This window comes from Bombyx mandarina, chromosome 05, assembly GCF_030267445.1.
Source record: "Bombyx mandarina strain Sakado chromosome 05, ASM3026744v2".
NCBI classification, from domain to species: Eukaryota; Metazoa; Arthropoda; class Insecta; order Lepidoptera; family Bombycidae; genus Bombyx; species Bombyx mandarina.
This window is the reverse complement of record NC_143212.1, coordinates 9,871,001-9,992,509: the sequence shown is the minus strand read 5'-3', so window position 1 is coordinate 9,992,509 and position 121,509 is coordinate 9,871,001. Positions and strand designations below refer to the sequence as shown.

The window sequence follows — 121,509 nt, the reverse complement described above, 5'->3', positions numbered from 1 at the left end:
ACTCGTAACCCCGTAGGTTACCGTTTTCAGCTCATACTCAGTTACAGGATCAGAAGGAGAATCGCGCCAAAGTATATGCTGCCATCTTCGGTCTTCTGGCCTGAGTTCGATGTTTCGATACATCTTACTGATGTCGACAGTAAAAACAACAGCATGCAAGCGAAATTTTGTAAGTATATCTCCTATATCGTTTTGAAGTTTGGGACCAGTATATACAAGATCGTTAAGAGATTTGCCATTGGTAGTTTTGGCGCTAGCATCGAATACAACCCTAAGTTTAGTCGTTGTACTTTCCGGGCGAATGACACAATGATGAGGAATTATATACTGCCCGATTTTATTCGAGTCAGCGCTAGGCTCCATATGCCCTAACAACTTGTATTCGCGCATAAACGCGGTGTACTCTTTTTTCAACTCTAAGTTTCGATCAAGGCGTCGTTCTAGGTTAACGAGCCGAGAGAAAGATTGGTTGAAAGAATCGCCTAGTTGACTAATAGGTTCTTTGAGAAGCATAGGTACAACATATCTGCCGTCGGGATTACGATACGTTAGATTTGAGTACATTTGTTCACATTTAATATCTTCAGGGTTTAAGATAACCTGATTTGGAGGTTCTTCGATCTCCCAGAATCGCTTAATTCCCTCGTCCAGAGAACGTGTGGATGCTAAGAGAGAAGATATTGTTGGCGGAGGTAAATGGTTTGTATCAAGTTTGCCGGTGATGACCCAACCAAATACGCTGTGTAAAGCTACCGGTAGATCATGACTGGGCTGAACGCGTTGACCGTCATAAATACTATGGAACAGTTCTGCGCCAAGTAGTAAATCTACATTTGATGGTTTATCAAAATTCTCGTCAGCGAGGACCAGATGTTTAAAAGAATCACGAAGATTACTAGGTAAGTTTGTAGCAGGCATTTTACTCGTTATAGTATTTACTACGATAGGATTAATGTTGAAATGAGGATTTTCTGAAGTACGAGAAAGTACAGTGCAAGAAGTAACTCCAGTCACGTGATGTACAGCATTTTGACCTAGACCAACTACGGTTAATGGACAGCGACGTAATGGTAAGCCCAAACGTTGACAACATGACTTGGTAATGAAACAATCTTGAGCACCACTATCAATCAACGCACGTACAAGAAATGATTGATTAGTACTGCGAAGATGACGAACGCGAACTACACAAGTACCCAAAAGAACCACCGAGCGACTGTAGCCCACATACGCATTAGTGGAGGCTGCAGTGCTAGACTCGAAGGTGGGATTACGTGTGATCTCGTCCGGGCGTACGTCAACTGTGACCATGCCACTCACAGCTGTATTGACCTCATGGAGAAGCGTATGATGTCGTTGTCCGCAAGTAGAACAATTTAATTTTGAATAACATTTGTTAATGTTATGATTTTGGCGTAAACAGTTTTTACATAAAGATTTTGATGTCACTAAATTAAGCCGGTCTTGTATGCCTAAAGCTTGAAATTTAGGACACTTATATAGATTATGTTGTTGTTCACAACAGCTACACGGTGCGCCGGTGTTGACACTTGAAGATATATTTGAATTAACGGGCAATGATGTTGATTTCAAATAAAGTTTTTTAGAAAAACATTCATTGCGAGGTGCACTCTTATAATTTGTGAGTTGTTTATTAGTTTGTTGTATACGTACAACAGATGACGAGCTTGGTTCACTAACCTCTAGTATTTTAACATAGTTTTGTAAAAAAGTTAGTAAGTCGTTTATAGTAGGTAGGTTATTTGAATTTTCCTGTAACTGTGATTCAAATCTTTTACGAGTGTCACTGTCTAAAGTACGGGACGCCAAATAGAATAATATAAATTCACCAAGATTGGGAATGTTTATTGCCTTGAGGGCATTGACACTTTCATATAATAAATTATTTAATGTCAATAAATCATTAATGTTAGAACTTTTCAATTGCTGAAATTGTATAATTTTGTCTAAATAAGATGTAGCTAATAACCTTTTATTTTCAAATCGACCCACTAGTGCGTCGAAAACTATTTGATAATTATCAGATGTAACAGGTACCCCTTTGGCAATCGATAAAGCAGCACCCGATAGACACGATATTAAATAATGAAATTTCTCAATTGCTGTAATATTTTCATTCTCGTGTACAAGCGACGTAAATGTATCATAAAAAGTCCGCCATTGCTCAATTCTACCATCAAACTTGATTAAATTAATTTTTGGTAAACGTACTTGCTGACCAAACGGCTTGGGTGAGACGTAATGCGACGCGGGTGCGCCGGCGTTGCCGGGGTCGGCGTTAGACGCTTCCGATATCGCGTAATACATGTCGTCAAATGCCTTAACAACTTGCATATCGATTTTGTCTTTAGGATTAATTTCAAGTTTTAACGCATTTATTTGATTAGTTAGATCTAAATATTCTTGCCGTAAAACATCTAGACGTTTGTATCGAACATTGAATTGAGATAATTTTGACGAATCTGATGCAATTTGTTGTGATAAGTTATAAAGTATTTGTATGTCCTTAAAAACATATTCACGCTGACTTGTTAGGAGTTTTAATTTGAGTTCTGACATTATAGAATACGTAAATTATAGTAACAATACAAATTTTAATATAATTTGAATCTGAATACAAAAAATATGTTTCAAATGAATGCTATTTTTACAACCGATAAATTTTTTGAACTACCTACGTCACTCGAGATTTATAAAAAATATATTGTTATTTTATGCTTTAAATAGTAAAATAATATTATAAATTATAGTTATATTGTTATTAGGATAAGATTAAAGCGAAATGAAATGTAGAACTAGAGTTTTCTAACGAATATGCCCCTAGTTACCATAGGTTATTCGCGCTCGAAACGGACCACTAAATATGTTTTGAATTTAGATGTTTGGGACTGGAAAAAGGATAAGTTTTAGGACTCACTCTGTATTTCGTTGATGCACTATTATATTTTCTCACTGGCGAGAGTTATATGTGCTGATTGATCAACAAATCACAATTTTATTGTTTTTGCACCGGCACCGTGTTTTAGTTTTTTTACACACTTCGCGCCATTTTCATACGCGCATAGTTTTTCTTGTAGTGTCAACAGATGGCGTGGATAGGGGATTGAGGAAGGAATAAGGAAAAGGAAGTCCCAACAAAAGGGCAAGTTATTTTAAGGCGCTGCAAATAAATGGGTTAGTACAAACTATACAATTAGAAGCAACACTTCACATGGAATAGACACAATAAATTCAACATGCTTGTACTTTTAATGTATGTTATATAAATGTTGAAAGAATGCATTTTAATCTCTATGATTTTTTGTAACTTATGCTTGTTGTGTTTTAACTATACGCTGTTACTCAGCTCAACGATATCTCCTTCATCAAAATATTCAAACTGAGGCCTCAGCGGTGGGTCTTGTCTCTGATATTTCTCTTGTCCGTTGAAAATAGTAACCACTCACCACTCAATAGACTACGTCAGGCTTAGATGGCGACTAAGAAGATCCTACAATAGAGTTGGTTTGAAATACAGCAAATAACTGTGCAACCACAAATGATGTAATTATCCAATCGGGCTTTTCACGCCTAGAATAGCTACAGACAAACTAAGAAGAGAGAGTTTATTTGTTTTTTTTTTGTAAGTGTTACTACATCTCTATTCTACTATAATATCTTATGTTTCACATAAAATGCCTCAAGTTAAAGTACTCCTAATATAGCTTTAATACGAATGATTAGAATATTCTCATTATATGTTTAATATATTTGGCCGAGGAAATTTCTAGTATTCCGCCTAGTGCCAGGTATGATGATATTAGGGGCAAACTAATCTTGCTAAATGATACGGAGTGCAGGGTTTGACTCCGTGTGTATTGAGTACTAGACCACGCGCGGGCGGTATCAAGTCAAGCCCGCTGATGTGTAGGCGATGAATGCATCCAACAAATCCTACCGTCGATAATCCCGTAAGCCTGTCGATTTAATTATTTACTTTAGTTTTTTGTATGATTTATTTCAAAAAGCTGATGTACATTTTTAAGACAATCAATGCTTTAAGGTTTTAGATACCAATTCACCCGATATACAAGATCAAAATACTCACTTAGTCACATTTTCTGGTGAGTAGCCAATATAGACGAACGGGTCAGTGTTTAGCGAGCTCATGCGGCCCTTAGCCGTGCCTCTAGCTGACACTAAGCCCACCTTCAGTACAGCGTCTCTTTTATATCTTCTCGCCGATATAGTAGATCTTCCGTCTAATTTTAATCGTCCAGCATGTAAATCCAAATGTCCGCTGCCAACGTCAAAACGCAAAACTCCTTTCTTTCGGATATAACCCAGCCACAAATGGTCCCTTGTTCCGGAAGCACTCAATAAGGCTCCCGTGTCGCAAACAGCGGTCACCTCTGCCCATATATCGAAGTGATTTGCGGGCAATCGTATTCGAGCCGTCATTCTGGCGTTACCATCAAAAAGAGGCAATTCAAAAGACTCTTCAACCCTCCTATCAACGTATTCCTCATCATAAGTGTCATCTTCGATCTCGTTCGTTTCCGATTCTAAATCCACAAACGGAGCCCTCGATGATTTAATGCAGCGACTATGTGAAGTGTTTTTCGAGTTAAATGAAACAGTGTAGATATTGTCTGCGAATGAAATTCCTTAAAGTTAAGAGTAAATTTTCAAAAACGATCTACTTCACACATACGTATAGCACTACTAGCGGTATCCGACTGGGGGAAGTATGTCGACACACGTCAATTCTGGTTCGGGGCTGTCAGGTTTGCCGCTATCACTCGTGTCTACGGAAGCGTCTGTGAGCTGCTGGGAAGTGCGCTTTACGTGCTCATACTCTAGCCTATCCTCAGGCTGTGAGGGAAATACTTTTATGAGCGTCGATCTACCGGAGCGGCTACCTCGCCTCACGTGAGGTGATTCGTCGCTGCAAGGTCCGAACGCTTGCACAACCACATCGGATTGTGTTCTACAGGCATGCGTCCGGAGATGGCAAGCGGAGAGGTACGTGCGACCGTCGCTGCCGCACACTGGGGGCTCTTCGGTAGCAGGACACTCTGCTGCACTACAATCGCAAATCGCAAGCCCACTTCGCATCAAACAATGTGCACCAAAATAGCATGTCATGTGCTCGCAATTCGTAGCAGGTAATTGGGTTGATTCCGCTGTGAAAGATAAAACGTTGTTAATCTATTAGTGAAGATCTTTCTCCCAAATATAAAGGCTACAAAGATTAAACTCACGATCGAAGCAACCGTTCGGTTCTAGAGTGTGTTCGTGGTTGGAGCACACGGTACACTTCTGACCCTGTATGCCAGGTTTACAGACACATCGTCCCGTCATCTGCTCACAATCTTCACGAACCGATCCGAATGCAGAGCACCCACAGGCTGTAGCCAAATATTTATATATTAATACGTGAAGAAAAAACATTGTACCCCTTTTTACGAAAATTGCGTGGACGGAGCAGTGTGAAATTTCCCACACTTATAGAAAATATAGAGAAGGAGTGCAGAATGCTATTTGTTTAAAATTATACATAAAAAATACATTAAATCAATAAAAAAAACATTATATACACTCCTTATATATATAATGTATTTGACACACATACGCATATTCTGTTGTTTATTGTTTTAAGGTCTGTGGTCAAATTCAGAATAGATTGATATTGTTTGTTTGTCTTCAATATTATTTAGAATATTTATATTGTAGCCTTGCCGAAATTTGTTATTATAGTAGGCTATAATAATCTTTGACAATAGACCCATAATAATGTTCAAAGTTATAATTTAAATTAATTATAGTCGAATTTCTACCGGCCGACCAGTAGTACGTATTAAGCTAAATTTTTTTTATTGCTTAGATGGGTGGACGAGCTCACAGCCCACCTGGTGTTAAGTGGTTACTGGAGTTCATAGACATTTACAAGGTAAATGCGCCACCCACCTTGAGATATAAGTTCTAAGCTCTCAGTATAGCTAGTTACAACGGCTGCCCCACCCTTCAAACCGAAACGCATTACTGCTTCACGGCAGAAATAGGCGGGGTGGTGGTACTCACAAGTGGTCCTACCACCAGTAATTGAGTCGAAAGTGTATTAGATATTGGTTTTTTTTAATTAATTTTATTTTATTGTTTATTTTTATATAACATTTTTTTTTAAATAATCAATAAACTTACGTATACAACCGGCATGTCCCGTTCCGATTCTGGGCAGACCCCAGTACCCGGGTTCGCAGCGGTCGCACTTGAGTCCGCCCACGCCCGCCCGGCACGAGCACTGACCGCTCTCGTCACACTGTTCCCTAACTGACCCAAGCCTGTGACACCCGCATTGCGAAGGACAGCCAGCCCCGCCGGGACCCCTTGCGGCAGTGACACCATCAGCGCAGCACCCGTGCCACGTGTCCTGGCAACCTTTCTTCTCGGTCACCCCTTTGTCTATCAAATGAATTTAAAATAAATTCACTTTAATTTGTAATACTCTGTCCCCTTTTTGTGACTTTAAATTAGAACACAAGCGGGCTCACACTGCTTGTGTTGGTCATAATCCACAATCACGCGGTCCGGTTATTGCAGCCATTATTTAATCAATCAAATCGGGTGCTAGACCAACGCAGATGTTTATTTCCAGATAGTGAGATATATCAACTGTGTGTGCATGTGAAAAGTTATTAAAAATTAGAACAAATGTAAACTGTCCTAATTTTTAAAGAAGCATGACATGGCTAATTTATACTAAATACTGTGTAGATATATATTCGTTTCTACAATTTTCAACCACCATCTGAATGGTGGTTGAAAATTATTGAATATAATTATTTTCTGAAAAATCATACATAACCTATAAAGTGAACTAATATTGAGAATATTTATTAAAGTTTTTCCATGCCCGATACTGTGGACCGAATGATAAACAGCCGACGTCCCTCTAAACAAGTCATTTCGGATCCTCCCGATCCATTAACGATGCTTTTAGGTACCTCAAGCACCGGTCCTGGTCCTCGTCGAACCCGTCGCTTGCGACGAAGGGCTCGCCGAGTTAATTAACCCATAGACACAGCCCACTGAGCTTCTCGCTGGATCTTCTCAGTGGGTCACGATTCCGGTCCGGTAGTAGATTCTGCGAAGCACTCTTGCTAGGGCCAGTGTTAGCAATACTCCCGGTTTGAGCCCCGTGAGCTCGCCTACACGCTAAGACGAAGCTGAAATAGCCTCTCAAGGCTATCAGCATAGGTAGGAAAAAAGGGAAAACCTAATAATCGTTTTTTTTTGTTTTTAAATAATACTTACCTTTCCTACAACATCTAGCGGCTTTGGCAGTGTGGTGACAATAGCTGCCCATCGGACAATCTTTACGGTGTGGACCGCCACCGCAGTCGTAAGGACGACCTTCTTTGTCAGTGAGTGGTTCGTCATCCCCGCACGGTCTAAACTGAAAAGAACAAATAAACAACGTGAATTCATCGTTGCCTAAAGGATAAGACGTCCGGTGCATTCATATTTCGCGATGCACCGGTGTTCGAATCTCAGGCGGGTACCAATTTTTCTAGTGAAATACGTACCTACTCAACAAAATTTTCACGATTGACTTCCACGGTGAAGGAATAACATCGTGTAATAAAAATCAAACCCGCAAAATTATAATTTGCGTAATTACTGGTGGTAGGAGCCCTTGTGAGTCCGCGCGGGTAGGTACCCCCGCCCTGCCTATTTCTGCCGTGAAGCAGTAATGCGTTTCGGTTGGAAGGGGGAGCAGCCGTTGTAACTATACTTGAGACCTTAGAACTTATATTTCAAAGTGGGTGGCGCATTTACGTCGTAGATGTGTATGGGCTCTAGTAACCACTTCACACCAGGTGGGCTGTTAGCCCGTCCACCCATCTAAGCAATAAAAAAACAACACATTTTTAAGATACAAACTGCAATACAGCCAAAGAAACTCTTAACGAAACAATTGTTATTCAATATGTTCTATTTATGATGAAAACAACACAGCCTTATGATTGGCCGTATGATTGGCAACCTCAGCAAGATATATTTAGTTTTATTTACATCAGCCTTTCCCAAAGTAGGCGATAACGCCTCTTTGTGGGCGCTGCAGGCCTAAAGGAGGGCGGTAAGACACCCAGAAAAAAAAATAGGGGCGTCGTGTAGAGGCTTGGGAGGCGATTTGTGATTTCATCTAGGACTCTTAGACGCCGAATGAGCTATAGTGGTTTTTAAGTAGGTTAAAAAAAGGGGGTGCTAAAAAATAATTTATTCTCAAAGTGGGCAGTAGACAAAATAAGTTTGGGAACCCCTGATTTACATGAATATCATTGACAAATGATGCATTTTTAAACATACTTCGAGCCCTCGACAAAGTGCCAGAGGGCGCAATCTCAAGTCTTCTTGTCGCCGACAGGCCTCAAGCTTCATGTGACACAGAGTGGGATACAATCTGAGATCGGAAGCGCACACCGGACTCGACGTGGAAGCCGCCGCAGCCGCCGCGCAATCGAAGAGACAGGCACATCTAAATCACGAAATATAAAAATTAAACACGTTTACCTTTTTTATTTTTTATTGCCGTATAGGCAGACGAGCAAACGGCCCACCTGATGGTGAGTGGTTACCGTCGCTCATGGACGTCAGCAATGCCAGGGGCAGAACCAAGCCGCTACCTACCGTTTAGACGTACGTCTACGTAAAAATGTCATACTCGTATAATCAACAGAGCTCGACCGTTTTTCAATTGTATATAAAGTTAATGTAGTCACATATAAAACTTAATTTCATTATAGATTTTATAATCGCTTCAACTAAGTTTTAATATCTGATTCAATTAATTTTTCGATCATATTATTATACAATCCCCAGACAATCTATTTCTTTTTCTTTTTTCATAAGAAGCTTTCATTTGCGTCTTAATGCATAAAGGAAAATTACAGCATTGATATTATAATTTCGTAATTAAACAACTGGTTCTTTGTTGACTATTGGTTAGAGGTTCCCTACTCTGACCGGGTTTTGACCCCGGACGGAGATCGGACGTCGGGTGTAAGAGTGCAGGGGAGTCGTTTAGTGCGTGGGCCCTAAATTCCTTGGGCCCGCGGTCTGCTCTCAACAGCTGCAGATCGTTGAGTCCCACATACCCCGCGCGCCCCCTAGGCGCGGGGACCTCGTACGAGGTTCGGCCCCCGGCCCTTAAAAAAGGTACCTAATATAATAAGGTATATATAATATAATTAGACCATAATGTCTAAGGAATACCTAGGTTGGCCGTTGGAATCGACGGCACAAGTGGCTTCGTAGGCACACTGTACTCGAGCGCATACAGCGTTACTCCCTCCTTCGTTGGCATTTTCCGTCGTATCTTCTGATCTGATCTCATTCGTTAACTCTGATAATGCCCCTGTTTTATTTGAACCTAAAATATATTTTAGTACAGCATTCTTCAACACAACATTTTAATCAAAAAACAAAAAAAAACTTTTTTTTTTTTTAAATAAAATCTCTCAATTAATTAATGATTATTGCGAAATAGTACAATATTATTTACGAATTTAATATAAGACGGTAATATTTGTTGTGACGTTGTCAGAAATTCTATTATGAAGGGAGAGGCAATTAAGTTTTCGATCTCACGTCTCAAGGTGGATAGAGGCATTTGTGTTGTGATGCTAGATCATACCCGATCCTGTGGAGCGAATGGTAAACAGTACGTCGCCCAAAATACGTCATTACGGATCCTCCCGATCCATTAACGGTGCTTTTAGGTACCACAAGCACCGGTCACCGTCCTCGTCGAACCCGTCGCTTGCGACGAAGGGCTCGACGAGCGAATTAACCCATAGACACAGCCCACTGAGTTTCTCGCCGAATCTTCTCAGTGCGTCGCGTTTCTGATCCGGTGGTATATTCTGCGAAGCACTGCTCTTGCTAGGGTCAGTGTTAACATTGCTCCGGTTTGAGCCCCGTGAGCTGACCTACTAGTTAAGGTTACGCTGAAATAGCCTCTCAAGGCTATATCAGCTTAGGTAGGAAAAAAAAGATGCTAGAGCAAAAACTTACCAGCCGTAGTATTGTCGAGTGAATCCGTGCACTCGCCGTAGTAAGCGACCCGGAGCTGGGGCTCGGCTCTCATTCTCGCTTCGCAGGCGGCCTTGAGCAGCGCGCACTCGTGCGGGTAGGTGCGTCCCGCGCTCGAGCACACCGGCTCGCGCGCCGCCCCCGCGCACGGCGCCGCGCACGAGCACGCCCCGCGCCCGCACCACGTGCCAGACGGACACTGCACGCCCGCACACGACTCTATCGCAACACCACGATTTTGAAGTGAAACTTCTAATACGACTTCCAACAAGATTGCTTTTTTTCCTGCCTAAGCTAATGGTCATCATGTCTCAATTTTTGATTACTCTCATAAACTCACATTACATCACGATATGTAAGTTTTACTCTTCATTTCAAGTAGGTACATCACATTGTTTTATAAAATTTCAATAGGTGTGTTACGATAGCATGATAACGTAGAATTTCCTTAAGAAAATTTTAGGGAAACTGTCATAATTTCGGTATTACAAAAAACCCTCAAACTCACCACACGAGCCCATGTGTTTAATGTGCAGTCTCCTCTTCTCTTTGCAAGCTATGTCCCGCAGAGCGCATACACTGCTATAAGTTTTGTTATCGTTACCACAAATCTCTTCGGTCTCCTAAAATAACAAAAATAAAGGTACGTTAAGCAATAAGCAGTACCTTGAAAATCATGTTCAGGCGTTTTGGACCCAATAACTTGCCTGCTTGCTTCAGTCCACTTTTTCAGCTTTGAAATCAGTACAATTAGCATCATAATACGTTACATAATACGTTCTTACTGTTGGTAGGACCTCTTGTGAATCCGCACGGGTAAGTATCACCACCCCGCCTATTTCTGCCGTGAAGCAGCAAGGCGTTTAGTTTTAAAGGGTGGGGCAGCCGTTGTAACTATAATGACACCTTAGAACTTATATCTCAAGGTGGGTGGCGTATTTACGTTGCAGATGTCTATGGGCACCGGTGACCACTTAACACCAGGTGGACTGTGAGCTCGTCCATCCATCTAAGCAATAAAAAATAATAATAAAAAAACCAAATTTATTGCTTTCCAATTCTTTTGAAAGTCATCGAAAAAAAACAGCCTATGGTAAACTTCATCATAAACGTAAACTAATGGTAATTGTATTAATACTGTCTGTTAGGATACGCTGGAGAATACCTAAATTTATAACTCTACTAGCTGTACCCGTCCGCTTAGCTGGGCATTTAAAATTAACATTATTATTTCTCACCCCCACAAAGATTCTCATCTTTAACGCCCCCGCAACTGGTGTAGGGAGTCCCACACTCGTATAAATATTAGCCTATCCATTAAATACATGTATTTTCTACATGAATACCCAGTTTTAAGTCAATCGGATGCATGGTTCAGTAGTTATAACGGAACATCCGTAAAAACCATTGTAGATTTATACCTAGTCAGGTCATAAGTATTGTCACTCAGTAAAAACTTTTCTTTTAGAATGCTGGCCACAAAAAAGTTTATTGAATTCGAATTTCGAATTGTTCATGAAAATTAAAATGTATACTTTTAGAATTTTACTCATTTTTAAATATGGAGTGGACGCTTAAAGAAGACCGTGTTGGAGTTATTGCGTTGCATCGTTGCGGTTACGCGCCAATTCAAATTTTTAACATACTGAAAATTTTGAATATAACCAAAAGATTCGTTTATCGTACCATCAAACGATATAATGAAGACTCTAGTATAGATGACAGGTCAAGAAGTGGTCGCCCTCGGTCTGTTAGGACTCCAGCAATAATAAAAGCTGTGAAGGCGCGAATTCAAAGAAATCCCAAACGTAAGCAGAAACTGTTGGCCCTTCAGATGGGGTTAAGCAGAACCACGGTGAAAAGGGTGTTAAATGAAGACTTAGGGCTTCGGGCATATCGAAGAAAAACAGGACATCGTTTGAATGCTCGTCTAATGGACCTGAGACTGAAGAGATGCCGCGCTTTGTTGAAGCGGTACGCGGGAAAAAAATATCGGGAAATTCTTTTTTCGGATGAAAAAATTTTTACCGTAGAAGAGAGCTATAACAAACAAAATGATAAGGTGTACGCACACAGTAGTGAAGAAGCGAGCAACCGTATTCCGCGTGTCCAACGAGGTCATTTTCCATCCTCGCTCATGGTATGGTTGGGACATTCTTATTGGGGCTTAACAGAGGTACATTTTTGTGAGAAAGGTGTAAAAACGAATGCAGTTGTGTATCAAAATACAGTCCTGATGAACCTTGTGGTACCTGTTTCTCATACCATGTTCAATAACAGGCACTGGGTATTCCAACAAGATTCGGCGCCAGTTCATAGAGCGAAGAGCACACAAGACTGGCTGGCGGCGCGTGAAATCGACTTCATCCGGCACGAAGACTGGCCCTCCTCCAGTCCAGATTTGAATCCGTTAGATTACAAGATATGGCATCACTTGGAGGAAAAGGCGTGCTCAAAGCCTCATCCCAATTTGGAGTCACTCAAGACATCCTTGATTAAGGCAGCCGCCGATATTGACATGGACCTCGTTCGTGCTACGATAGACGACTGGCCGCGCAAATTGAAGGCCTGTATTCAAAATCACGGAGGTCATTTTGAATAAACTTTAGTGTCATAAGAATCTATGTTTTGTTAAGTTCATTTTGGTATATGAATGGTTACATAATGAATAAACTTGTTTAAATTTTTTTACATTAAACATGTGACAGAATTTATGACCTGACTAGGTATATTAGTATAGATTAAGCCATTTTTAGAGTTCACTATACGTTTATAAAAACAGAAATATTGTACTCACTGTTCCCTCTTCACAGTGTTTTGGACAAACGCAGCTCGCTTCAGAGATGCCGTCGCTTTCACAGACCGCGTAATATTCACACTTCTTATTCTCGCAGCCGTCTGTAAAACAAAAATCATTTATTAATACACTATTTGTATTTATAAAGAGAGTGGGCATGATGGTATCCCCTTAAATCGTACAACAACAAAAAATGCGTAAATAAAACTTCAATTTCAATCTTATTTTTGTTTTCCAATTTCTTTATTTGTAGATCTTGTCTTATTTCCTCCTAACATCAATTGCCCAGTCAATACAAAGACCATAACAAGCCAGGGTAATCTTATATCATCAGGTTGACGTCTCCAGTTGTTAAAGGCCTACCATCAATGTACCCTGAAGAGGTATTTCAGGTGCCAATTCTCATCCAAAAATAAACCATCACAAATTCCTTTTGAGGGTTAGTGCTCGAGGTACGGGATGAATAATTTAAGTAAATACCACAAAATTTGGCACACTGTATCGACACCGCTAGTTCTAGGTAGGTAAAAGTAGGTATTCAACTATCATAGCATATCGCCGTCCACATTTCGAACCTGCATCCAAGTGATAAAAATATACATCTTAGGTATACAAGCTCATAGACAATACAAGGCTTCCTCAATAAAATTAAGTGTAGAACCTTCTAATCCGAATACGTAGGTACATTGTTATTATATTATTTGACAAATGTTGTAATACTCATAAGTGATTACATCAAAGAGGCAAAGTTAATATTTACATACATATATTACATAATATATTTAATATACTGGTGGTAGGACCTTTGTGAGTCCGCACGGTAGGTAGGTACCACCAACCTACCTATTTCTGCCGTGAAGCAGTAATGCGTTTCGGTTTGAAGGGTGGGGCAGCCGTGGTAACTATACTTAGAACTTATATCTCAAGGTAGGTGGCGCATGTACGTTGTAGATGTCTATGGGCTCCAGTAACCACTTAACACCAGGTGGGCTGTTAGCTCGTCCACCCATCTAAGCAATAAAAAAATACGTACTGATAGGTATAATCCAAAGAATTCATTTTAAACTCACTGCAAGGTCCGTCGTACAAGACGTGCACGTCGCGTCTATGGCGACAAGCCTCTAGCTGCAGCTTGCACCGATTCCCGTAGGAGATGCCGTCAGAGCCGCAAACCGGTGCGAACTCGTTAGAGCAGCGTGGACACTGACACACGCCGCGCCCGCCCGACGCCACGCACTCGCCGCCGTGGGGACACACGCGATCGGCACACACACCGTTAGAACCTAACACGAAATATAATTAACAAAAAAAAGATATGTGGTGTCGTGGGACACCGGATAGGAACGAAGTTCCTTATTATAAAAATATTAATTTTAAGTTCTATTCGAGGTATAGAAAATAAAACTGGAGGTTTCGCAACAACCCACGGTCATTCGGTATCGTGCGAACTTATTGTGGTACACTTCATTCACGGTTGTTTGCATAAAAGTTAGTGTATTGCGCAGAGCGCTCTGAGATCGTGGTCAATGAATGATAAAAAAATTCGTTATTTTTTGTACGTTATTACAAAGTTAAGTCGTACACTGTGTGCATTACTAATAAAAATCTTACGTTACGGACATTTTTTCCTGGTTAGGGTACCCCTACGCATCGTCCCGTAAGGAACTTCGTTCCAAAAAACACTATAGATGTAGCATGATATTTAAAAAAAACATAAATAAAACATAAACAATAAAGCTAATTCATGTTCCACAGAAAGTGTTTAAACAACCATTTCCTTTCTAGAACTGTTCACTGATAAAGCTTTCTAGATGTACCTCAGCTCAAATTTGATACTTTACGAAGTCGTCGTGGCCTAAAAGATAAGACGTGCGCTGCATTAGTGTGAAGCGATGCACCGGTGTTCGAATCCCAGGCGGGTACCAATTTTTCTAATGAAATACGTACTTAACACATGTTCACGATTGACTTCCACGTTGAAGGAATAACATCGTGTAATAAAAATCAAACCCGAAAAATTTTTAATTTGCGTAATTACTGGTGGTAGGACCTTTTGTGAGTCCGCACGTGTAGGTACCACCATCCTGTCTATTTCTGCCGTGAAGCAGTAATGCGTTTAGATTTGAGCGGTGGAGCAGCCGTTGTAACTATACTGAGACCTTAGAACTCATATTTCAAGGTGAGTGTCAGCGTTTACGTTGTAAATGTCTATGGGTTCCGGTAGTCCAGCCCACCTAGGGCTGTGAGCTCGTCCACTCATCTATGCAATAAAAATTTATAATAAAAACTTTACCACAAGCTCCGGCGTGCAGGACCCTCAGTTCTCTGCCAAGAAGACATGCAGCCCGTCGGAGTTCGCACTCACTGTCGTGGGTTCTAGAGTCAGAGCCGCATACAGGGCGCAGAACTGGTTCACAGGACGGCGGACACGCACACACCGCTCCTCCGCCTTCTACGCGGCACTCTGCACCGTGACGACACTCCACTTCGGCACACGGATTCACTCCTAAAATAAAAGAAGACTGAAAGCGTAAGGTAGAGATCTTATCGAGAATTTAAGTAATTCCCACCTAAATAAATCGACGTGTTATTAGCTCAAACTTATACCTCCATCACGTTCTTTTATTTTTTTCTTACTAAGCTTATGGCCTTAAGAGGCCATTTCAGCGTAACCCTAACAAGTAGGTGAGCTCACGGGGCTCAAACCTGACGACGTTGCTAACACTAAACCTAGCAAGAGTAGTGCTTCGCAGAATCTACTACCGGGTCGGAAACGCGACCCACCGAGAAGATCCGGCGAGAAACTCAGTGGGCTGTTTCTGTGGGTTAATTTGCTCGCCGAGCCCTTCGTCGCAAGCGCAGGGTTCGACGAGAACGATGACCGGGTCATATCCAGTAGCCAACCGTGATGACAATGCAATTGTTTGTAGAGCTTTACTGATTTTTCTTTCTTTTTTTAATGCTTAAATGTGTGGACGAGCGCACGGCCTACCTGGTATGAAGCGGTTAGCGGAGCCCATAGTCATCGACAACGTAAATGTCGCCACTCACCTTGAGACATGAGCTCCAAGTCTCTGCTTTACAGTACAACGGCTTCCCTACCCTTCAAACAGAAACGCATTACTACTTCGCACATACACTAATAGGCAGGATAACAGCACATCTGAGATAATCTCAGTACACATCGCAATAAACTGAGAATTTCGGTAATTTTAAATTCGAATATTGTTGTTAACTGTACTAAGTTAAAGCTTTGACAATTTGTGGTTCCTAAAGTCGTTCCAACATGCATACTTAGGCACATCTCATACATTTAACGCTACTATCGTTCTCCTTACCGGAACTGCACTGTCCCTTGAATATAATTTTTAGCTGTTTCCTAGCACGACAACTTTCACGGTGCATTTGGCATTCGTTGGAGTAGGTTTTCCCGTCCGATGCACAGACCGGTGAAAATTCTAGGGGGCAGGGCTCTGCGCACCGGCACGAAGGAGCCCTACGCTCATCTAGCTGGCACACTTCTGGGTCAGGGCAGGTTACACCAGCACAAGGATCTAAAACATGTTAAAATTTATCGCGGAACCTAATAATATCCGGTTGATATTCGAAACATTCCCACGTGTGGGCACTACAACATTATTAGCAATGCCAGAGGCACACACAAACTGCTGCCTAATCTATACTAAAGCTGAAGAGTTTGTTTGTTTGAACACGTTAATCTCAGGAACTACTGGTCCGATTTGAAAAATTCTTTCAGTATTATGTAGCCCATTTGTCGAGGAAGGCCATAGGCTATATAACATCACGCTAAGACCAATACAAGCGGAGCACCAATAAATAATGTTTCAAAATCGGGGCTATTTTTACCTTTTGAGAACTTCCGCTGCGTGCACTGCAGAAACGATTAAAGTTTCGCTAAAATAATGTATGACAGAATTGTTCCCCTTTAAAAGATCTAAATAAAGTCCGTGACCGCATATGTCTAGATGTTAATGTTGGCTCACTATAACGTTTTTTATGCTAACCAAATTTGTTCTAAAATAAAGCATTATTTGTAAAGTATTCCACGTGGACGAAGTCGCGGGCTAGTAAATACTATATAGTAATTACATTACTCACCACACTTTCCGTAATATTTGAAAGTGATGTTTATATTGGACTCGCAAGCAGCTCTGCGCATCTCACATTCACCGGAGTAGTCTCGAGCGTCACTTGCGCAGAGCGAACGTGATCCTTCGTGATCGCCGTAGCTTGGACATGTTGTCGGACACTCGCAATCGTAAGAACGACCATCCGCTGTGGGTCGGCATAACGCTCCCGGCCCGCAAGCTACTCCAAGACACGGATTAGGCACGTCTAAAAGAATGACATCCAATTCAATCTTATCACTGCCAAATATATTTTTTTATTGCTTAGATTGGTGGACGAGCTCAGACGGCCCCATCCTTCAAGCCGAAACGCATTACTGCTTCACGGCAGAAATAGGCAGGGCGATGGTACCTACCCGTGCGGACCCACTAAACGTCCTACCACTAGTATTTACACAAAATCTAATTTTGCGGGCTTGATTTTTATTACACAATGTTATTCCTTCACGGTCGAAGTCGGTCGTAAACATTTATTAAGTACGTATTTCATTAGAAAAGTTGGTACCCGCCTGGGATTCGAACACCGGTGCATCGCTCAACACGAATGTATCGGACGTCTTATCCTTTAGGCAACGACGACTTCAAACATACTAACACAATTAAAAAGAATTAAAACAAAAACTTTTACTGGTCGCATCGCAAGTATGACGTACTGGTTGTATAATTTGATTCAAAAAAAAAAAGGATATGAGTTATATCTAGTTTTGCCATATTTTTTTTTTTTTATTGCCTTTGTAGGCAGACGAGCGTACGGCCCACCTGATGGTAAGTGGTTACCGTCGCCCATGGACTTCAGCAATGCCAGGAGCAGAGCCAAGCCGCTGCCTACTGCAATACTGAGACATGGGAAAAAAAATATTCTATTGCAAATAACATTTATTACTTTTACAATGTGTTAGTTTAATACATAAATATAAAACAATTTAAAGTATAAAAAGCTTATTCGAAGTGGTCTCCATTGGCTGCAATACAGTCCTTTAAACGTTGAAGCCAATAGAATAGTCAATAGAAGCACGCACTCTTTCCATGGGAAAATTTTTCATTGCCAATCATACGGATTGTTTTAGGGACTCCAAATTATCATGGCGTTTAGAGCATGCCGTACTCTCTAAAACTGACCATAAATCATAATCCAGCGAATTAAGATCGGGACTAGACGACGGCCAGTCTTCAGCTCTGATGAAGTCCGAAACGTTCGTTTCCAACCAAGACTGCGTGGACCGAGCTTTATGACCTGGCGCCGAGTCTTGCTGGAAGGACCATTCTTGATTATTGAACATGGTGTTGTTAAGGGGCTTCACTACCTTCTCAAGAATGGTATCTGGATACACTTGTGCCGATGTTTTGATACCTTTTTCAGAAAAGTATGGCTCAGTCACTCCTTCATTGCTAATACCCCACCAAACCATCACTGAAGTCGGATAGTGCCCACGTTGCACTCTGTCGACTAATTGGGAAGCTTCCTTAGAGCTTTGAGTATAAATACGGTCATTTTGTTTGTTAAAAGGTTGCTCAATTGTAAAAATGTTCTCATCCGTAAACAATTTTTTTCTATGACCTCCCTTTGCGTACCGCTTCAGTAGTTGTTTCAATTTTACCACCCTATTTTTAAATTATCAGTTAAGAAATGACCAGTACGTCTTATAGGCTGCAAGTTCTACGTCATCTTTTAAAATACGCGACATGGTTCTAGGTGCTATCTTCATCTCCCGAGATAAAATCTTTTGCTTTCGGACAGGATTTCTTCGAATTCTTTCCCTTACTGCTTTGACCACCTTTTTCGTACGAACACTACGTGGACGGCCAGATCTTTTTCTGTCACAAACAAAGGAGGTCTCATTGCACCTATTAATAGCCCGGTACACAAACATTTTACTAATACCAAGCGTATGGAGAGTTTTAAAAATTGCATTTGGCTCCATACCTACTTTTTGTAATGCAATCACAGCGATTCGGTTTTCTTTATCACCCCACTCCATTTTAATATCGCAAAATATAGTACAATGTATTGGCGCCAAAATGAGAAAACTCAATGAGCAATCATATAAAAATGACAGATTCCAAATTCAAATGTAATATTTTGTTTATTTTTAATTATAACAATATTTATGGCCAGACTAAGTATATAGACAGCTACCCCATTCATAGATTATACACTTAATATATACCCCATTCTTCAAACCAACGAAGGTACAGCTGTCATGCCATTCATTTGAAACTTTTACCTAATGTCTCGAAGTGGATGGCCGCATTCACAGCGTTATGTCTTTATACATTTAGTTAATTAGTGATATCTATGCAAAATAAACAACTTTTGATGTATACCAAAACAAAGTTTTACTATTGTTATCAACCTCCTTTCCTGTTCTGAGTGAGGCCAGCTTACGTACAAATTAAGAGCTGTAAAGAGACAACTGTCCTTAATGTCCCTACAACAGGCAATTCGACACTAGCTACAGAATTCAGGAACGGAGCAGAGCGGACGTGACAATGTAGTCTGCCGCCCATCCTGAGACAATATTGAAATAACGGTATCGTACCGAAATGCGTAACCGCATCACATGCGCAAATTGGCAATGGCATATCGTCGCTGTCAAACCAAAATCTGCTATTTGCAAAAACTCTATTTAACGAGTAAAAACATTTTCGTATAAAATTTTATATGAAGGTGAATTTTTAAGAACTATCTCAAATGAAAGCTATAGATAAACATTAAAGCTATAGATACATTGCAGTTTTTTTTATACGATAGATAGGGCTGTGAGCTATACGAAAAGGTCAAAAAGTAAAAATCTCAAAAAGTGCACATAGCAGATTTTGGTTTGACAACGACGATAATGCCATTCATTCTATTGGACTGAAAATATGTATCACGATGAACTCACCACTTGGAAAAAGATAGCAGGTACGACCAGCTCCAATCAACGTGAGAAACAAAAGGATGTGGCAAGTAAACATCATCCAGCCAGCGAGCTGCATTCGCGCTCCTCTTCTTCCACCATCACACATCCTATTTACTTGTTACACCATTGCGTCCGAGAATGTGTATAAAAATTAATATTGGAAAGTTAACTGTTGCGACCTATGTTAAATCTCTGGGGAAAATATTAAATAACGACCCAAACCCTTAAAAAGGATTATGGGCAAAAACGGATAAAAAATGGATTTTACCAACTGTATTATAATCAATCAAATTTGTCTAAAAATATGTATGTGTGTTTATGTTATGTTTTAATATATTATATTTATTAACAAAAAAAAAGTGTATTCCGTATATTTGCAATACCTAACATAGCTTATAAATATACTAGAATTTGAAATTTCACATTACTCAAAACTAACGTTAACATGACTTGATTACAATAGAAGAATACAATGTCCCAGAATAAAATACAGATCAATACTTAACAACTTTGAAACGTTCGAAGTATTTACTTTTAATCATAAACGTGACACGTTAGGCGCTTTAAAACTCACCATCTTCCCTTATTATTTTAGTAATTAAAGAACCAACCGAAGACTACGCTTGAAAATTAATTGGTACTCAACGATTCAATAAAAACATTATTTAGCTCTAATAAACTTTAATAAAACCCAATGTAGCACCCCCGAGAACCGAGGAGGCTGGGGAGCAACTGAGTAATGGAAAATTGAATGAACTCCTTTGGACATGCGCGAGGCGATCCAAGTATGTAATAAAAAGCAGGTAGGTACGTTCCGGATTAGGAACATAATTACGTCAGCTGCGCAGGTTCTTAAATTTTATTTGGAAGATAAATAAAGCGATTTCGTTCAATGAAAATATTTTTTTTTTTCAAAAATTAAGATTTCCTAAATGGTAATTTTCACTTGGCATTTTTCATTTAGGTTACGACCTACCTGGTGTTAAGTGGTTACTGGAGCCCATTTACATCACCTTCAGACAATAGATCGAAGTTTTAATTGTATTGTATAATGGCTGCCCCGCTTTTCTAGTCGGAATGTATGACTGTAGACATGAAATAGGCAGGATGGTAGTATCCTACCCATGCTGGCTCTCTTAGACAGCCTACCAATAGTTAATATTCTAATTATTCTCAATCTCTAAATATTCTCGAACCAATCCTTAAATTATATTAAGTAACTTTTTATGTTTTAAAATTACTTAATAGATGTTCAGGCCTCTAAAACGCAGACATAATATACGAACAGGGCCGGTTGTTTTAAAAGACCAACTGGGCACATCCAAATAAATGTTTCTATATTTCTCTTTTTATTCAAAGACTTCAGTTATTTACAAAAAGAAACTAGGGTTACGACTCTTGTTTCACGTTTTTAATCGGTAGTTATCTAGGTTCATTTTATTTGTTCGCATTCCAAATTACAATGCATTTAATGAAGGTTGAAAGAAGATAGCCCACTGAGTTTCTCGCCGGATCTTCTCAGTGGGTCGCGTTTCCGATCCGGTGGTAGATTCTGCGAAGCACTGCTCTTGCTAGGGTCAGTGTTAGCAACACTCCGGTTTGAGCCTCGTGAGCTCACCTACGCGTTAGGGTGAAGCTGAAATAGCCTCTCAAGGCTATCAGCATAGGTAGGAAAAAAGAAAGAAAGAAGGTAATTAACGCATAGGTTACAACCACTTTTTGATTTCTATAAAAGTCTACTTTGAAACTGAGACCACAACCAAAGCAGGGGTAGTTACAGCCAGTTGTTGCAACCTTAACAACATTAATTACAAGGATTCCGATAATGTCCCCACGATTAACTTTATACAATTGTTCCTCTTTGGATCGAGAGTATTAAATTTCATAGTGAATAAACTTCCCGCCCGCAGCTTCGCCCTTATTTACTAGTCTGTACCACGTTCGAAGTCGTCGTGGCCTAAAGGATAAGACGTCCGGTGCATTCGTCTTGAAGCGATGCAACGGTGTTCGAATCCCGCAGGCGGGTACCAATTTTACTAATGAAATACGTACTCGACAAATGTTCACGATTCACTTCCACGGTGAAGGAACAACATCGTGTAATAAAAATCAAACCCGCATAATTATAATTTGCGTAATTACTGGTGGTAGGACCACTTGTGAGTCCGCGCGGATAGCTACCACCGCCCTGCCTATTTCTGCCGTGAAGCAGTAATGCGTTTCGATTTGAAGGGTGGGGCAGCCGTTGTAACTACTGAGACTTTAGAACTTGTATCTCAAGGTGGGTGGCGCGTCTACGTTGTAGATGTCTATGGGCTCCAGTAACCACTTAACACCAGGTGGGCTGTGAGCTCGTCCACCCATCTAAGCAATAAAAAAATAAATAAAAAAACGTGAGTAGGTTCTAAGCAGTGGGACGTAAGGCAATCCACATTCTTTCCTGAGGCTTATTATACTAATACCATACGAAATTTCTTCAAAATCGGTCAATACGAAATTTGTGTTCTCAACAGGTTTCAAAAATGGTCAATTATTTATGATGACGGAGAGTATTCTGCGATTCCTCTTTACGAGCTTGAAACTGATCTCCAATGATGGAAAAATACTTTTTTAATCGCCAATCTCAATCTGAGTATTAGCACCCAAAATTTGGTTTCTTGTCGATGAAAACAACTTCAGCTTGATTTTAAATGACCTTTACTATGCAATCTAAACTATACACACAAGTAACATAACCCATAAAAACCGAGTCACGTGTAACGTGCAATCGATATGAAAGCTAAAATTAAAAATGACGCGACACCTGCCTTCTATAGATTCCTTGTATTTCAACGGGAAACCCTTTAAACGGGTAACCAAGATTTAAGAACTAGGTACGTAGGTTACGCAGAAAATCAAGTCATAAGACTGCAATGATTCGGCCCTATGAAAAAAACTTGTACCTAGGATTGTCATGTCTCCACAAACGATTCCCTCCCTGGACGAAATATTAACATAATGAATTATTGTTGTGCTTGGTGTTGCGCTAACGATCGATAACATTTTAATTTCCAAAGAATTGTGCGCCGTGAATTGACGCGTTTGCGTTAACAAGTAGTATAGCCAGTATATCAACGCAATTGAATCTCCATTGTCCCAATTGAGTCTGAAATTCTCGCAACGGCATGCATGGTGGGCGGTGGCCACTAAGCTCATCTCATCTGCTTTATCACCTCAGTTACCAAAATAAAAAAGAACATTTCACAAACCATTGGCCAAAGTTCCACTATTTTTAATGTTTCGGTTTATCATTTCATAAAACAAAATAACTATGTATATGCCAAAAACTATAATCGTTAAATACACAAATAAGACATCCTGACACACTCACATTGTGGGACAAGATAGAATCGATATATTTGCATACATACCTAGGCATTTTAAATTGATTTTCTTAAGGACTAGGAAGAGGTTAGGATAGGTTTTACGAAATATAGTTTCAACTTTAATAATTTCTTTATTTGCTTATCAATTATGGTTTTATACCATTCAATACACTCACTCCATTCCATTTATTTATCCGAGAATAACTTTACATAATATAAAAATAGGACTGTTCGAATCCATAGCAGGACTCAGAAATGCAAATATAATGAATGAGAAATTAATTTACAAATACGTTCTGTACATTGCCAGAAATGCAATGAAAAAAGATTATGTGCCTCTTTGTTTAAGCTATACACATTATTGATTGCACATGATTGTATTACATGCATTCCTAGAAACAATTACTAACTTTGTACATTTTATTATCAACTATGCATATCACCTGTCTGTCAAATCAATTACTCAATTATAATGATAACACAGTATTGAATAAATAAAAAACAGACTACACAAAATACTTAAACCGTAAAATTGGCGACACATTAGAAATTAATTTAAAATTATTGGTAATTGTCTAAAATATGTACAAAAACAATCGACTGATACGACAATAAATAAATTTACTGTACAGTCTCACATAAACACTATTTATTTATTTATTAATCAGTTCTGAACCAGCGCTTCGCTTATCACATAGATAAAAAACACAGCACATGTCACTTACACTTTAAGCAACGGCTAAACCGATGTCCAAAGAAATAACTACGGACTATTTACATATATTATTTACAAATTATCGGCAAATAACGCACAATCCTCATGTTGGTGGTGCGCGTCTATCGTAATCTCTTCTATAAACTTCACGCTCGTACTCCCGATCATCGTAGCCATATTCAGGCTGTGAATATCCTCTCCAGTCGTCTGCGTAAGGCCTCACAGGCGGAAAACCCATACCACTAGCCATGGTTGTTGTGCTATCATAATAGCCACCGTATGGACCTGCCATGCCACTGAATCCATACCTACTGAAAATTTACGTTTTTTAATATGGGGAAGTTATATTAGAACTACATATTATATGAAAACAACTACTACTTTATAAATACTATTTATTTATATAATAAGTTCTTGTAATATTTTTTCAGATTTAATGAATTCCCAATATTTCAGGACAATCATAGGCGCTTGCGTGTTAAAATATATGAGAATTAACTAAAATTAAAAATTGTGGTAATTTTCTGTTTAATAGCACTATAATATAGAAAACTATGTAAGTTTGAAACAGTTTTTCCTTTACACAACATCCATCGGTGTTTAGTTTTAGTAACATCAATGGGCTCATCAACACAGAATAGAAATTATAGGCCTGGTATTATAGGTTGGGATAAGGTTTGGTGGGAGAGTTAAGTGTTAAATAAAGTACAAATATTACTACTACAAAGAGGAAGTAATGCATAGTTGTAGCAGATTTCACAGCAAAAAGAGTATTATTTACCTTCTTTTATCGTGTTGTCTCTGATTGCGGTCTCCGCGGTACTGTCGGGGCCCGGGATAGGGCGGCGGGGTCCAGGCGGGGTGTGCAGGGTGCGAGGGGTGCTCGACGTGTGCGTGCTGCGCCACATAAGGCCGAGCCCGCGGCCCCCCGGCGCCGCCGCTGTCCCGCCGTGTCCGCGAACGGTCTCGGTCCCTTTCGCGATCTCGATCGCGTTCTCGGTCACGATCCCTGTCCCTTTCTCGATCACGATCCCTCTCTCGTTCCGACCGACTCCGTTCTCTGTACATCAAATCGTCTTGCTTCAAGTCCCCATCTTTATACTTGCGATCCTTGTCTCTGCGTTTAGTTCTGCAGGGTTGCAAGCGATATGGTGTGAGCATAGTGAGATGGAAATGTAACTGAACCAACACACCAATACTTATGCATGAGAAGCTTGCACCGAAATAATAGCGTGAAATTGCCAATTGAAATACATAAGTAAAATGTTCCCTCAATTTTTACATAATTTAAGCTCCAGGCAACAAATTAATAATTAAATTAAACAATAATCAGCTAAGGAAAATTTTGTCTATGTTCAGATAAACAGTGTAAAAACAAAACACACACAAAGCAGTATTTTACTGATTATATAAAAATACAAATGTACAAACATTAAGTTTCTTCTTTTCTTTAAACGACAAAGAATACTCTCATAGTAATTTTTGAAATTTCAGTTGAATTATTTAATTGTATCTAAATTTCTTATCAGGTATATTTTATTATTAATCTATTTCTGGATTTCCCGTTACAATGAAAAAGCAGGTGAAATTGATCACAGAAAATCATTTCATGAATAGGTTAATGCAGAGTAGTCAATCAACAACATACCTTTCGTGGCGTTTATTATCATTGGGTTCTGGGTCACATTCTCCATCTTCTAGTTTTCTCTTGACCCCTGATGTATGCTGGTTTTTATCGTGCTTATCAGTTTTCTCCTTTTCTAGCTTCATTTTCTTTTCTTTTTTATCATTTGTATCAGTTTTTTGCTTTGAATTTGAATTTTTCTTGAATGATTTTAAATGGTTTATGGAATTATGATTATTACGATTATTTGTCTGAAATAAAACAATTATATTTGAAATTTACTTTTTATCATTAGGTTATGCATTTTTTTTTTAATTCCATTACTTACCTTGACATTTTCTTTATGCTTCCCATCTTTTTGCTTTGAAGCTTCATTTTTCTTTAGGCCATACTTGTACAACTTGTACAACTGCTTTGCATCAAAGTTAGTGAATTTTGAAACGAAGTACCAGAGATTACTTCTCCATTCTACTTTTTGAGAATCTGGATATGCCTCAACACACAAATCTATTTGAGTACCTATCTGGGTGAGGCAGGCCCTGGTTCTTGACACTTGTTCAGTTTCCGATAAAGATTGGTCCGGATTGTCGAGAGCCTTTAGAGCCTTTTTAACTGGTCTCATTTTTTCTTTGCACTAGAAATTAGAAATGAATATAATACACATACTTACTCATTGATTTACATTAAAAGTTTTATATCCTGATTTTATTACCTCTTCAAAAACTGATGGATCTAAATCTCCTAAGACTTCCAAGGCCCTTGGTTCATTGTTGGCAGTAAAATGCATGGGACCTGGTATTCCTTCATTTCCTCTTTGTCGTGGTTTCTTCCGTCCTTTAGATTTGTCACCCTTGCGGTCTTCGTCTTTTTTACGTTTTTTGTCTTTTTCTTTCTTATCGTTAGAAGTTTCATCATGTGTAGAAACTTCTTCAATTTTTAATTTACCCTACAATAGAATATGAAAAATCAGTTATAACGGTAATTAGTTTTTGCATCAATTAATTTATCGACATTTACCTTTTCAGTTTTATCATTTTTAACACCTTTAGTTTTTTTATCCTCAGCTGAGCTACCGTCATCTTCGACAATATCTTTGGTGACCGGTTCTTTATTTGCCCTCTTCGGTCGAGGTTTTTTCATTTTTTGTTTTCCATTCTTTTGATCCAGTAACTTTTTAATAAGCTTTAATAAGTACTCTGCTCGCGACTGTAGGTGTTTTGCTTGAGGTTTTTTATCCTCATTCGTTAATATTTTATCTCCTATTTCGAAAGAAGAATCCATTTTTATTGCTTCCCATGATCCCAGACCATATTGGTATATTCCTGCTAGTAATTTTGAATCGTCCGAGACATTCCACTCAACATCAAAATTCGCTGGTCTCGTCCTAAAATAAAAGGCACTTTATATCTGAATTCCGTTTTCATACATTAATGTAATTTGTCATACATGTAATTTGTTAAATACAATGGCTATTTAATAAAATATGCATACCTAAAATCTAGATGCCACTTTAGACGTTCTTCTTTAGTTTGTGGCAGAAAGTCGTCCAAAGCTGCCAACTCATCTTGACATGCAGCTAGGGTTTTCGCATTTACAGGTACTCCTCCGAGTTTAAATGTCTTTCTGTTGTTTTTACGGCCTTCATTTTGTTCACCTATAAAACAAAAATGCAAACCATTATTGTAGAAAGTAGAACATTTCTTAACGTATTTAATAGTAATTATGTGAATAAATTAGTTCTGAAGAGGATCAAGTCTTAAAAAATCACAATAATTACGAGAATTTTTTTCGTTAGTTACCTATAATAATAATGGGCAGAGTTGGAAGTTTTTTTTTATTGCTCGTAGACGAGTGGACGAGCTTACGGGCAACCCGTTGTAAAGCTGGTGCCAGAACCCATACACATCAACAACATACATATCGCCACCCACACTGAGTTCTAAGTCTCCGATCAAACCGAAACGAATCACTGCATCAGAGCAGAAATGGGCAGGACGATGGTACACACCCGCATGGGCCCACAAAAAGCCCCACCACCAAAAGTGTGAAAAATAAATGTATTTTAATTACTCCTTTTTTTCGTATTTAACACTATTTATATCTAAAGGTAACACTTAGGTCTACACTTAAGGTAAACTTAGGAGAAAAAAGAAAAGGTGAATATGCTAAATCAAAATCAACTTTTTAATGTATACATTTTTTTAACATTTACTAATTAATTAATCGGTAAAAAGAACATGGGGAAAGATACCATGAAGTGTTTAACAATTATCTCCAAAGAACATAATATCTATTATAAAGGTATATCCCTTTATAAATGAAGACAAATAAATATGTTCTAAGTCTCAATTTGTGACTTACTTGGTTCTGCTGTCTCACTAAGTACAGCTTTACATCTTTCCTGCAGTATTTCACCCAGTCTTTTTAGCTCAGCTAATGGTTTTTCTTGTAATTCGGCATCACACGCTATACTGTCGAGATGCTTCAGTGGCGCGGAAAACTTCTTATAGCTTTTGACAAAACGTCTTATCTGAAAATATTTTTAATTATTATTAAATTTTCATGTAAAATGACAGATAAGAATTATTCTATTCTTGTTATTGTACAATTTAACTATATTTGGCCAAATACAGGGCTCTTGGCCTATCTGTTAAGAGGCTGTCCAAAGCCCAACTGCAATACAAAACGAATGCCACCAGACATTTGAAATTTGAAGCGAAATTATCAGTCAGAAGTGTTCTAATACTACCAATCCTAAGCACCGCACTGGAACACACGAGTGATTTATGTAACCTGTGCAATACTCTCTAATTAAGAGTAAACATATTAAGTTTTTTTTGTGTTTTAAAAAAAACAATAGCATACTCTAATTAGCCAAAGCCAAAACCAACTCAAAACTCGTATGGTATTTGAAATCACTTCTACTACATTTGAGTCGACTATTATCAAAGCCGGCAATGTCACTTTTGGACAATTATTGGTAAATCAGAAAAACGAATTATTGACTTTGTATTCCATTGGCAGTCACAAAACTCTACTGAACGACATCTTAGATAAAGGTTAAGTATTAACCTTTATTTAAAGCAGGTTTTGAACCGTATTCTTTGAAGGAGACGATTATATTCAAATCAATCTGTGTTGACATATCAATAACATTTTTTTGTCCAAATGCACAGATTGCCACCTTTGATAATAGACGACTCATTTATTGCTGTTTTTTGTCAACCAAATAACTAAATATACTACAAAAAAATAGTACAGATAGACATTGGCTCTCACCTCTTGATCTGTGAAGCCTTTGATTTTCTCCCGATGTGAAGCAGGAGGACGACCTCTTTTTCTCGGTCGATCATCATCAGCACTGGCTTCACCATCAGATGCGTCGCTTTCAGCCTCACCGTCACCATCAACACCATCGCCATCGCCTCCATCACCAGAACGACCGCGACGTCTTCTACCACCTTAGCAAATATTTTTAAATTAGATTCTCCGGAAATATAGCTCTGGAAATATAGCAATCACTATCACAAATTTAAATATAACCTCTAATATTACAAAATGCAGCTAAAGACACGAGTCAAGCAGATTCGTTTGTTGCAAAAATAAATGAATTGATCACCATCAGCATTATTTTGTAGTTGATTTTTTCTTCGAGGTGGCAAATAAATATCTTCCATTTCTTTTAATTTTTCTGCTTCTGCTATGGTTTTCCGAACATTTTCAGGGATGATGTCATCCTAAATTTAAAAAATCAAAATAAATAAAAAATATTTTGCTTCACTTGTTAGAATTTAACTACCAAAACTACTTACCCAGTCTTTAGGTTCTTCATCAGCATTATCTTTCTTCAGTTCATTGACAGCTTTCTCTTCATCAAAAGCAAAACTAGCCACCTTAAAAGCTGACAGTAACTCATCACCCACCATTGCAGGACCTTCATCCCGGGTTTCAGCCCTTTGCAAAATTTCATCAATGTCACACTGTAAAAAATTACATGCTTGATATACTATGTTTGATTCATGTGGGAAAATATACCATATCCATTAGCTCATTTTAGTACTTACAACTGGGTCTTCATCATTTTCTTCATCATCTTTAAAAAGCTCTTCAGCACCAAATTTTAAAATAGCATTTAAATCTTCTTTATTGAATGGATTATTGGCTGTGGTCCCTGAAGCATCCCGTTTGTTCAGCACAGTTTTTCCAGTAGTATCCATTCTTTGAATTACCAGATGGTCTAAAACCATTTTTCTTTTTGCTCTCTCTACAATATCTTCTTCAACAGACCTTGCAGTCACTAACCTATAAATATTAACCTGCAATTTTTATGAGTGTCAAATTACTTAAAAAAAGTGATGCTTGTGGATAGCTAACTCATTCATTTATTATTTCTAAAGAAGGCGGCAGTAGTAATATTTGTTGCTTTTCTGTTCAAGTTACAATATATTCATTCACACATCTTATAAGTAACAGAACATACCTGATTTTTTTGACCAATACGATGTGCTCGTGCTTGTGCTTGCAAATCATTTTGAGGATTCCAGTCTGAGTCAAATATTATCACAGTATCTGCAGTGGCAAGGTTAATACCTAACCCACCAGCACGAGTAGACAACAAAAAACAGAAGTCTTGCGAACCTTCAGCATTAAAATGATCAAGTGCTTGTTTTCTCAATTCACCTTTAATACTTCCATCGAGACGTTGAAAAGGAAAATGTCTCCTTTGTAAATATTCTGCTAAAATGTCTAACATTCGAACCATTTGAGAAAAAATTAAAACCCTATGACCAGTCTCCTTTAACCTGCACAGCAGTTTATCTAGCAAAAGTAATTTTCCTGAGCCCCTAAGAAGTTTCTGCAAAAAAATACTTTTGTTTTAAAGTTAAATCAATAAAAACAACAAACAGGGCAGAGGAATCATTTACCAAATTCACTGACCTCAACAGCATCCGAAGTAGCAAGAGAAGCTCTAGACTCGAAATCTTCTGGCTTTGTCAATAATGCATGGTTGCAACATTTTTTTAATTCAATAACAATATTGATAAATGTGTTAATTGAACCTTTTACGCCTTTTCTAAGTGCACTATAGTTTTTTGTTAATATCCATTTGTAGTATTGTTTTTGTATAGATGTCATTTCCACCCTTAATATTTGTTCCACTTTGGCAGGTAATGATTTTTCTACATCTTTTTTCTGCCTCCTTAATATAAACGGTTCTAACTGTTTGTGTAATTTTTCGTATCCTTTGGTAGCAGCATCTTCATGATCCTTTTCAAAGTCTTCCCAAGACTCAAACCTGCAAATTTAAGATATAATATTTAGTTTGATGTGACTGTTTGTTACTTAAAAAGGTATGTCTTTCGTCATTTTTATTTTATTTCACACACTGCCTATTATGTATCTACATAATTATATCTCATTAATACTCACTTGTAAGGCATTATAAAATGTAAAAGGGCCCACAGTTCTTTCAGTGAGTTTTGTAAAGGTGTACCAGTAACTAATAATCTATGATTGGTATCAAATTCTTTTAAGGCCTTATATAGTAGAGAGTCATCGTTTTTTAACCTATGAGCCTCATCTACAAGCAAGCAAGCCCAACTAAAAGACCTTAAAAACTGTCTGTCTTTTAACAAAATCTCATACGTGGTTAATATTGCGTTAAATTTCAGTCTTTTTGAGCTAGAAAAGCTCCACTCAAACTGCCTAATCTGAAAATGAAAAGAGTAAATTATAATTACTTATCTATTAAAAAAATGAAGCGAAACTATAAATGACTATGACATGTACTTACTATATCTCTGCTACTAACATCACCAATATAAGTAACAACATTAATGTCGGGTGCCCACTGCTGAAATTCCCTTTGCCAGGCAGTCATTGTACTCAGAGGCACTACACAAAGAAATGGTCCATACAGATGTTGCGACTTGAAGAGATAGTATAAAAAACAAATTGTCTGAAATCAAATTGAATAATATTAATTACTTTTATAATTATTATTAAAAAAAAAAAAACAAAAACTAAGTTACAATAACAAAATACCTGTATCGTTTTGCCTAGGCCCATTTCATCTGCTAAAATTACTGAATTGTCTTTACACCATGAGTGAATTAACCAATTCAATCCATCCATTTGATAATCTCTCAAGTGGTAACTCTGCAATAATCAAATTGTTCCGATACATAAAGCATACATTTTAATCAGGTTTAATCAAGTAATAATTCAAGTGCATTAAGTAAAATATAACATTCCGCGATACGATACTTTTTTTTACAGTGAACAAATATCAAAACTGAATCCAAATTGAAAATTTCAATATGATTTCTCTGTAGACTTAAAAAGTACTATTTTTAATTTAACGCCACCTTGTGGTAACTAACCCGATAACAAGTCTTCCAGTTTTTAGCATTGATCAATAGATGGCGTAGCAATGAGATGACAGTAATTTCAAAATGGCGTCCTACGAATTCGTTTGTGTTAACAAGATGGCGGATGTCTGATGAGATTAGACATTGAGGAATGAATGGAATGATGTTCGAAATTCTAAATTTCACGTACTAAAAATTCTGTTGTAATAATAGAATGTATTCCAAATACGTATGTATTTTAAGCGTTTTACCAATTTGAAAACAACTAATCGAGTATTAATGTAGGATTTTAACAATCTTCATCAAATTAGGATTAAAATATTTTATTCTACTTACTGAATCTTTTCCCACGTATTCAGGTTGTTCTTTTATCTGATGAAACTTGGGTCGCCTTTTCAATACAGGGCAATGCCTAGATGGAGTACTTTTAGCAGCTTCTCGACTTTTAAAGTGCTCCACCTCAACAGGCCATCTTTTCTCTATTAAAACTGCATCTTCCCATGTTGCATCAGCATATGGAAGAGATTCCCATTTGCAAAAATATTCATGAGCAGTTCCACCACCTTCTAGCTCACGATTTTGTTCAGCTGTACAGTGAAAAAGAACTTTTGTTTAGTTCAAATAAATTCAAAATAAAGTTTAAAGAAAAACTGTAAATTTCTTACCTATTATCCTTTCAACGTTATTGTAGGTTTTAACTAATTCTTGCTGTAGTTCAGACTGACACTCATAGTAATCTATATCCTCAGGTCCAGCTTGCTGTCTCCACCATGAGAGTTCTACTTCTTTCTTAATAAAGTTTTCCAGTTTCTTTAAGCCTTTAACTTTTTGATCATTAATTGTCTTTTCAGATTCCCATGTGTTGTGAATATGTGACCATCCTTTCCACTTTATCAGGTATTGAGGTTCAGTAGAGTCTTCATCATTAGGGTCACAACCTTCATTAGGGTCTCCATGTTCTTCTATATAATAAATGGTGGTCACATTGCCAGTGACTGCACAATGAGAAGAAGATATTAGCTAAAATTTAACATTATATTTGCACCAAAATGCAAATTAAAATAAAAAGCATAAATACTAAAACTTAGGTGAAATTATAAATTGTGCTATTCATTTACATATTATATCATACACATTTATATTATTGAAGTACCTCCTTTTTTCCCTCGTCGCATTCCCAGAACTCGTTCTATTGTCTCACTATGATCCTCAGGTTCTGGCTCAGCTTCACCATCTCCTTCCACACCTTCCACCTCCAAAAGATCAGAAGAATCAGTTTGTTCATCACTTGCTTCTTTATAACTAACTGCTGCGCCTGTACGTCTTGTTGTTGTTCGACTAGACAAATATCTCACATGTATTCTGAATGCAATACTAACATAAACTTAAGGTCTGGAGTTAATTCACAATAAGAACACGTTTTTGTTGGCTAGACACTTTTTTGAAATTCTTTTCATTGCATTTTTATATAATAAAATTGATCAACATAATTTCAAAATTATATATTTACCTCTTGCTTTCATCATCTGTACCCTCTGAACTCTCTTCTTCGTCACTAGAATACCTTCTTCTCCTACTCGGTTTCTTTTTCCTCAGAGGTAGACTTCTTTGGCCAGGTCTCTTTGATGGTGGTGGTGGAGAGCCCCCTATTTCACTGTCACTTTCTGATGTATCAGAATTCCATGAGTTGCTACAATGGAAAACAATGTTATTTTAGGTATTAATCAATAAATCAATGGCATTTTAACTCATCTAGGACTTTTTGAATAATTTACTATTCACAGTTATATTATGTATTATATTATTATTATACCTATATTCTGAAAGCATTTACCTTTTTTTTCTACTTTTCCGACTGTGAGTTCTATCTCTTTCACTAGAATCACTATCTGCTAATTTTAATCTATCTGGCTCTTTTCTTGGCCGTGCTGATCTTCTGATTCCATATATATCTGGATTTTCTTCCCAAAGATCAGATTTTACTTTGCTATGGCTATTTCTAGATCTAGACTTTGGTGCTGAGTCTTCATCAGAACTATTTTTATCAGTATGATGGTCAGATTTTGATGAATTCGCATTATCATAGTTATGTGATGTTTTGCTATCATCACTATGATGTGAACCCCCTACACCAGATTTTTCTGATGCAGATCTGTGTGATCCTGAACCTGAGGAACTAGAGCCACTTTCACTGTAAATAAAAAAATAAACAATTACATAAGTTGACAATTTTTTTACAAATACTGGAGTTATGATATTTTAATAAGCAAGCATAATAAGATTTTATTTTATTTTGTTTATTTCCTTTTGAAAACAAAACAAATTCAACTTTAATAATTGAAGAAATACTTATAATATCTCCTAGCATGGCTTGGGTAATTACAATTTTAAAATAAAAAAATCAAATTTAAAAAAATTTTTTTATCAACTACTTATACGCTTGCTTCAAGAGTATTGAATATGTAGATGATTCCAATCAAGAAAAGGCATATTGGTTCATTGCTTAATTTTTTTTTATTGCCTTATTAATAGCTATCAAATGATTATGGAAATAATATGACAATAAATACAAAGTAATTGGCTAACCCAAATTCCTTTTTAGGGTATTTTGCATCAAGATCATGGATTATTTTTATTCATAAGACATTACTGCCACAATCAATATAAGTTTGTAGAAGAAACCAAGACTTATTTACCAAAGATGGATTACAATATGTTTAAATGAAGTTGAAATCTTCATCACCAAGATATTATTGGTAATGATTTTGATTTTTACAATTCGAATTTGAATCATAGAATTTTAAATGAATAGTTTTATTTATAGTTGTTAATAGTTGTATTTAATTTAATAATTATAAGAAAAACCATATTTCATTACACAACTTGAACAGTTTTAGAACTGGTTCAATATATCAAGGCACCAAACAGTAAGAGACTGAGATTAGTTACTGGAACATATCACATGACTCGAGATAAATATTTTACACTCATATACTTCATATATATCTATCATATTATTGACTTTTATATTAAACTACTCTGAATATATGTTAAAATATTGAGATATTATGTATATAAATGACCATTATAGTAATTTCTAAATACCACTGAATTTCTCTATATACCACCATAAGAACAGAAACAAAATACATCCACTATATTGATCAATTGTAAGTTTATTAGGAATAATATAATAACCACAACATAATCATTAAACTATATCATTAAGCATGATCAATAAGCTCATATGTTGTAAGCCTCTAAATTATTCATTGGAAAACATTATTCATTGCAGTGCCAAAGCTTTGACCATGTCTTTAAATTATTAATTTTCATGCCATTATTATTTTTATTTCAGCACTGTTAACTGTCTTCGTCTTCAGTATATTTACCTGACACCTGGTATTTGATTATTTAATAGTAGAGAACCTACCTTTCGCTTCCAGAGCCTGATTCGCTGGAGTCACTTTTATCTCCTTTTTCACTTGTGGAATCACTTTCAGATTCATTTATGGAACCCTTCTGTAACAAAAACACATTTTTATTTAATTGTCAGCATCTATAAAGAAATAAAATATATGTATAACACCAATTCCAGTTTTCTAACAATTTTTTTATAAAATGTAAGGCACTTTTGTGCATAGCCATAGTAGGAACTAATGGAAAAATCAGTATTGTATCTTTTAAAACTATACATTAATTCATTGAATATGTTCTAAAGTTTAAAAGAAATAATTATAAATCAATGAAAAGAGCAGATCATCAAGATTAAGATTGGAAAGCTTGAATTTCAATGAAAGTTTTTGATTTGATGTACAAGCCGAAGCAATATTTCAGTAAGTGAGGTTATGTTCAGGAATGTTTTTATACATCTTTATAGTTTCCCTTAAGAAAAAATATACAGTATTTTTTAGAAGAACTTCCAAATCAAATTATCCAGACCACTGAAGAGAAGCACAAACAAAGTTCAACTGTTTATTATTATTATTTATATATTTCACTATTTTTTTCAAAAATACAACACAAAAATTGTTTTATTCACTGATAAATGCCTTGCATAAACAAACAGTTGTAAAATAGACATTATTGAAATTATGCTAATGTTTGGTATCATAGTCATATGATGAATGAAGTATGACTACTCCTGTAAAACAAACTAGACCGATTTTCAAAGCAAAATTGCTAAAATGGGTCCTTAACCAAATTAAATTTCACTGGTCTCTAATGAAAGATTACGTAACAAAGAATCAGTCAAAACCTTTTCTTGCGTGGGACAATAACATTTTAATACATAAAACCTCGTAAATATATTGTAAACAATCTTAAAAACCCAAAAATACAGTACTACGTCTTAAATTTTTCCTTTATTTCAGGGCCACACCCTAGCCTTCCAGAACTTTCTACACGATTTTAAACCCAAAAATAATAACTTAATAAACATAAACACTAAAGCTGTAAACAATAAAGCTTAAAAATCACTTACCAGGTGCATTTTGGCGATTATTTAAGAAATTCACTATTACTCGTATAATATTGGCTCAAAACCGATTTTCTTAAAACATTTCATTGAAAAAAATCTTATTAATATACTGAACAAATAAATTTTAATCATATTTTCATGAAAGAGTGAAAAATTGAACAAAATCATTTGGCTGCAAAATCTTGTGAAGCGACGCCATTTTGTCGACGAGTAAGTTCTGATGACTACAAGAATGAAATAACTTTAATTTTGGTAATATTCGTTAACAAATTGAAGTAAAGAAAGAGAATAACCACAAAAAATAAAAAATGAAACTTTGAGCCGTCAAGAACACCAATCCTATACGAGAAACGAAACGAGCACCGCGCACTGCCAGTGAAACTCGAACGCTGCAGCCATATTGCCATCTTCGAGCAACTTGGCAAAATTTTATTAGTGTTGTGCACATAATGCGATCCTTATTTAGTATTTCTGGTATTCTCATCAAATACCTATTGCTGTGTAACGTCAAAAGTAGGTGGTAGTGTTTTAATAAATAAGATTTTTTAAGTTAAGTTCTTAAAACATTTAGTTTTAGATTAGAACTTTTATAGATCAAGGAAGCAACAGAAATGGAATAAAAGCGATTAACCAAAATTTCGTTTGATAATGATTGCAATTACTGTGCTTTTGTGGAAAATTTAATAGAATAATCTTTCTTTAGAATACAAATAGAAAAATCTTAAATAATATTGTGGATCTTTGAAAATCGTTTTCTTTGGCAAAACAATCTGGTTTACTGCCGTTTGATTTTTACTTAACACTTATTTTTGTTTATCATAGTACAATACAAAAAATCACATGCTTGACAATGGTGACAAAGATTTTTTTTACATTTTAAGATATTCACCACTAGAAACTGATTAACAGTTCAAATTAACAATACATTGTAACTTAAAGTTAAAAGCTTTTACGTCATAATTTTTATGCTTTGTGTAAAATATGATGTTAGACTAATAGGTTGGAAAGATTCTAGGAAGGACTTCAGAATAGCTTAGAAAAAACTAGTATTTAGTGTTTATGATAGTATAGTAACCGGCAAACTTCTTGAGCAAATGACCTTGACTGCGCAGAACCGAATTTTAGATCACTTTGGTGGTGAGGGTGAGGCGCGACGGCAGGGAAAATCGTATCGAGTGCGTTATTGGTAGATCAGTCGCACCTTGCGTCCCGCACCGCGCCCTCTTTCCGCTTGCTCCCAAAAGTACGCTTGCGTACAGTAAAAAGTCTATCGTTATTAATTGTTACGTTATTTGTTATAATTGCTTGTTGACTTTGTTGCCATTGCTATATGTTGAGTGTTTGTTGATTTTGTATAAAAAATACACTATGCCGCGACAAACTGGTGTAGTATTCAAAAGAAAGGGTAGAAAAATTGTGTACGACGTATATTGCTTCATTATAAAACAGGGGAAGAATGTTATGGAAAAAGTAAAACAGACTACGGAAGCAAGAAAAACATCAGTGAGTACTGTTAGGTGCATTATTAACGAAGCTAAAGGCTCTGGCTTCCTCGCCGTGTTTCGGACTCCGGGTAAGAAAAGATCAGGGAAGAAGAAAGTTACCGGAGTGGATAGTTTCGTTCAATCTGCAATAAAAAGATGTAATCATAATAACTACATAACAAGCAGCGAAACTCCGTATCGTAGAAAGGCTTCGAAAAATTTAAAGAAGATATAAATTTTAATGGCTCGGAATGAAGCTTACGACGAATTATGAAAGAGCTAGGCTTCAGATGGAAAAAAAAAACAGAAAGTAATCGGAAGCTGGTAATTGAAAAAAGTAACATTCAATTACTACGAATCGAATATCTTCAAAAAATAATAAATTATAGACAAAAAAGAAGACCGAACCGACCGAGTTGTAAACTACACCGATGAGCCCTATGTCGACTCATCACGATGATAGCGATGATGATGGTCAAGATTATGATAACGAAAAAAAAATTACAAATACCAGCTTCGCTTCAACTGAACGAAGACCTGGCAACAGCTCTAGTTTTGACTTAATAGAAGGAATGTCTATTGTACCCCAAGATTAAATTATTACAATTATTAACCTATATTTTTTGTTGATGTTCTAATAAATATATAAATAAATACAAAATATGTTGATTTTAATAATTTAATAGCATTATGACGCAGAGTAAATAATGTTTTTGCACGTGAGTGTACCATGCGCGAACTTACCCCCACTACGTCGACAAATGCTCAAGAAGTTTGCCGGCTATTATACTAGGTTGCTGCTTTAGTCGCATGAAAATTATTTCGAACAACACTATTACAATGTTGCCAATGTCAAACGTCAAAGCGAATGGTGAAAATCGTAATTTCCGGTGTACTTTTTTTTAAGGGACTTTATGACCTGGTAACTAAGACTTTTAGGTCGTCTTATTTTTATTTTAATGATACGTAACTTTTTTAAATGAAAATGATATTATGAAATGAAATGAAGTTGATTATGATAAAACATGGCATGAAGTGAAATGAAAACGAAATGAAATGACATGAGATGAGATGATATAGGATGAAGTATAATCTCAGTAAAATGGTGGTCATTTACTGAGACTTTTTCAGTGGACTTTTTGGAAGATCCCGAGAAGTTACGTTCAGTGGCTTTGTTTTATTTTCTCAAATTTGTGCACTTTCACAGATATTAAACAGTTAATAAACCACCGCTATTACACATTTAAATCTGAAGAAACACTAACTAGACAAAATAAAACAAATCACACAACTTCACTCCTGGCGTTCCCGCCAAAAGTCCCGGTGTACTTTTATTTGATACTAACATAGAGATAGTATTTTGTAGGTACTTATTAACTCCATGAATACTAATCTTTAGCACAGGTAACCAAAAGTTTTTTTTTTTTTCTGTTGATTTACTATAATATTACTTCATTGAAAAACTATACATAAAATCTATGTTGTTGATCAGTTAAGAGGCTGACTGTTCGTTCGCGTTTGTTTTTTTGAATGTCATTGTGTTTAAAATATTCAAAGACATAATAATATAAAGATAGGTTTATTTTGTCCATTATGACTTAGAACTTATGACTTAGACTTCTATCAACAAAACTACTACTATCGTTTTGAAGAGCTTTTTTATGAGATTTTATGACCTGGTAACTAAGACCTTTAGGTCGGCTTATATTAATTTTAGTGAAAACTTTGTTTTTTTTTTGAAAAACTTTTTAAAAAAAGGGATTTTATGACCAGGTAACTAAGGCCTGTAGGTCATGTCTTATTTTAATTTATATTCTTATTTTTATGAAAAATTATAATATGGGGTGAAATGAAATGAAATGAAGATGATTAATTTGAAACCTTAATCAACTGGGATGTAATTAAATGAAATGAGATGAGATGATATGAGATGAAATGTAATCTCAGTAAAATGGTGATCATTTACTGAGATCTTTTCAGTGGACTTTTTGGAGGATCCCGAGAAGTTGCGTCCAACGGCTTTGTTTCGTTTTCCCACATTTGTGCACTTTCACAGATATTAAACAGTTAACAAACCACCGTTATTACACATTTAAACCTGAAGAAACACTAAATAGACAAAATAAAACAAATCACACAACTTCACTCCTCGCGTTCCCGCCAAAAAGTCCTGAAGAACGTCTTAACCACACTATTGCTATTACACTTACATTATTGTACTGTTTTATAGATAATAAACAGTAGTATCTATGAAGGTTCACAAGTGTGGGGAAATGAAAAATAAACAATATTACATAGGTACCAAACCTGGCTTCTCGGGTTCTTCCGGAAGGCCCATTAAAGAATATTTGATTTTGTAAAACTTTATCTCAATTGATTGCAATTTCAAATAAATTAACTTAAATTATTTTGCTCCATTTAATTTTTAAGTTATCATAATATTCTAAAAAATGTACAATAAGTTAATTGAAGAACAAATTCGACGTTGACAACAAAACAATTGCATGACGCCGATTGCCATACTGGAAAAAGAGTTAATGGGGTTGGCAACTGTCAAAGTGGCGCTGGTGTGCATTGTTCCCATAACATTCAATATTTGTATTGGAATTTTTGATTAAAAATTATTTTAAACACAATGACGCGTTGTTTTGTGCCAATATGCTTAGAAATTGGAGTACATCAATTCCCGAAGGACAAGAAAATTGGAAGACTGTGATTAAAGGCCATTTGACGCGAAAAAAGTACTCACACAAAAAGTTCGAGGTTATGTCGTAAACACTTTGTGGAATCTTACTATGAAAACATTAGTAAATACACAGGTATGCTTCTTTCTGTCAAATATTTATAATGCATGACTAGTTGTAGCACACATCTTTGTTCTCTTACTAAAATAAAACCAATAATAATTAGTTAGGCACACTAAGTATTAGTTGCTAACATATTTTGCAAGTAGCTTTATGTTATAAGGAACCTTTTAACAAATACAAAATCAGACTGGAGGAAACACATTCCTCATGAGCTGTTGTTCATTATCAGCTGTTACTATTGAAAGTTCTATCTAAATCGCTGCATCCATTGTAATAACAAATATTTTGAAACTATGGTCAGGTTTCCTTGTGATAGTATATTTAAATGTTTTTTTTTGTGTTGTAGGTGTCAAACATTAACATAAATATCTGAAGAAAGGTGCTGTACCATCTATATTTTCATGGAATATGAAACCAGTTTCTGAAGAAACAAAAAGTAGAGAATAAAGGTTACAAACTCGTAACCTTAAAAAACAACTTTTTAGCCTGCCCAACACTTCCCAATACTGTCAAGATATAGTACCCCTTGAAGAACACAGCAATTTGCATTTTGATTCAAATGTCTCTCAAGAAATTCTAATAGAAAATAATAACTCTAGTATAGATGAAACAATTACAAGGCATCATATTACTATTGGAACTCAAACATCTAATATATTAAGATTGTTCTCTACAGAGCTATTACTTGCACACGACGAGACAGTGCAATACTACACCGGGTTGGAAACAGCATCTAAGTTTTCATTAGTTTTAATCACACTTTTGCCAATGGCAAATGATATAAGGTATTGCTGGAGTAGAGTGGTCGGCATATCAATAGAAGATCAATTTTTAATGTTACTAATTAAGCTTAGAAGAAACACAACAGATTTTGAATTAAGTAAAATTTTCGGTGTAAGTAAAACTGAAGTGTCTAATATTGTTGTAACATGGATAAATTTTGTCAGTGATATCTAGAGCCTAATTGACATTCGGCCTAGCCAGCTTAGTAAATTATTATATGCCTAATTGTTTTAGAACACATTATCCCTCCACAAGGGTGATTATAGATGGGACTGAAATAGGCATACAGAAGCCTAGTCAACCTGATGCTCAAAAAGCGTCATTTAGTTCTTATAAACATAAAAATATATGGAGATAGTATTATGGCAGACAGAGGTTTTAATGTACAGGATCTGTTTGCCTCTAAAAGAATTAGTATAAATATCCCATCTTTTTTAAAAGGTAAATCACAAATCCCAGGTGTTCAGTTAAAGATAGATCAAAAATTAGTTAGTCAGAGGGTTCACATAGAACGATTAATTTCATATGTGTAATGTTATGTAATTTTAGAGAAGGAATTGTCAATAAAAATAATTAAAAATATTCCTGATTTTTTATTTCGACAAGTGTGTATAGTTATAATACAGATATTTTTCATACAATGCTTCTTTGAAAATATTTTCATAAAAGATATCTAATTTATTTAACATATTATTTATAAAATTATTGTCTTGTTCAACATAAATCACTTTGATGTCCTTGTAGGTGTACATGACCAAAAAAAAAAAAAGTGTAAATGACCAAGTTGCAGTATGTTTTGCCTGAGCAGTATAACTGCCCTTGGATTTGATAATAATATGGGCAGGTTTTTTTTAGAGACAATATCCCGTTACATTGTTCTAAGTAAGGCACCGTTGTTATATTTTCTGCCGTGAAGCAGTAATGCGTTTCGGTTTGAAGGGTGGGGCAGCCGTTGTGACTATACTGAGACCTTAGAACTATATCTCAAGGTGTGTGGCGCATTTACGTTGTAGATGTCTATGGGCTCCAGTAACCACTTAACATCAGGTGGGCTGTGAGCTCGTCCACACAGCTAAGCAATAAAAAAAAAAAAAAAAATTATTTCATGTTTTCTGCTAGCGTATGGACATTTCACTTCAATTATAGTTTCTTCGCCCAACACACCATCAGGAGATGCAGCAAGATATGGGCGCTCTTGGCTAATGAAAATGCCACATGGCTCCACTAGCAAATCGTATATATTAGCATATTTTGCTAGAGCAATTTTTTCATTTTGTTTCAAAATTAAAATTTTGGTCATATAGCTCTAATCTGAAAAAAGTAAAATAACACATTAGTTGGTAGGTAATGTGTGTAATATGAGCAATTCTTTTTGCACATGCTACAAGGAATAAAGTTCCTAAGGTACACAATTTAATATTATTATTATAATAGCTACCGGAAACAGTTTGAGAGAAGTTTTCTAAGTTAAAATAAAACATCAACATTGTACCTTTCGACAAAATCCACTTTTTTTCCTCGTAAAGATGCACCACGTTTTCTCAACTCCTCCGTTAATTCTTTAACTATCCAGTTGGAATACATGTTGTAAAATTGTTTAGCACTACTTAGAAAGTAATATGAACCGTATCAAAGTCACAAAATGCCGAAATATCACGAACGCAAAACACACAAAATGGCGGCTCTCTGTGACAAGGGAACAAGCTACGCTGGCGACATCTGAGAAAAGCTTTAACCGGCCAACCCCATTTAAAATGACTTACTGGAAATAGATTAACTTTATCAACAAAAACTACTATGTATACCGTCCCTTTTAATTATTATTTTCTTCTTAATGTTTAAATTATTAATCATTATCAAAAAAATATTTTTATTTTATTGATTCGGGGGGCGACGTTGCTCGCGTCCGTAGGATTTACCACCTTCTCCTAAGGTCCACCCTACACGTGCCCCCCGGGTGGTGCTAAAGAGCAACAACGCCGAACCACAGGCGGCGGTTAAGTAACCTGTCAACGGCTACCACAAGCCGAGAAGTGTGCAGTAAGTGACTTTCTGAAAAAGTGGTTATGGTGCCTTGGGAAAGTACTATAAAAAAAATTATCCCAACCCCCTTTTTAAATGAAATGTCGAAAAATATGGAATGTGTTATGTCGTGCCATCCGGCTGACCCCCGGCGCTCCCCGGTACCCGGGCCGGAGAGTGAGAAATTTGCTACCGAAGACCTCACTGAAGTAGGTGACCAGGCTTCAGTGTTCGTTAATGCTACTGGAAACAAGAAGAAACTAGTGCAGCAGGCCCTTCACCCAGGTTTATTTACCAGGGCCAAGAGTATGTCTATGAGCAACATACCAAACACCCAAACCAAAGAAAGCTCCTCTCAGCTGGATGCTGAAATGCAGCAATCAGATTTAGAAACAGTCACCCAGTGCTCCCAAATATCAAAACCACCAGACTGGCAAAGAGTTCCCATGCTACGCCATCCAAAAAAAAGAAAATTATCCTCCACACCTTCTCCCGAATTAATAAAAACAACAAACAGCTTTAGCGGACTTCCGATAGATCAGCCGGAATATAGGGCGAGAGATGCAAAAGACAAGAAAACTAATAAACCTCCACCTATAATCTTGTACGGAATTGAGGATGTTCATAAGCTCACTGAACTCCTAGAAACCGCAACAGATAGATCTAATTTCTCTTTTAAGATTATTAGCAGAAACCAACTTAAAGTTTTATCAGTGGACCTGGAGATATACAAGAAGGTAATAACTGTTATACGAGAACATGGACTAATAGGACACACCTTTAACAGAAAAGACCAAAAATCCTACAGGATCGTTATAAGAAATCTCCACCACACTACTCCTACTACTGCTATCAAAGAGGCTATTGAAGAGAGTGGCAACACAGTAGTAGGTGAGATTATTAATGCCAAATTTGGTCCCGACAAAAAACCCACTTCTACCTTTTTTGTAAATTTGCTTCAGGGTCCTAATAATAGAGCTTCTAGGGATATTAGATTTATATATCATCAAGCTGTTACTATTGAAGAACCCAGAAAAAGATCCAGTGTAGTGCAATGTCAAAGATGTCAGCAATATGGTCATACCAAAAACTATTGTATGAAACCATATCGCTGTGTCAAGTGTGCTGGACCGCACAAAACTTCGGAATGCACAAAAGTGGATCGCAATACACCTGCTTTATGTGCATTGTGTTTAGGACCCCACCCAGCAAATTATAAAGGCTGTGAGGTATACAAGGAAATCCTATCAAGGAAAACCTCGCAACACTTACCACGTAAACATAAGCAATTTGAGTATAAACCTCAAAAAAATAAGGAAGAAACTGATTATAAAACATCTGCAAATCAGAATAAAGAGGAAATTGAACCGCTGCAGGAGCAGAGGAAAGCACATGAGCACAAATCGTAAGGTACATCAAAACAATACAATCCATCAACCAGACTCTTATAAAGTCATAGAACAAATGTTTATAAAACAATCCCAAAAGATTGATACTGTATTACAGCAAATGAGTACATTACTTGAACTCATTACAGTACTAGTCTCTAAGTTAACAAAATGACTGCACTAAAAATAGCTACATGGAACATCAATGGCTTGGCACCCAACATCGATGAAGTGGAAATTCTGATCTGTCTACATAGTCTAGACATTCTCCTAATTTCAGAGACACATATGACGACCAGCAGCTCGATAAGAATTAAAGGATATAAGATCTATTCCACAAATCACCCAGACGGTACAGCCCACGGCGGGACAGCAGTGATAATCAAAGCCACTGTTAGACACCATGTGCTACCAAACTACTGTACCGAACATATCCAGGCTACCACAGTAGCAGTCAGTGACAGAAATGGAGACTTTAATATATCATCAATTTATTGTCCCCCGAAACATAAAATAAGTGAAGCACAGTTTTCTGACTACTTTTTAAGCTTAGGATACAGATTTATTGCTGGGGGTGACTGGAATGCGAAGCATTCGCACTGGGGCTCTAGATTAATAACTACACGTGGAAGGGAGCTGAAGAAAAGTGTAGATAAACAGTTCTTGACTACTGTGTCAACTCCAGAACCAACACACTGGCCCACAGACCAGAACAGACTGCCAGACGTTCTAGACTTTTTCATCACAACAGGACTGTCTCGACTGTTCTTCAATGTTGAGTCATGCCTCGATAGCTCATCTAACCATATTCCTGTAATATTGACAGTGAGCACCACTATTCTTAAGAAAGAAGTTCGGCAAACATTGTACAACAAATACACAGACTGGGATAGCTTCCGGGAAATAGTTGATACGGAGCTAAGCCTCAAAATAGCACTTAAAACAGAAGAGGATATCGAAGAAGCCACAAAGCATTTCACCACAACAGTTCAAGCTGCCTGCTGGAAAACCTCTCCGGAGCACTTGAATCCCAGGCCACGGCAAAATAAGATATCGTTTGAAATAAAAGAACTGATTCTGAATAAAAGAAAACTGCGAAGAGTATGGCATACTAGCAGGCTCTCAGTAGATAAAAGAGCTCTTAACAAAGCAGTCAAGGATCTTAAACTTGCCATAAAAAATGCAAGGGACAAAACTATGGAATGTTATCTAGATTCCTTAACTGCAACAAGTGCTACTAACTACTCTCTATGGCGAGCTTGTAGGAACTATAATAGGCCTATGGATCCCAAACCGCCGTTACGGTTGCAGAATAACACTTGGGCAAGAACAAGACAAGAAAAAGCTGACGCCTTTGCTGTTCACTTAGCAAAAGTATTCACGCCTAATGATGCTGACCCAAACACTGATGATTCCTTCATAGATTCGGCCCTAAGTCAAGACTTCCAGCTCGATTTGCCGATTAGGCCTACAACTCCGAAAGAAGTCGTGGCAACAATCTCAAAATTGGAGGACAAAAAAGCCCCCGGGTTTGATTTAATAGACAAAAAAGTCTTGAAGGAACTTCCCAAAAAAGCCATAGTTTTTCTAACCATCTTATTTAATGGCATACTAAGAACTGGACACTTTCCATCACTGTGGAGAGTTTCACAAGTAATTATGATACCTAAAGTAGGGAAGCCAGTGAACGAACTTAGCTCATACAGGCCGATTAGTCTACTAACCGTAACGTCAAAACTTTTTGAGTCAGTCCTGCTGCACAGATTATTGGAGGAGATTCATCAAAGAGCCATAATCCCGGACCACCAGTTTGGCTTTCGCCAGCAGCATGGCACTGTGGAACAAGTCCATAGAATCTGCTCTGTGATAAGGAAGGCACTAGAGAGAAAGGAGTACTGCTCCTCTGCCTTCCTAGACGTGCAGCAAGCGTTTGATAGAGTATGGCACAAAGGTCTCTTGTATAAAGTAAAAACTCTTCTACCCTGTACATTCTTCCCCATCATAAAATCTTATCTAACAGAAAGAATATTTCAAATAAGAGAAGAAGAGTGTACATCGCCATTTCACTCAATCAAAGCTGGTGTACCGCAGGGGTCTGTCCTGGGTCCTGTCTTGTATACCATTTACACATGTGATTTACCACAAAGCGAACATGTTACATTAGCAACATTCGCAGACGATACCGCTGTACTGGCATGTAGCAATTGCCCAAACGAAGCTTCAGACTTCCTACAGACTGGATTGCAAGAAATTGAAACTTGGCTTTCAAAGTGGAGAATAAAAACTAGTGTGACAAAATCCGTTCATGTAACCTTCACCCTCCGTAGAGGAGACTGTCCGCCAGTAACTCTGTGCAATCAACAACTCCCGCAAGAACACTGCGTAAAGTACTTGGGAATACACCTTGATAGGAGACTCGTATGGAAACAACACATACAGAAGAAGAGAGAAGAAATCAACCTGAAATACAGAGGACTCTACTGGCTGCTTGGCAGAAATTCCAAGCTGTCAGTAGATAATAAGCTACTCATCTACGAAATGCTCTTGAAACCAATTTGGACATACGGGATTCAACTATGGGGTTCGGCGTGTGACTCTAACATAAATATCATACAGAGGGTTCAAAATTACATCCTGAAACAAATATCGAACTGTCCGTGGTTTATAAAAACATCGGAGATTCATGAACACCTCAAAATCAGGACTGTTAAACAGGAAATCAAGACCTGGAGTATGAAATACAGAAAAAGGCTAGAAATGCATCCTAATAAGCTTGCCACGCAACTAACCACACCGGACCTAATAAATAGGCTTAAAAGGCGACAAATCCTAAGTCTTGATAGACACGGTTGACAGAGTGGAGCAGTCTCGATGGAGATTTTGCTCTGACCGTCTAACAGCTCTCAACACATCTGCTCATAGTCTAGCTGACTGATTGCAAGATAAAGAAAAAAAAAAAAAAAAAAAAAAAAAAATTTTATTGATTCAATCAATGAATGACAGATCTCACTGCTTAGCTGGTGTAATGTGCTAATGAAAACTCGTAGACATCCGTGAATGCTATTGACACATGAGGTCGAAGCCTCAATTGGATTGTTTTAACGGTAGGAAAAATAGCTTTGATTCAGAAACAGCTAAGATATTGGTACCTTTTTTTAAACACTGGGGACTCTATTTAATTTTACCCCTCCTCAACCATTACCATTACAGTATTGGCACAGTAGCGGCAATTGATACGAGTTAACTGTTCAAACCATTTTCATACAGAGTTTAAACTTAAAACTTTAGTTTCAAATGACATACCGGATCTGAAAATATAAGTATCTTTGTATTCAGCATATTAAAGAAATATTGTTTCCAGTACCTGGATGTTTTTTGTTTATTCAGTTCATGAGCGAATCTTTTACAACCTCGAAATGTCAAAATCAGTAATAAAAAAAACACAATTGGATTATTTATGACAATTTATTTGTTTCGTAAAGGTTTTAATAAAATATTATGATACTATACACAATTGTAGATTCTAGTGTTATTATAACTAAAAATATTATTGACATAGGGACAACATTAAAATACATTACACCTCTGGTTTAGTTTTGATTGAAATTAGTTTAGTGAGAGACAAAGACAATATGCCAAGTGCGGCACTTCCGCCGCATGCGTACGTGAGCACCCCTCGATAATATTGAGGACAATCCACAACATCATCGCATTTACTGTAAAATAATAAACAACACATTAATTACTGATGTTCCGGACCATCTAGTGCGAATTCTCTACGTGAGCGACTGGAGGTTTTAGTCAGTTCGACTCTGACATGCCCCGCCTTCCGCCCCAGTGGAGGGCGGAAGTCCGGCGATTTCCTCCTAACCAAAAAAAAAAATAAGGCCACAATCACCTTTAATCCAACTTAGCTGTATGTTGCCTCATTATTTATTAACGAGTCCTAAGTTCTGTGTGCTTAGTGCGAGTTTTTTAACGTTCTCGACAGCGTTTAAGTTAACCCAATTTTGTATGCAGTTGGAACAGCGCCCCTAGCGGCAAACGTAGACAAACGATCCTATATCGAGTTAGCTTTTACGCTATCGAGAACGTTAAAAAACTCGCACTAAGCACACAGAGCACAGTGCATGTTTATTAAATATTTTTTTTATAAATGACGGTAGCTACTGTCTTTTAAAATATAATATTTACGCCATGACATGAACAAAATTCGATTTATAATTTCAACTTTAATTAGGTACGTACTAGTTCTGAATAGCGACGACAGCTATACCCGTAACAAGTTTGTCTGCAAATGTCACTATAGAATAGATGGCAGCACCTTGGTGTGAGTGCGGCCCTATGAGATCTGCTGTGACACATAGGCTGGAGACGAGCGTGATAGAACTTCCGGCCCCTAAAATCATCACATAACCATAAATGAAATCAATCCGTTGCTTAGTGCATAAAGCCACTAAAATGTATGTAACAATTGTGTAGTTTTTTTAAGCTGTATGTCATGTAATTAACAACTACTGTTAATTGTTACTGAATATAAAAAAAACATTATTACAATCCATTTAATGCTTTTATAATTCATTATGTTAAAGGTACAGTGTTTCTTATAAATCTAATTATAAAATACTCCTGTGACCGTTAATCATAAAATAATTTCTGTATCAAAATTATTTTTACGGCACAACGTGAAAGCCGCTGACCACCATACCAGATGACGTTGAATTCGTAGCTGTATTGTAACTGTAATTGTAACAAAACCCACTGAACTTCTCGTCCGATCTTCTCAGTCAGTCGCAATTCCGATCCGGTGGTAGATTCAACGAAGCATTGCTCTTGCTAGTCAGTGTTGACAATTCTCCGTGAGTTCACCTAAAATTTCTTGAGCAGGTAGCTGGAATAGCCTTACCAGCGCTTAGGTAGAAAAAAAAACCCGGGAAAGTTGGGTAGTGCTATTCTTTCTTTTTTTCGGGCCGTGGCCGACCCTCCTATGAAGTCCCTGCGCTTAGGGGCGCGCGGGGTATGTGGGACTGGTCCGCGACTACACACACTAAACGACTCCCCTGCACTCTTCGCCCAAGCGTCCGATCCCCTCCGAGGTCAGAACCCGGATGAGGTAAGGAGGTTACCGCGGTCAACACTACAACCAGACGGTGCAGCTCATCCCAAGGACGCCTGGCCGACGGAGCCTTCGAGGCGAATGGAAGGCTCTGAAACGTCAGCCGTCTCGGTACGGCAGCCCGTCAGGCCGCCCGGATGGTGCCGCTAGAGTCCCATAATACACCGCTGGACCAGAACCAGCCTGCCGGGTGTAGTGCTACTCTAGGTTAAGAGTTTTTAAAGTAAGCGCCATCTACTGTATTACGCTAAAACTATACACATTTCACGTCTATGGTTCTTCTTTTGTTCTTTCATTTTGTTAATAGATGGCACTGTACAAAAAAATTTCAGTTCTATTTTAATTACATTTAATTTCTATTTAGCTAGTATTCGCCCAAAAACCAATATTCCATCATCACCATGGACATCACAAGATTGAGATAATTTCATGTATTACATTTTCAATTTTGTTTAATTAATGACATTTTGGAAAAAAAACCTGACTACTAGTAACTTTCCATAATTTTCAAATTAAAAATTTCAACTCTGAAGCTCGTCAATAGACACCTAAGATAAAAAAAAATAACATACCGCATTGCAAGCAATGCGACAAAGGGTTCATCATGAAAATTAGCCGAGAGACACAGCCCACTGAGTTTCTCGCCGGATCTTCTCACTGCGTCGCGATTCCGATCCGGTGGTAGATTCAGTGAAGTATTTGCTCTTGCTAGGGTTAGTGTTATAAAATTCGCGAGCCTGAGCCCTAGCTCGCCTACACGTTTGATGAAGCTAGTATAACCCCTCTACGGTAGGCAGCGGTTTGACTACGTCTCTGGCATTGCTGGCGTTCATGAGCAACGATAATCACTTATCACCAGGTGAGCCGTATGCTAGTCTGCCTGCTCGGGCAATAAAAAAATAGCATAGGAAAAAACATAAAGAAAATCGTTTGACAAACAAAGCAGAAAATCGCACTTAAATTTTTTATCTTTGCCTATTTAAAATAATTATATCTGAAAATCAAGTTTCTTATATTTATTAAAAATTATATTTACTCACCAATGAGTGTTGCGACCATGTAGATTTGAACTATGCTCGCTTCCGGATCTATGGCTAATGCAATCCACAGGCAGCTTCCTAAGCTTAAGCAACTCCCAATGAAATACACCACCTGATTTTATAGAGATTTTTTATCGGTATCGAGCCTCATTACATGATAAAGCAACCTACAATTTTTACACTTAACGTGAATTATTCGATCAGTGTGACACATAAATACATATTAGCCAATTTTAAATTACGTCTTACCAAATAATATTTCTGTGAAAAGTATATCAAGTATATCTAGTAATAAAATTATTACACAACAGGCATGCGGCTTCGCAAAGCTTTGTTGTCGTCGTCACTGAATTGATTATGTAAGCGACCGATAGTCACTGACACCATTTTAAAAAGAATCTAACCTGGTTGCCAAAACTGTTAATCTTGCTCTTGAGTAGTAGCGAGAAAAAGAACGATGAAATGTAAAGCACAAGAGGTACACTCGCAACTAACTCTGATCCTGCACTCGGGTTCACAGACAAACGTTCCTCCAAGAACAATGGCACGTACACAAGACTCAATGCCCAATACAGACGTGAAAATACATATCTGAAAAACAAATTAACTACTGTTAATATTCATCTAAAAACAACATAGGTGACAAAAATGTATTTATGTTTATTTGAAAATGTATTCATGATTCCGGTATACTTAATCAAGCTGGAAAAGTTATTAAAGATTAAAGTAAAGATGAAAATAATGCGCAAGCGAAGTTAGAAAAACTCCTTTGTGATATATTACTATAATACATCACAATGGACTTTATGTTAAGGAACACCTACATTTATTACATCCAGAATTACATACCCTCCGAAAAATAATAGGTTGAGGAAAAAGTTACTCTCACAGACACTGCACTTATAGGTCCATAAACATCGCAAATTTTTTTCGCGGCTTGCGTTGTATTTTTATCTTTTTTGTGGTAAAATTTTAAAATGTATCGAATTTATGCATTATATTCACTCATCTTGACAGTACGAAAAATAAAAAAAAATCACACATATTCCCAATTTGAATTTGGAATTATCTTCTTTAAAATTTAAACTTTTAATGATACCAAAACCAACCAGATACAAATAGTATAGCCAAAGAGAATTTCTTACAAGTTCATACATACTATAATGTACTATAATGACTTTTCCCCCAACCTATTATAAAATTCACCTAATTCAATTCAGTGTTTCAAATCGGTTACGTATATGTAAATGTGTTATAAATTAGGAAATAATTTTACTTACGCTATATACAAAATTTATGTAATCATACTTACAATAAACTGGTCTGATATAGCAACGGCATTCGCAGGAAGTACATAATTTTAGATTTAGCGGGTAATTTCGCTGCTTCGTTGTCTTGGTGGACGAAAGTTCCATTACCGTTCTGGACAACGGGTGCTCCTTTGCCAGATTTATCTTCTCTTCGAAGTTTGAAAAATAAATGAAAGGCCATGAAAGATATTACTCCCAAACCAGAAATTATCAAGGAGACGTCCTGAAAAAATATCATACTTAAGACAATATATTCTTAGGTGAGACAATAAAAAATATACATTGAAGTAAAAACTGCTGTTAAATTCCTGCGCTTGTATGAAAAATGAAATGGAGCGCAATAAAAGGGAATGTGATTTTTTTCTGAAGCTATATAAGCAATTGGAATGAAATCAACGAAATAATCCAGTAACATGTTGGGATTTACAGAAACGTCAGTGAACTTTTTTGTAATAGATTTTTGCTCCTGCGTTTCCTCTAATGACATTATTTATTATTGGCTCGCTAGAACTTGACACATTTAATCTTTAATTTTAATACAATTTACATAAAATTCAACAAAAATGGAAGTGGCGCATTTACGTTGTAGATGTCTATGGACCCCAGTAACCACTTAACACCGGGGGGGCTGTGAGCTGGTCCTCACATCTAAGCAATATAAAAATAAATAAATAAACCCTCAAAAATCGGTGTTCGTGTGGACAGCTCCTTGACTCTGGCATTGCTGAGATCCACAAGCAAGATTCACTGCTTCAGGTGAGACGTACGCATACGTATATTTACAAAGGCAACAAAAAAAATCTTGTTGTGCAAATTTTATTCCTCACCCGAAATTTGTAATCATCTGTTTGGCTGATGAATGTACTGTAGGTTGTTGCCCTCAAAACAACCCAAGTTATCAGGTAAACAGTGAGACTCGACATCACAGAAGCCATATACCTGAAAGAAAAATTCGATCGTTTCACTTAATCCGGTAAGGTACTTAAAAAAAAACATGATATCATGTGATCCCGAATATTATACAAAATGCTAAAGATAACAACAGTCATTATTGTGACGTTACTGCTTAAGTTAATGCCCGACAGATAGATCTATTTAATAATGGCAGTTTTGAAAGAATTTAAATCATTTTCATTACTATTTATACGTTAATATTAAAAAATAATAACTAAAAAATATTTCTAAAAGCATAAAAAAATAAAAAAAACGTTTTCCTAATAGAAATTTAGCATTCGAACTTATCCCTGCAGTTGGAACCACTGGGTTCACCCAGAGATCATTTTTACAACATAGGTACCTTCCAAATCTGGAATGACCCCACGGTATCTCTACTATATCCTTTTTCAAACGGGGCTTAAAAACATTCCTTTCAAATAGGTACCGGCTTGTTTCTGCCCCTAATATGGTGATGGTGACTACTTAAAATACATATTTTTTTCTTATTTTTTTCCAACCTAGGATGATGGTCTAGAGAGACCATATCAGTGTAACCTTAATTAATAGGTGAGCTCACGGAACTCAAACCTGACGATGTTGCTAACACGAAACCTGGCTAGAGCCGTGCTTCGCAGAATCTACTACCGGATCGGAAACGCACTGAGAAGATTCGGCAAGAAACTCAGTGGGCTGTGTCTGTAGGTTAATTTACTCGCCGAGTCGTTCGTCACAAGCGACGGGTTCGACGAGAACGATGACCGGCTAAAATAATGTATATTAATTCGTGCACGGCACTAAAATTAATCAAAGTTGAAAACGAGATGAAATCAAAGCATTTACCTAATAGAAGTCAATTCGGCACGAACTTCAAGGTTGTCGGTGATTGACGGAATCATAGCCAGATGTGAGATTTGTACCACGGCCCAACCAATTTGGAAAAATATAATAAGGACCGCATAATATAGTGGCATCCACCAGTACAAATACTGTGTGTTTTCATTAAACCAGCAACCCCAACATCTAATGAACAGCAACGGGAATGTCGCTGTTACTAAAATGCATCCTGGAAACGTAATTAAAATAAAAAAATTGCGAGAAATTTGTAGTCTAGTCACAATAAAATAATTATATTACTAACGTTTTCTTTTTTATAAGAACTGAATTTAAAAGTAATAAACATACAAGTAATATATATTTAATAGTAATATACATATAACCCAACATCTTCATGTTGGGTTTTAACAGGCTCTAGCTATTCAGTAATTTGAATACACCAAATCTAAATACATAAATTACATGTATTATTTTGACAAGCATAGCCTAAAAATATTTTAACACCCCTGATAAAAAGCAATTTCACCATGAACTAGATTGATAGCAAAAACCATAGTAAATATTGTGTTTAATATACTTTTGCAGGCGACTAATATCCAAGTTAACTTAGATCTGTGTTATGAAGCACTAGGTGTTCACTGCTCGAAAGCAAATTCGTTTCAGAACGTTTCAAGTTCGTTTGAAAACATTCTTACAAAAGTTTGAAATCCGCGTACCATACTTTTTAGTTTAAAAAGTAACGTAAGGCAAATTAGGCTATGCCCACGTTTGATTTGTTTTATTTCATTTTACTTATAAAATGAAGTTGCTTTGTGCTGTCATGATAATCGCCTTATAGTTGCCGCCGCTGACTGCTCCCCGACTTCTGCTCACGCAGGAGCCAGCCGGTCACGCCCTAGACACGTCCTTACGGATCCATCAGAGTCTATAACTCTTGAATTAGACGCCTTGACAAATAAAGTAATATCTCACATTCACTTAAAACTTCTCAATCTTTCTCGAATGTCAGAGAACCACCGAATCATAAAGGCGATTAAGACTAAAAGGTCTCTTTATTAGAAAGTACTGTCTACCTGAACAATTGTTTCTTCAAATCTTTAGTTAAAGAGACACGCACACAGATCTAAATAGTAACTGCTATTTTGGGTTTTTTGTTTCAATTAAATAATTTATCTTATTCACTGATATCTTCAAACACGTTCAAAAGAAAGAAAGCGCCGTAGAATTAGGATACATACGCCACATTTATTATTACTTAAGTCAGATTCTTGGCGCAGTGAAAATAATATAGTATATTAGAGGCACACGTATTTCAAGAATTGTTAACGATAGTAGTAGAGTCATGTTTGTCTAAGACATGGGGGTACGGCTGAGGCCTCTAGATCTACTTACTTTATCTATCAGCCGGTAGTAGGAGTATTCTCAGCTTCTCAGGCACCACAACTTTGACACTACTGTACGCCTTAACATGTGTTTTTTTTTCTACCTATCCTGATAGCCTTGAGTTGCTATTTCAGCTTCACCCTAGCGTGTGTAGGTGAGCTCACGGGGCTCAAACCGGAGTGTTGCTAACACGGACCCTAGCAAGATACGGGATCGGAAACGCGACCCACTGAGAAGATCCGGCGAGAAACTCAGTGGGCTGTGTCTATGGGTTAATTCGATCGTCGAGCCCTTCGTCGCAAGCGACGGGTTCGACGAGGACTGTGACCAGAGGTTAACATGTGGTCTATCTCTCTATGTTGTTGTAATAATAGCTACCTTTTGCAGTTAGCATCTCTTCGTTACTGATGATCAGTCGTTAGGTTGGAATATTGAGGCTTATTATTCGAGATATGGAATAATGACCCCTAACCCTAACTTTATAACTTGAACCTACCCTACCCTACCCTACCCTATTCTACTCGTACACTACTATCCATGATAATTATGAAAAAAAAAACATTTTTTTCCATTACATAAAAGGTAGTTCGTAACATACATAGTGGGATCCCTATTGTAGGTACTTGATTTTACGTTTCTAGGTACTTACCAGTCAAATGCCATGCCTTCTTAGTTCCGTATTTATCAGCTAAAACTCCCACAACAGGGGTTGCAAGTGCATCTACAACTTGTCCTGAAACAAAATGCGGTGTGGGTTACAAACTTAAAGTAGCTTCGACCTCCTACCATAATGTAGATGGCGGAATGGACTCCCGTAACTTGCCAGCTCGTTCGCCCATCAACGCATTAAAAAACAACAAAATGTTCTACTTAAAGTAATGATGCGAAATATATTCGTCCATTGTCGGTGTGTTTCACGAATTGGCACTTTTTTATTTATTTATTTGAAATCGAATGCGCCGAGCTTTTACAACATTTTGCTATTATATATACATGATATGCATGCATGCTAGTAATATTATAAATGTGAAAGTTTGTAACAATGTATGGATGTCTGTTTGTTACTCTTTCACGCAAAAAGTACTTCATGGATTTTTATGAAACTTTACAATAATATAGCATATGATGTGTAATCAGAATAAGCCATAGGCTATAATTAATAAAGATACACCTTCAATTACGTAAGAAAGTATAACGATAAGTATCAAGTAGGTAGGAAAAATAATCTGCGTGCTATTCAGGCGTGCGCTGTAAATACCGTTCGATTTAGACACATTTGGTAGTCACTAATTGATCCTCATATGAAAATAAATATTTTTATCGCATCTGGTATTTAAAGTAAATAATCTTTATCTTTTACACTAGGTACATTATTTGGAGATATATTTCAATAGCAATGACTATAAGCAACTGAGTGCACGATATTGTGAAAGATGAAAAGAAAAAAATCAATAAGATCAATAATAAATTATAGCTTCCATAGCGAGGCGAGGACGAGTCGCTAGTATATACCTAAATAATAATAAAACAGGATTCTTAGAACTATTCTTATTCTAATACATAATCAATGGTATATTTGTTATAATAAAAAGTCTTCTTGGTAATCCAAGATTCGAAGACTAGGTCTTGAGGTGGCCCTCCACAAGTCCGAGGCCGTATGCTTTCACCCCGTTCGGAAGGGACCCCCTCCAGGAGCGACGCTCATAGTCGGTGGAGTATCGATCGCTGTCCAGCCGAAGCTCAAATATTTGGGTATCGTGCTGGACAGTCGATGGCGCTTCGACCACCATTTCGGTGAGTTGATCCCAAGCCTGCTGGGCATGGCAGGTGCGTTAGCCCGTCTTCTGCCCAACGTCGGTGGTGGTAGCGTCGGTGTTCGGCGTCTGTACCTGGGGTTCGTGCGCAGTATGGCCTTATATGGCGCTCCCGTGTGGTCGCCCGTACTCTCCGCGCGCAATGCGGCGTTGCTGCTCCGAGCTTAGCGGGCGCTCGCGGTGAGGGTCATCTCCGGAGGAGGATCTCCCGAGAGGTCGTCTGCGCCCTCGCTGGTTCCCTTCCTTGGGATCTCGAGGCCGAGGTATTGGCTACGGTACACCGGCGCAGGACACAGTCCCTAAGTCGGGGACGGACACCAGGCCTGTCGACTGTCGGTCGGTGGAGGCGTACTGCGCGTCATTTGGCATACGCTAAGTGAAGGGAGCGGTTGCTGGAGGAACTTGGCCGAACCTCAGTCACCCGCCGGCGCACCCTCAAGGCCCTGGTGGCCGTGCTGGAGGCATGGTCAGATCGGCGACACGGCGTGCTCTCCTTTCGCCTTACGCAGGTCCTCTCGGGGCATGGCTGCTTCGGGAGGTACTTGTGGAAGGTCTGCAGGAGAGAGCCACATCAGGGTTGTCACCAGTGCGGGCATCCGGACGAAGACGGTCAGCACGCACTCGAAGCGTGCTGGGGAAGGACCTCTCCTTGCGGGCTGTCATCGCCCGCATGCTAGAGGACCAGAATTCGTGGGAAGCCAAGGCCAGATTTTGCGACCTGGTCATGGCGTTCCGCGAGGCTGAGCGCGAAAGGGAGTGAGATCCCTCTTCGGCTCCTCAGCGAAGAAGGCGGGGTGGGCGACGCGGGCACGATGCTTCCGTTAATCTCCCGTAGGGGCTGTTGGGTAACAGGTGCGAGGGCGCCCGGTGCTCTGCTGTCGGTACCGTGGTGAGGCGGCGCAAGGTGGCTCCTGTGCGCCGCTCACGGTGTGCCTCCCGAGACGACGTCCTGCGGGATCTTCCTGGGGATGGCATCCCGTCCTATTTTCAGGACGGGTACCGGCGACGGCGAACCTTCAGCGCGCACTGTGTGGTACCGTAGGTTTCCTGGAGTCGGAGTGGTGGAGCTCGATGGGGTTTAGTCGGTAGTCGCTTTTGCGGGGCGGGTCCTGCGCGGTTGACGCCGCGCAGTGCCTCGCGCGCATTTCTTAAGGCTCAATCTCCTGGTAGGATTGGAAGAAGAGGAGGACTTTGGTCTTCCTCTTCTCCCTCTTCTTCTGTTGAGGCGCCGGAGTCCGTCATAACACGGTCTGTTACCCTCTCGACCGGGTATCCGTAAACGGATTCCCCAACGTCAGAAAAAAATGGTAATAAAGAAAAGTGTATATGGTGAGTGGGAATGTGTTTTTTGACGTGAATCTAATTATCTGAAACACTAAATTACATTGTACAGCATACATCAATTAAACTATTGATAAACTATGTAGAAATTGGGTTTGCACGCTTTGTACAATCAATCTTTAAATTTTCGCATAATATATTTTTGTGGGCCACCAGATAACACGTATTCATTTTTCGCTTTTGTTTAAAACTAAAAATAATAATTATTCATGTTTTTAATTTAATTTGGTATGTGTGTATGTTGTTTGTATGTACTGCATTTCGAGCTGTGCTAAATTTGTAACAATTGAATAAATAAATTTACTTGAAAATTACCTCACATTATGTTGGTAGCATTTGTTTATTAAAAAAAACCGCGAATTTATCATTATTAAACCTTCAGCACCCGTTATTGTTGCGAAATATAAAATTTACAAATGTTAAGCTTACATTTTCTTTTTCTTAAAATGTTTCAATATCCTATAGTTTTTGCGTGTGTTTACTTTGCTTACGCTTATCTCACAGCCCACTCAGTGTTAACTGGTAGGTAATCGATGCTTATAGATGTCACAACGTCAATGCTGTCACCGACCTTGAGATATGAGTTTGAAGCCTCAATTCTATTATATAACGGCTGCTCCACCTTTTCAGCCGTCACTCATGTCTGTTAAGATTGTATGTTAGTTTGTGTTCTATGTCGTTTATGCTTCGTTTATCCGACTAAGTTGAAGAAACTATTTACAGTTGTAGTAGGAATTTTTTTTAGAAATTTACTGGTGGTAGGTCCTCTTGTGAGACTGCGCGGGTGGGTACCACCACCCCGCCTATTTCTGCCGTGAAGCAGTAATGCGTTTCGGTTTGAAAGGTGGGGCAGCCGCTGTAACCATACGTGAGACCTTAGAACTTATATCTGAAAGTGGGTGGCGCATTTACGTTGCGGATATCTATGGGCTCCAGTAACCACTTAACACCAGGTGGGCTGTGAGCTCGTCCAACCATATAAGCAATAAAAAAAAAAAATTTTTTTAGGTATGGTTTCTGGCATAATTTCAAATGATACACACAATCGGAACAATGTGTGTATTTGATTTATAATTTATTTAGCGTTTGTCACAGCGAAGCGTGGGCGGGATTCACTAATACTACACACAGAACATAAATAGACGTATTTAGATTGCAGTTACACATTTGCTAAATGTACATTGTCAATGATAATGTATTACATCGTTGTAAAGGTTATCATAGCCTCGACCATTTTATGTAAAATATCGTATCGTAAAAAATGATTGTTGGTTAATTTCCAGTTCGACACGATCTTTTTTATCAGTTTAAAACACGTGAGTAATCGTATTTAATAAGCGTTTTACTCATTACACTAGTTTGCGATAATACAATGATTTACGGAATAAATTCCAAGATTTTTGTTATATTGCATAGATTTGATTACGAATAATCTATATATTAATACGTGAAGCAAAAACTTTGTAGCCCTTTTTACGAAAATTGCGCCGACGGAGGAGTATGAAATTTCCCAAACTTATAGAGAATATAGAGAGGAAGTGTAGAATGCTATTTTCTTTTTATAATTATGCCCAAAAATACATTAAATCAATAAAGAAAAAATGACACACACTACCATGTATTTTACACACACACGCATATATACTCTTCGTTTATTGTCAAACTTTTGTTATTGTTTAAAATCTGTGATCAAATAGAGAATAGATTAATATTGTTTGTCTTTAATATTATTTGTCTATAATGTAGTCTTAGCGAAATCTGTGATTATAGGCAGTAAAATAATAGTCTTTGACAATAGAACCATAATAATGTTCAAACTTATAATTTTAATTAGTTATAGTCGAATTTCGACTACCGGGGGACTACTAACTAGTAATAAATAGATGGGTGTGAAATTTGAAAGATAAAGTAAGATTTAATTATTTTTTTGGGAGCACTTGCCCTACCTGACATAGATTGGATTGGATACTGTAACGTGAATGGTGACGCCTACAGGATTTATGGGTATTCCTAAAACTTAAAAAAAAAACCAAAAAAAAAACAATAAAAGTATAATAGCTACAGAGTTTATGTTTAAGTAATTTTTTTCTGAAAAATAATTAACTTTACCTAGAAGCAGCATAGCTCCAGCTACGACAGCCCTCATGTCCAGGACTGCTTGAAAGAAAAGCAGCATGTATGAGAACCACATCGCAGCGCAGAGGTCGTTGTAAACATGCCCTAGTCCGTAAAGCACGTTCTGACTGACACGCCACCATCTTCTCTTGTACGATACACTGGAAGCAAATTATCGATTAAACTAGTCGAATTAATGACAGTATTGAAGGCTATTAATTTAATTTAATTTTAATTTATTAAATTAACGACAGTATTGCGAAAAGTCATGTAATAAATATACATACAATTATCGATATCAAAATATCGGATATATGTTTTACAGATTCGCGAGGGTTCGCGATAATTTATTTTCTTCTTCTGAGGTCTCGATGAGATAAACGAAGGTTTCTGTCGATAAGCTCCCAGTTTATTCGATGTTAAGTTGTTACCGGAGCCCATTGATGCGACAATATGAATCTCGATTCGTCCATGAGGACAAAGCTTCATAAGTAATGTCAATAAAATTAATATTTGTTATTTTAAAAAGTGACTTAAATGTAAATATGCATTTATGATGACTGAGGAATTAGTTCGCTTCGTATTCGACCCTTCAAGTTCGACGAGAACTTTCATCACATTTCAAAATAACAAATAATCATTTTATTGGCATTGCTTATGAAACTTCAACCTCATGTCCAAATACGAATGGAGATTCATATTGTCGGATCAATGGGCAACAACTTAGCTACGAATGGGCTGAGAGTTTGCCGGCTTAACCGACTCAGTTTCCCGCTGGAGAAGTGGGTCGCGATTCCGATGCGGTAATAGATTCAGCGAAGCACTGCTCTTGGTAGGGCAGTTGTTAGCAAATTCTTTCAGGCTGAGCCCCATGAGCCCGCCCACCTGTCACGGTAAAGCCAGCTATTCGAAGCTACGCGCAGATAGGTACACAAAGAAAAGAAAAAGAGGAAGTTAAGCTTGTACATTTTACTTGTGCTTTAAATTTTAATGTAAATTACGCAATGTATAACCGAACATGTAATTGATTTTCGAAATTATAAATATAATATAACAAAAATGGTGCTATACTGATTCTATAGCTTAGTCACATCACATTTATGCTTTTATTTAGGATAAATATTTAACATATGCGTTTGCAAAAATTACGAGTGCTTCAGGCACATTCAGGGCGGGTGAGGAATACTTTGATATACTTTGTGTAACATGCAAAATCTAAAACAGACTAAGATCGACTCACGGCTCTCAGTCTTAATCTCGACCGACGGACGCTACGCATTGCTTGTTGATTGTTACCTGTTGTACAGAGTAAACTCTGTTTTTCTTTCCAATTCTTAGATAGTGAACCAACATGTCGAAACAATGGTAAATTCACGTGTACTTGAATGCACTTGTAAATACCTACTTTGATAAAAAAATTAAGCTGGACATGATTTGACATGACTAGTTTCTAAAAGGTGAACCTTTTGAACACAAACACATAAGACATATTTACAAAGATTATAATGATCGATCGTCTTTTAGCAGGCTTCTGTTCAATTAACTCGGTTATCTTAAATTGGATAAATAGGAAACAGCATAGCTTGCAGTTGATTAGATAATCGAAACTCATCAGAAAACATTACGGAAATTACCTCGAATCAACTTCATTATCTACGACGATTTCTTCTTGAATATCACAGGTTGTTCCATTAACATCCGTCGCTCCATACTTTCCACTCATTTTCTATTTACATACACACTCGTCGATCAAAATTAAAAGGAGGTAAAAAAAATTTATTCTTGGTTAAAACCACTTGCGTCGCGCGTGGAGCTCTACTGTGTATTTTTTAAATACATTATTAACTTTACATTTGTGTCAACAAACACGTATTATTTTCATGAATACAAGTTGTAATAGAAACGCAACAATGAACGAAGGCGGCGCGTGTGCCAAGTACGGAGATCTTTACATGTATGAGTACCAATGAACTCTATCCCGCCGGTCACCTCAAAATTGGATGACAATTTGCTTGTTACATTATAACTTCAATTCTAAAAGGATAATCGTCTCAATCTCTTTGTTATTAGTGCTTCTTTTGACATCAGATGTGTATACTTCAATTTAATAAGGAGATTCTGAATTCAAACTACCTACTTCTTTTTCATGCTCATGATCATGAATTCGTTTGCCATTTCCTCTAAAGTGATTCTGGTGTTGCTTAATTAATCTTCTTTTTTATAAGAAGAGTTTCTTTAAGGTATGTTTTTAAACATGTAATATAATATTTATTGTATTAGCTAAAAACGTCTAATTCATCATCAAATTGTATTATTGTCATATACGTATAAAAACGTCTGCACAAAAGTTTCTTTCATTCATAAAAAATATGTTTATTTTTAAAGTTTACTCGTAAGAATAAAATAAATTATAACATGATACATGAACAACAACAACTAAGAATCTTGGAATATATGTATGTGTATGTAAATAATTTAAATAATTAGTCTAAATTTTTGTATAATATATAGATTTCATAGTTGTTATTCGATGCCTTTTCAATGGAATTATTGTTAAAATGTTATAAGCTAAGTGTTGGGATATAAAATTATTTATGATGTCTAAGTACAAACTTGCTCCGCGGCTTCACCTTCATTAAATTTGTAATTCAGAAATAATGAAACCAGTTAAATTTTTTCATGACAATGAGATCGATTTGTAGATTCAGTGCTTCGTAAAATCTCGAAACCAGAAAATAACCACTAAAACTAGAAACCAAGCTGTCGCAGTTGTTTACGATGCCGCCTAGTCATGTCGTTTATGATGGAAAAAGTATCATTACCATTAATCTAGGTTATAAACTACCTTAGATCAAAACATTATCCAAAGCCGCTTAGCCATTTTTGCGTGATTGAGTAAAAACAACGGTCACATTTGTAATTTTAGTAAAATAGAATACGTAAAATACATAGGTTTACAATACATACAATTTCTTCCGTTTTGTAGGAACATTTAGTAAAATAAAACCCGTAAATTTAATAAATATATCTAATTACTGTTGATCAAGTGACTCGATCGGTACCATCGTCTTGTCTTGATTTGAACGAATAGTAATTATGGTACTGCAATGACAATCCGACCTTATCTCTGAATATTTTATGTTCATTGGCTTCAGCAGGCTCTTAACATAAAATGGGCAGTGATCTCGCCTGCTCAATTGAGTCAATAATAGTTCATTTCCTTCTCAAAGCTATTTTAATTTTTTTACTAACATCACTGTTCTTCGAAGTTATTGGTTAAGTACAAAGTCCGTGATACCCAGATACGTTATAGATGGATGAATTGACTTAGTGGCTTCCGTGGATATTAGGTTACATACTAACCCGCCGCTTGTGCACGCTTCATTGATTTTGACTGGTCGAGTAGTGACCCTAATATATAGACGAACGTACATACATTCACACTACATACACATAATAATGTGCTTGATATATAATAATAGCATTATTTATAAATAAAAAAGTTGTATTTATTCATATTTCTAGAAAACGTTCGAAGTTTAATTTCAGAGTTAATATTCTCATGTAAACTTTTCGACTGGAAATATTTTTCGCTCCCAGACGAATAAGACGTTTTTAGTAATTTAAAATGTATATTTTGAATTTTATATATCTAAATTAACATGCTACCTTATAGCAGCTACGTTCGATTGTCCCTCTTCTTCAAGTTTCAGCATACTCGTATATATCATAGAGCCTAAATCTCTAACGAAAGTTTTTGGAATTTCATTGAAGTTTTTTGCATATATAGGTAATACACATAGATTAGTTATAGTTAAGCAACTCAAGCACTCAACAAAAATATTTACGGGCGTCGGCCACTAGATGGCTTCGCTTCGATTAATTTTTAAATGCCTTAACTTTAACAACATATAAGTTTAGGGGCATCCGCTACAAGATGTCGCTAGTTTCCATACAAAAAATATTTGTCTTAAAGTGTCGCAGTTTCAGGGCCCTGGTTTTTTGGCATAGTATCACTAATTTACGATTGCTAGCACACCTAAAACACACTCTCACCAAAGGGCGACCCTGAGCTTCACTAGCATCGAAAAACTAACGCACAAAGGAAGAAAACGGCGTTTTAGGTTTTAAAAAGTCGATCCACCGGATCCTCTCTTGGTGCTTTTAGGCTCTTCAAGCACCGGTCACCGTCCTCGTCGAACCCGTCGACTTCGACGAAGAATTCGACGAGCGAACTAGCCCATAGACACAACCCACTGAGTTTCTCACCGGATCTCCTCACTGGGTCCGATCCGGTAGTAGATTCAGTGAAGCACTGCTCTTGTTAGGGCTAGTGTTACCAATTAGACGACGAATAATAGGTAGCGAAATAAAATCTGGGCCAAAGGTTGGGGGTTGGATTCACGCATCGGGCAAAACATTCTTACGATGAACAAGTTTGTTTGCTCTTTGTCTGGGTTTTTAATGATAATAAGTATTTATTTAAATATATATATAGTGAGTGGTTACTGGGACCCATAGACGTCAGCAATGCAAAGGGCAGATCCAAGCCACTGCCTACCGCTAAGTACAAAAATAATAATAATAATAATAGATATGGAAACGTGACTCTCCCTCCGACCTTGTGCATATCAAGTCGAAGCAACAAGACTCATTTGAATTATTGATAACACCTATCCTAATTAAAGCTACTTTTATAATTTATATATTTTATAGTATTCATGATCACGGACGACTGAGTCATAATAATAATAATTTAAATTATGTCTAAGACTTGCCTCGCTGTAGAATTAGGCAATATGGTGATAATGACCATTGCCGACTCATAATATACTAAACTTCACCATTAGCAATAATAACCTTAATTTATTAATGTGATTTTAATTATACAATGTGATTAATGGCCATTACGAAGAATTTCTTTAGAAAATGCTAAAATTCTAACGTGAAACATAAATCTACGTGACTGTTCGATAATACTAACCATATAGAGCATAAAATCCTTTAATTTATGGGTTTTCTTAGGCTACACTCGTTCAAAAAGATAACGCTTGAAACGCGATAAAAAACAAAACCACACAAGGTCGACGTAATCACGACGCTTAGCCTTGAAAACTGAAAAGATTTACCATACTCTGAATATCTTAATACTTTTTCTCAACCGATAAATCGGGAGACAATAAGTTTTTGTACTCTTAACATTGTGTTCTTACGTAGATAAAAGTTGGAACTAATTCCTGTAAAATATTACAGCAATCACTTTCGTAGTTCAGCTCGTTTTATTAGCTTTAAGAGAGAGAAAGAGAGAGCGAGAGAGAGAGAGAGAGAGACTATTCTTTATTGTACACCAACAAAAAAAAAACAATGCGAAACATTAAATACAAAAAAAAAATACAATTGGCGGGCAGAATTGATGGGCAGTTCAGTACAGAGTGAATCGAGTGGACGACGTTGAAACATCTGGACACACATATCGATTATTTTACCTTTCGAATTACGCTTTACTGCTTTTAGAAAGGTTATTGAAGAATATTTTTTTTAAAATTCGTCATTTGATTTGACCAAATGTTTTTTCTTTAGATGACGTGAACTTACACATTATTTCTCTTTGTCGTAGCGTTGCAATACCAAGGCGTAAATATCACTGCATCCATCCGAGAGTATTGGGATTCTTGCGGTTGACATTTCGAGTTTTATTCAATATCAGGGTGATTTAGGGAAAAGGTCAGATTGGCTTTTTAAATGCTTGGAATCCTCAACAAAGCCAAGGCAATACACGCCTATACTTGTACTAAGACATATACTTTGTGCCCACAGAACAAACATTACACGGAGTGCAACTCCCATCACACTCATCATTTTTTTTTATTTTTTTTTTATTGCCCATGTAGGCAGATGAGCATACGGCCCACCTGGTGGTGAGTGGTAACCGTCGCCCATGGACTTCAGCAATGCCAGGGGCAGAGCCAAGCCGCTGCCTACCGCTTAATACTCTCCACAAGCCTCGTTTGAAGAAGGACATGTCATAGCGCTCGGGAAACACCATGGAGGGGAGCTCATTCCATAGCCGGATGGTACGTGGCAAAAAAGATCTCTGGAAACGCACTGTGGATGACCGCAGTGGCTCCAGGTAGTATGGATGAACTCTACTCCGGTGGCGGGTGGTGCGATGGTAAAAACGAGATGCCGGTATCATCTCGAACAATTCCTCAGAGCACTCCCCATAGAACATACGGTACAAAATACAGAGTCCTAAAAGAGAAATACTGAGTTCAAAATGGTGTTCTAGCACCTCCATATGGTGCTTTTAGGTATCACAAACACCGGTTACCGTCCTCGTCGAACCCGTCGCTTGCGACGAAGGGCTCGACGAGCGAATTAACCCATAGACACAGCCCACTGAGTTTCTCCCCGGATCTTCTCAGTGCGTCGCGTTTTCGATCCGGTGGTAGATTCTGCGCAGCATTGCTCTTGCTAGGGCCAGTGTTATCAACACTTCCGGTCTGAGCCCCGTGAGCTAACTTACATGTTAGGGTGAAGCTGAAATAGCCTCTCAAGGCTATCAGCGTAGGTAAGAAAGAAAAAAAATACTCAACTTTTCATTATGGGCGTTCTCTGAATATTATACGAGTACCTACTAGCGTACTGCGATACAGAGTCGGATACCGCCGCTAATTATGCGGAGTACTAATTGTATCTCTACGGCTAGAAACTTCAAACTAGTTAGCATGTTTGCTTTGTCGTATAAATAGGCGCGACGCCGGCGGAGCAAAATCTCCAGAGGCTCTAGGGGGTTACAAATTAGGAAAATATGTGATAAAGCTGGTATTACGACAGTAGATAAGTAGTAGTAGCTTCAGAAGACCTTGGCCACATGACTCTGCCTCTAGACAGTACTATTGCATTCTTCTAGTATTAACTCTTGTAGGAAGTACACTATTGTATTCTCGTAAAATATATAACTTTGATATTATTACTATTTACCATATAACTTAGCGTTGGATTGTGTCAATCTCATAGAATAGTAGCAAGTAGAATGTAATATTACCGATGAACCTCGTTCTGTCTTATTATTCATAGATTATCATCGCTAAGATCCTGTAAACTCATATTACGTCATTTGATCACATATTGCGTAGAACAAGATTAAATATCCTTATAAAATTTATGATAATACATTAGATTATTATCATATAATGCTGCAACAGAAGTGTATCTGTACATCAAGTGTCTAACACTCTGACTCTACACTCACACTACACAAGACTCTAACGCTCTGAATTTAAATATAGTAATATGTTTTTTTTTCGTTTAAATGTTTAATTTAGACGTACGCGTATAGAAATTGGTAGTAAAACTATATATGTATGTGTAGTTTAAAAATAAAAAAACAAGCGTAAATAGCAAACCGAACTAACATTTAATTTCATATTCACTTCGTCCTGTTGATGCGTATCAGGATATTAGAGCGAAGTTATAAAATTATTGTGTTATCACCGGTCCTAGTTGTTTTATATCTGCATGAGGCTTTGTACCAATAAACGTAAATAGTTTCATCAAAATCATTTCAATAACTTTTCGAACAACACAAAAATACAAATAAAAACGGAGGTTTAGAGACATACCTAAAGAGTAGGTACCTAAACAACAGTTTATTGTCGTGTTCCTTTATTTGCCAATATACCAATTTCTTCGATTTGCATATTTTAAATTTTAATGTTAACTAGAGGTCCCGCAGTAGTCGGCATTCGACTATAATTAATTGGAATTGTAATTTGTACACTATTATGATTGTATTTTATACTTCTACAATCACAAATTTAGCCAAGACTACACTATATAAAATATTAACAAAGACAAACCATAATATGGTTTGTCTTTGTTAATATTTATTATTCTATTCTCAATTTGACAACAGACGTCAAGAACAAAAATTTGACAATAAATAGTATGCATGCGTGTGTGCGTCAAATGCATGGTATGTAGTGTGTGTAATGTTTTCTTTATTGATTTAATGTATCTTTTATGCATTATTTCAAAAAAATATTAGCATTGTGCACTTCTTCTCTATATTCTCTATAAGTGTGGAAAATTTCATACTTCTCCGTCCGCGCAATTTTCGTAAAAAGGGATACAAAGTTTTTGCTTCACGTATTAATATATAGATAATAAAAATGAACTGTATTTGTGATTTAAAATAGAATTGATTAAAAACGATAAACGCGAGTAAAACCATGGTAGTTATCTAGTAGCTTTGTTTGAGCGCCAAAATTATTATCAATGCATTTTTTATTACATTTCCGACCAAGGCCAAGGAGTCGTTGACCCATCGATACTGATTGCCATTTGAATACTACCATCGCACCGTGAAAACATGATTTCAATAATTCGAATATATATAAAGTTCAAAATAATTCGTTACTATTTAAATTTCTTGCAAAGTGACGCGTTAATCGATGTAAACGTTCTCACTCCTTACTTTATTTTATAATAATATTAATTTTTAGTGCAATTATCTCTGTTACGATGTAAATTTGATACGGCCGAAGCTGAAAACTTCACAGATATTTTGTCGGTAATAATGTGAAACCGGTGTTTAAATACACATACATACATTAAAAAAGCGTTATGCCAAAATATCCAAGAAACTAAAAATATCTAAAAACTCACCAAAGTTTACGAAATTAATTCCGTATTCATCACTATATCCGTGTTAAATCACATCAAAATTACAACAAAGCTCGTACTAAAGAAAATAAGGTATTTAAAAAACAATATGCTAAAAATAACATTAATGAGTCGCACCAAAAACACAAGTATTATAAACAATTAATTAAGGCGGGTTGTTTGGCATAAAGCTACTGAGACGTTGGGCTCAAAAAAAAATCCCATTATTATAGAGAATTAATATTAACCATGAGAACTTACTCGTATATTAACGCACTTTTATCATGATTCCAAGAATTACTTAAGCTTAAAATGTCCAGAGATCCCATATTATAAGCATGAGATGCTCATCTAAGAACAGCCGAAACTAAAATGGCAAGATTTATTAAAACAAGTAATACGACTCTCGTTTTCTATGATGCCCAAATTTAATAATTGTCAAGTTCTTAGGAACAACCGGCCTTAGCTATTCGAGAACTGGTTTCCGAATGAAAATCTCTTACCGTAAAAAACATCCAAATACCTGGTCATTTCACATTAGTGTCCATAGTACCAGTTTGTCGATTTGTCATTAATTGGTTCAATTATTATGCTTCATTGTTACATAAGTTATGATGTCCAATCGATAGACATCGATAGTGAGTCTATAGGCAGTAAGAATATCGATAACTTTTCTACTACCAATAAATGGGCGATTTAATATGTACATTCCCGATCCTGCGGACAGAAAGGAAAGCAGTCGATGTCGCCCAAAACACGTCATCTCGGATCCTCCCGATCCACTAACGGTGCTTCTAGATATTTCAAGCACCGGTCACCGTTCTCGTCGAACCCGTCGCTTGCGACGAAGGGCTCGACGTGTAAATTAACTCTCAGACACAGCCCACTGAGTTTCTCGCCGGATCTTCTCAGTGGGTCGCGTTTCCGATCCGGTGGTAGATTCTGCGAAGCACGGCTCTTGCTAGGGTTCGTGTTAGCAACGTCATCAGGTTTGAGCCCCGTGAGCTCACCTACTAGCCACGGTTACGCTGAAATAGCCTCTCAAGGCTATCAGCTTAGGTAGGAAAAAATATATAATAAAATTAATATGTACCTACCAATGCCACCTTAACGCGGACAAGTACTTTATGTTTAAGGTTTAGACTTTTAAAATACTTTTCAAAATAAAATAGCTTTGTAGTATGGCAATATGGCAGTCTAGATGTTGGTTGATTTATAATACCCTACTCTTGTGAGTGAAAATTCACTTAGAATTAGAGACAGGAATATTAATAAATAGTTCAATTCCCGAGAATTTGCACCTGAAGTAGATGTCATCAGACGGGAGAATGAGAAAAGGCTGGTGCTGCGTCCTTTTTGGACAAGAGTAGCTGCTGATAGAAAGAAGGAAGTAGGAGGAAAGAAGCAGAAAGCTTAGGCCGCTAGGCACACTAAGTTAGGGGACCTTGTACTAACTGTCAATTATTATTTATGTAACTTAAAGCTGTCATTCGAACTTAAAAGCTATTATATCTATATATATATATAAAAATGAAAACCGTTTTCCGTTGTCACGACATAACATGAAAACGGCTTGACCGATTTGGCTAATTTTGGTCTTGAATTATTTGTTGAAGTCCAGAGAAGGTTTAAAAGGTTAGATAAATATAAAAATATTCGGAATTAAATAAAAATAACAATTTTGTTTTTCCTTTGATGTGTCCCCCGTCGGACGGATTCCTTTTGTTTGTTTTAAGTTTATCTTAAACAAAAGTTTAGGTCTTTTATTTATCGATTGAGGCACTACGAAGTCTGCCGGGTCAGCTAGTTGTTTATAAAGGTAGTATTTTATATGGTTAAAGTATATTATTGAAGATACAGAATATAACCTATTCGATTGCCCCATCCTGTAGTACATATTTTAGATAGTTGTTCGTCATGATAATAATAATTACAATAATTATTATAGTAATTATTATTATTATATTTAAAGCATGCTCACGAATTATTTTCAGCATAAATGTTTAGTATCATAATATTAAAATATACATATATGAAAACCGCAAAAACTAAAATTTGCGTAATTACTGGTGGTAGGGCGTTTTATGACCCTGTAAAGTCCCACCCCCTTGCCTATTTCTGCCGCGAAGCTGTAATGAGTTTTAATTTGAAGGTTGAGGAAGCCGTTGTACAATAAAACTGTATAAAAATAGAGCTCGTATCTCAAGATGGGTGGCGGCATTTACGTTGTCGATATCTATGTATTCCAGTAACCACACAACACCAGGTCTAATCAATTAAAAAAAAATACGTAAGTTTTGTAACATTTAATTTCGTAGATTTGTATTTTATTAAATGTATTTTTTCCATTAAAATACTACTCAGAACCCATCACTGCGTATTGTTCAAGGCGCACCCGATTTTGAAATAAATTCCGTACTATGGACTCGTTATGTACTTAAATTATTCATGATTTAATCGTTATAACCTACCTATACCTTGGAACTATATTTAAAGTACAGGTTTTTCAACTAATTTTAATAAAAAACTACGGCAGGCGAATTCTTAATGCTTAGGAATTGAAGATCGAGATATTATTATCGACGTTAATCTAATAAGTACCTATATAGTGTATTTGTGTGTGTTCGTCTGTACGCTCTCTACACCAACGACATTCCCACGCTCGAGGGCAACCACCAAGCATGGGAAGCCGACGTGAAGTTGGCGCTGTTTGCCGACGACAGCGCCTACTTCGCGTCATCCAACGTCCCCTCTGCGGCCATTTCGAGAAGCTCTTGGACTTACTGCCCCAGTGGCTGGACCGATGGAGGGTCGCGGTCAACGTGGGGAAGACTGCGGTTATTCTCTTCGGTCCGGTCCGCATAACAGTCGTCCCGGGACAGCTCAGTCTCCGTGACGCTAATGTCGAGTTTAGATCCAGCGTCCGGTACTTGGGGGTCAATATCGACCGGAGTTTGAGGATGACCGCCCGCGCCATGTCGGCGTTGGTGTTGGAAGCAGAGGACAGCAGCCGGCGCCGGGGTGACTCCTCCGCGGGCATCGAGCCGTCACCAGACCACCCCATCGTATTATGTTTATGTATATATCATTTTGTCGATGTGGTGCAGCCGTGCACGCTGCGAGCAGCAGTATCTCTCCCATCTCCTCCCTGCATCAACTTCACCCCTGCCCTGAGTGGCAGGGAGCGTCTGCCCGGGCAATGGGGTTTGCCCCGAGGCCCGTTCCGTACCCCTGTGAGGGGGTACGACGACCGGGGGGTCTTGCTTGTGTATATTCGTTCCTAATAAACGAAAGAAGAGATTTTAATGAAACTTTTAGAAAATCTTCAGATTGGCCTAGCGGGTGAGGTTTCGTAGTTGTCGGAGTGAAATGAAAGATCGGTCAGCAAAGCGGCCAACTTTGACTAGGAATTTTATGCAATTAAAAAAAACGACGGCTTGGTCCCCCATATTTTTTAATAAGTATTATTATTATTAATAAGTATTTTATTTCCGATGTTTCGAATACATTACAATTTTCATTTTCGGTTAAAAACTTTTCATGCTAATGTAAATTCAGAGTTTTTTGAAGTTGTAAGTTAATGGTAAAACCCACAGTGTACTCATTTCAAGTTATGTGATAATGTCGTTGTTGAAATTCCGCAAGTAGAGACAAATATGTTTTTAATTGAATACATCTTCAACATTTGTGCAGGAACGATTTCTACGGTGAAAGAATAATGTCGTGTAATTAAATTCAAATCTCGAAAGAAATTAATTTTCGTAAATGCTAGTTGTAGAACATAGTGTCATTTTTAGATGGAGTTTGTAGCCATAGGTACTGCGAAGCAATTTCATTTTAGCTATTATATAATATATAATATACTAGCGACCCGCCCTCGCTTCGCTTCGGAAACATTAAAACACACATGAAACAAAAAAAATAAAATAAAAAATAAATAAAAAAAGTAGCCTATGTTCATCAGGGACAATGTCGGCTTCTAATGGAAAAATAATTTTTCAAATCGGTCCAGTAGTTTCGGAGCCTATTCGAAACAAACAAACAAACAAATCTTTCCTCTTTATAATATTAGTATAGATTTTGATTGATACTTTGAAATCGTGTCTGAAGGTAGCGACATTCAACTTGTGATGTCTTTCAGCAACTACTTAATGCGGAGTGAGCTACTTCATCAAACGAGATAACAAAAAAATCTTCATCCTTAAATTGTGAACACACAAAATTGCGACATACTATCAATGAAATAATTAATATCATCCGAAGTTTAGAAGCATGGTACAGTTTTTTTTTTTTTTATTGCTTTTGTAGGCAGACGAGCATACGGCCCACCTGATGGTGAGTGGTTACCGTCGCCCATGGACTTCAGCAATGCCAAGGGCAGAGCCAAGCCGCTGCCTACCGCTCCACTCGCACTACTCGATTCATAGACTTTGACTTACGGGCGGATCTAATAGAATTTTCTTTTTAGTAAAAAATAAAGAAAACACAAACGCTTTTTGCTTTATAGAATTATTTATTTTTAAACGCCATCTATAGAAAGTTTTAAGTTGATGTTTGGCTACTGATAAAATAAATTTCAAGTTGAGGATAAAACTAATTAGGACGCTACATGCCAGAGCAAACATTTTATTTACATTAAGATAGATGGCACTACTTGTCTTTTATTCGGTTATTCTAAAGATTTTTTATTTCCAAATGTACTCTTGGAGCTTATCTCTCAATATTAATTTTAAACTAATCCAAAGATGAAAGGCTACTTAGTTTAAGCGACATTTTTGCAATTTTATAGGACAGTCATTTAATGTTTGAAATTTTGGAAAACATTTCATAAGAAAAAAAATGTTCAGCTATTTCTATGAAGTAAACTTAACTGAAGTTCAAATAAAAACATCGAAATAGAAACATCGAACATAGATATTAGATAATACACATAAATTAGTTATAGATAAGCAACTAAAGCACTCAACAAAAATGCTTACGTCGTCAGCTACTAGATGGCTTCGCCTCAATTAGTTTCTCATTTCTCCTGTAGATGGCAGTAGCATATCAACTATCCTATATTTTATTTTTAATTCGAGGATTTTATAAATTTTCAGAAACACCAATTGATAAAATTTAATCAATTTGTCTACAACAAATAAAGTTTTGTGTGATTTTTTATTTTTTTTATTTTCTGTGTTTGATTACACAATAATTAAATACCCTAATTATAACAACATATAAGTTTAGGGGCATCCGCTACAAGATGTTTCCATGCAAAAAATATTTGTGTTAAAGAATCGCAGTTTCAGGGCTCTGATTAGGAAATGACGCTTAGCGTCCAATGAGGTTAGAGAAACGCGTCACCTCACCTTTACCTTGGTTAAGCTTTGTGTCATCCGAGACTCGGATGCGGTTTCACGGGCGGTCTCAGTCGGCTCAACTCCAGCACGCCCCGCCTACCGCTCTCATAAGCAATATACATATAAGTGTGTCTAATAAAAACATACAATTGGTTCGAGTTTATCGTGTACGAGAGTGGTAACACAAGTTTAATGTTCCAAGAAAACCTTCGTCACTGCACTTATTGATAATGCAAATACTCGTACTCATTGACTTGTTTCATATAGTAGGTACCCACGATAACACATTGCTTATCGACTTGCAGCATATACCGAATAGGGCCGGATTTAAGCTGAATGCCGCCCCTGGGCACCGGAAAAAGATCCGCCCCATTACTGGAATTTTAAAATTTACAGTTCATATATTTTATTTTTCAAAATTAAAATATGTAATTGATAGCAGAAACTTTATTAGATTGTTGAGTCTCTATATCGGGCAAGGATTAATAAGACACGTGTTCAGTCAAGTAACTAAACTATATTCGGATTACAACCTAACGTGCTATCGACAGCTCGACAATCCCGAGACTGACGTAGCATCACTGCAATATAATTATCGCTCACACATACATATTAATAGTTGATTTTTCTAACTTTCAAAAATTTGCCGCCCTGGACACATGCCCCGACTGCCCCTAGGGTAAATCCACCACTGTACCTAATAAACGTGTAAGTTGTGCTAAGCGGCAAAGGCTTTAACGATCTCATGGCCCACCTAGTGTTAAATGGGTATCGGCCCATAGACATCACAAAGTAAATAACGCCATCGCCCTCGAGAGATATGATCTAAATCTCAATAACCAAAGTTACAAAGAGACTGACATCGTGCCTGTCAGTTACAAGTGCTGCTTGAAGTCTTCAGTGAGTCAAGACTGAGCATTAATACTGCATCAGTGTCTTGAGTAACCCATGTAGTGAAGAGCCGCAACTTCGGAAACCCTCGGTCATGCGTGCCGATGATCCGGTCATTGGCCACGGTTGATTGGGGCGGCGTGATGAGATAGCGAGGATGCGTGACCGTGGATAGCAAAGAGTGGTGTTTCGGCTCCAATGGATCAGTTGCAATACTGGTTTGCTGTTAGAAGTTAGCTATGATTGTGACTTGTGTTGAACTGCGTCAGAGCTAAAGATGCAACGCTGATGGTCTCAAGTGGTGGCAGTGGTTCTGAGCAGGTCACCAGTTTGAAGCGACAACCTCGAAGTAAGAGAAATCTTCTGCCGAGTCAGTCTTGTTCTGTAGATCGTAGTTACGAATGTTGTTCATTAGAACTCGCATGTACCACACTTAGATTGTAAATGTTGATAGCGCGACTTAAGTCTTTGTTAAACACATATCTTCTATTATATGTGTAATAATTTAGCTACCGCTACTTTATCATTTGCGTTTATTGCCATTGATTGCAGTGACGGCGCGTTGCTCGTGTGGTGTGTAGAGCAGTGATTCTCAACCACTGTTCCGCGGCACGTTTGTGTGCCGCCTAATTTCAAAAGTGTGCCGCCAAATTTTGCGTATATATAATAATGTTAATATTATTAAATTGTATCATTTTAAAAGAAAAATATATTAAACATGAATATATATTTAAATCCACAAAAAAAAATTATAGTATATTTTAGTTTATTTCGTATATTTAAATTTTTTGATAAACTATTTAAGCAGTGTGTTGTAGTAAGTAAATAATTTCTATCTTTTTTTTTATGTGCCGCCAAATTTTGAAATCGTTTAATATGTGCCGCAACAAAAAAAAGGTTGAGAATCACTGGTGTAGAGGTTAAAAGACGCCGTAGACACAAGAGCGAGGCTGCCGCCAGCAACATAACACATAAAGTATTTTATAAAAGCTTACTCATGCCGGAACAGATAATGTTCCGGTCTAGTAATATATAAGATAACTAGCGGACCCGACAGACGTTGTCTTGCAAAAAATCATTCAAGTCGATCCAGCTGTTTAGTTGTTGTATAGATAAATAACCTATATACCGACTGCACTGACTTCTGTGGGGCTGATTTGTGAATATAAACCATCCATCGTTCCACCCAAAAGCATACAAAAAAAAACATTCAAATCGGTCAGCCGTTTAGGAGGAGCTCAATGACAAACACACGCACAGAAGAAATGTATGAGTATAAATACAAATAAAAGAAAAATATAAAAGAAATATATGAGTACAATTACTGGTGGTAGGACCTGTTGTGAGTCTGCCTATTTCTGCCGTGAAGCAGTAATGCGTTTCAGTTTGAAGAGTGGGGCAGCCGTTGTAGGTGGGCTGTGAGCTGGTCCACCCATCTAAGCAATAAAAAAAAAAAAAAAAAAAAAAAAAAAGGTATTAACTAGTGTAGGATCGCAGCCTCCCTCGTCAACTCCACAACAATCATTCATATGTTCTGTTCATAATAGTTCAACGTTAAGCAATTAAAATAATAGATGTATGTACATTGTCAGAACAGGTTCTATCTGCGATTGTCCTGAGTGGGAGCGACGCGACGTGTTCTAGTTATTATTGTTCATACACTATCCGACAATGTCCTCGATGAATTACTGATGTTTATTTCGCAATACAAATCGAACAATGTCACATACATTTTAGATTAAACGGAATTTATAAACAAACTCTTGTTAATTATTTTGATCGTTAATTATGGAACGTTGTAGCTGCAACGAGTCAATTAGCACGTTACCCGTTTTAATTATTTATCGAATGCGTTTGTTTACAATATCTATCTATAAACGATCCTAAATAATGTCCTAGCTATTTCTATCGGAGCTATTAAATAAAATAAATAATAAATAAATATTTACTAACGATCACGCCACATTAACTGGTCCCATGCTAAGTTCGTAAAGAACTTGTGTTACAGGTACCAGATAACGGAAATAAATGTAAGATTTTTATTATACACATACATATATTTAATATACATCCATAACCCTGGAAAATACATTTTTTATATTTATAATACAAATATCTTCCCTTGGCGGGATTCGAACCCGCGACCCCCTTGTGTAGTGACCATGTCACTTACCACTACACCAGACAGCCGTTAAACGCCGTATTGAAACGCTGTCACGCTGTGACTTCGGCTAAATATATGAAACACTTTTGTTTGTTGGAACGATAACTGTCGTATGTGACGATACTAAAAGCTGGCTTTATTTAAATGACAGAATTGTACAGTCTTATGTAAAATACGCGATTATTTAGAGGATAAAATCAAATATGGGACGCGGAGTATTGTCGGTCGATGATAGGAGCATCTATTTTGATATATGATTACGAAATCTAACTTGTATGTAAGAAAGTCTGTTACTCCGATCAAAGTGTTCCGGGCGCATAATTGCTTCACGCCAGAAATAAGCAGGCTGAATGCTATCGATACAATCTCCCAATTTTAGGCAGTACGATCAATCCTTACTTACTAATTACAAAACAAATAGGGATTTTTTTTTATTATTATTCAGGATTGTTTCATCATTATGGAAATCGTTAATATGAAAAAAAAAACCGTACATAAACGCATCACTTGTAAGGAGTAAACGGGACAATTCTAGAGCTTTTTTTTATCATTCAGGATCTTCATTTCTAAATGAATAAGAACTATCAAAAGGTAACTTTTTCAAGTCAAAACTCATAAATTAATTTCTGATGAAACTTAATATACCTAGTGTCCTCAAATTTCGAATAGAAATACGCAATTGGTCTATAGTGGTGCGTGTCTAATCATATATGTTACGATATTAAACAAACGAAGGACCGAGACGTGGGAGCCGGTGATAACAATTTGATTATTCTGCTCCCTTCGGTATTAGGTTGTGCAGCGTTTTAAGGTAATCTCGGCTAACGATTGTTAGAAGACCCTTCGCTAAAACAACATCGCACCCTATGATTTAAAAGGAAATTACAAATTGATGCTCACCGTACGAACGAAATAAATAAAACGTAGTTTTATTATTGCGGCACTATTTGAATATGTATGTAGACGAATAACGAAACATCGGTGGTGCTCGTAAAACTCGATGGTAAAGTATGAAATGTAGGTCATAATCCAAGGGAGGCAATATCGTCAAGGGCGCTATTGCCGAATGTGGCGCGATCCCGTGCAGAAAAGCTATAGAAACAGGATTAAAACCAAATTTTATGTTTATTTTTAGTAGAGGCCAGGCCCGGTGCGCGGTAGGTCTATAAACTCGTTTAGGATACGTCAATATTTCATTTCATACGCGCGGGAGATGACCAGATGCTCCGAGATGGCAGTAAAATATAATTATACACGAAGGTATCATTTGATTTTACTATCGGAGTTTTAATATTTTATTTCAATTTATGTTTATGCAGTGGCAGGTACCTGATATCTAAAATAATAACACAAGTTTACAGTTAATACATTAAACTATCTTAGAAGTTTCATAAAATAAAATTTCGACCAAACTGCAACTTCATTTTCGTGTCTAGAGAGCTCACTGCATGATGGAAGAAGTCAAAATGGTGAACGACCAATTACACAGTTTTAAAACCAATTACTGCTCCTTATATTCTTTTAAGACGCACAACAGCGTTATATTAAGCAACATTTTAAAAAACATCTTTTTGTAAGCCATGTGGAGTGGTGGAGTATGGCTTACAAAAATATGTTTTTTTCATAAATATCCTTTTTTATTGCCTTTGTAGGCAGACGAGCATACGGCCCATCTGATGGTGAGTGGTTACTATCGCTCATGGACGTCAGCAATACCAGGGGCAGAGCCAAGCCGCTGCCTACAGTTTAATACTCTCAACGAGCCTCGTTTGAAGAAGAACATGTCATAGCGCTCGGGAAACACCGTAGAGAGAAGTTAATTTCAAAGCCGGATGTTACGTGGCAAAAAATATGTCTGGAAGCGCACTGTGGCTGAACGCAATGGTTCTAGGTAGTATGGATGAACTCTAGTCCGGTGGCGGGCGATGCGATGGCAAAAACGAGATAATGGAATCATTTGAGAACCAATACTTTTAATCATGTATGTGGTAATCATGTAGTAACATGATTGAATAGTTAAGAACTAAAATTAAGCTTCGTGAGTAACCCCATAATACAAATCATAGAAAGCATAAGTTATTTCATTCTTAACCATTCAAAAGCTTCATTGCCTGTCTCTAGTAATAGACCAGCTAGATACAGCTACATTAAGCTTAATACTGAAATGAATACATTTGCTTATATCAACAATCACATTAATGTACATACATAGTACTGTCTAGAGCGGTATAATCTTCTAACGACTTTTTTTTTGAGTTGGTTTCTATGACAGACCGGTATACGGTCTACCTATTTACCAATATTCAAGGGAGTGAACAATGCAAAGGGCATAGCCAAGTCGTTGAGGAATCTCCTCAAACTTCGTCTAAAAATACATTACATCGTGCTCAGAAATAACCGTGCGCTATAGATTATTTGTGAGCCGCATGGTACGCGGCAAAAACGGACTCTGAAAACGAATATAATGGTTCAAGGTAGCCGGGAGGAACTTTGCTTTGTTGGCCGGCTATTACCTAAACGTTATTCCGTTGCCACTAGGGCTCAGACTTCTCACAAGATAGATCGGGTCATTCTGATATCTTTGGACTCGTGTAGCTCTTTATAACATTACGTGGCCATGAAGACATCTGACCATCTATGCTAACAAATAAATTTTCCTCATAATACTCTTGTGGCGTGCAACATTCGGACGCACTCGGGCGTCATCGGGCGTCATCGGGCGCGATCGGAGTTCCCGAACGCGCAGGTGTCCCGTGACGTCATGCAACAAGATTCGCGCTAGTTACACAAGAAAAAACCATAAAATCTGCTGATTTACCCTTGCTTCGAACCCCATTAATAATGAATTTGTAATACTTTTAAAATAGTGAAGCGATTTGCGTGAAAAACGAAAATTTCAAAATTTTGAGTTAGAGTAGTGTTCATTGGAGGCATCGATTTATATCTTCTAGTGCCTAGCGTTGTTTACTCTTTTTAGTTTATATTATGTATAATATTGTACACATCGATATATCACATATCGATGATTGTACACATTATAGATATGGTTGAAATTGTGTGTTTGTCTTTTGTATAGGTATTCGGAGTGAAAATATCCCGCGAATACGAACAACAAAATTAACAAACCCACACTCTTAGTATTCGACTGTTTTAACCATGTCCTTTGTTGAGCCACATGGCATTCATTATATGGTGTCTGAGGGCCACAGTAACGAGTAAAGCCCGGGTGGAACGTCAATTTCTCGTCTGACCAAATATTGCTGATTTTTATTGTGCAACAGTTTTTATAATTATCACTTTTGGTTCTTTACCAGTAAATATGGTGTAACATAGAAATAGGCATATTATTATACATACATATTATGCTTTTTTATTGGGATTCGAATTCCAATATTGCTATTTTACACACAGACAATTGCTATTTTAGTAGAAGTTTATTTAGTTAAATAATAAAAAAATGGAATGTATCTGTATACGTATTCAAAGTAAACTAACCAATATAAGTGAAAAAGAAACCGTACAATATAAAAGAACGAGTTTCTATTTTACAGTCAATGCGAAAAATCACATTGGTACATTGAAATCAAATTGCGCAGAAAATTCATACCCGTGTCGAAAATTTTCAAGTCCTTGATTATACTTTACAATATTCCTGCACATAAAGCGCTGTAATATTCTAGCAGACGGGTTGTGAATTTTTCATCTTCTGTTACACGGTTCACTGGACCCGAGATCTTGGGAGTTGTGAGCTTTGATCTTGAGAACCGACAGCAAGAAAGAAGGTTTAATTGTTTCATGATTTTTAGGTATTTAGGGAATGTTTTAACGTGAAACTCATTATTTTTTTACGGAAGAAAATTATTTATTGATCTTTACGAAATTACTCTGTTCTACTGAACTGAAATGAATGAAAGAATAGTTATAGTAAAAATTACTTTTATGGTTATATCCCACATTTGGTAGGCAGCGGCTTGGCTCTGCCCCTGGCATTGCTGAAGTCCATGGGCGACGGTAACCACTCACCATCAGGTGGGCCGTATGCCCGTCTGCCTACAAAGGCAATAAAAAAAAATCTATATTTTAATTACATCATTACCGACTCCTCCAATAGGACGACTTATGTGTTATTGATATTAAGCATTAATAATATAAAGTTATATTAATAGCACTTTATATTTATACGCCTTAGATAAATATTGTTAAAATAAATGTATAAAGAAAAAATAAGCCGTGAAAGTAGTTTTAATTAGGTTTACGACTCACGAAAACCGATGATACTACGTATACGAAAGCCTTTTTCTGTTTTTTATTTAAAAAAATATATTACTGTGATGAGTAGACGAGGTTACGGCGCAGATGTTAAATGGTCACCGGAGCCCATAGACATCAACCACGTCAACGCCGCCACCCATCCGAGACATGAGTTTTAAGTATCCGTTTTACACTTTAACGGCCGTCCCACCCTTCAAACCGAAACGCATTACTGCTTCACGCCAGAAATAGGAAGGGTGGTACCCACCCGTGCAGACTCACAAAACGTCCTACCACCAGTAATTACGCAAATAATAATTTGCGGGTTTAGTTTTTATTACACAATGTTATTCCCTCACCGTCGTAATCAATCGTGAACATTTGTTAAGTAGGTACGTATTTCGCTCACTCTAACCGGCGCCATCTAGGCGGGCTTCGGATAGCCTGCCGACCGAGAGGGCTGGTGGTCGTGGCGCCGACGACCGCCGGACCGGCGTCCCGAGGGGGAGGGTGATGGGAGAAATGTGCTCCGCACTAAACGCTTCACTTTCCCCCCTCTGCCTCTTCATGAATTCTGTCTCATGCGAGGTTTGGACGTTGGTTGTTGAGCGACAGGAGGTCTTAGTCAGTTCGACTCTGACATGCCCCGCCCTCCATCCCCAGTGGAGGGCGGAAGTCCGGCGATTTCCTCCTGACCAAAAAAAAAAAAAAAGGTACGTATTTCATTAGAAAAATTGGTACCTGCCTGCGGATTCGAACACAGTCGCATTGTTCGATACGAATGCACTGGTCATCCTATAATTTAGACCACAAAATGACGATGACTTCTGTTATGTTATGTTATGAATGGATACATTGAGTACCCAAAGTAGACGAAATTGTCTTAGATTTAAACTTTCGACACAGTATCTTATATCAGACGTCTAATCTTCAGTATTAAATTTAATTACGTACCTGTCTTTGCGGCTAAGAAATAAAATTCCTTCTTAATTTTCTTGATAGCGAGTGCGCCCCTTATCTCTCCTTTCCACTTGAAGTAATTTCCCACGACAAGAACATGAGTTTGTTTGATTAAATCTTAAATTAAATTGAAACTAAAAATGCTCAGAAACGTTGGCGAATATTTTATGATTTTGTGTGACATTTTGATGAAAACAAGTACTGCAAGTAAGTATATGAACTGCAAGTATTGTACTATAAAATAAAAGATATTTTAAACAATGATAATATTGTAAAATTGTACGTTCGTAAACTGAAGATGTATTTTTTCAAAATTGAAAAAGCACATATTTCATTGCACATGTTATCATTGGTCGTTCACATTAAATGGCCATATTTTTCGATATGTCTGTTTGATTTATTTGATTACTTGAAGCGTTATTCCAAAAACGTAAATGTCTTTTCTGAAAGTGTTTTATGTTTAAAACAAATTCCGAAGTCGTCGTGGCCTAAAGGATAAGACTTTCAGTACATTCGTATCTTGCGATGCAACTGTGTTCGAATCCCGCAGGCAAGTACCAATTTTTCTAATAAAATACGTACTTAACAAATGTTCACGACCGACTTCGACGGTGAAGGAATAACATTGTGTAATAAAAATCAAACCCGCAAAATTATAATTTGTGTAAATACTAGTAGTAGGACCTGTTGTGAGTCCGCGCGGGTAGGTACCATCGCCCTGCTTATTTCTGCCGTGAAGCAGTAATGCGTTTCGACTTGAAGGGTAAGGCCGTTGAAACGTTAAAAGTGGGTCCTTAGAACTCATATCTCAAGGTAGGTGGCGGCTTTTATGTTGTAGATGTCTATGGGCTTCAGTAACCACTTAACATCAGGTGAAGCGTAAGCTCGTCAACCCACCTAGGCAATAATGAAATCAAAAAAATCCATTTTAAAATATTTATATCGTAGTAGTGAACAAAATTGTGATACATAAGAATTTTTGTTACATTAAATTACAAGGCGGAATAAACATAAGGTATATCCTACTTCAGATACACAATAATTTCCTATTTATTCGAATCTTAACGCGAGCAGAAACACAGTACATACACTACAGTATATATTCTTTATTTAATTGCTTGTTCATGCTCTTTCAACTAGTACATGTAGCTTTACCACCTATTTCGGTTTGAATACATACATCCTAGATAAAAATTATGGAGGACACGCTCTGAACTCAAAGTGTCTTGCAAAAATCTACTAGATAGCATTTTTAAATTAGACAGAAGTGCATTTCAATGAAGCAGCTCGACAGGTGCATAGGGCCGCATTCCCGAGCACTAGAAAAACTTGCTTCACAGTCAAGCGGGATCAAGTTACTGTACCGATAAGATACAAATATATTATTGATTCAATAACTATTTCACTATCGGGATTAATAGAGCTGAGAAACACGAAACGAATCAACTGGCCATAAATCTTATGACAATTATCTGCATTATATCAAATTGTTTTGTGATAGTCGGTAGTGGTCGTTGATGGTAACGGCTCAGACCAGAAGATAGAGTTTTATCTAGATGTTTATCTTTATGTCCTTTTTTCTTTAGAGGATTGGATGAGCTCATGACCAAATTGCTCTGATGCGCTTACGCCCTTCTTACTATAAGGTGACTACCGAAGCCGGTATATATCACAAGTTCTATCTCATAACGTTCTATCTCATAACGTTCTATCTCATAATTCTCTATATCACAACGGCTGTCTCTCTCTTCAAAGTGGAACAGATGATTGCTTAAGGAGCGCTATAGTAACGTGTCAATGCAGCCGTGCGTACTCATTCCACAACGTCCTATCACCAGAAATTGACAGTCACTGTATACTGATATTATAGTCGTACAGTATATTCTGGTTGAATCCTTTGGTCACTTAGTACGAGACCTACGGGAAGAGATAAGGTAGTGCCATAGTTGGCCATTACCATTTCACACAAGTGCGTCTCATAGGGCTTATAATAATGAGCGACCGGCTATCAGTGTCAGCCCAGTAGGCTAGTTCTGGACTAGCAGGATAACCGCAAATAGCAGCAGGCGGTCGAAGATAATAACTGACGTGGCTGACCTTTTCACCCCTCATGATCTTGGGGTTATTTTCCAGGTGATGCTCGAGGGAAAAATGTAAGGGAGTCAATCGTTTAGTTTGTAGCTTAAACCACTACTTCCCATCTTAGGTGATTCCCGCCTCATCAGGGGGCATTTCCACATATCCCGGGGATCTCCAAAGAAATTCAACCCTGGACCAAAAAAGCTATTACCGCAGAGTCAAAAGTAATTGATTAAGTAATATTAAACGTAATAGAACAACCTTCACTTCCAATCTTCATCATCGATAAAAATGAGTGACATCGACAAGATTTGGTTATATAAAAATTTAATTTCGGTTGGTTGCTGTCACGGAATAGATAAATAACTATTCCGTGGTTGCTGTAAAGTCGTTTACTAATGCAATAACATTTGTTGCGAAATTACACGATAATTCGATAGTAAAACACACAGTTAGCAGTCCCAATTAAACTAACGCCATGGCAGAATGAAATGTTATTATGCTAATAGAGTATGAACCGGCCCAATGCATGGCGGAGGACGCAGAGACCTGATTAGCTCAGGCGAACAGTCAATTTGATCTGCCCAGCTTAATATCATCAAGCCTCATCGTGGTAATATAATATTATGTAAAGTGCTTTGATGTGACGCTATCACATAAAATTTATTTTAGGGAACGCGAACTAGAGTCTGATTAGGTACATCTAAATTATAATATACTAGTATCGATTATAAAATCTGCCTTGTTCATTCACAGTACAGTTGTGATTACGGTAATCAATGGCTCAGGGCTATTTATCTAGTCCTCAAACACCTGCCCCAAAGTGCTCCGAGAACACAAGACGAACTACTTTGATACAACCCTTTTATATCCCCAACTCGCAGACAACTGACAATTGGAAGTAGGGTAACGGCCGTCTGGTAAGTGACATGGTTACTACACAAGGGGGTCGCGGTTTCGAATCCCGCCAAGGGACGATACTTGTATGATAAATATAAAATGTATTTTCCAGGGTTATGGATGTATCTTAAATATATGTATGTGTATAATAAAAATCTTACATTTATTTCCGTTATCTGGTACCTGTAACATCTATCTATTGTAGATGGACATCTAGTTTCTTTGATATACATTGACAGTTCACGTGACAATAGACTGCCGTTAAATTGGGGTATATTGCATGCAAGCGATCCGTACCCACATCGTCTAAATCTTCGAGATTATTGGTAAGGGAGCGAGCATATACCTTTGCCTCACAGGATTCTTTTAGACGTCACCTAATCTCAGGAGCTCTGCGAACTCTAATTCTTATAACAACTTGATATATATGAATGTGAAACGGAATTCTCGAATTCCCTCGGGTGGATCGGGGAAGAATCCATTTGTCTCATCCCTTCACCCAGGTCAGCCTCTGTGATGTCTCAAGTTGGGTACACCACATTTATGTATATTAGCGTAATTCTTAGTTTTAGTATACATTTCGTTTTCCGACTAAAACTGGTTGTAACCATGGAGCTTCTAGAAATCTGGTTGATTCGCTTATAATAAAGTCATTAATCGTAACTTCGAATTTAAATGTACTAAAATCATGTTATGTGTTATAAAGTTCTATCTTAAATAAAACCTTAGCAACGTTCAACGCTATATAGTAAATTCGTTATGTGCAGAAAACCAGACGGCGACACCAATGTTATGATTGCGTATTGCGTTAGTGAAAGTTCTTTTTTCGTCCGTTGTCTGCGTTTATAACTCATGTAGCCTAAGGACATTGCCACCATTACCAAACTGTTAATGCACTACGCTATGTCTGTAAGTTGAAAATAAATAATAGTTTAAAAAAACAAAAAAAATACGCTTTTATAGAAAATCCAAATAAAAAAATAGAAAATAAATTTTAATAAATTTGAATTAAAATAGTATAAGAAAAAATGATTTTATTGAAAAAAAAGCGTGGGGTGCTTTTCGGGATATTATCAAAATAGCCTTTCCATACATATCTGTTCATAAAATATTTATAGCTACTGATACCATGCACCCCACGCTTTTTTTTACAATAAAATAATTTTTTTATACTATTTTTAATTCAGATTTACTGATCAGATTAATTTTCTTTAATTTTAGTTGGATTTTCTATAAAAGAGTATTTTTTTGTGTTTTTTTAAACTACATTTTTTTTCCATTTTTTAGTTGAAATTCAATTTTGAATTGTCATCGGTCCCTATTAAGTATCCCAATTTTGAGTTAATCCGACGTTTTAAAGGGGGTCAAAATCATGTTCAATGATTCCATTACATACTAACATACATACGTCTGAAGCTAATAAAAGCGTATTAAATCGTACACATTGTTCAAAGTAGCTGTTTAATTTATATCAGAAAATTACTCAGCTACACAGCAACAATACAAAAAGCTACACAGCAACAATACAAAAAATGTTTACTAGCTATTACTATTGTAAGATTATTTTTTCATGGTGGACAGACGAACTTATGGCCCATCTTATGGTGAGTAGTCACCTTCGCTCATGAATGTCACCGGCTATAAGGACACGGCCAATCCACTGCATACCGCTAAATCTAACATTATTTGAGCTATTTTAAAATTTTATTAGTATTTCTGAAAATTTAATTTACAATAAATAACCAATATTTAAATGGTGCATGTACAATAACAGTAATTGTGTAATCGTTATTAATGATTTTGTAATAAGTAAATTGGTAACATTCGTGATAAATATTACATTTCATACACGTTTGAATCTTGGCCACATTAAAATCCCCAAATTACCGGAATCACTGTACCAACCTCATATCTCGTACGATTAAGCGTTGGGGCCAGCAGAACGTTGAGTATAAATTAGTGAGTATGGCGCGGCCATCGCACTTTCATTAGCGAAATTATTTGCTAATTTGTACCGAACACGACCGCAGTACCTAGCAAGGGGTAAAGGGGGGCCTAATCTACTTCATTACACGGCCTTTAGTGATAATTAACACGGACTCCGCCACAACTGGTACAATTTCACACGTTCGCAAATTTAGGTTACAATCTTCCGGTACAAGTGCATGATTTATGATCATACGTTTTCATTGTTAGTTTGATATCTATATATGTATTAATACGTGAAGCAAAAACTTTGTATCCCTTTTTACGAAAATTGCGCGGACGGAGGAGTATGAAATTTTCCACACTTATAGAGAATATAGGGAAGAAGTGCACAATGCTAATATTTTTTTAAAATAATGCATAAAAGATACATTAAATCAATAAAAAAAACATTACACACACTACATACCATGTATTTGACGCACACACGCATGCATACTATTTATTGTCAACTTTTATTCTTGACGTATGTGGTCAAATTGAGAATAGAATATGGTTTGTTTTTGTTAATATTTTTTATAGTGTAGTCTTGGCGAAATTTGTGATTATAGAAGTATAAAATACAATCATAATAGTGTACAAACTTACAATTCCAATTAATTATAGTCGAATTTCGTCGACTACTGCGGGACCTCTAGTTTGGATAAAAAAGTCTTTAAATTATTATTTGTATTCAGAACCATGTCGAGAGGTGAAAGGCTATTTCGTTTAAGCGACATTTCGCTTAAATACGCGATATCTATCTTTGTAATTAAAGGTCCGTTTTATTTGTTATTAGTTTCAACAATTCGACATTTTTAATTGAACTTCAATTAGGTTTACCGCATTCGAATAGCTGAAGAAGTTTTTTATTCGATATTATTTTCCAAATTTTAAACTTTTAATGGTTCTCGTGTAAAGTTGCAATAATGGCGCCTAAATGAAATAGACTTACATCTATCTATATATAAAAATGAATTGCTGTTCGTTAGTCTCGCTAAAACTCGAGACCGGCTGGACCGATTTGGCTAATTTTGGTCTTGAATTATTTGTGGAAGTCCAGAGAAGGTTTAAAAGGTAGATAAATATGAAAATGCTCGGAATTAAATAAAAATAACAATTTTACCTTTGATGTGTTCTCCGTCAGACGGATTCCTTTTGTTTGTTTTAAGTTTATTTTATACATAAGTTTATATACTTTTATTTATCGATTGAGGCACTACGAAGTCTGCCGAGTCAACTAGTCACAAATAAGAAAATGCAGAGACAGCTGAACATTTTCTTCGAAATCTCTGTTGCAGTGTCTAACGAACAACCACACAAAGGTATCACGATTATCGGCTCACTATTGATTTTTGTTATTCTTTATAAAACGATAATTGCCTCTGAACCGATCTCGCATTAAAACGTTAACTTCTAAACAAACGCACGTGCTTGCTTTGTCGGTTGTAACTTTGTAACCCCATACATCTAGTCTTCTGTCGTTAAAAAAATCTAAAATGAATAGGTTACATTTAAAAATAGTTTTGTTATTGCTATACATGGATGAACGTGCACACGACCCATCTGATGTTAAGTGTGTCCCATGCGTCATAATGTGAATGAAGCCATGAGACATGAACTCGAAGCTTAAATTATCTTGTCTGTGTTGTCTTATAATGACTGTCCCAATTTTCAAACCGGTACCCGTGACTTCTACGCGGCCGAAATTGGCAGAACGGTGGTATCTACTCGTGCGGGATTTTAGTATAATAAAGTACTTATATTAAATAGATGAACACTATAATTTAGTTAGAAATCGAACAGTATGAAATCGTTTTGAATTCGTCGTAGCTTAAAAAATAAGACTTGAGATAAAATATAAGACTTTAAAAGATAAGACTTTAATGCACTGGGCTAAGATAAGACCTAAAAGATAATGCACTGGGCGCATTCGTATCGAGGGATCCTAATATCCCGGTGATCGAATCCCGCAAGCAGGTACCAATTTCTCTAATAAAAAATGTACAAACGTTCACGAACGGCTTCCACCGTGAAAGAGTAATAAAATGAAACCCGCAAAAATTCAAAATTGCGTAATTACTGGTGGTAGGGCATTTTATGACTCCACAAGGTCCCACCACCTTGCCTATTTCTGCCGTGAAGCAGTAATGTGTTTAGGTTTGAAGGCGAGAGCAGCCGTTGTACTGTAAAACTAAGACTTTGAACTCATGCTCGTCATGAACTTGTCCACCAACTAAGCAATAAAACATTATACCTACTTCCTTAATTGCATATATTAACTTCGCATTGGGAGTAGATAATCAATTGGGAGTATATAATCATTGCGAGTATATAATACCGTATTCGATATAATTTTATTTTGAAACTCACTTTTGTAGCCTTGTTCAACACCTGGCATTTCTTTTCTTTGCATAACCTGACATTAAGCCATCATTGAACTGACTCGAGGAGTGTAATCGTATAAACGAACAACAGCATGGCGTTGCGTTATTTTATTTATTGCCACAAATTTAACACGCCTTCGAATCATCTAGCCTATAAAACAAATTTCTACGAGGGAATAAAACGGATCTAAGTTTATATTATTGCTATTTATATAAGTTACTAGCTGTACCCATCCGCTCCGCTGGGCATTTCTAATTAACATTATTATTTCTCACCCCACCAAAAATTCCTGATCATTAACGCCCCCGCAACTGCTGTAGCGAGTCCAACATTGATATAAATATTAACCTATCCATTAAGCACATGTATTTTCTAAATGGATACCAAGTTTCAAGTCAATCGGATGCATGGTTCAGTAGTTATAACGGAACATCCGTGAAAACCACTTTAGTATAGATTAATACGTTAAGAATAACAGTGTTGTGATACTGTAGAAGAATCCGAAGTGAACCTATGTTATTCAGTGCCTCCTTTCTCCAGTACAAATGTTTCTCCAATTATAATGTTCTATTGTAAATGTCATGGTCACGCTAAAATGTCATCATTGACATTCTTTTATAACCTACCAGTAAATCCCGCTGTGGTGTGACTATTGTTCAATGTACGAAATACATCTGCTGTAATTACACGCGCACCACCTATTGTTGGTGGTAAACACGTTCCCTGAATTGCCAACAACTTTTAGAATGACATTCTCAACTTAGATAAACGTTTCTATGCGTTAAGGAAGTAAACACAAGTATACAAAAACATTTTTTACATAGGGTGTGTTTTTTTGCACTTGTAGGCAGACGATTATACGGCCCACCTGATGGTGAGTGGTTACCGTCGCCCATGGGCTTCAGCAATGCCAGGAACAGAGCCAAGCCGCTACCTACCGAAGCCAAGCCGCTGCCTACCGAACTATTGTATAGCTTTTATCGCGGGCTTTGAGGGCGGCGACCGAATCAAGAAATTCCGTAACGAAAATAAAACATAATATAATTGCATAGGTTGATAAAAAATGCTATGCAATAGCTTTACGGCGGCAGTCTCCGAGTGCCACGCGTGTTTTTTATTGAAATCTTTTGATTCTGATTAGCAGTATTCTGTAGATGTCATAATTCGAAACCCAGCTGTAATCGTAAGCCATTAAATCTATTTCAGATACTTTCGCCATGGTACTTACATATTTTTCCAATCATTACGTCACGCTATCCAATCAACAAAATAGTATCTCTGTTACATTGCGAAACTTAATTGTTTTAATTACTCTTGGCTTAATCTTAACTATGACGAACTGAACAAAATCCGTAATTTTTTCACTGCATCTTGCAATTGACTTAAAATTGCTGATATCGTTCACGGAGATTAGTTATTAAATAGTAAGTTTGTACTGCGTTTTCAGTTGCAATTAAAATGTAGATAATGAAAGTTGTTTAATTTTCTCCGAAAAAAAGTAGGTCGTCTTATGCTTTATTCCGAAAACGTAGTATTTCTTTGGTAATCAAAACAAATCGCTCCATTTGTTGTGTTGCGATTTGAAGAAAGCAGAATCCAATAAATCGTTCTTGCTCATTAATGAGTAAAATGTCTCTTACGAGAGATGAGGCGAGCCTTGAGAGGCTCTCGTTTCAAATATAACGACTATGTTGGAAATCACCTTTTTTAATACGTTTTTATTAGCTTCATACGTATGTATGTAACGGCATATTTGAACACGATTTTGATCCCCTTCAAAACGTCGGATTCACTCAAAATTTGGCATACTTATTAAGGACCGATGACAATTCAATATTTTAAACATTTTGATCCTTTATCCTTACTAGGATGATCAGGATTAGCGATTATTTGTTTTCCTGAGACCCGGAGGGTCTGTGTTAAGACCAAGAAGGGAAACTACCAGGCGCGCCGATCACTTATTTCTCGGATAAAATTACCAACTGATTCAGATGAAATTTTTGAAAAATTGAAAAAAAAAGAATTCAAAAAATTTAAATTCAACTACAAAAGGAAAAATAAATAATAGATTTAAAAAATCTAAAAAAATATGCTTTTGAATCTTTATTTAATCTTATGAATCTTTATTTAAGCCATTTTTGTAAGAACTAGGTCCGATCTTATGAGGTCGAAATTTGTTGTGTATAAACATATTTCTTAAAACTTTATTCTATACATATAAGTTAAGTTCTGTACAAAAACTGCGGATATTTTTAGGGTTAATTAATCACACCTTGTTTTTGAACACAATTGTCATAGATTTCTTAGTTGACTCACAGACATATTTATACCATTTTATTAATTTTTTTCAGTTTATATTCTATTAAGTGGAACTTAACAAAATACTGAAATTCGCTATTTTGCTTTGCACCAAATAATTCATGTTTCTGTTTCACCTAGTTTCCTTTTAAATTTATCTTCAACATTATTTAATTTTATGCAATGCCAGTGGTGATTTCATAAGTAATTTTAGTGCAGTGATGCATACGTAAGGATGCAATAAAATACTGATTATAATTCAGTTTAAAGTTTCATCTTGATTTTATTTAAATCACAAATAATGTTTTATAGTTATATACTTTTCTATTTCAATCATATGTTTCGACTTGAAGACATGGATAGTTGTAAGGTCAGATGCTCATAATAATAAAGTATGTAATTTATTTACATATTTACATATTTCAAATGTGCAACTCTGATTATTACTATCTGCCCTACATTCATTTATTTTTCTACTGAATTTTCTGATTCCTAATTACCTTGTTCCCATCTTTAAACTATAATGGTAAAATATATTGCACGCCAGTATGAATACCATACCAGGTAGGTTACCATACCAAGTACCATAATTCTATTCTTGTAATTACGTATTCTTTAACATAAAACAAAATCACTGAGGCTATCTATACGTCTTGTTAACAAAAACGAATCTATATTACATTGATCCCCTCGAAAAGCTTGCCGTATATAGATATGAATTGATTCTCAAGTGGATAATTTATATAGATACAATCTCATCACAAAATCGGTTACTGTTAGTGCTACCGAGCCGCAACTGAGCTCCCGACAATCAATTTGTAACGGCTTGTAATAGAAAGCTGCCCGATTGTTAATCTAATCAAGTAATGTAAAAAGAACAGGCTTGTTTCGAAAGTGCGACTTGATTGTCGATTTAGCACGTCGTTGCTTGTTTTTCTTAATTGCCGTAATCAGGAAAGTAAACAAGAATTAAACTTGTTTCGTGTGTTTTTATTGTTTAGTTGTTGTGAGTTGGAAAGCATTTATATTTTCACCGTACATCTTATCATTTAGGCCATAAAGACTTTTAAGTCGTCGTGGCCTAACTGATAAGACGTCCGGTGCATTCGTGTTGAGCGATGCACCGGTGTTCGAATCTCAGGCGGGTATCAATTTTTCTAATGAAATACGTACTCAACAAATGTTCACGATTGATTTCCACGGTGAAGGAATAGCATCGTGTAATAAAAATGAAACCCGCAAAATTATAATTTGCGTAATTACTGGTGGTAGGACTTCTTGTGAGTCCGCGCGGATGGGTACCACCACCCTGCCTATTTCTGCCGTAAAGCAGTAATGCGTTTCGGTTTGAAGGGTGGGGCAGCCGCTGTAACTATACTTGAGACCTTAGAACTTATATCTCAAGGTGGGTGGCGCATTTACGTTGTGGATGTCTATGGGCTCCAGTAACCACTTAACACCAGGTGGGCTGTGAGCTCGTCCACCCATCTAAGCAATAAAAAAAAAACTTCATAATACAAATTTTCAATAAATTGTGAATCGTATGTAGTTCTATCGTGACTTAAACAATAATAGTTAGGTTTAAGTGTAGCATAAATAGCTTTCGAAATTTAATTTCACAGAAATACTTAAATCGGGGTGTGAGTGTTGCTACATAATGGCTCAACAAATAATACCAAATTGAACTTTTCTAATTAAGGGTTCATTTATTTTCGAGTATAATGGGTTCGGAGTCAACATTCGATTAAAAATAGGATTTTTTAATTAGGCAATTAAAAAAAACGAAACGAGCCGCGCCCATTGAAACGCCGCATGGTTTAGTAGCGCGTAATGTTCCTCGCAAATATAAAGCAACCCTTCCTTAATCTTACCAACCAACTAAATTTATTTACTCATATATATTCCTTTGAAATATTTTATTTATTTTGAATTAAAATCTACAACACATTTCAAATTATTACTCAAATCTGATCTAACTACAAAAGATTACATCTCGAATCAAATTACGCTAAATTCGAATAATCTTTCATTGTAATAAATTGTTACTGATCTACTATTAGTCGTTCGCGCAATTAACAGTAAGTCACGTACCAATGGAAATTGGTGTTAGAAAATAATCCCTTTAGAAAGAACCGTGTTTAGATTGTTCCATTATAATATTTGTAATTCTCTTGTGTGTGTTATACGAGTATCACGACTCATATAACCATGCCTATGCTTGTGGATTGTAGAAGCAATCAACGCTCCGGCCTGGGCTAAGTACGGGGGAGTTCACTTCAATTAATATAGGGGATATTGGCTCAAAGTACATCCCTATCTAAGGTATTATGTGTGGTTTTATGATATATGTTAAGCAAACCTGATTAATTTGTTAACCAAAAATGTATTAGGAGCAAAGATGATACAAGTTGGAAAAGAAGTGTTATTAATACTAGAGGTCCCGCAGTAGTCGAAATTCGACTATAATTAATTGGAATTGTAAGTTTGTACACTATTATGATTGTATGTTATACTTCTATAATCATAAATTTCGCCAAGACTACACTATAAAAAATGTTAACAAAGACAAACCATATTCTATTCTCAATTTGACAACAGATGTCAAGAACAAAAGTTTGACAATAAATAGTATGCATGCGTGTGTGCGTCAAATACACGGTATGTAGTGTGTGTAATGTTCTCTTTATTGATTTAATGTATCTTTTATGCATTATTTTAAAAAAATATTGGCATTGTGCACTTCTTCTCTATACTCTCTATAAGGGCCTGGCCACAGCTACTGGCGGTGCGTTTTGCGGTGCGTTGCGAGGCGCGGCGGGCGGTGTGACTTGCGGGGGTATGCCACAGCTAGACTAGTTGCGACGGCGGCGGCGTCAGAGGTGCACGTATTTAGAAAGCCCTATCAAATTTCCCTATCATAAGTGGCACGATATTACCTTGAAATAAGTGCGTTCTTAGCTGAAGATATTATTCAATCAAGAATAGGGGCGCACCCAGTTAGAAAAGGAGAGAACTTGGCGAATTTCACACTATTTATTATTATATTAGGAATATTAGGAATATAAGAACTATCCCGATAAATAGATTATTAATAGAAAATAGATTCAACCTTCACAGAGATTACCAGGTTCAAATCTCAATTTGCCATTCGTGTTAATTGCCGATAAAGCCTATCCTTTTAAAAATTATTTGATGCGCCCATATCCACCAGGTGGTTTTAATGCGGAACAAATAATTTTCGACAAAACATTATCCCGGGCAAGTGTCACAATTCAGTACGCGTTTGGTATTCTAACTAATAAATTTCGTATTTTCACGAAAAGTGTAAAGGCAAACAAAAAGCACGGACATTGATTATAAAGGTTTCGTGCCTTAAGAGAAAGAGATGGAGACAGAGATGCAGATTTTCAGCAGTTTGTTTCCCAGTTTGGAGACTCCAATATTCACAATAGCGTACGCAGATCAAGACGGAATAATGAGTAACGGTTCAAGCATCTAGAATACGAAATCAATTCAAATTTCAAATTTTATTTCAATAATCCTATCCAAGAGTATCTAGGAAACCATTAGTACCAGAAAATTGTTGTTTTATTTCGTCCCACATTTTTTTTATAACATGCCTATATTTATGATGTGGATGTTTTGACATCCACATTTCTGGTCTACTCAGTATTTCACTAATGAATTGTTCCACATCCATTATATTTTATTAGCTCAACGCGCGGTAAAAACAAAATGATTTGTTTCGGTCGCGCGATGCCTCAATGCGTCCACCGACACCGCCGCGCGCGCCGCTCTGAACTGTGGCCGCCTCCATATTGTCTAGTACATTTGTTTCACTCGCACATCGTGCAGCTTGTCACCGCCAGATGTCACGCGCCTCTCACCGCGCCTCGCAACGCACCGCAAAACGCACCGCCGGTAGCTGTGGCATACTTCATAGGTTGTCTACCATTTGTTTTCGCCGCTCCCGCTTGCCGCGCCTCACGACGCACCGCAATTCGCACCGCTCTCGGCTGTGGCCAAGGGGTAAGTGTGGAAAATTTCATACTCCTCCGTCAGCACAATTTTCGTAAAAAGGCATACAAAGTTTTTGCTTCACGTATTAATATATAGACAATTCACGTAATTACACTCGTTTATATATAATAGTATCGTACTTACGGTATGTATGTAAATGACACATTGTGTGTGTCGGTTGAATGTTGAATCAGCCGTTGGCGCGGTGCAGTTTACAATCAGTCGCATTGACGCGTGTCGCCGTATGTCTGCCGGCCGCGTCATGCCGCCCGTCTCGCCAATATTTTTCATCCCCTGACATGCGATCAATTACGGGTACTTCGAACGCTTTCCGATATACTTTATAAGGGAAAACATATGCAATAGTTCTTGCAAATCATAATTAATGTAACCGATTAATCGAAAGTTTATTGGTTGCATCAAAAATGCAATCAAAAACTTAGCTTATTTGTAATTGGGTTAGCAATGAATAACCATTTGACATACGGGAAATTGGAAATTGAAAAAAAAAAATAGTGATGTTTGTAGACATTCGTTTTACACAATATCAACAGTTCAAGTTAATTTTACGATTTGTAATACGGAAAATACATTTTAACCGAACAACAATGTCAGGAAATAGCTATCATTTAACATTCTAGTAATCACAAAGACACAAATGGTCAAACATTCACCAGCTACCCGCAATATGTAGGCCGACTAATGTTAATGAATAACCGAAAGATTACTCGCTTGCAAAATGTAATGGGTGGCATTCTAGCGGCAAGTAACGAGGTTACCGAGTTCCCCGGAGTCGCGATCTCGTCGTGACTCTGGACGCCGTCGGGAGCGTTCCCGGCCGAATTATCTCACAAAATGGACGATATAAATTATCTGTAATGGGCTTTATTGCTGTAAAATATTGTGTTTGAATCAAATTATCCTCAAAGTTATTGAAAATTAACAGATATACGATCTATTGGTTCTGTGAACAGATTTTCCGATTGTAACAAAGTCAGAAAATCGAAAATGGAAAGCAATCGCCAAATTGTGGATGCGATAAAATAGCTTTTATCGTAGATTTTACGATTCTTTTCGCACTATCCCAGCTATAAACGAGGAATCAGATGGTGCGAAAGACCGCGGGTGGCATAACGAAAATAACTGTATTTACTTTAACCCATATTATAACTTGAACTTTCTATTGCCCTTTGGCAAACGATAAACTGATTTGATGTTTGTGATTTAGAATTCACCCTTGTATTTAATTTCGTGATTATATAAAATAATTGTTAGCTTTGTTTATCAATCTTGATGGTTTTGCTCTTCGTAGAATAATGGACAAAAAATACTAACTAAACTAAACTAATAATACTAATACTAACTAAACTAAAATACTAACTAAAAAAAACTAAAAAAAAAAAAACTAAATACTAAGTTTATTCAGCGCAAATAGCTCACTGCATGAGGAAATATTTTCTATGCATCTTTATAAAACCACATCAAAATACGTCTTGTAAGATTAATGAATTGAACAAAGCGTCTCTTTGACCAAAAAGGTGGAAGGCCATAAAATATGGAGCTTTTGAAGTGTTCCGCCTGGACGATCGCTATCGAGAGCTTTACTATAAAACATGTTCCCGGCGTCCTGGGATGGCAGGGAATTATCCGACTCCACTTCATTCCCGGACCGAATTTTTAGAGAAAACGATAAAGGTAACTACGTACATTGATGATACTAGTGCCGTATTATTAAATAGAAGACGTACACGAAATATGAATATTAGCATTTATACACATACATTTAGATCTAAGAACAAAGGATTTTTTAAGTGAAATGACAGTGACTGTTCACAACGAAATCGTTTTACGTTTTCTTTTTAAAGTTCTCTTTGAAATGCAACAAAGAAAATTCAAAGAACTTTTACATAACAAAAACATGCAAGGGCTTACACAGAGCTAGTTAAAGGTTGTTATAATTTGGGAGTAAATTATTCAATATCTGCACGAAGATTGTAAGTTTAAAAGTTACGGCAGGCAAACAAGGGACGGCGGTTCGATCCACGGCAAATGGAAATCTAATTAATGGGAGTGGAAACTTGTGGAACGATGGACCGTTTCTCAATAATCGACCCCCACGACTATGGAAATTTAGTTAGAGCCCCTTCCAAACAACGATTTTGAACAATATTCTGTGAGTTTAACTTTTTTTTGTATAATCACGAATATTGAAGCAATGACAATTTTCATTGTTCTATTGTAGTTGGTATGAATTGTTTATAGCACGTTGTAATGTGAATGCATGAGACATAAGATTCAGTTCTTAATTATGTATAAGGTATGAATAATATTTAAAAAGAATGCAAAATTAAATCATCGAGGAATTTTAATTTGTCAGCTACTTTTAATATAATCTAGTATTTTATGATAGAAATCTTCGAAAATACGAATACTCTAAAAATACAATTTAAATATTGGTTTTAAAAAGAAATGTCCGTTTGAATTGGAATTTTATTATGTTGTTCATGTTTGTGACAACTTATTAGAATGTTGTCGTCATTTGGAACTTTAGTCCTCGCGTAATTTAAATAGCTCCTAGGCTGCAAATATAGGCGGGAAAAAACAGTTTGGAAATTGAAATACGCGATGGAACCCTTAGTATTTTCCTAACTAAGAAACAATTAGGCTTGTCAAAGCCTACGTTAGCATTAGTCCCTGTAAATCTTAAGTTTTGGCATTTTAATATTAGCTATTTAACTCTCGAATCTAACAATTAGGCCAAATATTTATTTATTTATTATATTCTTTGTAAAAAACCAAATTGAAAACCAAATCGGGACGGAATGAAATGAAGTTAATTTATATGGAATTAAAGGAAATAAAACTTAGTTCCGTTAAAAGGATGCGAATTATATGGATTTATTGGAAGATCTCGAGAAGCTACGTCTAACGATTTTGTGCACTTTCACGCATGTTAAATGGTTAATAAGCCACCGTTATAACAGGTTTAAGCTCTAATAAACACTAAATAAAAAAAACTAAAACAATTCGCATAACTTTTCTCCCCGTTTTCCCGCCAAAAAATTTAACCTCACTTTTTAGCAAAAATGCTGCCAGAACTAAATACTAATGTAGCCGAATATTTTATTGGTAAGTATATATTTTTAATTTAGTATTTAAATCGATTAACTGTCTTATTGATGAAATTTCTGTAAACATCGTATTCGTAAAAAATAACTATGAATAGTAATGAACTATGAATGAGCAATGGTTTTCTTTAGGAGTTTTGAAATTGTTTTATCGATTAATATTAGCTGCTGGTATTCAAAATATTTGTAATTCTTTGTTTTAGCAATGTTCACCTTGTTCAAGTTCACACTTGAGTTCAAACTCATTGTGAATAATAATCGGTACCAAGGCTAAAGTATGTTAGATTTTATGATTTTTAAACATTTGATTTTTTTAATGTGTATAAATGTCGCCGCTTACCTTGAAACGCGGAGTAAAACTATCGATGTAGTCGTAATGACTACTATCATACCCAAAAAATTCAGAGCATATGATTGCTGCCTTAAAAACTAGCCAATTAAGTAACCCATATTTTCTAAAGTTATTTTAATGTATAAAATTTGATATTTTCATCTTTTGGTAATTGAATATCTGAATTTTAGTATAAATGTTTATAACCACAAAATTAAATCAAATAATGGATCAGGTAATTGAAACACTAAAAAAATAAATGGAAAAGTTTCTTCTTATGGCACGTTGGTATTGATATTTAGCCCACTGAGTTTCTCGCCGGATCTTCTCAGTGGGTCGCGTTTCCGATCCGGTGGTAGATTCTGCGAAGCACGGCTCTTGCTAGGGTTCGTGTTAGCAACGTCATCAGGTTTGAGCCCCGTGAGCTCACCTACAAAAGTTAGGGTTACGCTGAAATAGCCTCTCAAGGCTCTCAGCTTAGGTAGGAATAATAAAAAAATAAAAAAAATATTGATATTTTAGATTAAACCGAAAGTGGGTTGACACAAGGCAGGTGGCCGGTCGTAAAGCTCATGCCAAATCCCTGTCCAGCATGATAAGAGTTACTTACTGCACCGATCCCACAAAATGTGGGATAAAGGCAAGAAGAAGAAGGTGGTAACTACCCGTCCCGTCTCAAAACATGTTCTACCAAAAGTAATTATGCAAATTTAGAAACTTTATGTGTTTGTTTCTGACCTGATGTATCTTCATTGTTAGGCGCATAATTATTTAACAATAGTCGATAAATTCGGACGCGGATCGCAACTATCAGACCACGGTCGTTGATAAAAACACAATTTTGCTATAGGTAAAAAAAAAAAAAAAATGTTTTGACGAAAAACCATTTGTTTTGTTAAAATTGTTCAACAACATTACCCATTTTCAATATCAACCAGATATAAAGAATAAGTCTAATCAAAATTAAGAACTACAATCGTAAAAAAATAATTTCCTGTTTATTTTATTCGGATTTAATAATTACATTCGGAAAGCCCTAGAGAGCAGTCCCGTTATAAATCCTGTCTAAGTTTCCTCAATAATCCCGATACCAGCGCTATCAATCACAGTACGTAGTAAAAACATGCGTACTTAAGAATCAATGGTCCGCTATCCATCAATTTCCTCAATTTACCATGAGAACAGTGTCAAAGCATGTAAGCGAGTTTGAAACCGGCTCGGGGATAAAAAATAATAAGATAACGCTCGACACCTACACGAACTTGTAAACTAATCTACATAATTGCTTATCTGCTCATTTGAAACTTTTGAGTGTCAAGTGTTTCCTAAAAGTGATAGGAGATTTTTGTACTGACGTAGCGTAGATCTGTCACCAACAAGTAAAAATCGTCGGTCTTTTATCTTGATACGTTTCACGCTTTAAATATTTCATGCTTTAAATAAGATCAGTTCGAAATTGTTTTTTTTTTTTCACAATTTAATTGCGTTTATTTGCGAGTCAATAAAACGGAACATATCTTCGAACCTCCTTCGAATATAAACTCGTTCGAACAATTTATCAGTAAAAAAAACCCTATAAAATCGTGGTAAAAATACACTATCAATGTTATTAAAGGCCACTTTACCATTCGGCACGTCGTAAAGACAGATGCGAGAAACAGTTTTCAGATAACGGCCAAGTTTCTAACTTTTCACATTTCCTTCTCGACGGGTACTGGTAATCTCGACGTTGTCGTGTGTTGTGAATTTCTTAACAATTTATCCTGTACGTAATAGCTTTAAACAGCGCCACAAAATGTCATCGTCTCTAACTATTCATTCCCTGTTTAATGTTATAATTACCACACTCATTACTTACTGTAAAAGCTATTTATTTTGCATAATGGTGTTTGTGTGAGCGCAACAATGGTCGGTCGCAATGCGGCGTGGTGGAAATATGGCGGACTCGGCCCGTTGCCTCCGAATCGCCAAACTTGACCACGTTACTGCTTTGTATGCTTGTTCTGGCTTCAGACGCTTTTCAGCCGTTTATTTATGTTGTCTGACGCTTGAAAGTTTCACATTATTCTATTTTAGCATTTTTTTTTAAATTCGACTGTTTGAAGCACGAGAACGGCTTCTTAAATCAGTTTCTATAAATTAATTAAATTAAATTTTATTCTCCTAGATAGATCGGCCGTAACTGAGAGAAACGCAAACGTCATTGTCGCGATTCATCTTGTGACTTGAGATCGAAGTCAAAATTGTAATTTTTTTTTACATACATATATGAGTGGATAAGCTCACGGTTTACCAGGTTGGTCTTAAGTGGTTACCGCAGCCCATAGATATCAACAACGTAAATTCCGCCCCACTCGCCTTGAGACATGAGTTCTAATTCTCAGCTTAATAGTATAACGGCTGTTCAAACCGAAACGCATTACTGCTTCACGGCAGAAATAGATAGGGCGGTGTTATCTACCCGTGCGTACTACTAGTGGTGGGGCGTCATTCTCATGAAGACATCAGTAGTTACACAAACCGTAATTATTGTTTGATTTTTATTACACGATGTAATTCCTTCAACGTGGAAATCATTCGTGAACATCAGAAAAATTTGACGGCCTGCGGGACTCGAACACCAGCATAGGCGCATTGCTTAATACGAATGTACCGGGCCTCTTATCCTTTAGACCACGACTTCGATATGTATTGTAATAAGGTCACGAGAAGGTCAGCTTCTCTTGAAACCAGGTGGCATGAATGTTTCGCAAACAAAATTCGCACCCCTGAGATTTCACAACACGCTTTGCTGGCAGCAATTACATACATTTTTAATTTCGGAGATATTTTATGGGATTTTATTTCTTCAAACCGAAACTGAATTTAATTAAGTTAAAGGAAACGTATAATAACCTAGTTTTGTGTGATGTGAAGTGAAATGAATGTAAAATTATAAAAAAAACATCCGATAATTTCATAAAATTTGCATGTAAAAACACAGTGCTTGGTCTTCCAGAATTCAATAAAAGACTTAAAGATGTCGCAAAATAAAAGGAAAACCCAATCGAATTATATGACAACCCAATGCTTCAATGTTAAGCCCATAGTAAGTTATTACGGTTGATGACTCGTAGGTTTACTAACCTCTATACTCTTTGAATTAAATCTGAACAAGTAACATTAGACGTAAAGTGATTGGAATAGAAATGTGAATATCGGTTTTCGTGTCAGGCAAGATTAATGGATTCTTTATTGAGGAAGTTAAAATTTCGCGTAGTGATCAAATAGACTTATTAACTAATCGTCTCTACGATTTTAAGAAATTAATGAGAATTGTGATTTAGTGGTGGAATAGGTTCATTTTAACAATTCGAATATGCAAGCACGGCCACTGGAATATATTCATTTGCGAAGCATCAGAGCTAGCTGTAAGTTCTCTCCTGAAATCTCTCAGGCAGTCCCCCGGATAAAACTGTAAAGTCCTTCGGGCCAAGAGCCATACCAAGCAGAGTTCCAAAACGCCTAGAGAAGTTACTGTTCTTACATATTATTATTTGCGTTCTTAGGGGCAATACTTTACTAATCTAATTTCTTAATTACTAATCCCTACATTTACATCTTGAGTGCTAGTGAAGAATCAACACCCTGTCTATTGCTTCTGTCGAACAATCACGTGTTCGGATTTGAAGTGTGAGATTAAAATGGCACAAGATCTATTACACGCCTCAATTGAGGACAAAGGCCGTGCGTTCCTATCTTCTGGAGAGGTGGTATTATGACATTATAGCCTGAGCTGTACTTGTATTGTTATTGAGATCACTGAATTAAAATAATATTGATGGATTTATTTTACTATACTGAGACCTTAGAACTTATATCTCAAGGTGGGTGGCGCATTTACGTTGTAGATGTCTATGGGCTCCAGTAACCACTTTACACCAGGTGGGCTGTAAGCTCGCCCACCCATCTAAGCAAAAAAAATTTTTTTACATCAATAGTATAGTCAGTATTTTATAAGTAAAACGTATACTTGTACTGTTGTATTGCTTACTGTTATACGTAGAATAGTAAACAGAATTATGATAAAGTCAGTAATCAATTTAATTTCAAGGTATTTATTTATACTAAAAAAATATAATAAAAATAAATCGAACATGATTAAAAAAAAAGGAATCGAATAAAAATCTTGATGTTTATTTTGACGATTTGGGTGTTTTTACTAAACAAATTTGAGTTGAATTCCATCCAGTATTTTCAAGCGTAATTTTAGTTGCACGTTGATTAGTTTTGTTGATTAATATTCTGTCAATGTGTATATTGTTTTTATAGTGAGGAAGCAATGAATCGTTTATTGTACCTACATAATATAATATAATCATAAGTACTAGCTACCGACATGCCTAAATGATTTTAGTAATGTTAGGTCACCTACGTGATGTCCTTAACATCTACGCACTTCCTACACCGCTTATAAAGCACAAGAACTGAATACAAAAGGGTCATTGGTACACCAATGGATTTCGTACCCATAAATAACTATTGACTAATTAATATTCACGTAACTACCGCTCACAATCTATGTTCGACGAATTGCATATGAATTTTGTATGGATTTGTAGTATCATGCATTTTATAGTGTTACTCCTGCGAGGAATACGGCCCATTGTCTTGAATCGTATGCAGAGTACAACTACATACATAGGTATTTATGTACAAAAGTCGTTATAGTGCATACGGCGTGCTATAAAGATTATTGAAGACTTAGAACATATTTGCTGTTAGTAAGGCGTAACGTTAGCCCATATGAGTAGATAATTTTGTATTTGTGACGTGAACAAACAATAATAATAAAATAGCGTCTTTAGTTATATAGATCTTCGAATTATTTTTGCGAGTTCTTTTTGATTTTTTAAATATAGGCATGTGGTGGCCTCGCGGTCTACCTCGATTCAAGTGGTGGTCACAAAGTGAACGCTGCTGTTCGGCTTGGGGCATGAGGTCGAAGTTATAATTATGTACTCATCAATTATGAAATCTATCGTTGCGAAGGTGATGATGATGATGATGAAGGCAGACATTTTGATACCGATACAACCTCGGAAAAGATCTCAATGGAATCAGCTAGATAAGGACGTATTATACTAAATATTCAACAGTATTATACTGTAAAACCTAAAATTAAAGTATGTCTGTTTATACAAATTGACAATGCAAGTATTTTTTAGTTTAAACAAATATCGTCATAAAAAACACGAGACATTTAAGAAATCCAATTTTCAGCCTTATGGAAGCGGCTAAAGCCGAAAAGTATAACTTGCTATACTACTCAGTTTAAATCGTTTCCTTAAAAATATAATTTTACATACATAGTCAGTCACATTTTATTTAGGTCTTCAGGATAATAGTATACTACCAAACTTAAATAAAAACTAGTACTTAAATTAGCATTTATTAAAAAAAAGTTGAGAATTTAATATTTTAGAAAATATAGATCGTTTTAAAAACTGTTTTAAATAGGTATCTTTTAAATTTGTATTTTCAAATAATGAATAGAAAATGTCTTTTAAGGTGACATGAGTGGCATAAAGAAAGTGAGTTCGTAGCCTCAAAAAACTTTAACCTGTAATATTGTACACCTTAAAACCTTCTTCTATCAATGGCACCCGTTCATTTAATAAATTATTTATATTTTTTCTACGAACTAAGTAGTAAAATATTCCTGAAAAAATATTTGAATCTTATATATTCCATTGAAGTCTTAAAAGTGTTAAAGTATACCTAAATGCACTCAGTTAAAAATAAATTCGTGTTTTGAGGTTATCCATAAAATGATAACAAAACTGACATTAAGTCAAACATAGAACAAACTAAGTTCGAATTTTTTATTAAATTAAATTAAATATATTGGTAAATAAATATTATTATTTATTAAAAGTTACTTTTCTGTTATGAAGTAGCCCATTCCTCAAAATGGTTTTACAAAGAAAAAAAGAAATTGACAATGCTCATTATCGCATGTCAGCTGCTTTAATAGTGGGAAGTAGTGTTCAGTATATAAATAATCGTGCATTTTTTTCGCATTATTTATGTGCAATAATTCACTCAAACCAGTTTTCATCTTCAGAAACGTTTCCGATTCAACTTGAAAAGTTTTTTTTTACTTATCTTTTTTATTTTTTTATTTCATCTTTATTGCTTAGACGGATACGTTTCGGTTTGAAGGGTGGGGCAGCCGTTGTAACTATACTGAGACCTTAGAACTTATATCTCAAGATGTGTGGCGCATTTACGCTTTTGATGTCTATGGGCTCCAGTAACCACATAACACCAGGTGGGCTGTGAGCTCGTCCACACATCTAAGCAACAACAACAAAAAAAATGGACGAGCTCACAGTCCACCTGGTGTTAAGTGGTTACTAGAGCCCATAGATATCTACGACGTATATCTAGTATAATTACAACGGCTGCCCCACCCTTCAAACCGAAACGCATTACTGCTTCACGGCAGAAATAGGCAGGGTGGTATACCTACCCGCGCGGACTCACAAGAGTTCCTACCACCAGTAAACGTTATCAATCTACGTACCATCGTAAATTGTAATCGTAAAATACCAATCTACCTAAACGACTATGTAAAACATTACTAGCTAAGGTTCTAAGATGGTTTAAAGTTGATTATCTTAATCTTTAACATTTCGTAAGCGCCGATATCTGTAGCACACCACATGAACAGCTGAAATTATCTCAGGATTTTCTCGTCATTAGTCCCTAGAGTATGATTACGAAGGTAAAATTACTCATCGGAGAAATGACATAGATAAAATAATTCACTAACGGTCCGTGAAAACTAACATTCTAGAGACATTGAGGACGGTATCGTCGTTGGTGTGCTCATGAGATAATGAGACCTAGTTTAGTTGATTCACACAAATTGAAGATACTTACTGCGTCTATTTGTTTGACCTAGTAATTTGAACTTGAAAATTGTGCCGTGTCGAGATTATATCGCTTAGTGCATTCGTGACTCGAGATTACAAACAAAAGACTGCGCGATAAATTTAAGATATATAAATGAGATACTAAATTCAAGTGGTCATTATAAGTAAGCAATGAACATTGTCTTGCGAGAAATATTCATAGCCATTAGGTACATCTACGTCAATTTGCATCAAAGAAATGTTCTTTCAGTATACTATTTATGAACCGAAGAAAATTTATCATTATTCCATTTAAGAGCAATGGCTCCCGTATAAATTTTCTGTGTCACCCATAGGACCTGGACTAGTCAATATAAATATAAGCACAAATGCAGTATAAAAAAGCCCCTCCCTACCATCTCCCTACCTTTAAAAGGCGGTAATAGTGTTCATTTGCTAAACTAAATACTAGTATTGTTTGAGGAAGTTCATATTTCGACCCCCAGTACGATTTAATTGTTAATAAAATTCGGTAAATGATTATTAAAAAATTAATCAATAACTACATTTTACGAGAACTATTGTATTTAATTATTCATAGGCACATATGTACTTTTATAATAAGAATTTCTACGATTCGCGAAACCGAAACAATTTACTAGTTATGTTTTTATCTATACTTTTAAACTCAAAAAGATTCAGTTAACATTTATTTTACAAACTGTTCAGGGTTCTAAATTAACTAGTCAAGAACATACAAAATGTGTCTCAGTGCTATGCAAACAAATCTTCGTGGTTGCTGGTAGTGAAATTTCGCAGGGAGCCAGCGAATTAATTATGCAACCGATAAACAAGTTGTACCTCGGTTCCCTGGACATCCATGTTAATTAGCTTTGTTTCTGGTGCGCTAAGCTTGACTGCTTTCAAATTATCTTCCCAGGCTTTAAAACGACTTCGAATTTCATAAATGTTGAATACATTAATGTCTAACTTGGATTCAGATTGTTTACGGATTATTCGAGAAACTTTGTTTCACGATCTGAAATTTAGGGAGGAGAATGCATTTCATAAATATTTTCTACAGAAGTTCCTCGAAGCATTTGAGAATGTTAGTGAAAGGATTAGTGTAAGCACGGATAGCAAAATAGACAAAACTATTTCTCCCAAAATTAATAATCATACGCTCCATTTTGTAATATGGCGCACTCATTATATGTGCGTAAACTCCATATGAGAAGTCTAATCCATGAAGCTAAGTGGGTGGCGTCATTGATGCTGAGATGTTTATGGACTCCAGTATTCAAGTGGGCCGAGAGAACGCAAATAAAAAAGTTTATTAATTTAAATTTTCAATCAAACATAAGCCTTTAAAATCGTACAGTAGTTTCAGATTTGTTATTGAAACTAAAAATACAGGAACCAATTTCGTTTATTTGCTACCGGTCGGATATTTACTACCTTTTATTTCTACAAATATTTATGAGTTGTTATTTTAAGGTTTGTTTCGTTTTTATCAACATCGTTGAAAAATTCTCGAAAAAACTTTTTTTGTAAAAAAAGTACTAATGGGAATAGGATCTTTTTTCACTAAAATGTATATTTTATTATGGAATGAAACTGAATAAAATAAAGAAACGGGATGAAAAAAACAATAGGTACCATAATTTTTGGATGAGATAAAATGAAATAACATCTGAATAAAATGGTGGGAATTTACAGAGAGTTAAATAAATGTACTTTACGGAAGTACCCGAGAAACCACATCCAGCGATTTTGTTTTATTTTTCTACACTTGAATTTTCAAAGATACTAAATGTCTTGTGATTACTCATTTAAATCTAAAGAAATATTGAATTAACAAAAAAAAAACAATTTACATAATTTTACAATTGCATTCCAGCCAGTAAAAAACGGAGAGCAGGAAATTACTGGATTATAGATATAGAAAAAAAATAGACGTTCTTTTAAAAATTTGTCACAATTTATTGACAGTTTAAATCTAGAACATTCAGTTCCCAATTATATTCTGTGAAAATGTAGCAGCTACTAGGGATTTAAAAGAAGTATAATTTTGTTGAATCGTTATTTATTGATAATGGTAAATGGAGGCGGAACATTCAGCCAGTAAGAATTTCAATTTTATCTGTCCTTCCAAAATGTGCTTCTTTTGTATTCATTCTACTGTTTTTAATAGCATACATACATATATGTAGCATACATACATACATATATGTACACGAGGCTAAATTTAAAATGTATCAAATCCTTAACACGGATTCCTTGAATCAAACTCTATTTAACATATCAAAGTAAAATACTTGTAAGTTTTAATAGAATCTCTAGGGGACAGCTAACTTTTAGAGTTAAACCTCATAACAATATCTATAGAGGGTATTTAAAGTACGCAACTGGCTTTACACATTCTTTAACGTTTAGTCTATATTGTACAGGACATAAAAGTTAATACATATTAATGAATGTAGATAGCGGCCTCATTAAAAGAAGATGTATTTCCAAGAAGTCTATTATTTATTAGCGTTTAATGATCAGGCAACAAAAATGTATTATAATGAGCTCCGCAACACAATACTTCGGCGTATTTTAAAATATGAATGGCATTTCCGTAAGTGCCTGAAATCTAAGTGTCTATCTAGTCAATGGACAAAAACATATTTTTTTAAAGAGACTCGCATTCAACAGTGCTCGCTTTGTTTCTAATTAACTAGTTTATGTTGTACTCATATGGCAGCTAAACTAATGCAAGACTTTCAATATTGCTTTTGTGCGTCGGCACAAAATTTCATCAAACCAAGAACAACGCTCAAGTACGAACTACAGATCTAGCTTTCTTAGTTGTACCATTCTAATGCCTATAGAATTGAACTCGTGGCCACAGTGGATAAACTTGTTAGATTTGTTTAATTAGATACCCAGCCGTCTACGTGCTTTGATTAAATTAACGTGAGTCCGTTATATCAACTCCACTGAGACTCTCTGTTGGATTGTACATATCACGTTATTGTTTTCCGATATATATATTTTTTTGAATTACCCAACAAAATTAAACTTTATCAATTATATGGTTGTTACTTATGCGATATTTTTTAATCTGATTTTTATGATAATTTACGTTTCTAATTTTATGTTGTTTTAAACAAGTAATTCTTAATAACGAAAACAGAAAACCAAAAAATTATGAACGTCTTATTTTAAGCCGCGGTGATTTAATTGTGAAACTTTTTAAATAAATATATTTCTAAATCGGCAAACGAGTCGGAGAACGTTTATTCTACAGGGCGAACGGCTCTGCCCAGCTTTGACTGTGACATACGATTGAAGATGAAGATGAATAGTGGTTTTCATTGTCAGTAGTCAATCATAAGGGAACTTTTATGCCATTTTTCAAAACATTCGCTCGTGCGTTAACGACGATTTCTTTTCATTTTATTCGCACAATTATCTGATAAGGCACCCTCGATTCCCTTAGCCGGTTTTATTATTCAATTTCCCTGTCATAGATTTCCAAATTCATATTTAATGTCGTTTGACCTAAGCTGTAACTGGTGTACAGTAAAGGTTAAGTATAAGCTAGATGGATAAACGAGCTTACAATGCACTTGATGTTAAGCGATCACGGAAGTTCAACAACAGAGGAGCGTGTATTTCGTCATCAACCTTTAAACACCTGGTCGATGTCTCAATCGTATACCATAGTATAACGGCTATCTCGCTCGTCAAACCGGAACCTATGACTGCTTCACGGCTGAAAATAGACAGGAAAGTCGTACCAAACTGCGCGCGCTCACAATAAGCAAATTTAAAAACAGTGCAAGCTCATTTAACTTTCAGTCAAGAGCTCAAAATGTGGATGTAATCATAGTCGGGGGCGAAAATGAAAATAGAATAGACAGACGTGTACTACATATCACTTACATTGTGATTTCAAAATTATGAATCAGTATTCATCGAAATCAATTAAAATCAAAATATAATATTAAATAAGTAAAAAGAGTTTTAATGAAGATTTTTTAACAGGAATAATTCATAAGGTATTTGAGAATAAAAGATGGTGCTCTATAAAACGGCTGTCTACAAACTTTGTGTAATTTATTAGTTCATTGAGAGACTCTCAGAAGTCATTGTATTCGAGGAAATGCAAAACGTAATGCGAGTCGTTTATTAGTGGTCGCTTGTTTTCCCATTTCTTCCGTATAATGCGATGTCTATCAAGGGATTAGGAGGATTTATGTATGCCATTCTTGCCTAAGGATATTCACTGAAATGGAATATGAAAGAAAAAAATACAAAAAAAACACTGAAGTAGGTTTTTTTGTGTCCAAAGTTTATAGGCGATGTTCCTTGAAACATAATCGCCTCAAAAGCTAAGTTATGCATTTAATAGTCTCTCAATCATATCTATAAACAGTTAATATAGTTTTACTTATATGTATAATCGTAGTTATATCTTATTAGCTATTTTTACTTAACTCATATAAAATCGACAAACAATCTTGTACACCCGAGGTATTCTAAGTGATTGCTATTTTAAAAAACGAGTTAAATAATATTCCGTTATTATTAGATTCGTGTAGAATGGCATTACATGTAGAGTGTTCGTTTTGCGAGTCGTGTGAGTTGTACATTAATGTGGGCGTAAAGTATGAATTATGGAGTAATGCTGCTCAACGTTTTCCGGTCGCACTATGTTCCCGCATAACATGAGGTACGTAGCTTTTCATGTTGTTAAGATTGTCGGTTAATAGGATGAGAAAGAATCATTAAATTGAAACATTTTTTACGAGTTCACACAAGAATTACCATTACCTATTTCGATAAGATTAACAAGGTTGAGTTTTCTAAAAAAAATTTAAACACAGTAATTGTAACATGTCATTTTTTGGAGTTGCATTTGATTTTTTTGTTTATCGAATAGAATTATTGCTATGCAATAATATAAGTGGAAGCCGTAGTTCAATAACTAAGTCGCAATACGACTAAGTAAGTCACTGTTCAAAAATCGAAGGTATACATTTTTTCAAGGTACTTAAAACTAAGTTTTCGGGATGACTTCTATTATGAAGAAATAAAATTATTATCGTGGAATAAAAATCAAGCCCGCACAAAATTGTGAATGTGGTGGTGGGACGTCTTGATAGCTCGTGCGATTAGGTGTCACTCCACTACCCTGTGTTTTTCTGTCGCAATGCGCTCCGATTTGAAGGGTAGGATATCCAAAGAAACTTGTCGAAAGATTTATGCGGCTGCAGGATCCTTAAGACGTCTGCGAAATTTTCTCCCTACTGCCACCAAGACTGCGCTTGCACAATCTCTTCTTCTCCCCATCCTTGATTATGCTGATGTTAGCTATCTCGATCTCACTGAAGCACAATTAAATAAACTAGAGCGTCTTCAAAATTTCTGTTTAAGATTTATATTTGGCTTACGAAAATATGATCACGTCTCAGAATTTCGCGCTAAGCTCAAGTGGCTGCCAATTCGCCTTCGTCGGAATGCTCATATTCTTTCTTTGCTCTATACTGTTCTTTTTAATCCTTCTTCTCCTTCTTATCTCAAAAGACGCTTTGAATTTATCCGTGATACACATACCATATCCCTGAGATCAACGGACAACATGCAATTAATGATGCCAGTGCATTCGACAAGGTTCTACGATCATTCCTTTACTGTTCAAGCTATTCGTTTGTGGAATGCTCTCCCGGTACGTATACGACATGCTGAAACATTAAATTCATTCAAACGCCTCATTAAGGAACATTTTTTAAATACTAGTCAACCGATTTAATATGTGATAAGGTAGATTTCTGAAATTGGTATCTACTTAAATTGTATATGTTTCAAAGGTATTTTAAGTATCTTTTATATGTAAATTGCTTATTCTTATTTATGTGTAAAGAAGCAAAATTTAAACTTAATTTACTTATTTTTTATTTCTAATAATTATTATTATATTATAATACTTTGTATTAATTTTATGTTTATTTGCAGAGATATGTATGTGTATATGTATGTGTACATATATGTATATGTATTTCACTGGAATGGTACACCGCGCGTAGTTCGTTTCCAAATGATTCTTGTCCACCTGATGGTTGTCTGGAAGAGATCGCTTTTAGCGATAAGACCGCCAATTGTACTTTTTGTTTTTAATGTATCGCACTTGTATTATTTGTTTTTTTGGTGTACAATAAAGAATACTCTCTCTCTCTCTCTCTCTCTCTCTATACTGTATGACGTATGGAATGGTGCTTTTACAAATGGTAACGTCGCGACGCTGACGCTGACGTCATCATCATCATCATTATCATTGCCTTATATAGTAACAGTAATTAAAACTTACTTTTTCAAACAATAAATTTTATTCAAATTAAAGTGTATAACGATAACCACAGACAACTCCATGCCATTTGGCTGCTCGAGTCGGAATGTATTGAGCGACAATAGTCACTCGAATTTATAGTATGTAGAACAGTGGGAATAGTTTATTCATAATTTTTTCTTCTTCATAATTGTTAACATGCGTTACACTTATAACAATTAACCAAGAATTTTAATATTGAGGGAACAGTTAATTCTAACCAATCTTAGTTAACTAAATAGCTGCGTTGCGGTGCTTTAAAATTGAGACTTTCCATGCCAGTCATGTCTCAAGGTGGATGGTGGGATACTCGCAGTGATGTCTATAGGCTTCGCTAATCACTTAAAACTAGGTAGCTGGATCGTAAACTAATAAAACCGTCTACGATAACATGATATTTATTGTTAAATATATTTAGCGCGAAGATGTATCACAATAAACAACAGGATAAGAGATAAGCTAACATTTGTCAAGTGCGATCATAATGATAGAAGAATAAAAACAAGGACAATGACAGAACGAGTGTGGGTTCAAGCGTGGGCAATGCGGAGGCGTTGTACTACTTATACTATATTCACACGCGCCACTCAACTAAAATAAGGGCACACATCCTCACCTGAGAACTGATCAAGTTCGAAGCCTTTCAATAAATCTACTACAACTTTTCAATGTTTTATTACTACTGGGTAACGGATAATATTGAACAAGGCACAAATATTGTATTTCAGGAATAGATATTACCAATGAAGTTACAACGAGACTGGCTACAAAGAGGGTGTTCATTAATGCAGCCATTGGAAGAACAGACTCTGCCACGCTCATCCCCGAGGAACATATTAAGAAGTGGTTACTGTAGCCCATATACATCTACAACGTAAATGCGCCACCCACCTTGAGATATAAGATTTTAAGGCCTCAGTATAGTTACAACAGCTCCCCACCCTTCAAGCCGAAACGCATTACTGCTTCACGGCAGAAATGGGCAGGGCGATGGTACCTACCCGTACGGAGCCACAAGACGTCCTACCACTAGTAATTACGCAAATTATAATTTTGCGGATTTGATTTTTACTACACGATGTTATTCCCTCACCGTGGAAGTCAATCGTGAACATTTGTTAAGAACGTATTTCATTACTAAAGTCGGTACCCGCCTGCCAGATTCCAACACCGTTGCATCGCTAGATACGAATGCACCGGACGTCTTTTAGTCCACGACGACAGGTCCCTTTAAGGTGGTGATACTTAGACTTTTTTAAATGATAACTGTATTAATCAAAAAAGGGAAGAGCTCACATAACGCTTGTTAGATTTAGGCCTGAGAATAGAATTGGCAGCGGCAGGCTACTGGTTAAGAGCCGTATTGTTTGCCCACACCAACAAACACAACCATCCTGTTTATTTCTGCCGCGAAGTAATTATGCGCTCCAGTTCGAAATCGAAAAGCCTTGATTTGCTAAAATTAAGACTTCTATCTCATGTTTCAAAGTAGATGGTGGTGTTCACATTGTGATGTCAATGCGCTTCAATAACTCGGCATCAGGTGGGTTAAGCTCATCCTTTATAATCCAATAAAATAAAGAAGAGGATCGTTCGGAATGTCGATAATCCGTGTCTGTCGAACCATTTGGACTTCCGGGTTCGTTTATTTTTCACAGTGAGATCTCCGAGGAATTGTTGAGATCCTCTACGAACCATACCACCTGTCATCGAAGTACAATCAGTTTGAAATTTACTGTTTTATATTTTTAAAAGAAGAAGAAACGACAAAACAATAACATCAGAAAACACAATCAGACATAAAGTCGTTAATACAACGCGAGTATAAAGGTTGAATAGTCCCGTTTCATTATTATAACCTACACAAAATTCAATACCAATGTTACATTGAACGTAAAACTTTCACTTACAAGCGTAACCGATTCATGACATACGAACGCGTTACTTTCTACGTATTCCCGGGCCACTCAGATTTTAGGTGCAGTAAAACAAATATTTACTCACCATTTCTTCAATATCCTCAGCAGCTGCATGTCATATTTCGTCAGTTATAATTGACTATCTGAAAGAAATATTTCATTAGTTGTTGACCGATAAATTAGTATATTTCTGACTCTTTTCACATACCTACAATGCAACATAACGATTTGTTTAGACAATTCAGTGAAATATATCTATTTACATAATGTAAAATACGAATGAAATATGTCTACCTGAATACGCTTCAAGTTACTTGTAAAGTGAATGAATCACGCTTGTTACGGCGTTTAGGTTAATTTTGGTTCAGACTCGATAGAGCCAGTTTCCCAGAACGTGGCGACACGAACGGAAGTTAGTCCACTGACTCACTCTGCCTTCGTTACAGCAGTTTTATTGTTTTAAAAGTGACGACGAGAAATTTCTACTTTTTTTTTGCACAAAAACAACAGAATATTATGCCGGGGCGCTATCTACAAGAATTTCAAACAACTTAACGTGTAAACCGTAAAGCGATAACGTAACTTTCGTATCGACGTTTCTAGATTAATATTGTTTCAAATTATCACGAATTGCATATTATTTTCTTTAATAAATTGTCATTTGAAATAATAATAATAATATATAATAATAATATAATAAATAAATATTTAATAACAATCACGCCACGTTAACTGGTCCCGTGCTAAGTTCGTAAAGAACTTGTGTTACAGGTACCAGATAACGGAAATAAATGTAAGATTTTTATTATACACGTACATATATTTAATATACATCCATAACCCTGGAAAAGACATTTATATTTATCATACAAATATCTTCCCTTGGCGGGATTCGAACCTTTTTTTTTTTTTTTTTTTAACGCTGGGGAATCCATTTACGGATACCCGGTCGAGAGGGGTAATAGACCGGGTTATGTCGGACTCCGGCGCCTCCAGAGAAGAAGAGGGAGAAGAGGAAGACCAAAGTCCTCCTCTTCTTCCAATTCCTACCTGGAGACTACGCCTTGAGAAAGGCGCGCGAGGCGCTGCGCGGCGTCTACCACGCAGGACCCGCCCCGCAAAACCGACTACCGACTAAACCCCATCGAGCTCCACCACTCCGACTCCACGAAACCTACGGTACCGCACAATGCGCGCCGCAGGCTCGCCGTCGCCGGTACCCATCCTGACAATAGGACGGGATCCAATCCCCGGGAAGATCCCGCAGGACGTCGTCTCAGGAGACACCGTGAGTGGCGCATAGGAGCCACCTTGCGCCGCCTCACCACGGAACCGACAGCAGAGCACCGGGCGCCCCCGCACCCAGTACCCAACAGTCCCTACGGGAGATTAACGGGAGCATCGTGCCCGCGTCGCCCACCCCGCCTTCTTCGCTGAGGAGCCGAAGAGGGATTCCACTCCCTTTCGCGCTCCTCAGCCTCGCGGAAGGCCATGACCAGGTCGCAAAATCTGGCCATGGCCTCCCACGAACTCTCGTCCTCTAGCATGCGGGCAATGACAGCCCGCAAGGAGAGGTCCCTCCCCAGCACCGCGATGAGATCTCGCCGCGGGTGCTCCCAACGCGGGCACGCTTCGAGTGCGTGCTGAGCGTCATCATCCGGATGCCCGCACTGGTGACAACCCGGATGTGGCTCTCTCCTGCAAACCCTCCACAGGTACCTCCCGAAGCAGCCATGCCCCGAGAGGACCTGCGTAAGGCGGAAGGAGAGCACGCCGTGTCGCCGATCTGACCATGTCTCCAGCACGGGCACCAGGGCCTCGAGAGTGCGCCGGCGGGTGGCTGAGGTTTGATGAAGTTCCTCCAGCAACCGCTCCCTCCATTTAGCGTACGCCAGATGACGCGCAGCACGCCTCCACCGACTGACAGCCGACAGGCCGGGTATCCGTCCCCGACCCAGGGACTGTGTCCTGCGCCGGTATACCGTAGCCAATACCTCGGCCTCGAGATCCCAAGGAAGGGAACCAGCGAGGGCGCAGGCGACCTCTCGGGAGATCGTACGGTACCCCCTGATGACCCTCACCGCGAGCGCCCGCTGAGCTCGGAGCAGCAGCGCCGCATTGCGTGTGGAGAGTGTGGGCGACCACACGGGAGCGCCATACAAGGCCATACTGCGCACGACCCCCAGGTACAGGCGTCGGACACCGACGCTGCAACCACCAACGTTGGGCAGAAGACGGACTAACGCACCTGCCATGCCCAGTAGCCTCGGAATCAACTCACCAAAATGGTGGTCGAAGCGCCATCGACTGTCCAGCACGATGCCCAAATATTTGAGCTTCGGCTGGACAGCGATCGATACTCCACCGACTATGAGCGTCGCGCCCGGAGGGGGTCCTCTCCGAACCGGGTGAAAGCATACGGCCTCAGACTTGTGGAGGGCCACCTCAAGGCCTAGTCTCCGAATGCGGCTAACGACGGTGGAGACCGCCGCCGTTGCAAGGATCGCTGCGGTCCTGTAGTCAGCTCCGCGAGCCGTCACCAACGTGTCGTCGGCATAGCACACCACGTCGACGCCACGCAGGCCAGCACCGCGGAGGACCCAGTCGAAACCGATGTCCCACAGGAGTGGTCCCAATACCGACCCCTGTGGGACCCCGCACGACACCGTTTTTCGTCCCCATCCTCTTCTCTCGGGGAAAATCACGCTCCGCCCTGAGAGGTAGTCCTCTATCAGGGTGCGGAGACTATTGGGGATGCGGTGAAACCGAAGTGATTCCACGATCGTGCTCCAGGGGATCGTGTTGAAGGCGTTGGCGATGTCAATCGACACAGCCAACAACACGCCCCCCTCGGAGCACGCACAATCGGAGAGATGGCGGACACGCAAGACCGCGTCCACGGTCGAGCGACCCCTCCGGAAACCGTATTGGTTAGGAGCCAAATCAGGCCCAACGTTTTCCAGGTGCTGGACAAGGCGATTAGCGATGACGCGCTCGAAGAGCTTACCGGCCTCGTCCAGCACGACGATTGGGCGGTACCCGTTCGGTTCGTCACGTGGCCGACCCTCCTTAGGAATAAGGACGAGCCGACCAGTCCTCCATGGCTCTGGGAACCTGCCCTCACGGAGGCACCGGCTGAACAGCCTTCGGAGAGCAGGCCCCAAACCATCGCCCGTCAAGGCGAGCGCCCACGCTCGGGACGAGATCCCATCGGGACCGGGAGCCGTGCGCTTCGCCCGCATCCTCTGCACAGCCGATTCAAACTCCGCCTGCGAAACGTCCGCAGGCTCCCCGCCATCAGCAACCCGCATCGTCGTCATCACAGGGGGGACGAAGGCCGTCCCGGTAAAATCCGGAAACAGACCCCCGACTACCCGCTGCAATGTCTCCGGCGGCAGGGTGCTGGTTGCGGGGGGGCCCAAGGGCGGAGCACATTGCGCGCCAGCCTGTAGGGCCGCCCCCACGGATCACAGTCGAGCGAAGTTAGTAGGTCGTTCCAAGCAGCCTCCTTCGCCTCCCCGATAGCCACGCGCAGGGCCCTTATGGCCATCCTGTACACCTCGTACAGTCGGTCCTCCTCATCGGGGTCCCGGTGCGTTCTTCGACGTCGATACCGTTGGTATGCGCGACGACTGACGTCGCACAACCGGCGCTGGCTAGCGATCTCCTCAGTCCACCAGTGGACTCTGCGTTTAGGAGCGAGAGCTCTAATGCGAGGCATAGCGGCGTCGCACACCCGCGACATCGCCTCGCGCAGATGCTCCACCCCCTCGCACACGTCCGCTGGCTCACCAAGCGAGTCAAGACGCCATGCCTGGACTACAGCCGCCTCACACAACCTCTCGACGTTGAGGCGCTTCTGGGCCCAACGAGGACCCCCCGCGCCGCCACCGCCGAGCAAGGAAGAGCCCTGGATAGACTCCGCCGGAGGCACTGCGACACCGAAACGAATGTAGCGGTGGTCGGAGAGCGTCTCCTCGCCGACCATCACGGCCCAACCGCGTACGCGATTCGCCACGTCAGGCGTGGCAAATGTAACGTCAACCACGGACCCGCCCAAACGTCGCACGCACGTGAGTTCTGCGCCACGATTGACGACGAGAAGACCGCTTCCGACCAGCCACTCCTCCACCGCCCTACCTCTGGGGCACGTCCTCGAGGATCCCCAAGCCAATGACTTGGCGTTAAGGTCCCCGAGAACGAGTATCCGTTGGGAGTGCGACCTCCCAACGACGCGGCTGAGCTCGCTGAGAAAAACCTCAAACTCGGCGAGCGTCCTGTTTGGGGAGAAGTACACTCCCAATATGAATACCTCGGCCCAGAGGACAGCAACAAAGCCGCAACCTCTCTCGACAACGTCGAACCTGGGCGGAGCACCTACACAACAACGTCGGATGATAGCCACTCGGCCCTCCAAATCGGCTGCCCAATCGGGGCTCGAAGGAACCCGATACGGCTCGGCGACCACCGCAAGATGGGTCAACCCCTCTGCCATGCTCTGGAACAAAAGGTCCTGAGCTCTGGCAGAGTGATTGAGATTCCCCTGCAGGAATCGAAGGACACCTGTCATAACAGGGCGTCATTCGATGTCTCCATAGCCGTACCGGGCTGCCTCCGCGCATTCTCAAGCGCAGCGGAAGCTCCTCTTCTAGGTCTCGGTCTCGGGGACTTGGCACAAGCCTTGCTCCCGGAGACGTGATCCGCCGGTCTGCCGGCAGAGGCACATACAGCACAGTGTGGCGCCAGAGAGCAGCCGGACGCTACGTGGCCGGTCTGGCCGCACCGGTAACAATCACGGCTGCGGTCGACCGACGACGGACATCGAGCGCTCACGTGCCCTAGCTCATGGCATCGGAAGCACTGTAGCTTCTTAGCCTCTAGTAGATGAGCGCGGAGCACGCTCCAACCGACCCTCAATTTCGGTACGGCGAGGACCTTCGTCGCGGCAGCGACGGGCAACCGAACCAACACCTGACCCATCCCACTTGGGCCAGACTTGATCTCTCCGATCTTCACCGCTTCAAGAGTGCATTCGCCAATCCGGGCGAGCTCAGCGGCTACTTCCTCCGGCGTCAAGGAGTCATCCAGCCCGCTGATGCGGATGGCTGCAGTCGTCACTGGCCGGGTCACGATGACCCCCTCCGCGGACAGAACCTCACGAAGCTTTTGGGCCAGGAGATCAGCCTTGGCGCTCTGATCAGCACCTTCCACTACCAACACCTTGGCCCCAGTCACTGCAGACCGGATGCGCTGGATGGGGATTCCGAGTGCCCCGGGGTCCACCTTGGCTCTCGCTTCGGCGAGTACGCTGCGGTATGTGAGTCCTCTTTCTACAGCCTCCGGCTGCAGCTTGAGCACAACAGCTTGAGAGCGCGGAGGACGCAGCTTTTTCTCTTTCCTCTTTGCAGAGGACGGGTTTTTCTTTCCCGCTTCAGCGGGTGCTACCACTGGAACCGTCCTCACTGCTCCCTCCCTCGGCCGAGTGCCCCTACGGGTGACCGTTGACCAGCTCTCGATCAAGGAAGCTGGAGCCGGGAGGAGGGTGGGCGTTCCAGGTGGAGCCACTTGCGCAGTGGCTTTTCTTCTGGGGCCTCGTATCCTCTTTTTCGCCGATGTTGTAGGTGGCACTGGTTTCAATAATGGTGCCGAATTCAGTGTAGCGTCTACGACCATAGGAGGGTCCGGTGATTTTTCGCGGCTCTTCCGCCTGTCCGCCGCTAGCGATGGTCGCATTCGCGGCTCCGGTAGAAGCCGTCCCTCCAGCCCCGCAAAGCGAGCGTCGAGCATCGTGCCGACAGCTCGCATAATGCGCTGGAGGCGCAACTCCTCCTCTTCTTCTTCGGTGTTTGGGGCCGGGGCTGCGGCTGGTGCATTTCCTAGCACCTGCGAGACCGTAGCCAGCTCCCTCCTAATTTCATCAAGCTCCTTGCGAAGCTGTAGGATCTCCTGCTCCTGCTTGGCGTTGATCGCACGCAGTCTTTCAGCCTCTTCAGTTGCGGTGCGGCCCACAAGGTCCTCCGTGGCCTCCTTGACGGTGGCCGCCAACTCCTTCAATGC

General features: G+C 37.6%; 3 protein-coding genes and 1 long non-coding RNA gene across 11 annotated transcripts; 1 reads left to right on the top strand and 3 right to left on the bottom strand.

Moving 5' to 3' along the window:
- Positions 1–2,687: 2,687 nt before the first annotated feature.
- Positions 2,688–20,685, bottom strand: LOC114242642 (agrin). 2 transcript variants are annotated; one of them, XM_028173889.2, is made up of 17 exons: positions 20,521–20,685; positions 19,929–20,060; positions 17,015–17,251; positions 16,234–16,449; positions 15,189–15,401; positions 13,966–14,178; positions 12,896–12,996; positions 10,607–10,721; positions 10,081–10,317; positions 9,280–9,436; positions 8,374–8,542; positions 7,318–7,459; positions 6,205–6,465; positions 5,265–5,411; positions 4,923–5,186; positions 4,109–4,652; positions 2,688–3,977 (listed from the first exon to the last, which is right to left on the bottom strand). In XM_028173889.2, the coding sequence occupies exons 2-17, from the start codon at positions 20,050–20,052 to the stop codon at positions 3,821–3,823; spliced, it is 3,297 nt and encodes a 1,098-aa protein (XP_028029690.2). In that variant the 5' UTR covers positions 20,053–20,060; positions 20,521–20,685; the 3' UTR covers positions 2,688–3,820. The 2 variants fall into 2 exon arrangements, with proteins under 2 accessions (XP_028029690.2, XP_089583815.1); XM_089727689.1 differs by having other exon boundaries at positions 19,929–20,053.
- A 2,737-nt stretch (positions 20,686–23,422) lies between these two features.
- On the bottom strand, positions 23,423–36,938 carry Chd1 (chromodomain-helicase-DNA-binding protein 1). Of its 5 annotated transcripts, none has more exons than XM_028173930.2 (24): positions 36,505–36,938; positions 35,455–35,543; positions 33,856–34,212; positions 33,532–33,711; positions 33,175–33,359; positions 32,687–33,016; positions 32,358–32,608; positions 31,696–31,809; positions 31,445–31,609; positions 31,081–31,361; positions 30,589–30,946; positions 30,131–30,505; positions 29,715–29,966; positions 29,463–29,630; positions 29,270–29,387; positions 28,930–29,111; positions 28,012–28,180; positions 27,142–27,304; positions 26,668–27,034; positions 26,363–26,596; positions 25,979–26,284; positions 25,675–25,901; positions 24,808–25,155; positions 23,423–24,337 (listed from the first exon to the last, which is right to left on the bottom strand). In XM_028173930.2, exons 1-24 carry the CDS (start codon positions 36,511–36,513, stop codon positions 24,130–24,132), a joined length of 5,436 nt encoding a protein of 1,811 aa, XP_028029731.2. In that variant the 5' UTR covers positions 36,514–36,938; the 3' UTR covers positions 23,423–24,129. The 5 variants fall into 5 exon arrangements, with proteins under 5 accessions (XP_028029731.2, XP_028029732.2, XP_028029733.2 ...); XM_028173931.2 differs by having other exon boundaries at positions 23,423–24,334; XM_028173932.2 differs by having other exon boundaries at positions 24,808–25,086.
- Positions 36,939–40,538: 3,600 nt separating this feature from the next.
- Positions 40,539–42,157, top strand: LOC149502970 (uncharacterized). The gene is made up of 2 exons (XR_016323148.1): positions 40,539–40,804; positions 41,139–42,157. It is a non-coding gene; the product is annotated as an uncharacterized LOC149502970 (long non-coding RNA).
- A 6,282-nt stretch (positions 42,158–48,439) lies between these two features.
- Bm-re (major facilitator superfamily domain-containing protein 12-like) lies at positions 48,440–115,581 on the bottom strand. 3 transcript variants are annotated; one of them, XM_028173851.2, is made up of 10 exons: positions 115,538–115,581; positions 60,869–61,035; positions 56,254–56,337; positions 54,228–54,450; positions 53,279–53,390; positions 52,454–52,674; positions 51,546–51,732; positions 51,142–51,253; positions 49,234–49,384; positions 48,440–48,701 (listed from the first exon to the last, which is right to left on the bottom strand). In XM_028173851.2, the coding sequence occupies exons 1-10, from the start codon at positions 115,564–115,566 to the stop codon at positions 48,563–48,565; spliced, it is 1,425 nt and encodes a 474-aa protein (XP_028029652.2). In that variant the 5' UTR covers positions 115,567–115,581; the 3' UTR covers positions 48,440–48,562. The 3 variants fall into 3 exon arrangements, with proteins under 3 accessions (XP_028029652.2, XP_089583813.1, XP_028029651.2); XM_089727687.1 differs by lacking the exon at positions 115,538–115,581 and adding an exon at positions 69,803–70,033; XM_028173850.2 differs by lacking the exon at positions 115,538–115,581 and adding an exon at positions 62,509–62,844.
- Between the last annotated feature and the right edge of the window lie 5,928 nt (positions 115,582–121,509).

Bases quoted from the DNA above. Each gene is read 5' to 3' on its own strand.
- LOC114242642 (XM_028173889.2), bottom strand. From the start codon at position 20,052: ATGTGTGATGGTGGAAGAAGAGGAGCGCGAATGCAGCTCGCTGGCTGG. The intron at 16,450-17,014 runs GTGAGTAATGTA...AACATGTTTTAG, and splicing joins CAAATATTACGGAAAGTGTG to ATCCTTGTGCTGGTGTAACC. The intron at 5,187-5,264 runs GTGAGTTTAATC...TATCTTTCACAG, and splicing joins ACCGAACGGTTGCTTCGATC to CGGAATCAACCCAATTACCT.
- Chd1 (XM_028173930.2), bottom strand. The intron at 33,017-33,174 runs GTACTTCAATAA...CTCATTGTGCAG, and splicing joins GCGACGAGGGAAAAAAGGAG to TCACTGGCAATGTGACCACC. The intron at 31,610-31,695 runs GTATTTTGTTAT...ATTTGATTTCAG, and splicing joins GCCTAGGCAAAACGATACAG to ACAATTTGTTTTTTATACTA.
- Bm-re (XM_028173850.2), bottom strand. From the start codon at position 62,597: ATGAGTGGAAAGTATGGAGCGACGGATGTTAATGGAACAACCTGTGAT. The intron at 54,451-56,253 runs GTAAGTACCTAG...TTACGTTTCCAG, and splicing joins GAAGGCATGGCATTTGACTG to GATGCATTTTAGTAACAGCG. The intron at 49,385-51,141 runs GTGAGTAAATAT...TGATGATTTTAG, and splicing joins CATGGTCGCAACACTCATTG to GGGCCGGAAGTTCTATCACG.